Source organism: Cuculus canorus, chromosome 25 (assembly GCF_017976375.1).
Source record: "Cuculus canorus isolate bCucCan1 chromosome 25, bCucCan1.pri, whole genome shotgun sequence".
NCBI classification, from domain to species: domain Eukaryota; kingdom Metazoa; phylum Chordata; class Aves; order Cuculiformes; family Cuculidae; genus Cuculus; species Cuculus canorus.
In genome coordinates, this window is record NC_071425.1 from 5,369,831 (window position 1) to 5,492,700 (window position 122,870).

The following is a 122,870-nucleotide window of genomic DNA, read 5'->3' on the forward strand; positions in this document are numbered from 1 at the left end:
ATCTTGTGTCTGAATTGCTCTCTATGAAAAGTAATATACAGCTGAATTCTGGTTCCATGTGTTTGTGTTCCTGCTTGCATGAGTATTTCTAACAGGATGGGAGCTTTTTCTCTGTGATAGATAAGCTTATCACAACACAATCTGCCATAGCATGAAGATAATATGTTTGAATTCAACTTTACAGCTGCTTGAAGTGATTCAAAATCATAGAATCATAGAATGGTTTGGGATGGAAGGCACCTTAAAGATCATCCAGTTCCAATCCCCGTGCCATGGGCAGGGACACCTTCTACTGGATCCAGTTGCTCAGAGACCCATCCAACCTGGCCTTGAACACCTTCAGGAATGGGGCATCCATGACTCCTCTGGGCAGCTGGGCCAGGGCCTCACCACCCTCATGGTGAAGAATTTCCTCCTTATGTCTAGTCTAAATCTGCCCCTCTCCAATTTATAGCTATTTCCCCTAGTCCTATCACTACATGCCTTTTAAAAAGCCCCTCCCCAGCCTTGTTGTACACCCCCTTCAGGTACTGGAAGGTGTCTATAAGATCTCCTCGGAGCCTCCTCTTCTCCAGGCTGAACAAGCCCAACTCTCTCAGCCTGTCCTTGTATGGAAGGTGCTCCAGCCCTCGGATCATCTTTGTAGCCTCCTCTGGACCTGTTTCAACAGCTCCATCTCCTTCTCATGTTGAGGATTCCAGAACTGGACACAATTCTCCAGATGAGGTCTCACGAGAGCTGAGTAGAGGGGCAGAAACCCCTCCCTTGCTGTGTTGGCCACGCTTGTTTTGATGCAGCCCAGGACACTGCTGAACTTCCAAACTGTGATTGTGCATTGCCAGCTCATGTTGAGCTTCCCACCAATGAGCACCACCAAGTCCTCCTCTGTAGGGTTACTCTAATTCTGGTAAAAAACTTTGGAATTTCAAAAAAATACCAACTTGAAATATTTGTAAGTCAACACCTGGCGGTGCAGCTGCCATTAACAGTGATTCAGCTTTGATGGTGTGGGAGCAACTTTGACAATCAAGGACTCTGTGAAAGGGGTGGGATCAACCTGATCAAATGGGTCAGAAGCATTTTTACCGACCGGCTGGTCACTTTGGTGGATGATGTTGAAAGGCACAGGGTTGGCAGTGCAGAAAGAAGAGACTCAGCCATAACAAAATAGGTGTAGAGGGGGCTGATGCTGTTCATTTCCATACCATCCCTCAAAAGTGCCTTCAATTAAAACATCACATGCTCCTCAGCTCTCCTACCCACACTGTTAGCAGACCCAAAGTCCAACATCACATTCAGATACCCACGTTCTGTTGCTTTGCTTCCACTTTCCTGAGACCAGGGCTTCACCCTCCTCTTCATACTCTCTTTTTGTAGATGCATATGTGTATTTTCTCTTTCCTATCTTTCAAGTTAGTGCCCTGTCCCCCCGCCCCTCCATCTACGGTTCTTTGGGGGCAGTTCTTTAGGGCAGTTTTTTGGGGGCGATTCTTTGGGGTCGGTTCCTTGGGTGGTTCTTTTCACGATAACACTCCCATGCTCAACCCCTTCATTTACTGTCTGAGGAACCAGGAGATTAAAGGGGCTTTGAAAAAAGCCTTGTGTTAGACGGACTGCCCCAAGGTGTCTCAGTCCATTGCTGTCCACCTTTAAGGCAGTTCTCTACAGACAGAGTAAAGATGAGAGCTAGAAGGAAAGGGTGTAAGACTTATGTTGTACTTTGAGCTGCAATCATTGAAATGCTGGTAATTCAAGAAGAAATCACCTTTCTACCTATTACCTTCAAATATTACCTATTACCTTGCCCAGAGCAGTGGTGGCTGCCCCATCCCTGGAGGTGTTCAAGGCCAGGTTGGATGGGACTTTGAGCAACCTGATCCAGTGGGAGGTGTCCCTGCCCATGGCAGGGCAGGTGGAACTGGATGATCTTTAAAATCCCTTCTAACTCAAAGCATTCCATGATTTTGTGATTCTATGAAATGATCTCTATTATCTGATAAATGCTTATGCACAATGACGTTACTGATTTGACTGAAGGGACTGAAAGACCGGGATATCATAGAATCATAGAAGGGTTTGAGGGGGAAGGTACCTTAAAGATGGCCTAATTCCACCCCGTGCCATGGGCAGAGACACCTCCCACTGGATCAGGCTGCCCAACGCTCTATCCAACCCGGCCTTGAACCCCTCCAGGGATGGGGCAGACACAACTTCCATGGGCAATCTGTGCCAGTGCCTCACGACCCCTATGGTGAAGAAATTCCTCCCTATGTCTAGTCTAAATCTGCCCCTCTCCAGTTTATACCCATTTCCCCTTGTCCCATCACTACAAGACTTTGTGAACAGTCCCTCTCCAGCTTTCCTGTAGCCCCTTCAGGTACTGGAAGGTGGAGATAAGTTCTCCTCGGAGCCTTCTCTTCTCCAGGCTGAAAAAGCCCAACTCTCTTAGCCTGTCCTCATTTAGGAGGTGCTCCAGCCCTTGGATCATCTTTGTAGCCTTCTCTGGACCTGTTCCAACAGCTCCATCTCCTTCTCATGTTGAGGATTCTAGAGCTGGACACAATCCTCCAGATGAGGTCTCACAAGAGAGGAATAGATGGACAGAATCCCCTCCCTCACCTTGTTGGTCACATTTCTTTGATGCAGCCCAGGACACGGTTGGCCTTCTGGGCTGTGGGCGGACATTGGTGGCTCATGTCGAGCTTCATACATTAGTGGCTTTGGAAAGACAACTGAAATGTTTTGTTAAAAGGATGGAATCCAGTTCCAGGCAATATCTGACAGCTGAGGGGAGACCCATGTGCGTAACAATAGGTACACGCCTAATGTTTTAAATATCTTGGTTAATTCTGCTCCATCTCCAAACATGATGCTAAAATGAAGATACTTTTCTGTAGTTCCTGTACCATACCTGCACATCCGAAAGGGGAGGGCTCAGGAACCCCACAGTATTTCATCTTCTATGAGAAGCTTGTACTTAGGAACCTATATCGATCCTCCTGGAAGGGAGTAACAGCAGAAGGAAAGAAAGTGCTCAGAGTGGAGTGGAAGAAGCCCAACTTCTTAAGAAATGTTGAAATAAATATTCTAAATAAATTGAAGACTTTAAATCACGGTCCCTGATAAGAAAGTAACCTTTTTTAAAAAAAAAAAATTTGTAGAACATTTTCATTAATTTCTGTTCTTACAAATTCTGCTGCATTCACTGTGTATCATTTGCATTCACTGTGTATCATTTGAGTATGAATGAACTCACAGTCACTCGGGATTTCTGTGTATTGTTAAAGTCAGTGGCTGCACCTCTGCTGCCTTTCTCAACATGGGCACTACTGAATTAATTTACTCAAGAGAGTGATCTGTGGCCATTTTGCTAATAATATCAGTGTCAGATGCTGATAGCATTCACGGCCAGGCCCCTTTCGATGAGGTTGCTCAGAGCAATGAGCAATCCTTTGCTTGTGGCCAACTCCAAAGGCTTTTGCATCTGTTCACCCAGGGTTTCTGCAAGTTTGTTTTCTCTGCAACACGCCACATCTCTGTTCCACAGCATCAATGTGATCTTAATCTATGCTGCTTTTAAGGGCTTCTTTTTTATTTACTTGTTTATTTACTTGTTTCTTTATTTATTTAGAATGACACTGTTGTTTAAAGACTTCAGACTCAACTACGCTGATGCCTCATTCAGTTACAAGCAAGATTCCTGCATCTCCAAACACAAGGTCCTGGGATGCTGTTGCCTTCCTGTGGCCCTGCACTGAGCTGGAAATACTGTAATAGCTTTAAAAGCTAATCTGAAGGTTCACATTGTTTATAACACAGCCAAGAATTACCTTACAGCTTGTAATGTTTATGCTTTTAGATGGTACTGAGTTTCTATGCTGCACGTGAGGGATGGACAACAGATGAAATGTGGCAAGTAAAAATGTCAAGGCTGGTGCAATAGTTTCAAAGTATTTGGCCATGTGGACAGAGCAAGAGGGAGGAGATGTTTCATCTTTGCCACCAGCTCAAACTGGCTCTAGATTGATCGGAACCACAGGACCACCGATCTGTTTTGTTTGAGGAAAGAACCAGTTTTCCATTGCAGAAGAATCCTAACCTGCATTTGCTAAATAGCAAATGTAGACTTTAAACAGGGACAGTCAGGCGAACAGCACTTCATAGTGCAACACAGAGAGATCCAGAATAGCAATACAAACTAGGAATAAATGTTTTCCTGTGAGGGTGGGGAGGCCCTGGCCCAGGTTGCCCAGAGAATGGTGGCTGCCCCATCCCTGGAGGGGTTCAAGGCCAGGTTGGATGGGGCTTTGAGCAACCTGATCCAGTGGGAGATGTCCCTGCCCATAGAAGGAGTTTGGAACTGGATGGGTTATAAGGTCCCTTCCACCCCAAACTATTCTATGATTCTGTGATTCTATGATTCTGTGATTCTATGGTTCTGTGATTCTATGAAGATACACTCAACCCAGTGTGAGTTCAGTTCAGTAGAACCATTCTCTAATTTCTGATTGACAATCTGTGTTTAACAACTATGAAAACGCCACTTGAAGGACAAGTTCAACTTCTTGATTACCTTTAGATAAGCAGACAAATAATAGGGTTGCAACCCAGCCCAGATGTTTCGTATTCATCTCACCCAACTATGAATGGAATTTGACTCCAAGTTTAAACACCCAAGTGGGAGCAGAAGATGTCAAAGCTTTCAGCAGTGTCAAGGAATTTCTAGGACCTGGATTAGTTGCAGAGTCATGGGTGCTTAGTGCCTCTTGAAATGACTGTGTAAACAATAAGATGAACCCAAATCCTTTATAATCCAGGTCATTCCCCTTTGAGTTGCTGCAGGCTGCTCTTAGCCTTCTCTTCATCAGATTAAACAAGAGCAGCCCTATTCTTAGTGTCTGTACACCAGACTACTGTTGGCCATACTGGTAGATCTCTGCTGGACTCTCTCCAGTTTCTCTCAGCCCATCCTGAGCCAGGGTGCTCAATACTGAACACAGTACGTGAGCTCTGCATGATGGAGGATCTTTACATCCTTGAATACAATTTGCCTTATTTACAGTATGAGTGACTACTGCTCGCTATTTGGTTTGGAATCCATCATAACTCTCTGGTTTTTTTTCATCAAGGCTGTCATGATGGACTCGATGTGTTGGGCAGGGAGGTGATTAATGGCAGCCAGCATGGCTTCACCAAGGGCAAGTCCTGTCTGACCAACTTGGTGGCTTTCTATGATGGGGTAACCGCAGCAGTGGACATGGGTAAACCAACGGATGTGATCTATCTAGGCTTCCGTAAAGCCTTTGACACAGTCCCCCACAACATCCTTCTCTCTAAATTGGAGAGAGATGGATTTGATGAGTGGACGGTAATGTGGATAAGAAACTGGTTGGATGGTCTTATTCAGAGAATAATGGTCAATGGCTCAAAGTCTAGATGGAGATCCGCGACAAGTCGTGTCCCTCAGAGGTCCGTAGTGGAATTGGTGCTGTCTAATATCTATATCAATGATATTGACAGCGAGATTGAGTGCACCCTCAGCAAGTTTGCAGATAACACCAAGCTGAGTGGTGTAGTTGCCACACCGAAAGGACAGGATGTCATCCAGAGGGACCTGGACAGGCTGGAGAAGTGGGGCTGTGAGAACCATATGCGGTTCAACAAGGCCGAGTGTAAGGTTCTGCACCTGGGTTGGGGTAATCCCCAATTCCAGTACACAATGGGGGATGATGTGATTGAGAGCAGCCCTGCAGAGAAGGACTTGGGGATACTGAGGGATGAGAAGCTCAATGCGAGCCGCAACGTGCTCTCACAGCCCAGAAGGCCAATCATGTCCTGGGCTGCATCAAAAGAAGCATGGCCAACAGGGTGAGGGAGGAGATTCTGCCCTTCTATTCCTCTCTTGTGAGACCTCATCTGCAGTCCTGTGTCCAGTTCTGGAATCTTCAAGATAAGAAGGAGATGGAGCTGTTGGGTCCAGAGGAGACTACAAAGATGATCAGAGGGCTGGAGCACCTTTCCACCGAGGACAGGCTGAGAGAGTTGGGCCTGTTCAGTGTGGAGAAGGCTCCAAGGAGATCTTATTGTGACCTTCCAGTACCTGAAGGGGCTACAGGAAAGCTGGAGAGGGACTGTTCATGAAGGCTTGTGGGGATAGGATGAGAGGGAATGGGTATAAACTGGAGAGGGGCAGATTTAGACTGGACACTAGGAAGAATTTCTTCACTATGAGAGTGGTGAGGCCCTGGAACAGGCTGCCCAGGGAGGGTGTGGCTGCCCCACCCCTGAAGGTGTTCAAGGCCAGGTTGGATGGGCCTTGGGCAGCCTGAGCCAGTGGGATGTCCCTGCTCATGGCATGTCCCTGCTCATGGAACTGGATGATCTTTAAGGTCTTATCCAACCCTAACTATACTGCGATACTATTCCCAGCCTGAGTTGTGTAATTATTTTGGCTTAGGTACAGAACTTTGTATTTTGCATTCTGAAAATTCTCTATTTCCATGCAAGGTTTCCTTTGCCCTAGTCCTGCACATATGCTACATGCTTTACAGCATCCTTTTTGGTTTCCAGCTGCTGCTTCTTAAAGGCATCATCTTCTGTAGGTCTTGCAGAGTATTTTCCAGCCCATTAGAGGTTATTGGGCTACAATAGGGCATCTAGAATGCCACTAGACACCTGCGTATAAGTACCTGGTCCAGGGCTTTCATCGCATCTTAGATGACAGGAGCAGGATTAGTCCAACCTAATTTGAGGGGTCCACAGTGTAGATGCAAATACCTGTAATGTGCATGTTTATGTGTGTGCTGAGGGGTTTTTTTGAGGTTGTATGGGCACAATCCAACTCAGTACAATGAAGAGAATCCAAATAGCTACCAAATAGCTGAGCAAATAAATGAACTGCCTACTGAAACTAGCTTCTGGACTCCTCTGTCTCTACTGTTTCAGACTCCTTTAAGTTGAAGCCAGTGAGAATTGAGAACACCCCAAATAGCACTAGACTGCTGTGTTTAGGTTGCTGAACTCAGTCTTAAATACTTACATATTGGGAGTTTAAACTGGGACAAATGAATCCCGTAATCTAGCATAAACCTAAATGTAAATATATACATAAACCCCATTTTGAAGCTGAAGTTCTAGTTGATAATTATTGCAGTTGATTGAGTTCTTAAACCAGGCACACATGTATTGAATACAGTTTCTGTGTATCAGTGTCACCCACGGAGGCAGATCAAGCAACTCGAGAAACGGATGTTGTCTCTCTAACAGAGGTATTTCATGCTGTTGGAGGAATCAACGTGATATTTGTAATGTACTGTTCTAGTCAGCAAATACAGAACTTGGCCATTCATAGACCTGAAGGTTGTAGAAGTAACTGCACCATAGGAGAAATTACTTACTCCATAACTGACGACCAGCTAAGGCTCTGGATTCAGATTTAGAGGACTAAAATCTTTTTCGAATTCAGCCTCTGGTGAATAACTACAATAGTCTTTGCTTCAGGGCTTATTGGATTGGTTTTTTGGTGTTTTTTCCCTCTGCCCTATCAGTAGACATTAGCTGGGGTTATTTCTTTGTTCACTGCCACAGAAAAAAGTCTTAGTCATATTCATAGTTTCCTACTTCTACTCTGCATGGAATCGCAGAGGAAACAATAGGATACCTCCTCTTTCTGTGATTGCTTCCACTGGGAGGCAATCTGTAATTTCTAGGTTAGATCTCATGAGACACTGAATGTAAATAAAGTGATTGATCTATCTGTGCCAGTATAAATCATGCAACTGACACAACAGCCTACGCTTCCTCTGTTGCCTATTGATCATGTTCTCCAGGATCAACTAAGTTGATGGATTCTACTCTGAATTCCTACTACAGAAGGCTGAGAACAGTTTTGGGTTTAATCCCACTGGCTGAAGCGTTCTTATTTTATAAAGAAAAATCTGAGTCAGCTATAAACAAACCAGACAGAGAAGAGAAGAGAAGAGAAGAGAAGAGAAGAGAAGAGAAGAGAAGAGAAGAGAAGAGAAGAGAAGAGAAGAGAAGAAGGCTTCAGGGAGAACTTAGAGCAGCTTCCAGTACTGAAAGGGGTGACAGGAAAGCTGGGGAGGGGCTCTTGTTGGGGGAGCGCAGGGATAGGACGAGGGGGGGATGGTTTTCAGCTGAAAGAGGGGAGATTGAGATGAGATCTTGGAAAGAAATGTTTTCCAGTGAGGGTCGGGAGGCCCTGGCCCAGGTTGCCCAGAGAAGTGGTGGCTGCCCCATCCCTGGAGGTGTTCAAAGCCAGGTTGGATGGGGCTTGGAGCAACTGGATCCAGTGGAAGGTGATCCATGGCGGGGGGGTTGGAACTAGATGATCTTTAAGGTCCCTTCCAACCCAAAGCATTCTATGATTCTACAATTAGCTTGCAATTATGCTCTATCTGGGATGTTATGTGTACCTTTGTATCTCAATAAGCTTTATGTAGATATAAGTCTCCTCAAAGCTAGCCATAGAAACCTCTAATGGGCCCCTTCAGAGACGTTTGGGGGTCTTTAAGATCAGATTGAATAAATTCTTATGGTGCTTCACATTTCCCTCACAGTTCATGGGATATACATGGTATAACTTTAGAATGTTACGGATGTAGAAACTAAAATATTGGCAAAGTAAATGCTCATCTATAAGCTCATAACCTAACATTGCTTTAAATTAGATGGACAATATGATAACAAGTTTAATCTTGCTTAGTTTAGACCTGTGTTTTAAATGTGATAATACTGTTAGTGCTTATCTATTGATATGAAATCTAAAGTAAAAAGCATGCTTACACATTTACAATGAAATATTCTGAATTGAGTAGATGAATTTCACAGGATTTCTAGAAATGCAGCAATGATGCATCTGAACTTTTACAATGTCTTAAGTGGAGGTGTAATATAGTGCTATGAATTTAAGCCTGTTTGGTTAGGTTTCATTTATTACAGGTGGAAAAGGTTCTTCTTTCCCCATACAGAATGGGTGGGAGGAATGAAACCAGTGTCATGTATTTCATTCTCCTGGGTTTTTCCTCCACTGCTGAACTGCAGCTGCTCCTCTTCTCTGTTTTACTTCTGGCTTATTCATTCACTGTATTGGAAAACTTCATTATCATTCTAATCATCAGAACTAACGACAGTCTGCAAAAACCCATGTATTTCTTCTTAGGAAATCTGTCTTTCTTAGAGATCTGGTACGTTTCTGTCATTGAGCCAAAGATGCTCATAGATTTCTTCTCTCAAGACAAACACATCTCGTTCCAGGGTTGTATGGCACAGTTGTATTTCTTTGTGACTTTTATTGGTACTGAGTCCATTCTATTAGCTGTGATGGCCTACGACCGCTTCTTGGCCGTATGCAAACCTCTCCGATACCCACTCATCATGAATCATCGGTTCTGTGCTCAGCTGACAGCTGCCTGTTGGCTGTGTGGCTTGATCACTTCTTCCATCAAGCTGAGCTTTATCGCCCATCTCTCATTCTGTGATGTAGACAAAATCAATCACTATTTCTGCGATATTTCACCCCTATTGAACATCTCCTGCAGTGATTCTTCTTCAGCTGAGCTAGTGGACTTCATCTTGGCTCTGATCGTCATCGTGGTGCCTGTGTGTACTGTGGTCGCCTCCTATATTTACATCATATTCACCGTGTTGAAGGTCCCTTCTCAGGGGAGGCAAAAGGCCTTTTCCACCTGCACTTCTCATTTGACTGTAGTGATATTGTTCTACTCCACCACTCTTTTCACTTATGCCCGTCCTAAGGTCATGTACACCTACAGTGCGAACAAGTCTATAGCAGTCTTGTACACGGTAGTTGTGCCACTACTGAATCCTCTCATATATTGCCTTAGAAACAAAGAAGTCAGGCTTGCCCTCAGGAAGACCTTTGCCTCCACGAGACACCCCTGAGAAGGGGCTTTGCTCAAGCTGATGAAGTAAAGCCAGGAGGTCCAGACCTTAATCCACGCTCAAGTGAAGCTCTCCTCTTCATGCACCCAGTGACAGAATATGATGAATCTAAGTTTAGTCTGTGTGTACGCTATGGGTTTGAGTTGGGAGGGGTTTTTTCTTCTTTCCCCCCCCTCCCCACTATGATTCTATGCCTTTCTCAGAAGTCTTCGGCTGAATGACTGCTCTGAGTTTCAAAGAGAACATTTAACAACGCTAGTACCAAACTCCAGATTTTGTTTGCTCTAGATAGATTACCAGGTCCGCAAAACATTGGGTGGGAATGTAAAAGGCATGTAAAATGCAAATATCTACATCTGATTTATTTAAACCGAGATCCTGCTATTGTCCCTGGAAAGAAACAGGCAGTGGAAAAGGAAACAATTCGGACAACTGACAGGATAAAATGAAACACGCTCTGAAGGAGACAACTTTTCGAATACAGCAACAGAGAGAGTACAATGGGAATAACCCCTGTGGTATAACTACAGTGAGACTTGGACTCAGTTGCTGGTTGACACAAGGGCCCTGGTACCTGAATAACCTTATTGTACCCAGGACACACCAAATAAATCACTCCAAGAAGAAATTCAGATGCAACTGCCAGGGTAGATCACTTCCCTGTTTCCTTCAGGCTGCAGGAGCCTTGGATCTAACAGTATTCCAGCAGGAGTTGTGACCTTAAGCTCTGACTCACAGACTGCAGTCCGAGTCTTCCCACCAAATATGAAGGAGTTGAGAGACACAGCTGATGCACCTGAGTCAAATGCTGATTATCTGTGACAAAAAAACGATTATCAGTTCTAGGTCCCTCTGGGTAAGAAGATGCCTCTGAGATCTACGCCTTGCTCAGGACATCACAGTGATTCAAAAAGTTTAACTCACTGTCACAAGCAAATAAAACAAGATAAAAGCCTGTTGGCTGACTGCATCTCTCTATGACCATGTTAAATGTAGGTTTGAATCAGAACTGAGATACTCCTGTCATCGTATGCTCTGTACGAGCAGGCAGATTTTCCTGATTTTGCACACCCATCTTTACAGGGAGGAGACCGTAAGACACTCGCTGGAAAAACGGGCTCTGTGTATATCGTTGCCATGGTTACAACTGATGCAAACAAGACTTTTTGAACATGCAAAACACAATTTTAAGAAGAAGTGTTAAGAAGATCTCCAAGTTAACCATACCAGGAAGCTATCAGAAGAAATGTAAAGTGCTGCTGTATTCCAAATGTTAGCAGAAAAACTGTGATGGGAAAATAGGTGAACGATAGAATACGAGTGTGCGTGTTTGAATCACAGCATGGGAAAGGAGACAAATGAAAAACAAAATCTGGTATTTCTTTAGTTTTACATTTCAGATCAAAAGCCACGAAGCCCTCCATAAGCATGGATTCCTCCAATACTTCCTACAAATTAGACATCTAAATCTAATGTCTAATTAGACATATAAGCAAACTACCCTGGGCTCCTTTACTATTCATAGACATGGTTTATCACCCCCAGAGGATACTTATTCTATTTATCTTTAACATTTATCTTTAACCACCTCCCTGGGCAGCCTGTTCCACTGCCCAATGACCCTTTCTGTGATTTTTTTTTCCCTGATATCCAGTCTGACCCTCCCCCGGAGCAGCTTGAGACCGTTCCCCCTTGTCCTGTCCTCTGTCACTGGGGAGAAGAGCCCAGCTCCCTCCTCTCCACAACCTCCTTTCAAGCAGTTGTAGAGAGCAATAAGGTCTCCCCTCAGCCTCCTCTTCTCCAGGCTAAACAACCCCATCTGCTCCTCGTAACCCTTGTTCTCCAGCCCCTTCTCCAGCTTCGTTGCTCTTCTCTGGACACACTCCAGAGCCTCAACATCCTTGTTTTCGAGAGGGGCCCAGAACTGAACACAGGATTCGAGGGTGTGGTCTCACCAGTGCTGAGCCCAGGGGCAGAATCCCCTCTCTGGCCCTGCTGTCACAGCGTTTCTGATCCAAGCCAAGATGCCATTGGCCTTCTTGGCCACCTGGGCCACTGCTGCCTCGTGTTCAGTCAGCTGTCAACAAACACCCCCAGGCCCTTCTCCTCCAGGCAGCTTTCCAGCCACTCTTTCCCCTTGGTCTGTAGCTGCACAGGGTTGTTGTGCCCCAAGCACAGGACCCGGCATTTGGCCTTGTTAAACCTCATGCCATTGGTCTCAGCCCAGCAGTCCAGGCTGTTCGGATCCCTTTGGAGCCTCCCTACCCTCAAGCCGACGGACACTTCCTCCCAGCTTAGTGTCATCTGCAAACTTGCTAAGGGTGCACTCAATGCCTTCATCCAGGTCATTGATAAATATACTGAACAGGACTGGACTCGGCACTGAGCTCTGGGGGACATCACTGGTGACGGGACTCCAGCTGCAGTTAACTCCGTTTACCACAACTCTTTGGACCTGGCCATCCAGCCAGTTTTCCACCCAGGAGAGGGTGCGCCTGTCCAGGCCAGAGGCAGCCAAGTTTCCTAAGCAGAATGCTGTGAGACACTGTATCAAAGGCTTTACTGAAGTCCAAGAAGACTATGTCCAGTAAGGGGCTCATCTTGTCATAGAAGGGTATTGTTTGGCATTTCTTCTTGGTTTTTCTTATTTTGTAGGCAAAGAAATGTCACAAGGGAAAAATGCCTCATCTGAGATTCAGATGCCTTCTATGAAGATCTACGACTCTGGAAGATGAGTCCCCAGTGTACCTATGCAGATGTATTAAAGTCGAAGCAAGCAACACCTGAGGAGAATGCCCGCACAGCCAGCAAGATGAGAGGCCACTGACACATGGATTGCTCAGGACTATCAAAAAATCAGTCGAGTACAAAAAACGCTCAATGTTTTTGGCAATTTGTTCAAGAAATCTGAGTACCAAAACCTGCCGTTGGCTTTGATCACACTATTACAAGGTAAGCGTATTGCCTTGTGTGAAGACTGAGCTTCACTTTGCTGAGTTAAGCAACAGAATTGGCTAAAAAATAGTTTATATCTTTATTCTGATTCCATAGCACTGAGAATAATCAGGGTTTGTGAATGCAGTTAGATCTTCTGGACAGCAAGTCCATTAACAATAACCCAATTTTTAAGGGGTCTACATTAGTCATTGTAAATTTTCTGTTTGATCAACAGGGAGACAGACAATTCCAGAGACCTCAGACCTCAAGCGAATCAAAAATCTCGTGCCCCTCTCATTGCCATAAAAACAATGCCAGCAGCCTTGCTCTTAGCTTAGGTTTCAGTTGGTCTGTTTAAAAAAGCCGTTTCCTTAAAGCAGTAGCAATTGTTATTTCCACAATACTCTCATTCCATACAGGACATTTTTCCACTGAAAAGATGTTTGTTTATTATGAAACTTTTTCATAAGTTTGTATCTGTTACATTTAAATCATTGATGGTTAAACATAAAACCAGGATAAAAATAAAGATTCAAAAAGAAGTACAATTAGGTCAGACCAGACTACTCATCCATTAAACAATTGACCGCACTGATGTACAATAGTGACATTTTCCTTTTTATTTTTATGGATAAAGGTTTTTCTTTTTTCTTCTCATTTTCTTGCTAGGTTGATGCACTTTCTGATGAAGATAGATACCTCCAAGGGACCGTTTTCCCTCCATGTTTCAAACAGGTACACTCGAAGTTTCACACTGTGGGTGCAGCTTGTTCTTTCTTTTGACGATAAAGGAAGACATAATGATAGAAGAAACTGTAGACAATTGGCTTTGACCAGATGTGTGACCTTGAGTGTCTCAAGTTAGGTTCTCTGTACACAAAAGCACCTTATTCCTCTGATTGCTTCTCCAGGAAAAGTGCTGATATCCACTGCAACCTAATTTCTTACGTGAACGTGATATGAAAGGAAACATGGAAAACCACACCAAGATAACTGAGTTCATGCTAGTTGGGTTCAAATCTCATCCAGGATCGCAACTGCTTCTTTCGTTTCTCTTCTCAATAATGTATGTTGTCACTGTGGTAGGAAATGGCTGCATGATTCTCATCATTAGAACAGACTCCAACCTGCACACTCCCATGTACTTTTTCCTACAGAACTTGTCCATCTTGGACATCTGCTATTCCTCTGTCATCACTCCCAAAGCAGCACTGACCTTCTCACTCGGTAGAGGACTCATTTCCTACAATGGCTGTGCATCTCAAATGTTCTTCTTCTCTCTCTTTGGCACAACGGAAGCCTTCTTCCTCGCTGTGATGGCTTATGATCGCTTCTGTGCCATTTGCTCTCCACTGCTGTACACAATCATTATGAATAAAAGGCTTTGCATTTTCATGGTGATGGGCTCTTATCTGTCAGGCTGCATCAACTGCACCATTCAGACAGGCTTTACATTCAGTTTGTCCTTTTGTGGGCACCAAGAAATAAACCACTTCTTCTGTGATGTTCCTGCAGTGATGCATGCCTCCTGCTCAGACGTGTTTGTCAATGAAATAGTCATGCTGGCTCTGTGTGGATCAATTATTGTGGGCACTGCCTTGGTGGTTTTTATCTCCTATGGTTATATTATCCTCATTATTATCCAAATGCCTTCAGCTGAGAGCAGGCGCAAGGCCTTCTCCACTTGCTCTTCTCACATGCTGGCCGTCAGCTTGTTTTTTGGGTCTGTTTTCTTCATGTATGCTCAGCCTGGGGTCACATCTTCACCTGACAAAAACAACACCATCTCTGTCCTCTATACTATTGTCATCCCCATGCTAAACCCTTTCATCTACGCCCTCCGAAACCAGGAGGTGAAAGGATCTCTGAAAAAACAGTTCAAAGGGAAAGGCTTCTTTTAGCCCCTTCACTAAAGATGGGAATGACCACAGTGTCCAATTCACTACAGAGATATTTAGAATGGAGAACAAGGGTCATCGAGGGACTTCAGGTCTTGTTTTCAAGAGTCTTTTGTGGTTATAGATGGTCAATGGCACGGATGAAAGCAGGAGGTTTAAAGAAACCAAGGAGAATTAGATCAGGTGAAGATGTGGATTCAATTAACCAGATTTAGGCACTTACAATCTGTCTGAGCTGTATATAGAATTTTTTCAAAAGGCACAAGAATTTTAAAGCCATAATTAATCCAACTGTATATTAAATGTCTAAAATAGGACACAAACTCTGACTCTGGCAGTGTCTTTCTTCTATGTGTTGGAATATGGCCACTTCAGGTAGAGACATTCTCTCTGTAAACATCCCAAGAGAAATTGGGTCAAATGAGAGTGAACTGAATGATTTATTCGTTCTGTGCTTTTCATTTTTTTAAACTATACTTTTTCAATTTTGCCTTTAATATTTCTTTCTTAGGAATGAGTGAAACCACTGAAATTCAGGTTCCAACCATCAAGCATTGATGGGTGATTGCAATCTTGTGTCTGAATTGCTCTCTATAAAAAGAAAAAGTAATATACAGCTGAATTCTGGTTACATGTGTTTGTGTCCCTGCTTGCATGAGTGTTTCTAATAGGATGGGAGCTTTTTCTCTGTGATAGATAAGCTTATAACAACACAATCTGCCATAGCATGAAGATAATATGTTTGAATTCAACTTTACAACTGCTTGCAGTGGTTCAAAATCATAGAATCATAGAATGGTTTGGGATGGAAGCCACCTTAAAGATCATGCAGTTCCAACCCCTACTACACCTTCTACTGGATCCAGTTGCTCAGAGACCCATCCAACCTGGCCTTGAACACCTTCAGGGATGGGGCATCCATGACTCCTCTGGGCATCTGGGCCAGGGCCTCACCACCCTCATGGTGAAGAATTTCCTCCTTATGTCTAGTCTAAATCTGCCCCTCTCCAATTTATAGCTATTTCCCCTAGTCCTATCACTACGTGCCTTTTAAAAAGCCCCTCCCCAGCCTTGTTGTACACCCCCTTCAGGTACTGGAAGGTGTCTATAAGATCTCCTCGGAGCCTCCTCTTCTCCAGGCTGAACAAGCCCAACTCTCTCAGCCTGTCCTTGTATGGAAGGTGCTCCAGCCCTCGGATCATCTTTGTAGCCTCCTCTGGACCCGTTTCAACAGCTCCATCTCCTTCTCATGTTGAGGATTCCAGAACTGGACACAATCCCCCAGATGAGGTCTCACGAGAGCTGAGTAGAGGGGCAGAAACCCCTCCCTTGCTGTGTTGGCCACGCTTGTTTTGATGCAGCCCAGGACACTGCTGAACTTCCGAACTGTGATTGTGCATTGCCAGCTCATGTTGAGCTTCCCACCAATGAGCACCACCAAGTCCTCCTCTGTAGGGTTACTCTAATTCTGGTAAAAAACTTTGGAATTTCAAAAAAATACCAACTTGAAATATTTGTGAGTCAATACCTGGCGGTGCAGCTGCCATTAACAGTGATTCAGCTTTGATGGTTGTGGGAGCAACTTTGACAATCAAGGACTCTGTGAAAGGGGTGGGATCAACCTGATCAAATGGGTCAGAAGCATTTTTACCGACCGGCTGGTCACTTTGGTGGATGATGTTGAAAGGCACAGGGTTGGCAGTGCAGAAAGAAGAGACTCAGCCATAACAAAATAGGTGTAGAGGGAGCTGATGCTGTTCATTTCCATACCATCCCTCAAAAGTGCCTTCAATTAAAACATGACATGCTCCTCAGCTCTCCTACCCACACTTAGGTATTTCTATTCCCTTCATTTAGTGTTTGTAAATGAATTTGTAGCAGATCCGAAGTCCAACATCACATTCAGATACCCACGTTCTGTTGCTTTGCTTCCACTTTTCTGAGACCAGGGCTTCACCCTCCTCTTCATACTCTCTTTTTGTAGATGCATATGTGTATTTTCTCTTTCCTAACTTTCAAGTTAGTGCCCTGTCCCCCCCCCCCCCCATCTACGGGGCTTTGGGGCAGTTCTTTAGGGCAGTTTTTTGGGGGCGATTCTTTGGGGTCGGTTCTTTGGGTGGTTCTTTTCGCGATAACACTCCCATGCTCAACCCCTTCATTTACTGTCTGAGGAACCAGGAGATTAAAGGGGCTTTGAAAAAAGCCTTGTGTTAGACGGACTGCCCCAAGGTGTCTCAGTCCAGTGCTGTCCACCTTTAAGGCAGTTCTCTACAGACAGAGTAAGCATGAGAGCTAGAAGGAAGGGGTGTAAGACTTAGGTTGTACTTTGAGCTGCAATCATTGAAATGCTGGTAATTCAAGAAAAAAAATCACCTTTCTACCTATTACCTTCAAATATTACCTATTACCTTGCCCAGAGCAGTGGTGGCTGCTCCATCCCTGGAGGTGTTCAAGGCCAGGTTGGATGGGACCTTGAGCAACCTGATCCAGTGGGAGGTGTCCCTGCCCATGGCAGAGGGTGGAACTGGATGATCTTTAAAATCCCTTCTAACTCAAAGCATTCCATGATTTTGTGATTCTATGAAATGATCTCTATTATCTGACAAAGGCTTATGCACAATGACGTTACTGATTTGACTGAAGGGACTGAAAGACCGGGATATCATAGAATCATAGAATGGTTTGAGGGGGAAGGTACCTTAAAGATGACCTAATTCCACCCCGTGCCATGGGCAGAGACACCTCCCACTGGCTCAGGCTGCCCAACGCTCTATCCAACCTGGCCTTGAACCCCTCTAGGGATGGGGCAGACACAACTTCCCTGGGCAACCTGGGCAGGTGCCTCACCACCCTTGCGGTGAAGAAATTCCTCGTTATGTCCAGTCTATATCTGCCCCTCTCCAGTTTATACCCATTCCCCCTCATCCTATCACTCCAAGCCTTTACGAACAGTCCCTCTCCAGCTTTCCTGTAGCCCCTTCAGGCACTGGAAGGTCACTATAAGGTGTCCTCAGAGCCTTCTCTTCTCCAGGCTGAACAACCCCAACTCTCTCAGCCTGTCCTCGGATGAGACGTGCTCCAGCCCGAGACCAGGGCTTCACCCTTCTCTTCATACTCTATTTTTGTAGATGCACACGTGTATTTCCTCTTTCCTAACTTTCAAATCAGTGCTGTGTTCCGCCCCCCCCCCCGCGCCCATCTACGGGGCTTCGGCGGCGGTTCTTCGGGGCGGTTTTTTGGGGCGGTTCTTCGGGGGCGGTTCTTTGGGGCGGTTTTTTGGGGCGGTTCTTTAGGGCCGTTCTTCGGGGGCGGTTCTTCGGGGGCCGTTCTTCGGGGGCGGTTCTTGGGGGCCGTTCTTCGGGGGCGGTTCTTCGGGGGCGGTTCTTCGGGGGCGGTTCTTGGGGGCGGTTCTTCGGGGGCGGTTCTTCGGGGGCCGTTCTTTGTGGGCGGTTCTTCGGGGGCGGTTCTTTAGGGCGGTTCTTCGGGGGCGGTTCTTTAGGGCCGTTCTTCGGGGGCGGTTCTTCGGGGGCGGTTCTTCGGGGCGGTTCATCGGGGGCGGTTCTTTAGGGCCGTTCTTCGGGGGCCGTTCTTTGTGGGCGGTTCTTTAGGGCGGTTCTTCGGGGGCGGCTCTTCGGGGCGGTTCTTCGGGGGCGGCTCTTCGGGGGCGGTTCTTCGGGGGCGGTTCTTCGGGGCGGTTCTTCGGGGGCGGTTCTTCGGGGGCGGTTCTTCGCGGCGGCTCTTCGGGGGCGGTTCTTCGCGGCGGCTCTTCGGGGGCGGTTCTTCGGGGGCGGCTCTTTAGGGGCGGCTCTTCGGGGGCGGCTCTTTGCTGCGGCTCTTCGCGGCAGTTCTTTACGGCGATGCGGGTGCTGTTGGGTGAGCGCGCGGTCGGGGCTGCGCCGTTCGGTCTCTCTTCGCCGGGTGGAAGAGGTCCCGGGGTTCCTTCTCCCAAGCGACAGGCGATAGGACGAGAGGAAACGGCCTTAAGCTGCTCCAGGGCAGGTTCAGATTGCACCTAAGGAAGAATTCCTTCCCCGCAGGGCTCTCAGGCCCTGGCAGAGGCTGCCCAGGGAGGTGGTGGAGTCCCCATCCCTGGAGGGGTTTAAGAGACGGGTGGGTGAAGTTCTTGGGGAATCTGGTTCAGTAGTGAACAGGGACGGTTAGACTCGATCTTCAAGGTCTTTTCCAACCTAAGGATTCTATGATTCCCTTTGCCAGGTGGAAAAGGTGTGAGGTGAGCCAGCAGTGGCCCAGGGGGGCTGAGATCAGCCATGGCGTGGCCAGCAGGAGCAGGGCGGGGACACCTCCCTGCACTCAGCGCTGGTCGCACCTCAAATCCTGAGTTCGGTTCTGAGGCGCTCACTACAAGATGGATATTGAGGGGCTGGAGTGCATCCAGGGACAGGAAGGGAACTGGGGAAGGAGCTGGAGCCCAGGGGTTCAGGGAGCAGCTGAGCGACCTGGGGCTGTTTAGTCTGGAGAGGAGGAGGCTGAGGGGAGACCTCGTTGCTCTGTGCAGGTCCCAGAGAGGAGGTTGTGGGGAGGTGGGTGCTGGTCCCTTCTCACAAGGAACAAGGGATAGGATGGTAGGAGATGGCCTTGAGTTGCATCAGGGGAGGTTTAGACTGGATAATAGGGAAAAAATTTCCTCACCAACAGAGTAGTGAAGCCCTGGCTGAGACTGCCCAGGGCAGCGGTGGAGCCTTCATCCCTGGAGGGGTTTAAAAGACAGGGAGATGAGGTGTTCAGAGATCTGGTTTAGTGATGGACAAGTACAGTTGGACTCTATGATCTCACACGTCTTTTCCAACCAAATGATTCTATGATTCTTTCTCCTAGGAGGGGGAAGTGGCTTTGTGGGCTCAGCCTTGACCCAACTGCTGCGGAGCCGTGGGCATGGAGTCACACTTGTCTCCCGGCAAGGGGGCCAGGACCGGATCACCTGGGTATGAGAGGAGAGTGGGGGCATCAAGGAGGACCTACCGGGGTCGGGGGACCGGCCTTCTTGCCCTGGCTGCCATGGCATACAGGGAGTCAGCAGTTGGGAATCTGGCTGCTGTGGATGGACTTGGGCTCCTGGGTGCTCCATGGGTTGTAGTCTTTGGGATGAATGCTGCTGCAGCTCCAAGGAGCAAAACTTTTCTCATTTACTCTTGTGCTCCTGGCAGTGTCAGGAAGGAACTGGCTGGAGTTCTAAGGACCTACCCTGCTTGGCTGTTGGGAAGGCTGGAGTGGAGGGGAGGCTGGGAGTGTGATGTCTCTGTTACTCCTGCCTAGGAAGAGTTGTCTCACTCTGGACTGCCTCTGTGCGATGCCGTGGTGAACCTGGCTGGTGAAAATGTCCTCAACCCATTCCGCAGGTAACTTGATCTCCTGCAGTGCTGTTGGGACATGGTGAAGGCAAGACAGCCCAGGGTTTCCAGAGAATGTGGAAGAGTGGAAGCAATTGGGTTACCAGACTGTTGACATCTGGGTCCTCAATTTCTGTGGGCTTGATAAGTTCTGGGAGACCTTTGGAATACAGGTTCCTTTCTGGATGGACAGACAAAGTAGTTCCAGGTTTCCAAGATCATGCGGGATGCCTGCATTTAGATAATTCAAAATCAGAACCAAAGTCTGTCCTATGAGGCTGGTTTTGGAAATGCCTCCGGTGGGTGGTTGGGAAGAATTCACTCCATGCAGCTTTGGTGTCCAGCTCTTCCTTTGTCCTAAGACAATCCAAACCCCACAGTGTTTTGTGGGAAGTAGAGAGTCGCCATCTTCCAAAGTCCACATGTTAATAAGATCCCATGTCCTCCCTCTGCTCTGAGGTGGGGAGGAATTCATGTCACCTATCCTGTGCTTGTGAGCTGTTGTCTGCTTGGATGCTGTCTCCTTGCTGCTGTTGTTTCCTTGGATGCCCTCGTGAGGGGAATAATCAGTGGCTTTCGCTTTTCCAGGTGGGATGATACCTTCTGCAGGGAAGTCTTCAGCAGCCGGATTGAGACCACCAAGACCTTTGCCAAAGCCATTGCTGAGGCTCAACAGCCCCCCCGTGCTTGGGTCCTCGTCACCGGCGTAGGTATTGGATGGGCCCAGCCAAGATGTGGCTGATGCTGACCTGGAGGGGTGTACCTCCAGGATAAACACTTCTAAGGGGACATGTGTTGCCTTGAAATGCCACTTTTTTGCCATCAGTGTTGCTGCATTTAGACAAGCCTTGATCTGCTTTTTGATACTTTTGGAGGGGAATTTGGGTCCCTGTGCTTTGTCTTGGACAAGACCTTTTCTCTGTTTTCATATGCATGCCTTTAGGCATCCTGTACCGCCTGTCTAGCTGAGCAGAGCCTCAGCTGAATCCTCCTGCAGATCTCCAGCTTTGCGTTTCTGATTGCAATCTGCCACAGTTTAGCATCTGTGATGCCACATTTCAGAGCAAATGCCTTTCTGCGTTGCTTGCTGGTATATTTGGTTCTTGGGGCTGCCTGCCCAACCTGACTATTGGTGCATCCTGCTGAACTTGCCAAAAACCTGTCAGCATTGCCATCAGAGAGACCCTGTGCTGTTCATGTGAGGATGTCCCTGATGCAGTGATGGAGCTCTGGGCTCCTGGAGGCAGGGGAGAGGGTCAGTTTTGGGGAGGGGGTAGCTGGTGTCATGAGTCAACCCTGGTTCTCTTTCTGCTGTTGCACCTGCAGGCTATTACCGCCCTAGCCCCACAGCTGAGTACACCGAGGACAGTTCTGGGGGTGATTTTGACTTCTTCTCACGCTTGGTGAGCTCCTGGGAGGCTGCAGCTCTCATCCCTGGGAGCCCAACTCGTGGTGTTATAGTGAGATCTGGTGAGATGGAGTGTTCACGGTGGCTCTGCTTTGGTGCTGGGGCAAGAAGGGGAAGGAGGAGGGAGGAGGACATTAGGTCTCGTGCCTCTCCTTTTTGGGGTGCTGTTCCAGTCCAGCCCTCTAAGGATTGACTCCTGGGGGTGACAAGGGTTTTGTCCTTTGGAGGGATATGGTTCTTGTTCTCACTCTGTTCTCCTCACAGGGGTGGTGCTGGGCCGAGGTGGTGGTGCAATCTCTCAGATGCTCTGGCCATTCCGTCTGGGACTAGGAGGCCCCTTGGGCTCTGGACTCCAGCCCTTCCCATGGATCCACATTCAGGACCTGGCTGGTATAGTGTGTCATGCCCTGGAAAGCGAGTCCCTGCAGGGTATCCTCAATGGTGTCTCTCCATCCTCTAATGCCACCTCCAATGGCACCTTCGCTCGGGAGCTCGCTGCCGCCCTGGGGCGCCCAGCCCTGCTGCCGGTGCCTGCCTGGGCTGTACGTGCAGTCTTCGGTGCAGAGCGGGCCTCCATGCTCTTGGAGGGCCAGAAGGTGGTGCCAAAACGCACCCTGGAGAGCGGCTACAAATTCCTCTTCCCTGAGCTGTCTGGAGCTCTGAAGGACATTGTGGCTTGAGGACTCCTCGGCTGGGCTTTGTTGGGTCCTGTTTTTGTGATCCCCCTGCCTTCACCTGGGTGAAAGAGGGCAGCCCTGCCCCTTCTTGACACTTGCCCATCCCCATGCAGAGAGGGCGAACAATGTTTTCTCCTTCTGTCTCACTTTGTGCATCCCCAGTTTAGGAGTCACCCCTCTTACTGCCATCTGCAATTTCCACATCCCCTACCTTTGAGGAAGGGCTCAAATCCCATCTAAGGATTGTGACTGCTGAAATCTACCATCTTCCCTGTGCCACAGCATGCCTGAGCTGCCTGCAAAGCAGCGGTGGGGAGGGGCTGTAATGTCTCATCACCTGGGAGACCAGGGTGGCAGCAGGAAAGAGGTGTTCAGGTGTTCTCCATGTTACTGGAGGTCTCTCTTCCTGTTTTTCCCCATGTCTTTCTCCTGTGGTTACACAGAGACCTCATTATGCTCTTCTGCTTTGTCTGTCTCAGTCTTATAGGTATGGAGTTGTGGTTGTGGGAGAAGATCCATCTTGAGGGGGCACAAAGGGTGCTGGATATGGATGACTTGGAGACTTTGCCTTCTCGTTTGTTGTGGCTTTGTCCTGGTACCAAGTTGCTGTGTCAGAACCTCCAGCTGAGATTAGGTCCAAGAGTTGCACCCCTCTAGGGCTGCGTAACTGTGATGCTGTGGTGGGGATGAAGGAGAATGCTGCTTTGCCATCCTGGAGGGATAAGAGTGGCACGACTGTTGCCCCTGGATGGCTCTTGAGGCCTTGGGTAGTGTCGATTGCGTTTGAGCTTGTGTTGAGGAGAAACTGCGCTTCATCTTGGTGTGAGTTACTACAAGGCACTGCTTTAATCTAAAGGGAGGCTTTCAGCTCTTGCCTTCATTGTAGTTCTCTAATCCCAGACAGGGTGCTTTTCCCTCATTCCTCCTGTGAGGTGGTACTTGTGTTCAGGGAGTTCCCACTGATCAGTCTGAGCACAGCTGGGTGAGCTGGGACTTTGGGAATAGCCATGAAAGCATTGTCACCTGTGCTGAGTGTGGTTTGCCTAAGTTGTGCTTTACTGCCTGTAAGGAAGGTGCAGATTCCTTCCTCCCGTGTGCCTCAGTGTCCCATCCTCGAGAGCAAGCTCACCTACTCTGGGTTACAGGCACAGTTCACTGTGGGGCAACACAATGGGGATGGCCAGCAGCACTTCAGCTTTTCAGCTGCATTTTTAGAGCCTTGGACATGCACCTGCTCCCCAGGGTGTGGTGGGCTACTGCATCCTTCTGTCAGGCTAGCGGAAGCTGTTCTGTACCTGTGTGTACCTTGATTATTGCAACAGCTTTGGATTGTTATTGGAAATAAAGATAAGTACAGCTGGAACAGCACTTGGAACCTGCAGCTCTTCTGAAAGAGTATGTCCCATGAAAGACAGCGCCAAGCAGAGTTCCAAGGCCTCACTCCCTGCCTGGATGTGTAACTCCTTGAGAATTTTGAAAGATTGCCTTTGCCTCCGTTTGGCTTAAACACATCACAGGGCTTATATGAGCTTCTGACACTGCAGGATCTGAAGACATTGGCTGCTGAATGCAATTAGGACTTTCCATCACAATAAATTCACACACCCACCATACCCCTTTGTTGGCTGTGGAGCCTGAAAACAAGGATTAACCACAGCAAGCTGAGATCCAGATTGGATTTTTGATCAGTGTCTATTTTTGTTGGCTATAAGGGAATGCTGGCCACAAGCTGCAGGACTTCATGGTGCAAAGCACAGGTCTTGGGCTGGCCCAGCAATGGCCCAGCTGGCTCCACAGTGCTCAGTGCTAGCGGTTTCTGTAAGCCTGGTTGTGCTCTGAATATTTGCTCTGGCCTGGGAAGTCCCTCTGGTTTTCGAGGTCAATGCCTATGATTGTGAGGAGATATCAAGAATGGCTGCTGGCTCTGGCAGCCCCAGCCTGGGACCCTCCCACCTGGCTGCTACTCACCCGGTGTGGTGTCCAGGTTCCCCAGGGTCTCTGCCCAAGGTGAGGGACATGCCTGTGGCTTTTCTGTTGGCAGGTTCAGTCAGCCCTGAAGCTGAGCGCCTGTTGGAGGCACACGCATGCACAGACTGAGGACACAGCCAGGTGACACTGATGTGGCTGCTCACAGGCTGCTACAGCACAGGAAGGGCATGGATCTGGCTCTGGGGAGACCTTATAATGACCTTCCACTTGTTAAAGGGGCTCCAGGAAAGCTGGGGAGGGGCTCTTGATCAGGAATGTAGGATTAGGATGAGGGGAAAAGGTTTTAAACTGAAGAAGGGAGATCAGCGCGAGATCTTAGGAAGAAATGTTTTCCTGTGAGGGGTGGGAAGGCCCTGGCCCAGGTTGCCCAGGGAAGCGGTGTCTGTCCCATCCCTGGAGGTGTTCAAGGCCAGGTTGGTTGCGGCTTTGAGCAACCAGATCCAGTGGGAGGTGTCCCTGCCCATGGCAGAAGGGTTGGAACTGGATGAACTTTAAGGCCCCTTCTCACTCAAACCATTCTATAATTCTAAGTCCCTTGTGCACCAGCCTGACCGTCCTGTCCACCAGCACTCCTCAGCCCTCTGACCCATTGGTTTGATGCATCAAACATGTATCTCTCACACAGTCATCCCATACTTGCAGGTACCCTGGGTATCAGCATAGACCCCTGCCCACCTGATGTCCCTGCCTGGACCTGAGGCTTCCTTGTCTGCTGTTCCAGCCTGAAGTCTGCTGCTGAATTCCCAGGGATACCTCATGCACTCCTGGTTTGTGAGAGATGCAGACACGCCTCCCTCATCATCCAGCACCAGGCAAACAAGCTTTGACCTGTTGTCCCACTCCAACTGCTGTAACTGAGCTCCTCACTCGTGCTGGCCACGGGGTTACAGTCGCACTGGCTGTGAGGTGAGGTCCCATTGGCTCCAGTAGCTGACACCAGAGGCCAGGAGTGCCTGCTCCCCCAGTCTGACTTCGCTAGCTGGCATCAAATCCACTCGCACTGATCCCCCCAGTAGCTGGTGCCCAGTCCCTGCAGCACATCCACACAGGAAATACTGAGATTACTCTGAGAGTTAGGAAAAGATTTAATAAGAACAGGCAGTCGTGGTCAAGCACAGACCTCGGCCAGACCGGCAATGACCGGCCCACATCTACACCCGACCAGCCTCTTCTGTACCTGTTTTCTGTCTGTCCTCCCTCTTTGTTGCTTCCCAGCTTCCCCTCATCTTCTGGCATGGTCCGACTGACCCCATCCAACATCCTGGACACATCCTTGCATCCTTAACCAGTTTCAAAGTCCTAGTTACCTGTAGCTTCTCGAGTGCTCATCAGTGAGTGAGTCTGGCAACATTTGTTTCTGGTCTTGGTCTTTGCTAGCACTTTGTGGTCAGGGATTCTGACTGTGTGTGTTTGTGTTTCTCCCTTTCCTTATCTTGCCAACTGTAAAGATAAATGTTCTGAGACCAGCTCCACACATTCTTACCAATAAGGGGAACTGATCAACTTTGTTCTCATCACAGCCTCCCTGTCATTTGTCACGTTTATCATGTTCTTGTTTATGACTCCTGTGACCAGATAGCCATGAAGGAGCAGAAACTCCTTCCATGTACTGTCACACCAGCCCAGTGAACATTAATATCAGAAGAAACTGCATTGCTCCCTGCTCGAGAGGGCTGAAGATGGTTCCTCCTGTGGGCTGCACACACCAGGAGTCCGACTCTTCTGGGCATTGACTGGATGCGGGGGGGGGTGCAAAGGCTGTGTTGCTGCCCCCCCTCTCAGAGACAATAGACATGAATGTATTGAGGCACTTAAAATCAATAACACCGTTGTAACAGTCATAGAGGCGAGTCCAGCTTTGATGGATGTATCTCTCCAGGCACTGAGTCTGTGGCCGGGGAAACCAGCATTCTGATCTCATGCCAGGAGAGCTGGGTGACCCGCAGTGGTGACCTGCTTCAGGCTGAGCTCTGTGGTGGTTACTGAGGCCCTGTCAAACACAGCTGGGCTTAATTCAGAGATTTTGAGACCAGTGGTAGTTCTGCCCCATTTGTAATTGCCCATCTGGAGCATGGTAGAGACCAAGCAGATGCCTCCTCAACTTATCTCTAAGTTCCACTTTAAAAAAACAATCAGAGTTCATTTTTTTTCTGCTGTTTAATATCCAATAGAAGTTACAGCTGAGGCTGGGCACCTCCAAAAAAGGACCCTGTCTGTTGATTGTTACTGGATTTCACGGTCTCCATAAGTCCCTCATTTCTTGGTGGCACTTCTGCTCCTCCAATCCTGTTTGCAGAGTCTGAGGTCTTCTCTTCTGATTTGCTCTTGCAGCATCCAGGCATCCTTTTTGTCTGTGCCTTCAGACATTCCCTTGTCTTTTGGTACAGAATAGCCTGTAATTACATTTTGACTTCCTCACCTCTTGTGTACAGTTCCACAGATAAAAGCCGCAGTTCAGTTCCTGCAGCCTGAGGCTTTGGTCACTGCAGGCACTGATGCTCAGCTTTGGCACAAGGCCACAGTAATATCAGTCCCTGTTACACATTCTTTCACAAATTATAAGACATTGCTCTTGTCCTAATTAAGGTTGACATTTCCCTTCCCCTACCGTTTCATTTCCAGTGAATTGTTGCTTTGTAGCCAAAACCATTACAGATTTGTATCAAATATAACAAGAGCAAGTGCTGGATTCTCCACCAGGGATGGGATAATCCTGCTTATACAAAAGTTAGGGAATGAGAGGCTGGAGAGCAGCCTCATAGAAGAGATCAGGGGTGTGGCTAATTGAACAGGAGTCAACAGTGTGATACCCTGGCAACCAAAAGATCTACCCTTGCCCTGTTGTGCATCAAGCAGGGCAGATTGAGCCGGTTGAGGGAAGGAATTGTCCCTCTCTATGCTGGTGTGGCCTCAGCTCTTGTGCTTTGTGCAGTTTTAGGCACCGCAACATAAGGAGGACATCAAAATATGAGAGTGTGTCCAGAGGAGGGTGACCAAGGTGGTGAAAGGCCTCAGGTCAAGAGTTGTGAGGAGTGGCTGAAGTCACTTGGTTTGTCCAGCTTGGGCTGAGGGATGACCTGCTCCCAGTCTGCATCTTCCTCAAGGTGGGCAGCAGGGGGAGGTGCTGATCTCCTCTCGCTGGTGAGCAGAGATGGGACCTGGGGAAATGGAATGGACCTGTGTCAGGGGAAGTCCAGCTGGGACATTAGGAAAGGTCCACCAAGTGCATTAGGAAACCACCCTGCACTTTGAGGGTGGTTTCTTACTGCACAGGGAAGTGGTCATGGCACCGGGTCAAGGAGTGTCTGGATGATATTTTTAGTTCTATGGTTCAGTTCTAGGCAGTGCTGTGAGGAGCATGGAGTTGGCCTTGATGATCCTTATGGGTCCCTTCCAACTTGAGATATTCTGTGATTCCACCTCGGAATCAAACTCAGAATTAGATTACAGAGTAATTTAAGCAGGTACTAAGGGCAAGATAAAAATGCTTAAGACGTGGTTTATTTTTTCCCAAAGTAGGCATTAAAAATGGATTGGCCTAATTGCTTGCTGGAAACACACAGGAATCGTTAGGTGGCTAATTTTTATACTGTAGATATCTGTACCTGGATAGACAGATCTTGCTACTAGTGGCTACCATAAGGCTACGTCCGCATTCCCTTTGAGCCTGACAGCTGATTTCTGGTGTCCATGGCCTTCCTCTGCTATAAGAAAAATGCAAAGCCTGACATGAGCTGGATCACCCAGCGACTTCCACATTCTCCCTTTGTGGAGAAGCAGTTGACCCATTCAGGAGCCGAGTTGCATGAGAGTCAAGCGATAGGCAGTGTCAACACCAGAGATTCACACATGGGCTAAAATCTTGAACTAACATTTGTGGCACCTGATTTTATCCATCTGGACCAGAACTTGGGTGATGTTTCAGTAAGTGCTTCCCACCTGCCAGTTCATTTCTCTAGAGGTACAGAATTTTAACAGTAGAACTGCATACCACAACTGTGCTCGTTCCTTTAAACAGTATTGTCTTCTAAATTATTCCATACGGGTTCTAATGTAACTGTAAGGCTTTTTGATAATTAGAAGAGAATTATTTGAAGCTTACCTAATAAATATTATGTTGCCACATAGCGTCTGCTCTGGAGCTGTTCCTAAGAGAATTATATTAACAAAAAAACCAAAAATAAACAAGCTCTCACTTATTTACTTCAAAATATTTTTGTTTAATTTTCCACACAAAAAAATATGTGTTTGCTGACCAGCTTCCGCATCGAGGCTTTGATCTCCTTGTTACGCAAGGTATAGATCATGGGGTTAGTCAGGGGGAAGATGACTGTATGGAAAACAGCAATAACTTTTTCCATTGGAGCAGCTTGGAAGGGTAAAGCGTAGATATACATGGCTGGGCCACACATGACAAACACCACAATGATGTGAGAAATACAAGTGGAGGCTACTTTATTCTTTGCCTTGGAGGGCTGTGTCCAGAACTTTAGCAACAGGACAGTGTAGGAGATTAGGAGAAGTGTAAAGCATGTAATGATAAGAACTTCATTGTTGAGGAACATCAAAAGCTCCACTGTGTAAGTGTTGGCACAGGCCAACTTGACCAGCTGATGGACATCACAGAAGAAATTGTCCAGGGTGTTGGGACCACATAAGGGCAGGTGGATGCTGAAAGCGAGTAGAATGATGCCATGGATTAAGCCCCCGCCCCATGTAGCTCCAACCAGGCTACAACATACCCTCCTGTTGACAAGACTGGTGTAGCAAAGAGGCTTGCAAATGGCTACATAACGGTCATAGGCCATGACCAGGAGCAGGAGAACTTCAGCTGCTCCCAGGAAGTGAAGAAAGAACAGCTGAGCCATGCAGGCACTATAGGAGATGGTCTTATGGTGCGTGAAAAAGTCAGCCAACATTTTGGGTGGGGTTACAGAAGAGTAGCAGATGTCCAAGAATGCCAGATTGGCCAGGAAAAGATACATGGGTGATCCAAGTTGGGAGTCCCCCCATACTGTGAGGATTATAAGGATATTGCCTGGCAGAACAGTCATATAGAAGAGCAGGAAGAAGAAGAAGAGAATCATCTGGATTTTGTGATTTTGGGACAATCCCACCAGAACAAACTCTGTCACTACTGTAGAGTTCTTTTGCTCCATACCCGCTCTGCAGAACCTGGGAAAACAGACAGGAATCATGATGAAATACAAACACTGGTGAAAAGCTACATTAAAATTTGAACAACCTGGTACATATTTAGATTGCCAAAAATGCAGGTGCTTTTCTCATTTCCTGTTTTAGGGAACTCCCAATTATGAAATATTTGAAAGCCAGTAACCTGGATTCCCTCTATCTTGGTCTTTTTACTGGAACTATAAATTGGAAATGTTTGTGTTTTATTAGATGTTCTTTGTTTTCTGTGTGCCCTGCCATCTGTCGCCTGGGTGGGACACATTTCAGAAGGTATCAGCTCATTCTTCCATGGGCAGGCTGGTTTCTGTGGTTGACGGTCTGAGCCAGGGGTGTCACTCCCTCTCCAGCTGACAAGAGCAGGTCATTCCAGAGAAGACAGCTTTAATTCTAGCACAGAGAGCTGAGCAAAGCTGGATGAAGTGCACTCTAAAATTACACAATTAACCCAATCCAATGAATCATAGAATCATAGAATAGTTTGGGTTGGAGGGGACCTTAAAGATCACCCAGTTCCAGCCTCCTGTGATGGGCAGGGACACCTCCCACTGGATGAGGCTGCCCAAGGCCCATCAACCTGGCCTTGAACACCTCCAGGGATGGGGCAGCCACAACCTCCCTGGGCAACCTGTTCCAGGGCCTCACCACTCTCATGGTGAAAAAATTCTTCCTTATGTCAGGCCTAAATCTGCTCCTCTCCAGTTTATACCCATTCCCCCAGTCCTATCACTGCAAGCCTTTGTGAATAGTTCCTCCCCAGCTTTCCTGTAGCCCCTTTCCAACCTGGTGATTCTGTGATTCTGTGGAAGGTTGCTATTAGTTCTCCTTGGAGCCTTGTGTTCTCCAGGCTGAAAATCCCCAACTCACTCAGCCTGTCCTCGTTTGGGAGGTGCTCCAGCCCTCTGATCGTCTTTGTAGCACTGATTATAAAAGAAAACTAAGTATGGATCACTCACAGCTGAAGAAAGGTTTATGAATCACTTGGGTGAATTAATCTGACAGTTACAAATATGTTTGCATTTGCACAATTTTAAATCCCTTTGTACTCGATGATGCCAGTACAGCCAGCCCGGAGAAGAATGAATCCCATCCTAAATATTCTCCAGCATGTGTCAGTTCAACTGCTTTCCAAAAATATTTAATTTCTTCCCAATTGTCTTTCAAGGGTGATGAGGATGTTGAGATCACTGTCAGACCTGCACCTTTCTCCAGAGAAACTCCACAGTGGAGTCTGGTTTTCTGGTGATGTCAATAGAACATTTGAAACATAAAGAAAACTGAATATTCTATAGAGCTCTATGAAATTCATCCACCATGACTGGGTGTGATGGTGGTCTAGAAAACAAACTGACAATTGTTCATATAATGCATCAAATAATTTGATTTTTATGTACTTGGAATGGAACTGTGGAATGGAACTGTGGATTTTGACACCTCCCTCATGAAGAAAACCATAACAATTAGTCAGATTTCTTTTAAATGTATTTCCATTTGTATAAGTTCATTCATTCTACCTATGTCTTTGTCTTCCTTTGCATCAAGGAGAAAGTTACATGAGGTTTTGTCTCCATTTTTTTGAACGCTTTTCTTCTGTTTTGCTACACAATGGATATATTTGTCTGCATGACGGCACCTGCACGTTACTGCATTGTAATTTTACCAGCAGTGTTTAGGCAAAGAATAAGATGAGAGAAATGGGAGAAAATGTTCAGACCTGTAAGTATTGTTTAGTTTTAGAACAGTTTTAGTTCAGTTCTCTTATTGAGCCCGGTGAGAAATGATACCAGTCTTGACAGTGAGAACGAAAAAAAAAACACTTCCACTGAGAGAACAGGCAAAAAGTAGTAAACATATAAAACATATAAAAATAACATATAAACATATAAAATAAAATGAAGCATATTCCTTATGTCACTTTTTAATGTTTCTGTCTAAAGTTAGAATTTCATGTCATGCCTTGAAATGAAAAAAAATTTGTGACGTTCTTTGCTGTTTCCATCTCTTTCTTTCAAGGAGAGCTGAGCCTAAATGAATATGTAACTACTACCAAACCAAATTTCATTGACTGCTGATGATTGAACCTGTGCTGGATCTGCTAATATCTTCATCAGAGAGTGGCATACCATTCTTCAGGGAAATACTGATGTCCATCTACTGATCTAAGTAAAGTGATAGTCTGGGCTTTTAAACACTATTACCTACACAGTTTGGTCTCGGGCATCAAAGAATACGTGCTGATTCAAGAAATGTCATTGTTAGTCTTGTCAATGTTTTGGCAATCTAAGCAAAATATAGCCCAATCACAGTAATACCAACAGTCACCCTAAGATTGTTACTAATAAATACAGTAGAAACGAGTATCTGTCCCTTTTCCCTGAAGTTAAGTAAGTTCTTACCTTTTGTGTTGTCCATAGTTCAAGATCAAGTGTCCTTCATCCTCAGGCAAGGCGAGCAGTCAGCTTCTAAAGATCTTGTACTGAGTGCAGTATTGCCTGTGTTTATTCTCAGTTCCCCGTTGATTCTGAGTTCACCCGAGGCTTTTCTTGCTGACACTGGTTTTATCAGCCCTTCTTGAACCATGTGTGAATGCAAGAGAGCTGAAGACCTAAACTTCCCTAATCTCTATGTCTCTTATTCCCTGTCTTCCCAAGTCCTTCCCAAGCACCAAGAGCTCTTCAGCTACCCAGCTCCCAGTTTTGCTCCACACCAGGACCCTGGATTTCTGAAGTTTATTGCAAGCCCAGCTTTAAAATGCTACAAACACCAGGTAACAGCATCAACATGGATCTCACTTTCAGGAGTGCTGTTGGTAGGCTATCATCCTGACCTAGCGCCTTGTTCTGGTTGTGAATCCCCTCCCACACACCCGTGTATTTTGTACCACTGTGCAGGCACCAGAGGTTCAGCTCATTTGAATGCCCGACCCACTCACAGCAATTTGTCTCCCTGCCCAGTTGTCAACACCTGAACCAGAGACTGGAGCTGGGGACTGCTGGGGGACCTTAACCTGCTTCACTCACCACCTGGTGACAGGAGGCGATCATTGCGTGCCAAAGGATTGAAAAGATTTGTCTCTTGGCATGCTCTAGATAATGTTTTCTTTGTCTTTCTTTGTGTGTGTTGTTTCTGATTCCAAGGTTACAGCAGCGATGGTTCTGGAGTGCTAACTCAGATGCCCAGGCTTGTCAATAAGAGCTCTAAGGCGTATTACTTTATTGATAATTATTCAGTTATTTATTAATTATTTATTTTAAGAGATATTTTTCCTGGGCCAGGTGACCTATGGGGTACCTTACAACCTAATTCTTAATGATCTCATGACTAAGTCTGCATTTAAATGACTGGTAAGCTTTGCTTCTGGGAAACAAATGAACCCACATCCTCTGACTTCCCGTGTTCTGTAGGCATTCTGATCTAGGAATGCACGGGTTACAAAGCCATCATGTAAAACTCTCTGATCACCTAATTTTCTGTATTTTATGAGTATTCAGGGTGAGTTCTCCATAGTCCACCGACAAAGATAGATACTTTCAGGAGGTCCAAACCAAATAAACTCAAAAACCACCCCCACCCCTGCCTCTCTCTTCCAGTTTCCCTCCCTTCCTCCCTTCCTTGCCATACTCCTAAGGAATTTCAATTTGCTAATAAAATATAACAATATTGCTTCAAACTGCAAAATTCTTCCCAAGCATTAAGACTGTGGGTGGGTACTGGATGTGGTTTGGATGGAGTTAAATTTCATGACAGGGTTGATTTCAGCTCTGTTACAGTTACCAGTGTGTGATAGCTGTCTGGTACAACTCATCCCTGTGCTCTGCCAGCATTTCAGGGAGTTATAGCCTTCTCAGTCTTCTCTGTGAGCCGAAAAAACTCATGTTCCTGTAGACCAAAGCATGGCTCCTCAGAGCTTTAAGAACACTGATGTTTTCTTCTTCCATAGTGGTACATCTGATACAGACAATCCCAGTTTAAAGAAGTTAATTCGTTAACTCGCACTTTGTTAATTCAAAGTGTGAACAAACAAATAAGGCTGATACTGCCTGTCAAACTGAATTAATTGCTCTTCTAGAATATAATAACTGTGCAATGTAAACAGGAAGCATAAACAAAACCTCAGTAGATGATCAGTCACAGTAAAGTCAGGAGAATCAAAAAATTCCTGGGGATCTTAATAAAGCCATCCACGTATGGGAGTATTATTCCAAAGATGAAGGAAAGATTTCAGATATGTGTCAATGATACACGTCATGGGCGTAGACATTCTTTAGGAAACACCGTCATCACGCACTACTAAAATCTCACTGGGAAAAGAATGGAAAGGCATATATATGGAAAAATAGATATGACCTGTTAAAACAAATAAGGCAGAAAGAGTAAACGTCTCATAGACAAGCACTGGAAGATTTGTTAAATCAAGGAAGAATCTCTTATGACCCTAGAAAAAAGCCTCCTGATGGCCCTTTTCATTTCAGTATTTCTCAGGGTGTAAACCAGAGGATTCAGCACTGGAACAAACACAGTGAAGAAGAGGGAGGCTACTTTGTCCAGTTTAAATGTCTTGAAGGGCCGAGCATAGATGAATATCCCTGGAATGAACGTGATGCTTATTGCCATTACCTGGACTATGCAGGTAGACAAAGCTTTGTGCTTTCCTTCGGTGACTTGTCCCCGTATCTTGACTAAAATGACAGTGTATGAAATGAGGAGCAAGACAAAAATTACTCCAAGGAGCAGTCCACCATTTGAGACCATCAGCAGCTCAGTCAGGTAGGTGTTAGCGCAGGCCACTTTCACTACTTGTAGAACATCGCAGTGGAAATGGTCCAGGGTGTTAGGACCACAGTAAGGTAAAGGGAGAAGCAGAGCAATCTGTGTTGCGGAGTGAATGAATCCACCTGCCCACGACCCTGCCACTAGACCTACACACACTTCATGGTTCATGATTGTCGAGTACTGCAAGGGCTTATGGATAGCGACATATCGATCAGCTGCCATCACTGCAAGAAGGAAGATGTGAGCACCACCGATGAAGTGGAACAAAAACATGTGAAGAATGCAGTCCTTGAATGGAACAGTTTTATGCTGGGAGAGGAGACCTGACAATAGAACAGGAATATTTACTGAGGATTCGGTTATATCTGTGAAGGCTAAGTTGGCCAGAAAGAAGTACATGGGTGTGTGCAAATGGTAGTCTGTGATAACAGTGGTGAGGATGGTGATGTTTTCCAAGCAGGTCATCAAGTAGACAATGAAGAAGACCATGAAGAGTAATTGTTGAATCTTAAGACTGTGGTTGAAGCCCAGGAGGACAAATTCCGTCACAGGATTGGTTGCATTCTGTGGCTCCATTTGTTACCATCTGAGCATACTTGTGAGAGGAATGGTGGAGAAGGGAGGCTGAGGAAAGCAAGGTTTTCAACAGGAAGAGAGATAGTCTTTCTCCTTCTCTGGCTCAGAAAACTCCATCCTAGAAACCTCCTTACATCCTTGCAGCATACAGTGGCAATTCTGTTCAGTGGAGGTACTCTCAGTGTTAGGAACCATTCTTTGGTCTTCAGTTTGGCTCCTCTGCATCTATACCCTTAAAGTCCTGTGTAACTTTACAACTCGTTGCTGTCTTCATAAACAGACTCCCAGTAACGCAGGCTTTAGTCTCTCCTCAGTGCAACTGTGCTTATCTCTAACAGCACCTTTTTCCATTCACAATCAGGAGCCCTTATTCTACATGGGACTGCTTTGTCTGCAGCCTCAGAGCTGCCCGATTCCTCTCCTCCACAAAGGACTCCAAAGAGAAAGCAAAATAAATAAAAAAGCACTCCTAGATCATTCTGTCTAAGCATAAAAATAGATGCTTGGAACAAAGTTACTGTGAAAACTACACAAACTTTCTGGGGTCTGAACAAAAATGATTTTGCTATGGACACTAAGGGGTTACTGCTCTGGCAATCGGGAATAAAACAAATAGTTTAGAGTATTTTATGATGTACCATTTACTGTGCTATTCCTGTGTCAGCCAAAGGGAAACAGACTGCTTTGCACATTCTTTGCTTTGCAGACATCTCTGCTTCAAGGCAAACAGAGGCAATCTGAAAAAACAAAACCTGAACATTTCCACAAGAAAAAGAATGATTAATTTCTTGAATTTGTTTCCAGTACAGTGAGAGAAGCAATCTGAAGAATGAGAAAAGATGAGGCATTACAAGGCGCAGCAGCTCTTCAACACAGCCTGCCGGCAAGTGTGCACTGGGCTTGATAGTCAGAGAAGAGTTGGGAGATGCAGAGTGCAGGTCATTTCACACACACATGCATAGGCACTTCATTCCACTTATCTCAGGTACCTGAATTAAGATGATCTCAATCATTTTCTGAGTGTGCCTGCTTCCTGTTGTTGGTTCCAAGACAATCTCAATGATCAGCTCAATTGCAAAAGCAGGACTGTCTTTTAAAAGAAAGAGGCAGATTTAGGCTTGATATAAGGAAGAATTTCTTCACCATGAGGGTGGGGAGGCCCTGGCCCAGGTTGCCCAGGGAAGTTGTGGCTGCCCCATCCCTGGAGGTGTTCAAGGCCAGGTTGATGGGCCTTGGGCAGCCTGAGCCATTGGGAGGTGTCCCCACCCATGGCAGAGGGGTTGGAACTGGATGATCTTTAAGGTACCTTCCGACCCAAATGATTCTATGATTCTATTTACACTGGGTTGGCAGCTGCCATACATGATTTAGGGGTAAGGATCCTGGATCCCACTTGCAATGCCTCTCAGACAGGAACTCCTCTCTCGACCTCAGCCCTGAGCATCCTAAATCTCTGTACATGAACTGGTTGTGCAGTCATGTTGGAGGCAAGGCTGGGGAAACAGCAACTGTAGCATGTGATCGATTTGTCCTAGATACCAACCCTAGGATGAGAGAAACTATGCTCTGGCTGTGCCTGTTTCTTACCACTGTCTCTAACAAAGCCCAGAAGGCTAGCTCCTATCTGGATCCCTGTCCTATAGGTATCTGAACAGATGTGACCAGTATTCTACGCCCTGACACTAAAAGAGGCACTAAAAGAGGCCTTTAGGTGCCTGATGATCATTCCAGGACAAGACAGACTTCTATCCTGCCCCATCACCTGCCCAAAATATCTGAAATCATCATTTCTCTCATCTGAAAATGTGAGGTGTTGTGCATTTCTCTGAGCAGACTTTATGCTCCTCCCACACTTTCTTAGAATCCATGTGAACTGTTCTTGTCCTCATAAAATGTTTCTCTCAATTTTGCCTCAGACTCTGTCTGTACTGATCCTATGACAGATTCTTTTATGCTGTGGACAATAAGCTTTGCTTGCTGCTTTCTTTCTTTTGTAAGGGTTGACATTTGCAGAGTCATTTGAGAGATGACTCAGTTTGTCTGAATAGTTGGCATGGACAATGCCTGACTTTGGGACATTTCCTCTTGTTCCTGTGTCCCCTGGCCTCCAGAATCAGATGTTCAATTCAAAGAGAAAGCGCAGGATAAGCCAAACCAGGGACTGCTGGAGAATTTGGGCTTGTGCCACGGTTGTGTTGAGGGTAATCTATTCCTCCTTTATCCTATTTGGATTTTCTTTTGAAACAATAAACCTCTGCTCACAGATGCTATGATTAGCAATAACTGTTTAATTTGCTGGTCGCATTTTGTGTGCAAAGTTCCCTGAAAACAGGGAGCAGGAATAATTGCCTGCTCTGCAAATGAAGGTAAGCCAGGGCCTGAGAGCGACAGCGTGGAGCAGGAACAGCCCACCCCACCTCACCGGCAAAGGTAGCACACACGGAAAAGGAATCATAGAATAATAGTTTGGGGTGGAAGGGACCTCAAAGATCATCTAGTTCCAACCTCCCAACCTCCTGCTAGAAAAAAGAGCAGATGAAAATCACGGACCAGTCAGCCAACAGTCCAAGGGCTGCCAGAGAGAAAGGGATGCCAGGGAACAGGACACCACCAAGCTCCATGTCATACATGCAGTGCGGGAAGCATAAGCTGTGGGAAGGTTTTACACTCACAGGTACGTGCAAACACACAATTAGAGATTTGTCGAAATTACCATTCCAGTGAGCCAGCATAGTCGGGTCCAGGGGAAGAGGATGCTCTCCAACCAGGCTCAGGACTGTGGTTTTGGGTGCCAGGGTGGCACCAGCACATGAAAGCTTCTCCTCTGGTGCCCTTTACCTGCATGCTGCACAACGCTGCTCTCTGGTATTTACTACAGCAGATGTCAGTGCAGGCCACCAATCAGAAAGTCCACAATGATGTCATTGCAGTGGTTTGAGACATCGTTCTCTTGACACTTGTTGATCGGAGGTTGTTCATGTCATCCAGCTCCTGTTCACACTGCAACTGAGCTCCTGGCCGAAGCCAGAGTGAATCTACTCCCCCCTTCCAAATGACAGAAGATAAATGACTTCAAGGTCCTGGAGTCATTTTTATCTGTGAGTGGTTCTATGAGGCTCTCTCCAGAAGATTTTATTCATGGCATAAAGAACTGCTAAGTGAGAGATGGAAAACATAAATGATGCCATGGCTCAGGTGATGAGATACTTGTCCAAAACACACTGCAGTCTCTGCTACAGTGACTGCACTTTATGAAATATTAACTTTTTTTTCTTAGAAACAAAGATTGAAACTTTATTTTTCATCAGATGGTGGCAGTTGTTACCTCATGAACACAGAAGTAATGGGATTCATATATGCTCACACTGAACAGAAGAAACATTATTTCTAAGTAGAGTTTATCCATTTTCCAAGTGTTTCAAGTTATCTGGGTGTTTAGAAAAAGTCAAGCATGGAAGAAACAAAAAATCTCAGAGTACAGAGGAGGAGAAAGATTCCTTTCAAGCAGAAGTGGATTTCTTCCTCAGCTCACCCATCATTCTGATCAGTACTTCTTTCACTTCTTTATTTCTCAGGCTATAAATCAAGGGGTTTAACGTGGGAACTACAGTTGTGTATATGAGAGCCAGGACTTTCTTAGCGTCTTGATAGTAACTTGCTTTGGGCTGTAAGTAAATCAAGGTCCCACTGCCACAGTACAGTGTCACAACAATGAGGTGGGAGGAGCAGGTGGAGAAGGTCTTATGTCTGCCCTCTGCAGAAGAAATCCTCAGGATGCTGGAGAGGATGCAGGCATAGGACACCAGGATGAGACAAAATGGTGTAAAGATGACCAGCACTGTGGTCATAATGATCTGCTTTTCATAGAGAGAGGTGTCAGTGCAGGAGAGCATGATGAGGGGGGGAATATCACAGAAGAAGTAATTAATCTGCTTGGGCTCACAGAACGGCAACGTGAACACCCAGGCTGTCTGCACCACAGAGACGATGCTACCGCTGCAGCATGACAGCAGGACCAAGGAACGACAAACCCTACTGTTCATTATCGTTGCGTATCTCAGGGGGTTGCATATGGCCACGTACCGGTCATAGGCCATGGCTGCCAAAAGGTACCACTCGGTGGCTGCTAAGACAACCACAGAGAAAAGCTGCGTGATACAGCCCGTGTAGGAAATGCTCCTGTCCCCTGCCAGGAAGTTCACCAACATCTTGGGAACAACGACGGATGCTGTGGAAATATCCAGGAAGGACAGGACCCGAAGGAAGAAGTACATGGGTGTGTGGAGGGTAGAGTGCCCTGTGATCATGAAGATGAGAAGGTTCCCAATGGTGGTGATGGTGTAAACGAAGGAGAATGTGAAGAACAACAAGTGCTGCAATTCTGGGTGGCTGGACAATCCAGAGAGGATGAATCCAGTCAGCAGAGTGTGGTTTCCTGATTCTGGTCCCTCTGTCATCTCCATCTGGGAGGAATCAAATGGACACACTGTCAGATGAGTAGTTTCTGCACCAAGATCGTGGTGCTTCAGCCAGTTATGGAAGTGAGGGAATCCCTGGAGAGCCGCTCCATTGAAGGGTGCAGCTCCAGAGCTGGCTTAGCTGAACACAGCAGGACAGCAACGGCTCTGTGTGCTGAAAGCGTGATATTAGTGCTCTCTGCATTTCCTAGTTTGCACCAGTGCCCAAGCATACATCACAGACAGGAACACATGAGCCTTGGAGTCTCAGACACCTTTAGAAGTATTAAAGGATGCCAAGAGCAGCTGCAGGCTGCAGCAGCCTTGGCCCAGGATCCTCCTATCCAGTCACTGGAGCCCAGTCCAGTGCCTAGGGACTTGGGATCTTATGGATCTTTATCCCATTTGCAGGTTCACCCAGTAGTAAAGATAAACACATATCCCTGAGACACAGGACACAAACACACACAGACAAGCAAAGGCCATGGACGTGGCCGGCCGTACAGATTGCCTGGACAACACATAAAAGACTCACATCACATAAGAGAGCAGACAGCCATGGTCCCCCCTCCTCTGGGCTTGGCACAGGCAGGAGGTCACCAGTGCAAGTATGCAGGTAACATCTTTAGCATTCATAAGCACAAACCATGCCCATGGGGACCCTGAGCACCGGCAAGGTCCCTCTGACTGTCTGGCATCCTTGCCCAAACCCTGCCCCTCTGACTGGTCCTACAGGTCCATTACTCACTGTCTGCTCCAGACCGATGCACCGAACACTCTGCATTCCCATCTGGTCCCACAGGTACCCCACACTCACAGGTTCTCCCTGGGCACCAGCACAGACTCTCTGCTCACCTGATGTCCTTGCTTAGACCTCCTACTCACCGTCTGGTCCAGCTGGAAGTTTGCTGGTGGATATACATGCACATCCCCCCACACCTTGTTAGGGGGAGATATACACCCTTCCCTGTGCCCCCAGCAGCCAGCACAAGGCACAAGAGCTGTGACCCATGGTCCTGCTCCACCTGCCAGTGTTGAGCCCCTTACTCGCCTCACTCATGACCGTCTCCTCAGTAACCAGTTTTGGGGACACATGCCATTCTCACTGCAGGGGCAGTAGGCTGAGACCCTACTGGTTCCTGTGGCTGCACTGGGACCTCACTGGCTCCAGCAGCTGACAGCACAGGTCAAGGGAGCCCACACTCTCAGTCTGATTTCAGTAGCTTGCACCAAACCCACCCACACTGATCCTCTGAGCAGCTGACACTGGAGGTGTCCCGGCCCATGGCAGGGGGTGGAACTGGATGATCTTTAAGGTCCCTTCCAACCCAAACTATTCTATGATTCTATGGTACTTTGTTCTTACAGCGCACCGCAAAGCGTTATGAAAAGATTTCATAAGACAGAACAGAGTGCACTGTTCATGTGCAGGGCTCAGCCAGACCAGTGCTGACCAGTGCCAGTTTATGCTCAACCAGTCCCTTTAAGACCCCTCTTCTGTCTATTCCCCTGTTTGTTCCTCCTGGCTCCCGTTCACCTGAGCATCCCCTCACCAGTGGGACCCTGCCATGGTCCCACTGACCCCATCCAACATCCCCCACCCTCAGGTTTCTGTCAAACGCAGGCAGAGCGCAGGAACACCACGAAGCCACAGATAAAGTGGAAAGAATAAATTTATTTTCATTACCTCATGATCTGGGGCAACTCCAAAACCAGCACGTCGGCAGATAAAACACAAACAGGAATGCAGGTGCCGCAGAGCTCAGTCCTTGGTAGGAAAGGTGTGTGTGTAGCCTGTCCCGCTGCCTGTATTCATTAGGGAAAGCAGAGTAGATTTTTGCTGCGCTTCAATCTTTCTCACAGCAGGGCTGGGATCTCAAGCACATTTTCTAGGATGACGAGTTTATCACAGTCCTACACTACCCAAATACAAAGATTGTTCTTGTCAAACACACAGGACTACGCAATGATCAGCATGACTGATGTGGTTTTCTACATCCCAGCTGCACTTGAGTGCATTTATAGTTCCTTCTCCCCAAATCTTCCCTTATGTTTGCACAGCATCCTTACCAGTTGCAAAGTCCCAGTTGCCTGTAGTTTCTTGAGAGCTCATCAGCTGGCAATGTTTGTTCCTAATAACTGTCTCTGTAAGCGCTAATTGGTTTGATGTCTCTGTGGTTTTGACTCCCTCTCTCTTATTATCTTTCCAGTTTTGCAAGGTTCTTACTTAGAAAAAGCCTTGTGAGAACTTCATGAGGTTCAACAAGGTCAAGTGCAAGGTCCTGCACCTGGGTCAGGGTGATCGCCGGTTTCAGTACAGGATGGGGGATGACATGATTGAGAGCAGGCCTGAGGAGAAAGATTTTGGGATGCTGAAGGATGAGAAGCTCAACATAAGCCGGCAATATTCACTCGCAGCCCAGAAGGCCAACCATGTCCTGGGCTGCATCCAAAGCAGCGTGGCCAGCAGGGCAAGGGAGGGGATTCTGCCCCTCTGTTCCTCTCTTGGGAGACCTCATCTGGAGTATTGTGTCCAGTTCTGGAATCCTCAACATAAGAAGGAGATGGAGCTGTTAGAATGGGTCCAGAGGAGGCTACAAAGATGATCTGAGGGCTGGAGCACCTTCCCTACGAGGACGGGCTGAGAGAGTTGGGGTTGTTCAGCCTGAAGAAGAGAAGGCTCAGAGGAGACCTTATAGCGACCTTCCAGTACCTGAAGGGGCTACAGGAAAGCTGGAGAGGGACTGTTCACGAAGGCTTGTGGGGATAGGACGAGGGGGAACAGGGATAAACTGGAGAGGGGCAGATATGGGCTAGACATAAGGAAGAATTTCTTCACCATGAGGGTGGTGAGACACTGGCCCAGGCTGCCCAGGGAATCTGTGGCTGTCCCATCCCTGGAGGTGTTCAAGGCCAGGTTGGATGGGGCTTGGGAGGCCTCATCCAGTGGGATATCCCTGCCCATGGCAGAGGGGTTGGAACTGGATGATCTTTAAGTTCCCTTCCAACCCAAACAATTCTATGATTCTATGATTTAGAGACAGGAGAGGAATTCCACTGAAGAATGCATGCAGTGAAACAGTGCACTATATGGTTGTACTTATTCCACCTGCTTTTCTCTGCAGTCAGTTTAGGGCATTGTTATGTCTGCCTAAGGCTTTTCTCAAGATTTTCTTCACCTCTGTGTTCCTTAGAGTGCGAATGAAAGGATGCAGTATGAGACCCACATTAACATCCAGGGTATTCCCAATCCAGACAATTCCTTATCCACTCAGAGGTCCATCTGTCAGACCCATGTGTTTCCAATATAGAGACTAGAATGTTGTGTGGGACAGCATCAAATGCTTTGCACAAGTCCATGTAGGTGGTGTCAGTTACTCTTCCCTTATCCACCAATGCTGTAGCCCCATTGTAGGCGGCCACCAAATTCATCAGGGCCAAAACTGAGCCCAGGATTTGAGTCCAGGAGGATGACCCCTTCTTCTGGCCACACCATTTCTGATGCAGGCCAGGATGCCATTGGCTGCCATCAGGGCCACTGCTGGCTCATGTTCAGCCACCGTCGACCAACAGCCCCATGTCCTTTTCTGCTGGACAGCTTTCCAGCCACTCTTTCCCAAAACTGGTGCATTGTGTGGGGTTGTTGTGACCAAAGTTCAAAACCCAACACTTGGCCTTGTTGGACCTCATACAGTTGGCCTCTGTCCATGGATTGAGCCTATCCAGATCCTCTGCAGAACCTTCCTACCTTTCTACCCAGTTTGGTGTCATCTGCAAACTGAGGGAGCACTCGATCCCTTCATCCAGATCACTCATAAAGATATTGAACAGAATGGGTTTCAACACTGAGCCCTGGGGACACCACTTGTCCTCATGAGATCTACCAGTTCCTGGTGGGTCTCTGCTGGTCTCTGCACTCCCCTGGAGTTTCCCTGGTTCAGGAACCCCCCTGTACACTATGACCCCCTACTCCACTGTGGCACACGCCACACCAGTGCTGACCACCTCTGACTGTTGCTGGTGGGTTTGCTACGTTTCAATCTGCTGCTACTATTGATCTACTAAGGAACGTTATTCTAAAGTGGTCAAATCAAACATTTTCTTGGAGTTCCTTCTTTTGCCTATAATTCTAGAGAATTGTACATAACTGGCTGATATGGGCAAGCAATTTTTAGATGGCTAAAAATATGTGAGAATAATTAAACCCCTCACATTTAGGGATATAATCCAGTTCAGCTGTGGAAATTTATAACAGATCACATGATGGTGGCTTCTTTAGTCATATTTACTGCAAATCAGAACTTAGAGTAGAATTGATGTTAAATCTTGAAAAGAAATATTAAATTTAACTTGGTCAGCACTGGTTTTTTAGCATATGTTCGACTCATGTACAACTCTAGACATTTTGTCTTTTTTTTTTCTCCCGTTACGCCAAAAATATATTTTTAATTTCTATTGAAAATATCCTAAAATGATACTTTAGTTCTTCATAAAAGTTGATAAAGGTTCTCCTGGATATTCCAAGTCTCAAATTACAGGAAATGAGCAAAAAACCTGTAGAAAACAAAATTTAATTCAGCGATTCAAAGTTGGGTGGAAATAATTCCTTCCTTAGTGGTGAGGTAATTGCAGGTTCTCACCACAAGTGACTATATCAACCCTAGGGGACCAAATTCCTTGGAGATGGGCCAAAAATACTTGTATCTGGGAGCAATGCTAGAGTTGTGCTTTTTCCACCCCCTCAAGGTAAGTGGCAGAAAAACGGACTTCGGGACTTCTGCGCTTTAGCACAGAACTATTTGTGATTGCAGGAGGAAAGGCATGGGTTTGCACTTGTTGGTGCAGAGCTTTCTAATGCTGTGGGTGTGACAGCTTAACTCTTTCTAACTCTGTTTGTCTCTGGTTTCTCTCCGCCACTGTATACACAATCATTTTTCCTCTTTTTTAACCCGTCTCTGTGCATAAGTCCTGCAATTGTGGCTGATCCTGGAGTGTGTCCTCCTGAGGGCTCTTCCAATCTGATCTATTCTGATTCCACCTGTACAGGTTACCTTATTTACTGCCTCTTTACCTTTATATCTGTCTTGATACTAACGCAAGGGGGGTCTTGTGTGTGTGTGCATTTCACACATCTTTATTCTTTCCTCTCTGTTCTCCATTTATTTCTCAGCTCATGCATCCGTTCTGTCTCTGTATCAATCCTCTCTGTAGAACTGTTCCTCCATCCTGTGTATCCTGCTGTGCCTCCTTCTCTTTCCCTCTTCTCTATACATCGCATTCTCATCTGATTCGCGACTCAGCTCATTGACCGAATTTCTCTATGTCAGTCCTTCCGCCACTATTCCTTGTCTATCCAAAACCACAGGGTGGGATCCATCCAGCCTGGCTGCCATCTGTCAGAAATGCTGGTATTTTCTTGGTTTCTGTGTGTTGGGGCCCCATCTGGGACATGAGAGTTGGGCCCTGGGTCCCCCCTGTAAATTTAGGGACTCTTCTGGCTAAGTAAGGTGAAAATGATGCCAGTGATTGATCTGAACAGGCTGGACCAATGCCATGAGGTCTTTTTTGTGCTGGGTCCTTGGGGCACAACAGCCCTGTGCAGCTACAGACCAGGGGAAGAGTGGCTGGAGAGCTGCACGGAGGAGAAGGACCTGGGGGTGTTGATCGACTGACCAGGAGCCAGCAGTGGCCCAGGTGGCCAAGAAGGCCAATGGCATCTTGGCTTGGATCAGAAACGGTGTGGCCAGCAGGGCCAGGGAGGGGATTCTGCCCCTGGACTCGGCCCTGGGGAGACCACACCTCAAATCCTGTGTTCAGTTCTGGGACCCTCGTGACAAGAAGGATGTTGAGGCTCTGGAGTGTGTCCAGAGAAGAGCAACGAAGCTGGTGAGGGGGCTGGAGAACAAGGGTTACGAGGAGCGGCTGAGAGAGCTGGGGGTGTTCAGCCTGGAGAAGAGGAGGCTGAGGGGAGACCTTATTACTCTCTACAACTACCGGAAAGGAGGTGGTGGAGAGGAGGGAGCTGGGCTCTTCTCCCAAGGGACAGAGGACAGGACAAGGGGGAATGGCCTGAAGCTCCGCCAGGGGAGGTTCAGGTTGGATATCAGAAAAAAATTCTTCACAGAAAGAGTCATTGGGCACTGGAACAGCTGCCCAGGGAGGGGGTCGAGTCGCCTTCCCTGGAGGTGTTTAAGGAACGGGTGGATGAAGTGCTGAGGGACATGGTTTAAAGGAGTGTTAGGAATGGTTGGACTCGATGATCCAATGGGTCCTTTCCAACCTGGTGATTCTGTGATTCTGTGATTCTGTGATTAGAGCACTCAGGACTCTGACAGTTTATTAACATAGACATGAATATTATCTTTGTATTGGAACGAACTTCCAGCTGTGATCATTCAATTTAATTTTAATTTCCAATAGAAGTCTAGAGAGTTCATAACAAGTCTGTGTTATCTGGCTTGGATTTCGATTCTTACTCCATATGGCTGCTTCCAACTGATGAAGTCAAAGAGATATTCTACGAAGTCAAGGCAAAGAACAGGCTACATCACAGAGTATTCATACCCTTCGTTGAGGTGAATTTCACCTAATCCGTCCCCATGCATCACCCATCAGGGTAGAGTGAACTCTGCTGCGACGCCGTTCATATGCTCTTACTGCTTTGTGGTTTCACAGTATCACCAGAGCCTACAAAACGTCTCGCCACCCACTCCTTCAAGGCCCGCTTGACTTGTTCATTTTTAAGGGTGTAGATGTAAGGGTTGCACAGCTGAGTAATCACACAGTACAGGAAAGACACAACTTTGTCAAGATCTCTCCCACCCTGCTGACTTGGTCGGATGTACCTGTAGATGGAGCTGCTGTACAAAACAGTGACCAGAAAGAGGTGAGAAGAGCAAGTAGAAAAGGCTTTTCGCCTGTTTGTTGAAGACTGGATGCGTATGACAGTGTAGATGATGCAGGTGTAGGAAAAAGCAGATACTGATAAGGTGCCGAGTAATATTACAACACTTAGCGCTAGCGCGAGTTTCTCAATGAGGTCTGTGTCCGTGCAGGACAGCTGGAGCAGCGGTGCTATATCACAGTAGAAGTGGTTGATGACATTGGGCCCACAGAATGGCAAATGGAGTATGATTTTCAGTGGGGAAAGCATCAAGAAGATACTCATCACCCAGCAGCTCAGCACCAGCTGGAGACAAAACCTATTGCTCATGAAGGTGACATAATGCAAAGGGTGGCAGATGGCCACGTAGCGGTCAAAGGACATGAGAGCTACGTGGAGGAAAGTGCAGATACCCAGGATGAAGAAGAGGGCTAACTGAAGGAAACACCCAGAGAAAGAAATTGCCTTTGTTCCCGTGAGGAGGCTGTAGAGTGTCCATGGCATGAAGGTAGATGTGAAGCAGATTTCCACAAACGAAAAATTCCTAAGAAAGAAATACATGGGAATGTTAAAGGATTGGTCCACCATTGTGATGGTGATGACAGTGATGTTTCCAAGGAGGATTAGGAGGAAGACAACGAGGAGAATGGCAAATAAAATGATCTCCAAAAAGTGATTGTTAGTGAGTCCCAAGAGAATGAACTCCACCACTGTTGTTTGATTCATCTCTGAAAGAGAAAATGAAAATTTTAAAGACGTTCCAACAAGCAGAAATGAAAACCTAGTCACGTTGTACGTATGTTGGTCCTAACTGGAAAAGTATTGTAAGCCAAAGTAGCTTACACAGCAGCTGACCTGAGAAGGCACCTGCCAGTGGTGCACATGTCACTTGGCCACAGGATAAACAGAGTGCAAATCAGAATGAAGGAGCCTTTGGCAGCTCCCACCTGGCACCAGTGATGACACCATGAGCAAGTTCTTGTCTTCATCTAAAAGTGGAGCAGTATGTTCTCTTGTAGACATCCTTTTACTGGACAGTAGAAATCATGAACAGCATTTTTTACTTCTTAATAAAATCTGGTAAGAGCTCTAAATATCATAATGTAGGGGAATTACTCCTTTGACAGGATCTGTGCAATCGGCTGTACCTTGGCTAGCAGCCCATCTGCTGTTTCACAACTGCACATTTCCAGCATCTGAAGGGGCATCTACTATTCCCTTTTTAATAACGGCTCCAAAAAATGGTATTTTCATTAATATCTTACAGAATCTGAATACCATTCTTACTGGTATCCATTACAAACCCACACACTGCAGTACCTTTGGGGTGGATTCCAAATGAGACAACATACCCTATTCCACAGACATCCTGGCTGTGGTTCATCCCACCTGACTGCAGGCTGCTGCTTGTCTGAGCATGTATTTCTCAGTACTCCCTGCGCTGTCAAGGGCAGAGATTTAGTAACTTCAGAGTTACTGTTGTATACTGGTGTGTGTTCATTGTTGAGATTTTAACCCTAGATGATGAGATGAGATTTGGATCCTTCCCTACTTTGTTTGTGGCACCACATGCCTGTTAAGCATACCTTAACATTTCTGTCTAATTCCTGTTTTCCAGGCTGGCTTCCTGACCTAGCAGACAAGTACAAGCTTTAGTGCCCTACTTTTTAATTACATTTTCTTATATTGATAGTACATAACAACAACGACTTCCCAGACTCCTCTAGGTTACCAGCCTGCATCAGTTTCCAGGTGGCAGCAAGACGTACAAGGTCTCTTCATCATGTTTTAGAAACATAGTGAAAGACAGTAGAACAACTCTTGTCCATAAAGTCAGTATTCCCTGAGAAAATATTAATACATTATTTTATTTACAATTTTTTTTGTTTAGTAATTCCCCTTAATAAATATTCATGGAAAGAGGGGGAAGAAATAGTAGTCTGTTGAGGAAATAGCATGGATTCTATCAGCAGTCTGCAAATCATCCCAGTTGATTATTATCTCAAGCCTCTCACTCCCAGAGCCAAAGCTAGGAATTCCCAATCACTCTGTGTGTCTTCTGAACCATTTTAGGGCTTTATTTTAGCATGAGATGAACATTGTACTGGAAGTTCAGTCCATTAACTGGAAAGTTCACCTCCTTTTTGATGATGTCTCTCTTCTCTTCAGTCATCCCAAACAGAGAACATCAATATCTGAAGCCATCTATCCTCTAAATTCCATTGGCTCCCACATTACCTGTTTCTGTCAGGGAGTAACTCAGTTAAGCCTTCTTTCTCTAGATCCACATTTTATACTTCCAGTTAGTCCTACATTTCACGCCTGTCTTGCAGCTTAGGGAATAATTACGCCCTGAACTTTCCTGATAACACTGCTGGGACACATCGCTTTCATGAGCAGGTGTTGGGGTGAGCTGATTCATAGAACCATGGAATCAGAGTAGCAGAACCCTTGAGGTAGGAAGGGACCTCTGGAGGTCATCTGGTCCCCCTGATCAGTCTGGTCACCTAGAACAAGTTGCCCAGAACCACGTCCAGTTGAGTTTTGAATAACTCCAAGGAGAAAAACGCTACAAGCAGTCTTGGAAACTATTCCAGTGCTCAAGTCACCCAAAAACCAAAAAGAGTTCTTATGTTCCAACAGAATCTCTCGTGTTTCTATTTGTTATAATTGCCTCTGATCCTACTGTTGTCTCAAAATTGTGTTCTTCATCCAGTGTGCAATTAACACATAGTCGAGATATTTATATTTATTCAGTTCCGAGCAGAAAAGGGTGCTGGGCATTTAACATAGTCAGCTGCCGGAGTGGGAGGCGGACCCGGAGTAACAATGGAGTCTCAATATGAGTATGATCGTTCTCCTTTATTCATACACCTTACACTTCTTATATACTTATCCTAATAATGCACGCGCTAACAAAACAAATCATAATTGGCCATGTCCCACTGTTCATGCGCCTTGTGCTGCTACATAATTGGTTAGATGCCCTCGAGCACATGAAAGGGGCAGATACAAAGTTCTCATCATGACTCTTTGGGACTTTCCAGCGCTGGATTCCACATTCTTGTATTCTGCTCCCTTTTATCTTATCTCAAGGTCAGGCCTAGCTACAGACAGCAAACCCTGGATTGTTCACTGCTATTAAATCATGCCCTCATTCACCGACCCATTCTTCCACAGTCAGCACACCTGGTCGTTTTGATAACAGGGTATTTAGACACATTTAAACAAAGAACTAAGCTATGAACACTCTTCTTACTGGTTCATTATGGCTTCATAGTAAAATATCCACAAGTGCACGTCTACCTTCTACTTAAATATTCAATAAGTGGGATCTGCCTTATTTGCATCTAAGATCTCCTCCCGCAGGCATGATTGTTAGTATTTAAATACCCGAAGGTAAGCTAAGGATGCAAATTTTCTTGACTTCATTCCAGTCTTTTGGGGTTGACATAAGATTAACCAATTTCTCTATTAAAAAGTTACAGATTGTACCTGCTAGGTACAGCTTCTCACGCACCTGCATATTGTTCCAAATCCCCTTTTTGTTTGCCAGGTTCCAGCTATCCTATTACCACTTGGACTTTTGATTTCTGTCTTGTTAGTGTTCGTACCTGGGTCTGCATCCCTTTGTTACTGTCACTGGGCACCACTGAGAAGAGCCTGGCTCTGTCCCTCCTTTCAGGTATAACTTGACGAGCTCCACCCTGAGCCTCGATGTCACAATAACACAGTGGAGCTGAACCCTGAGAAGCAGGGAATGCAATCCTATCCCCTAAATTACCTTCACAAGCCTTTATTTGATTCAGCTAACAAACCCCTCTAATTTCTTACAAGGAGAAGCATAAGGAGAACAAATTGGGGCAATTTGTTACTTCCCCCCCTCCCTAAACTGGTGATGCACTCTCAAACTAGAATTGCAGAGAACTGTAGAGACCAGAACTTGCTGCATTTTTCCATTGCCTTTGGGCAATGCTCTGCCCAGATTCTGCAATTTCCCCCCTTGCAGTTAGTTCCTCAGCTTCAGTGAAGAACTGCATTCTAAATCCTCACAACCATTTTCTTGTTTTCTGCTTGCAAATCGCTGTTGTTTCCACAAGACTGACAAGGAGGCCACTTTTGGTAGGAAATCTGATTTGTAAAATCCAGAGCTCAGAGTGTAGAGACCTCTCCGCTCTCATTTTCTGTAACAACCCAGTAGTATTGCACAGGTATGGGGGGAGAGAAGAGAAGGCGATGGGCTCTCAATCCAAACTCTGAAGCTCCCATTAAGGAAGGCACATTACAAGTGGCAAGGAAACATCTCCAAGTCCTTTTCTCTTTCCTGACAATATTGTTTCCCGACAATACTCTTTCCCCTCTCTATTTACACTCTCATTGTCAGCACATGCAATTTGCTGTCTTTTCAGTATTTTGGGCAGAAAGAGTAAATACCTCCAGCAAGCAGCTGCTCCTGTGATCCAGCTTCACAAATCTCCGAGATGTCACTGCTGAGTTACAGACAATGGGGCACAGCTCTGCTCAGAGCAGGGGATGCAAACCCACCTCCGACAGAAGACTCCAGCGACCTTCCCTTGTAGGATTCCTGGTGCCTCTGTTATGGCAAGTGGGCTGAGAGTCAAGAAGAAAACAAACTCTCAAATCACATCAAGCTTCTGGTCACTCAAAAGAGAATAATTATAATTAGCAGTTTTGAGATTATGTCACCATGGGGCTGATTAAAAAGTTCTTGGACTTCTTAAAGTGCTTCACTTCATTTGTGTAGATCAGGACTATGTGCAGATGCAGGAACCTTCTGATAACTGGAGCAGAACTAAGGTGGGGGTTATCTGTGAAGGAAAAAGAAGTAGCTGAGAAGATTTATGTTGTAAGTGGAGCACAGACCTGTGATTTGAGGAAGGTGATATTTAGTCGAGTCTCAACCCATTATCTCAGCTCGCGCTGTGGTCAATGGGGAGAAGCAAACACCACCGGTGGGTGGTTCACCTGAAATGAAGCTACTTCAGGAGCACCTCAAGGGCTGCTGTTCTTTAGGGTGTCCCAGGTGACTGCATTGGGCTGGCAGGTGTGGCATAAGGCATCCAGAGACACACAGTCAGTTGGGGCCACGGTTGGGTATCCCACACGCAAGGAGGGCAGTAGATGCCTGGGCTGAGGACAATAACTTGTATTTTTAAGTTGGTACGGCACCACAGCCAGAGGAGATCTCACCAAGCGAGTAGCAGGCAGGAGTCCTGTCTTCCTGAAGAAATGGCCTAAGGGAAAGTCAGAAGTGGAAGATCTCCAAAAGCCTTATTTCTTCAGTCTCATTTAGAGGCATTATGGTGACAAGCTCAGATGTAGACAAATGTTCTACAGATGTGTGAAAACAGGGAAAGGACTTCATCCCTGGCAAAATGTGTTCCTGCAGATGAACAAGTGAGTGAAATTCAGTGCTGGGATTCAGAATCAGCAACGTTCTTCCAGGTCAAGGTGCAAGTGCCAAAGCTCACCTGGGATGTCTGGAGAAGGAATGTGTTCCTTTAAAACAAAGGAGTTGCATAGATGGTTCCCATGTGTTTGTGTCCATGACGTGGGCCCCACGAGTGTTCAGCTGTGCTTTTGGGGCTGTGTACTCAGCATCGCCAGTGAGGTGCTGAGAGCAGAGGGTGATGTGGAGAGGGAGCATCATCCAGTGCGGGCTTGTGGCAACACCCATGACAAACCTGAGACTCGAGGAATGTCCGTGTCTGAGGAACAGAACCCTCTACAAAGACTGTATCCTAGGGCTTTCCCAACACTGTGGATAAGCACAACGATGTCCCTGCTCGTTTCCTCCCCTTGGGTTTAAGACTATGCTTCCACGTTACACCAGGGTCACCCAGCATGAAGCTCCAGCCTTTTAACTCTCCACTCTGCCCCCATGTCCCCACTCCATGTCCTCTTTCATTTTAACTGCCTCTTTAGGCTCTGGAGATTGGACACAGAAGGAGAAGAAGGATCACTGCTTCATACTTGAAAACTTGTGATACAATGTGGATTCATTTGCCATCAGATGTTTAACATCAACTTGGAGCGTTGCTTCATCTTAGCATCCTGTGAGGAGGGACAGCAGGCAATTCAGAGTGGAGATCTTCCTGAGCCTTGGTGAATCTTCTTCGGAAAAAGACCCAGTAACAAGGGAAGACTGGCTGCTTTCAGGAACAAGGTTTTGGAGACACTCACTAACTTTTGTGCTTGTGTGCTGCCCTCAGAACATCCTTAGCCGATTAAAGATAGGGTACAGATGGAGAATCAGACGACAGTGAAGGAGTCCACCCTCTTGGGTTTCACTGACAGTGATCAACTCCAGTACGTGTTCTTTACCACCCTGTTACTAACCTATGTCTTGACTTCAATAGGTAACATTCTTATTGTCACCATCACCTGATAAACCGTCGACTTCAGACTCCCATGTACTTTTTCCTGCAGAACTTCTCCATCTCAGAGATTGGCTTTACCACCATGGTCATTCCCAAAGCACTGGCCAACCTGGCTTAAGGCAAAACCCACCCATTTCTTTAAGAGGTTGTCTCACTCAAAGTTTTCTCTACTGCATGCTGTGTACCACTGAGTTTCTTCTGTTAGCTGTGATGTCCCTTGACAAGCTTTCTGGTTTTCTTTCCTCTGCATTGGATGAGATAGGACAGTGATGGCTCATCCACAAATCACTCTCCTGCTGGGTAGTCCAAGTCCACATGAAGAAAGAAGGGAAGTGCAAAGGGCTTTATGCAAACAATATCACTGTGTCATATAAGGAGCCACTGTACACACAGAACTGTTTCTTCCTTCAATGGAACAAAATCAGAAAGCATGGAAAGCTTTGGGACAGAGGGAAAAACGATGTCCCTAGCCACCTGTGAATAAATGCCTGAGCTTCCCATCCCTGTGAGTCATAGTGATAAGTGATGTGGAACAGATCTCCCTCTGATGTACTGCAGTTTGGGCCACTGCAGGCAGAGAATGTTAGTGCCTCTAATCCAGGGAATGAAGGTGGGACCAAACTTTTATGACAGAACTGCAAGGAAATGATCTTATTGTCCAGAAAGGCAGCAAATCTTTCTACTATGAAAAGAAGGAGCTGCCTTACAGAAAGCACAGATTCACAGTGTGACCTGTTTGCATGCGCTGATGCCACAGATTATTCAAGCTGTGTCAGGACAGCATCTGCAGTTCAAACACAATTTCAGATTTGCAATGTAAGTTGCCCGTTCCCTTTCCTGGATTCTGCCCAGACACTGCGACAGTAACAGCAGCTCCCATCCATCTCTGTCGCTTCCTGAACAGACCAACCCTCTTTCTCCTCCTCCTTCTTCCCCTCCTATCAGCATCCCTTCGTGCTGCAGCTGAGAGAGTTCAGTCTGGGGCTGCTCCTGTGTCTGCTCGTTGCTCCCGCTCCAGTCTGCCATTACATGGTGAGTTTGCCCGTGCATCCATCCTTCCTTCCTCAGCATAGAAAGACTGCAGAGCTGCTCTGTGCGCATGTCTGCATTTGTCTGCCTGTGTTTACCCTACCCTGGAAAAAGCTTGGAGGTGTCTGTGTGTCTGCGTTTGCTGCCTCGTTCTGGCACCAAAACATTTGGGATCTCTAAGGTTGAGGACAGTATGGTCCAAATTCACCATGAGGCACACGCATGGAATGTGATGTTTGTAAATTCAGTCTCTTACCTGGCAGAAAATAGAATGCAGGAGCATGGATGAGCAGGCATATGGATGCTGTTATTAGGTTCCTTAAAAGCAGTTGCTGGTAAACCAGGGTTTCTACGATGAACAACGAATCATGTCTTTAGTCTTTTATCAGTTTAGCAACTCTTGGTTTCATCAAGGCTCTGGAGCTGAGGCTCTGGAGCGTGTCCAGAGAAGAGCAACGAAGCTGGTGAGGGGCTGGAGAACAAGGGTTACGAGGAGCGGCTGAGAGAGCTGGGGGTGTTCAGCCTGGAGAAGAGGAGGCTGAGGGGAGACCTTATTGCTCTCTACAACTGCCTGAAAGGAGGTTGCGGAGAGGAGGGAGCTGGGATCTTCTCCCCAGTGACAGGGGACAGGACAAGAGGGAATAGCCTCAAGCTGTGCCAGGGGAGGGTCAGGCTGGATATCAGAAAAAAATTCTTCACAGTAAGAGTCATTGGGTACTGGAACAGCTGCCCAGGGAGGGGGTCGAGACACCTTCCCTGGAGGTGTTTAAGGAACGGGTGGATGAAGTGCTGAGGGACATGGTTTAGGGAGTGTTAGGAACGGTTGGACTCGATGATCCAGTGGGTCCTTTCCAACCTGGTGATTCTATGATTCTGTGATTCTGTGATCAAGTAGGCACTGCCTCCCCAGGAATTCCTGTGAGGAAAAGGTGCTCCAGAATCCAGAGGGCTATCAAAGTACAATTTGAGAGCAGGGATGGCTGAGCAGAGGTGGGAGTCTCTGGGAGCACCAGAGACATATGAGTAAAACAAGGAGAACGATAGCTGTCCTTCCATGTGATGGTGAGCAAAGTCCAAGCCCTGGTGTCAGGTTTGGACCAGCTGACTCTATTTCCTCTCTTTTTTTCTTTGACTTTTTCCTCTGCTTTCGCTCCACACAGATCCCAGGCTTACATGAAAAACTTATGTTGGTTCTTGTGGAGCTGTTTGTGATTTACATGCGTGAGGAAAAAGAGGCCGTGAGTTCAGGTCTTTCGGGCTGTGTTGGCACAGAACTGAGACTGAGCTCCGTGCTGCTGTCCTGCCTGGGAGACACCAGTAGGACCAGGCACCGCTTCCTCTGGGTGTGAGGTTAGAGAGACTTTTAGAGATAGTTTTTCCACCCTCTGCTCTGCTTTTCATAGAATTATTAAGACCTCCAAGGAATTCAAGTCCAACCTTTAAGGTTATCAAATCCAGCTCCAGGGCAGCCTGGACTGATGAGTTCTGCTGCTGCCATGCAAGAAGTTGAACAGATAAACCGAAAGACTATGCATGCATCGTTACAGTCATGTCACCGTGTCTCAAATCTTGTTCAGAGCCCTCAGTTTAATCCTGTGGTAATGGGGTGGGTCTCCAGGAATCAGGGTTGGCTCTGCCCAGTCCCCAGTGCAGTCTGACCTGCAGCTCCTGGGCAGATCCACTGTGAAAGCAGAGTATGGGGGCTGATCCCCCCCATCTCCCTGGGGCCTCTGCTGCCCCAGCCTTGTTTGCAGGGTGAGGGATGAAGATGAGAAGGGTCTGTTTCACTGGCCCCCCCCTTCCTGCCGCACAACGATGCTGCTGCTGTGCTTGTGCCCCATCCCCGTTGAGGTCCTCAAGCTCCCTGACTCCTCTCACCAGCCACTCTGTGCCCCGACCCTGCCAGCTGCTGCCGGGACTCCCCTGTGCTGCTCACACAGGGCCAACACTTGGGCTCCAAATGCCCCTGTCTCGACTCCGAGCCTGTCAGTAAGGGCCAAACACAGAATCTGTTTCCCTTCCCTTTTCCTTGCCCTGCCCCGTGTTTCTTGGACACGTTAACACTTTGGCTGGGCTGGGACATTCAGAGTCCCCCTTTCCCTCCCACCTCAGGAAAACCACCTGAGCCAAGTGCCTCCTGATTCCCCTGCCCCACTGTGCGTGGGGGCCAGTTGGGTTCTCCATTTGTTCTTCCTCATTATTCTTCTCCCAGAAAAGTGTTTCACCCCACGACCCCTGAACTGCACCCCAGGGGGTGAGTGCTGGTTTGTTATGGACCCCAACAAGACAGACACTCAGATCCTGTGAAGCATCATTTGAAACGTCATTCTTTAGAGCTGACGCTATGAAGAAAGAGCAAACAGCAAAGATCATCTTCTATCTCAGATGCTGAGAACCTCAGAAGCCCGGTCTGTGCAGCATGGATCAGGCCTCTGACCCCCATACAGCAAGTGACGATGCGCATGGTCCAGATCTGGCTCCGTCACAGCGAGCTGGTTGAGGTTCTCCTGCAGCTGTGGGATTTGTGCAGCCCAGTATGGACAGCATGGTATGATCCTGTGCTGTGCCTCTGCAGGTCAACTGCTACGTGGGCCACTGACTCCTCAGGGTACAACACCCCTCCATCAGAATCCCTGCAGCTGAGAATGCACATCCCTCCATCCCTTTCTCATTCTATCTCCCCTCACGTTCTCTTCACTCCTCATTTATTCTGTTCCCCCATTCTCACTCCCCTATTTCTGTGCCCTCTGCCAAACTTGCTTGCAGAGGGGTGGAAGTTAATCCTAATGTATCTATTTCAAATATTTGCATCTATACATCATAATCTTGAACCGAATCCTACTGTTGCACTAAGGAAGAAGCTCTTCCTCTTATTTAAGTTTAGGAGTGAGATTTAGTTGTTGAAACATGGGTGTCTGGTATCATTTTAGATGTCCTGTCATTTCCAAGACGGGCACATGATGCCAGTGTCTATAGCACAGGACCTATGGGAGACAGCTAGACTGGATGGCCTCACCTTTGCAAGGACCACTCGCCTGTGCCAGGGCTCCTTGCTGCAAATGGCCCTGCTGTCCAATGTTTGGACGACTGAGTCAAAGCTCTGTTCACTCTTGGAAGAGTTAATACATGGACCTGTACACAGACCTGGTGGGTTCAAGTGCCTAACCAATAGAGCAGTCACACGCCAGGCCCATTTTATCACCCTCTCCCTCATATTCCACACAACTTCATTTTTGATTTGCTCATCAATTCCTCTGACACTGTTCTGCCCCCACTTCCCTAGTTGTCCATCCATGCATCCCAACTACAAATTCATTCATCTGTTCCCCTCCCTGATTGAAGTGATAATTCCAGTTACTTTTTTCTGCCATTCATTCCTACTGCCACTAAGTACAGCCCTCTCCAACCATCCAACCACTCTCCTCACACAAATCCACACGTTCTTCCACCCATACTCCCAGACCATGCTTTGCCCACTCTCTCTGTCCACCCTTCTGCCCATTTCTTCCTCTGTCAGCATTGGTTCTGGTGTTCTCCAGGTGCAATTATCACTGTTTAGGCCCAAACTCATGCTGTGCTTTAGGCTGTGACACATCGTTGCTCTCACCTTCCTTGTTCTCTAATCTGAATTAAACACCACCACCCCACTGAACCAGGAGGCCTTTTTGACACCAGCAGTTCCCACCTCAGGCCTGTGTCCTACTAATCTGCAACTAGATCAGTGAGAGTGGGGTAAAAATGACCCTCACGTGGGATATGAGGAAAGAGGGAGTCATCTTGGTCCATGTTTGTTGGGGAGGGAGCTCCATATCTTTCAGGAATGGAGGATGGAGATGCCCAGGATTTTTTTTATGAGGTCCTCATAGGTCGCTTTATGTCCACACAGAAGCTGTCTTCAACCAAAGAGTCAAGATGAGGAAACTTGGCATCCTGAGCAAACAGTATATGTATAGGGGTGAGTTGGGGCCAGAAGGGTGGCATCTGTGGGCAGTGGGGAAGATTTGAGCTGGGAGAGCAGTGTGGGAAGGAATAGATTCCTTGGGCAGCTGACAGAGGCACATCTCACCATGTTGTGGGAACTTGGGGGCATGGCCTCTAGTCATAGAATCATAGAATGGTTTGAGTTGGAAGGGACATTAAAGATCACCTAATTCCAACTCCCCTGCCGTGGACAGGGACACTTCCCTCTGGGTCAGGCTGCTCAAGGCCCATCCAACATGGCCTTGAACGCCTCCAGGGGTGGGGCAGCCACCACTTCCCTGGGCAAACCTGTCAGCCTTCCCTAGTCAGCCTTCACTTTTTCTGGTTGGCATAGCCAAAGGTGTTTTTGTAAGTGTAATTCATCTCACCTATAGTGCATAAGGCTTTCCAGAGAAACCATCACAAAATGTGAGGATGATGCAGAAGAAATGTCTGCTGCTGTGGGATGGGAGGGCAACGCTCTTTAGTGCTATGACATTGCATCACCTCTACGGTGGTCCTAAATCATCCCCTACTGTGTAGTGATACATAGGTATATCACTTTATCAGCGAGTCGCGTCATGTCCAGGTGAACTATTCCTTCTCCCATACCCCACCCCATTCCAAGCCATCACAGCAACCTCTGTGAAGTTCTTCCACCTTCCTTTGCTCAGTGTCATTGTATTCCTACTACAGTGTTCCACCATTCTTACTAAGAAACTACTGCAATGCATTTTACCATCAGGTTTGATGCTCTGTTGATGTCAAACCTGTCCCTAAAATTAGACCTCAAACCAAGGGCAAAGGTATGGAGAAGGTTGCCTTCCCCGGGGCTGCTGTCACAGCAGGCAGAGGGTCACCAAAGCCATTTTCCAACCAAATTCAGATCTACTCATTGTTAGTCTCACAGAAACCATACGCTACAAGTACGACAGGTGAGAAAGGGAGGCCAGCGAAAAACATCTTCACTGCTGGCAATGAAAAGGTGAAATGACTTTCCATGACTCTTCTTTGGATGCTGTGCTAAGTGCCCTTGATATGGACCCCTTCCAGCAGCCCAAAATACGGAGCACATCTGCTGAAGTTGAAAATCAAGCTGAGCACTTCGGAACATTAGTCTCAAAACAGATGATGGGACCTGCATCTGCCTCTGAGATATGGTATGAAGAGCTGAGGAGCTACAGGGCACCTCCTGCCATTTGATGAAGCTCCACGCTATGTGCTTGGGGGCAGACAGACTCCTCCTATTGCTGTGGTAGGCATGAACTAAAACAAAGCAATGGCATAGTAGGCGATCTGAGGGTGCCAATTGCCATCTGCATTAGACAGAAAGAGGCGTAGAGAGATGAGGAACTGTGATCTGAGGGAATCACATTGGCAGCCTCAGGGACCTTTCATCACTATTTGTCAGCTTCTACAACTGGCATTTCTGTGGCAGATTTGGACACAACTCTTTCCCACTACATGCAGACACCTCACATTTAAATCTTCCTAGTGGCAACCAGGGAGTCTGACAGCTCTTGTGTCTCCCTCAGGCTTGTTCCAGAAGGGAATATATTTTTTTTCTTCCCATCCTCAAGTGAAGCTGGAAAATGTGACTGTAAATGTAACCATCCAGGACTTTGTGGCTGATGTGGTGTCAGAGCTGTTTTTCCGCAATACACAGCAATTTTCAAGAGACATTATGTTCATCTTCCCTTTGGACTCAGACACTGTCGTCCACTCCTTCTATGCTACCACAGGAGACACTCGTATAGAAGCAATGCTCTGGGAGAAGGAGGAGGTACTGGGATTGTGGTGGGAGGGGGCAATCCAGGGTTTGGGATAGAGGGAGAATGAAACCCTGTGGGAACCTCCTTGATGCGTTTTCCTCCCTTTGTGGCAGGCCCAGCAGCTGTGCAAAACCATTTCAGGCATGGAGAATTTCAGATACCTGCAGGAGCAGAGAGATCTTTGGGGTCCTGTGTTTGCTTGTTTCTTGGGGACCCTGCCTCCTAACGGGGAGGTAGTCATCAACCTGTGCTATGTACAGGAGCTGCCACTGCATCCTGATGGAGCTGCCCAGTTCTGCTGGCCAAAAGAGCTCATCCCCGAGACGGAAGACCTCAGTGAGTGATTCCCCACATGTATCCATGGGCAAAGGCCCTCTTGGGGATGAGACCCCTTGTCCACACATGTGCTTCAGCGAGAGAATCTGAACATTCCCCATTGTGCTTCACAGCCAGGGACCCCATAAGTCTCCCCATGTATCCCACAGCAAGAGATCCCCACAGTCCCCTGCACAAAGCACCATCCTACCACCACTCCCCTAAGCACCACAGTGAGGGACCCCTCAGATGCCACATTTCCGCCCCTACAACTGAGAGGCAGTGTCCCACCATAGCTGTCCTAGGGTCACTTCTTTCACTTTCTCACACCTCTTTCTCCCTGCAGAATGGCTCTTTTCTCAGGAGGAGGCGGTTTCCGAAAATCTGCACTTCAGCATCTGTCTGAAATCAGCCCGTGGTGTGTCCCATGTCACCGTTAACGGCTGCGACACCTCTCTGCAATACACCGCTCCAGATCAGGCATCTGCCCAGGTCTGGCCCTGCCAGAGGCCAGAGTCCCACAGGGGCAGAGGAGGGAGGGGTCTGCAGCCTGCCGATGCTCCCTAGGACTCCTCAGTCCTTTGATTTGGCTCTCTGTCCTCCCCATACCCTACTTTTCTTCAGGTCTCCTTGAAGACATCACCTTGGCTGAAGGATCTGAAGTTGCTGGTGTATTACAGAGGGTCCCACGCTCTCAGTGCTGTGGTGGAAAGAAGAGATCCCAAAGGCCCACCTGGTGAGTCAGAAAGGTGGAAGTGGGCATCAGGGAGAGGGTTTTGGAGAGACTGGGAGATTCTGAGGGGCTTTTCAGGCAACAGATCAGAGCGGAGGACAAAAGTAGAGAAAAGCAAGGGGGCTTCAATCTAAAACTCCTCTTTGTTTCACCCCTCCACACTCTAGGATCTCTTCTGGGAGATCCTGTGGTGATGGTGACGCTGACACCCAACTTTCCTGAGGTGGTGCTCAATCCAGGACAGCATGGGGAATTCCTCTTTCTCATGGACCGCAGCCTCTTCCAGGATGCACAGGTATCAACAGAGGAGGTCTTTGCTGGGTCAGGGCAATCTGCCACTTCAATGAAGGATGGGGGACAATGTGTTTGAGAGCAGCCCCGTGGAGAAGGACTTGAGGTTCTCATTGATGAGAAGTTCAACATGAGCGAGCAAAGTGCGCTTGTGGCATAGAAGGAAAACTATGTCCTGGGCTGCATCAAAAGAAGCATGGCCAGCAGGGTGAGGGAAAGGTTTCTGTCCCTCTGCTCCGCTCTGGTGAGACCCCACCTGGAGCCCAGCATCCAGTTCTGGAGTCCACAACATAAGAAGGATATGGAACTATTGGAACAGGTCCAGAGGAGGCCACAGAGATGATCTGAGGGCTGGAGCACCTCTGGTATGAGGACAGGCTGAGAGAGTTGAGGTTTTTCAGCCTGGAAAAGAGAAGGCTCCAGGGAGACCTTAGAGCAGCCTTGCAATGCTTGAAAGGGTTACAGGAAAACTGGGGAGGGACTTTTTACAAGGATGTGTGGTGACAGGATGAGGGGGAATGGCTTTAAATTGGGAGGGGGAAGATTTAGATTAGACATTAAGAAGAAATTCTTCATGATGAGGGTGGTGAGTCACTGGAACAGGTTGCCCAGAGAAGTTGTGGTTACCCCGTCCCTGGAGGTGTTCAAGGCCCGGTTGGATGCGGCTTTGAACAACCTGATCTAGTGGGAGACGTCCCTGCCCATGGCAGGAGCATTGGAACTGGATGGACTTTGAGGTCTCTTACAACCCAAACTAATCTATCATTCTATGATTTTCCACACTGGTCCTGACCAGGTGGTGGGGATAGAGGCAAATGTCTTCCCATGGTCTTCACACTCAGTCTAGCTTTCCCATCTGAGCTCTGCCTACCTCTCCATCTCTCACCAGAACACACTGCTCTTCCTCCTCAAGAGTTTGCCTCTGGGCTGTTACTTCAACATTTACAGTTTTGGGGCCACTTTCAAAGCTTTCTTTCCGTGAGTTGGGGCTGATGATCGGGCATGTCCAAAGGGTAAGTAGAATATGACTTCTCAAAGGGGAGCTACAAGACAAGCTCTTGCTGGAGGGCAGTTCTGGGGCAGGATTTGTTTGGTGTAGTGAGAGGGTAAGTCCTCTTTTCAGGGTGCTTCTGTAGCACTGGTAGTGAGATAGGGCTTTTCTAGGGAGGGGCCATGTCAGGGGTCCATGGGCCAGGTTCTCCTCACCTCTGACTCTCTGGGTGCCCTCCCACAGGCAGAGTGTGGAATACACGCAGGAAAGCATGGACAATGCAGTGGGGCACATCTCCTCCATCTGCCCTGATCTGGGTGGCTGTGACCTCTTGGGCCTCCTCAAGTCTATCTATAGCACTCCTCTCCTTCCTGGGCGTCCCCGCCAGGTATCATGGCCAAGAGGTTCTGGGGAGGGGAATGCGTGTGAACAATGGGGTAAAGGGAGATGTCAGGGCTCAGGGTGAGAAGTTCTGCTGCTGTTTGCACTGGGAGTTGGCATGCTGCGGGGGTGGCTGTGGGCAGAAAGTGACTCCACCTTTGGAGGTGACAGTGTGGGAGGGCATGTGTGGAATTTGTTGTACTTGGGGAAGGTGGAGCTTCTTTGTAAGGTGCCTCTTTGGGGTAAGGGGTGTCCTGGTGTTCATGGAAGGAGACACATGATCTCTTTTCCTGTTCCAAGTCCAGTGGGTGTGAGAGGGTGAGGGAGCAAACTGGGAATGCTTCCCGCATTTTGGGAAAGAGTCTTTCCTCTATTGGGGTGCCCAGTCCTCACAATTTTTTTTCCCCTCCTCTGTCTCTCAGCTTTTCATCTTCATCCAAAGAAAGATCTCCAATGAAGAAGAAGCTGTCATGGATGAGGTCTGCCGTTACCGGGACAAACACCGGTAATGGGGGGCCCTCTTCCTGTCCCCTAACATGCCAGTTCTCAACCTTCCTCTCCCTCTAACTGTCAGAGTTCTTCAGACATTCCCCCAGATCCTAGTTTGCCCCAGATCTTCTCTTTACCTTGATGGAATGTCAATGACACCACTACTCACACTTTTCCTTATACACTAAGACTGTCTGTACTCTTCACCCAGCGGACCTCCTCTCCCAATCTTTCCCTGCTCTTCTCAGCGTTTGTCTTCTTCCCCTTCACTTTCCAACACCTCAATGGGCTCTGCACACCCAAATGCCCATCTCACGCTCTCCCTGTGCAGCAGGCGATGTCTTTTATCCCAGAGAGAACAGGAAAGCTCTGGGTCAGTTTCATTTCTACAATGAGAAGCATTCTTACCTCTCCAGACTTTGTCTTCTGTACCACTCTTGTCCTTTGTGTCTCTCATCTTTATCTCACCTCCGACTCCCCTCTCTTCTCCTCTACAGGTGTTTTTGTTTTCCCACTAACAGCTGTGGCAGCTTCAACCTTTCCCAGGCCATGGCCCTGGTGACCAAAGGTCAATGCGTGTGCATCCACTCTAGGATGGACATGGCATCTGAGGTAATCACCCAGCTAGCCCTCTACTCTGTTCAATACCTCCTACATCTCTCGTAGACATGCAAGGCATTCCAATTCCCACCATGTTTCCAACTTGGAGACCTCATCTAACTTCCCCCCTGCACAGAACTGGGAGGGAATCCAAGCAATTTGTGTTCTCTGCTTTTCCTCAACAGGCAGTGAAATGCCTGCAGCATGCTCTGCAGCCTCTGGCAAGTGGGATCTCACTTCATTGGGAACTTCCACCTGGCCTGGAGGTTTTGATGATCAGAGAAGCTCCTGAGATGTTCATCCAGGGATATCAGAGCTCTGTCTATGCCCAGATCCATGGACAACCACAGGTGAGAGTGATCCAGGAACTATATGCTTCAGGGCAGGGCTTTCTGAGAAGTAAAGGACCCAATCCCTGCTTCACCTTCCCAGCACTGAGAGTCCTTCACCTCCACTAGACCTGAGAGAGACCACGATCAGGGCTCTGTGAACTCCCTTCTTTCCCCCAGAGATACCACTACTTCTGCTCCAGCCATGGACATACACCACCTTAGAGCAGGGCGGGAACCCAGGTATCCAGGCTTGCCTGTGTCTTGCAGATGAACATTTCTGTCTGACTCTTTCCCTTGTGTCACCAGGATCCAGAGGTGGGTGAGGGAGCCGTGACTCTTCAGTACCACGTGGGCAGCCAGACCTTTGGTCATACTCTCAGGTTCTCACTGTCCCCATCAACAGATGACAGGTGAGACAGTAACATGCTTGCCCACGAGGCAGAGTGGCATTGGCAAGGTCTGGAGGAAGGATAAGAGAGATTCTTCGCTTGCATCCTTCCCACTACAGCCTGAGGTGGGAAGAGAATCCAAGCATTCAGTGTTCCCCTCTTGTCCCCTCTTCCCTGACTTTGGGAGAGGATCTGGGTGACCACTGCCCCGCTGCCCTCTTCTCTTTATTCCATATGACACGTGCCCTTTCACAACGTGGAACCAAAGACTGACCATCTGCCCCTGCAGGCTGCCCGTCCATCGCATGGCTGTGATGCACCTGCTGAGGAAACTGGCCTGGGAGGAGACAAGCGGGGCAGAGAAGGACATCTGGCACAGCGCAGTAAAGTCCAGCCTCAGCCTGGGTGTCCTGTCTCCCATCACATGCAGTGTGGCAGCACGCATGGAACAGAGCGATGCCTGGCAGCGTGGTAAGGCCAGAAACAGTGGAGGTGGGAGTGGGAAGCAAGACTTGTTGGTCTGATGCCTTCTCACCATCTGCAGCTCCCTGCCCTGTAGGCCTGACCACCCTCTTGCCTATCTGCAATACCCATGAGTCTAACCTACGTTCCTGTCTCTCTCCCCAGATTCTTTCCCGCCAGACTCCTCCCTGTTGGTCTCTCCCTCTTGCAATCTGGTTCCCTGCCAGCTGCTCTGGCTGCGTGGCTTCAGGCCGATGTGGTTCAAGTCTACCAAGTTTTGGATGGTCCAGACATGCCAGTTCTGCCTTGAGACACTCAGTCGCAAAGGCCCTGACCCTGGGGCACTCACTCAGCTTTCAGCATCCTGTAAAGGTAAGGAAAAACTTCTCAGCTGAGCACTCTTCAAATGTGCCGGACTAGGGCTGAACTCCCTTTTCAGCATTTATCTTCCCACCAGGCTTTCTGATCATCATTGTGTTGGGGGTGGATGGAGTGATAGACAAAGCAAACTCCTACATCTCACCTCTCGGCTAGAAACTAAGACTCGAATGCTTTACTACTTCCCTGAAGAAACCTAATCCTTTCTTCCAGCTATCCCGAACTCTATACACAAGCACTACGTTTGTCATAAAATACCTGCGTGAGTCTTTATCTTCATCCTCACACAGTTCAGCAAAAAAAACGAGCCAGCTAGCGGAGATACTGCACTATCCAGGCTTCCTTTCTTTCCAGCTGCCCAAGCGCAGGGCACACACACACAAGAAAGCAGCTCTACAGGAAACGATCTTGGGGTCCTTGTTGAACAGAAGTCAGCAAGGTGCCCTTGCAACAAGAAAGCCAACCACAGCCTGAGCTGTAGCGTAGCCAGTAGGCGTAAGAAGGTGATCTTTCCTCTCTGTTCAGCACCACTTGCACCCTGGGGTATTGTGTCCAGCTTCTGCTTCCGTCACAACAAAGGCATTGATGTGTTGGACCAAATCACATGGAGGGCCACCAACCAATGGGGCTGAAGCATATGGCATGCAAGGAGAGGCTGAGAGCTGGGTTTGTTTTCTTTAAGAAGAAAATACCTTATTTCTGCCTACTACTGGCTGGCCGGAGGAAAATATAAATGAGAGGGGCAAACTCTTCTTGGAAGTGTACAGCACTAGAGGCAGCAGACATGAGCTGGAACACAGGAAATTGGAAAACACTGAATGGGTGGCAGGAATCTTTTTCTTTATTATTTTTTTTTAAAGCAAAATGATAATAAAAAGCTGGAGGAATCGCCAACCTTAGTGCTATTCAAGACTTGGCTGGACAGGTACCGAAACAGGCTGCTTTGAGTAAGAATTTGGATGAGGTGACTTCCAGAGGTCCCTTTCAAGCTCTGTGTATCTTTAGGTCAGCCTTAAACAACCCCCTGTTGTGCTCCAACTACGCTGTGCCCGAGCTCTTCCTTTTCTGCCCTAAAAATCCTCTTATATCTGCTCCAGAACTGAGCCGCGCTGGGGGCTATAGTGCCCCATGGGCTGTGCTTGACCCTTCTCACCTTTGCTCTCTTGTGATCCAGTTCTGCTGTAGCTCCAAAGAAGTCTTACTTCACGGAATGTGAAAAGGAAGAGCTGAGGTTGAGGTTGGTGGGTTCAAGAGTGGATGATGGAAAGGACGCCCTGTGGGGTCCTTCCCTCCGTGGTGAACATGAGCCCTCATGGGGGAAATGGCAGGAAGGAGTAACGTCAGTGATGCTCATGGGAGGGATTAAAGGTGTTAGGGAGGATTACTCTGAGGAAACTGAAGCATATAGGTCAGAATTGAGGGCACTTACGAGGCACTAGGAAGACCTGGGGATGTTCTGGGAATTCTGGAAAAAGTTCAGGATGCTTATGGAGGACTGGGAAAAACTGGGAAAGCCCAGAGAGGAAGGAGGACCATGAACAATACATGGAGAAGGCAGAATTAATGGTTACAAGCCATTGCCTATCTCATAGAACACTGTGAATATTTCTGTCTTCCAGAGCAGGAGCTTCCTCCTGAAGAGCAAGTGTTGGAAGAACCACCAGCATTCAACGTGAATTGGGACTGGACAGTTTCACCACTGTCAACAAGACTATGTGACTTCTCCGGGCTCAGGGTAGTGGTGGCACTCCAGAAAGCAAATGGCTCCTGGGCCCTCAGTGCAGCCCTGTCCTCTGCCTTAGGGCTCAGCGAGGCTGATGTTGAGGGACAAAGGCCCAGGGAGGTAAGCAGATCAGGGGCAGAAGTGGGGCGTTGTCATGAGCTGAACCTTACTCTGCTCCAAGTCTGAGCTGAAATGAGAGGAAGAGCTCAAAGCAGTCAGGATATAAACCCCGTCTGCTTGTGGAAGGAGGGTGTGGGGGTTGTGGAATGGAATCAGCAGAGATACCTGGGAACTTTCTGATTTTGATGATTTCAGAAGCTTAGAGAGTTTCTGTGTGTGTGTGGAGGCCTTACTTTTTCCACATGATGGTTTAGATCTGATCTTTCTTTTTTGTTCTTTCCCTGATTGTTGCGTTTTCCCGCACAGGTGGTGCAGCCAACTGCCTGGGCCACGGTTTTGGCGTTGGTCTGGTTGCACCAGTATAAATGGAAGGTGTCTTGGTCAGAGCTTCTGAAGGCCAAAGCTTGTAGGTGGCTCCAGGACCAGGCTGGTAAGATTTTGCTGGGAGGAGTCATGCTGTGGGCCTTTCCCACCAAATCCACTGCTGACACCATTGACCCACATCCCCCTTTCCCAGTGCTCCTGTACAACTGTCAGTCACACTGTCTTCCCTTACTAAGTTGTGTTCCTCCTCTACTTGTCTACTTGCAGAGGTCCAGCTGGATGAATGTCTGGTGGCAGCAAATTCCCTATTGGGGTGCATTGTGGATCCCACCATCTTCAGGACTTCAACTTACTCCACTTCTGGGGGTGGACAAGACGTGGGGGATGGTGGGAACACAGCCAGGACAGCCCACCCCGACTCGCCAACAGGATGTTCCACACCACCAACATTGTGCTCTTGTGGGAGTGAGGAGTAGCTGGATTTGAGCTCCAGCTCCTATTTGAGGCCAAAGCACCACAGCAGAACTGTTCACCCATTTGCTCTCTACCATTATATGAGTTGTTATGAAAAATAACCCTGAATCCATGTACTAAGATCTGCTTCAATTCCCCACATTCTGCCTTTCTCTGAGGTTTACCTAAGTAGCCATCAGCTCAAAATCCCAGACCTCAAGGAGAAAAATCCTGTTCAGATACTGCAGAAAAAAGTCTTCTTCATTAATCTGTCTGTCTGTGTATCTATTTACCTATCAGTCTGCCTATGTATCCGTCCACCTCGCTATGAACCATTCTTTCTGTTTTTTATAGAAACGTAAGACCAGTGTTATTTTGTCTTTCAGGCATTGATTCACTCATCCTTACAAGTTCCCTTCCCTTCCCTTCCCTTCCCTTCCCTTCCCTTCCCTTCCCTTCCCTTCCCTTCCCTTCCCTTCCCTTCCCTTCCCTTCCCTTCCCTTCCCTTCCCTTCCCTTCCCTTCCCTTCCCTTCCCTTCCCTCCCCTCCCCTCCCCTCCCCTCCCCCTGCCCCATCCCTGGAGGGGTTCAAGGCCAGGTTGGATGGGCCTTGGGCAGCCTGAGCCAGTGGGAGGTGTCCCTGCCCATGGCAGGGGGAGTGGAACTAGATGGTCTTTAAGGTCCCTTCCAACACAAACCACTCTGTATTTCTATGATTCCACAACTTCACTCCTACCTTGGCAAGAGTTTGACATTCAGCAGACCAGATTTTTCTTCTTCATTAAGAGAGCATCACTGCAGATGATTCATCCTCCTTCATGGACAGATTTTTATCATTCAAGTCAGACCTGACCTTTCACTAGCAGTGTCTGGACTTTCTGTACACAAACTGCACTGGAGTAGAGTTCCCCGTCACTTATGTTTAGCCGTTTAAGTAATTTTCCAAAAACATCACAGAATCTCATAATAATTAGGTTGGAAGGGAACTCTTGAGGTCACCAAACCAATCTCCCCTTGCTCAAGCAGGGTCAGGTAGAACAGATTCTAAGACTGCATCCAGCTGGGTTTTGCACATATCCACGTATGGAAGCTTCTTTGGGCAGCCTGTTTCACTGTCCAACCACTCTCGCAGTACAAATGTTTTCCTTGCATTCAGCAAGTTACTGCCAGGGAGACAGTACTTTACTTTCATTTTGTTTTTGTAAGAGTACCACTAAACTCAAAAGTCAGGTTCCTGAACCTCCCCTATTGATGTTTGCCTGTAGTTCATTTGTCGTTTCTCCCTCCCTTTCCTATCACCTCCTTTTCCAAGGACATTGTCTGTTACTAAAAGGTTCAACACCAACTGCCTATAAAGAGAAAAAAGAAAAGCTTGACCCAGTGTCGTTAACATTGCTTCCTTTTGCAGTTGCTGTCAGGGAGAGGAGCTGGGCAGCTGAGCTTCTTCTCAGCACTTTCCCCGTGTAATCATTATGTCAGCACTACTTAATTGGTTTGTTCTAGTTTCCTCCCTTTCCCAGATGACGTGTGATGATCTCCCAAGAAAGATCCTATCTGGTCTTCTGGGAGAGTCATTGTTTGTCCCAGATGTGCCCTCTGCCTTGGCTTGGTCAGTTGAACCAAGTTCATGGTTCATTCCAAGAGGTAAAAAGTTTAGAGAACAGTGGATATGACTGATTTTATAGATCTTTAATATCAACAGTGTGCAGCTGTAATTTGGGTCCCTACCCATCAATACATAACGGCAATTTATGCCGTAGGGTGTCCAGGCTTCCACTGTGGTTTTAGAAGTGCTTGAAAATCCCAGCCAAAGCCCCAACGCATCTCCCACGTTGCCAAACCAAACAGCTGCACCAGCTGCAAAGTAGGGACAGGTGTAAGGACAGGACTCACCTCAGGTGATCCTGATCTCAGTCCAAGACAGGGCTCAAGGGACTGTCTGCAGTCAAGAGAAGAATACTGATCCCTCCAAAGGGTGAGTCATGCTATAATTATAGCCATCCAGCTTAAGAAAAATAAATCCCATTCCATCGATCCTTTTTAGCCATGCACGAAGCAGACACTGGCAGCTTAGAAGTGAAAGCCAGCAGCCACAAACACTTAGGAAGATTGATGCCACTCTTTTGCTTGGCTCTGTCTCAAGAATCTTCTTTCTTACGGAGGACGCTGGTGTGGAACGTTCAGCCAGTGGCGGGGACAGGGACATGAGGCACCAGTGTGAGTCATCCTGAGTCGCAGAGGGGGGATCAGCTGCAGGTGCAGAGTTCTGGATTTAGGCACGAACAGTGAACCTTTGTAGCTGGGGGTGGGGGGTGGTTCTCCACACCTGAGACAGCCAGTGAAGATCCACTGAGTGAAGCCAGCAGAGGAATTATTCTGATTGAATGCAGGGCTCCTCCATAGTGCCCTGAAACACAATCTTGGCCTCAATGGCTGTATTGACCACCTCTCCCCTAAGAGCTGAGGCATCAGATCAGAAATTGAGCACCTCACAAACACGGGGACACCAGCATGGAAGACACCAGAAGCAGGAGAAGTCCATTGCCTGAAGATTGATGTCTGAATAGTGACATCTGGTGATATTTTTTGTACACTCAGGTCCCTTCCCCCTCCCCTTCCCCTTCCCTCTCCCATTTGAAATTGCATCAACAAGTTTGAAAAGCTGACTGAAGGGGAAGTGTAAAGGCAGAGACAACATGAGGTGCAGAGCTCTAACACTTCCAGGACCAAGGGATGGGTTCCACACTATCTCCCTGTTGAGGTCAATTGTCACTGATCAAGTGTTATGTGTCTCAGCTGGGGCGAGAGTTGCTGCAATAAACAGCTGGATACTATTTTTAATTTGATGTCTCAGAGTGCTGATATTCACTATGTCAATGCCAAAGTGTGACTCAGTGACCCTTAGGCTGTCCCCATTGTCAGCGCTGAGCTGACAGGGTTGGACTGTCCTTCCCACTTGATTTTTGATGGCTTAGACCTTCCTTCCTGAAATGTTGGGCCCTTCTGCAGAGATTCAGAGACCCACCCAGAGCTGCTGAAACTAAAAACGATCAGGAAAAAAATACTAAAACCTGCACCTTTCATTGTGAAGCTGAGCTAAAACGCTGCTTATATGAGAACAGCTCAAAGTTTGCTCTTCTGTGGTGGTGACAGACACATCAGCATCCTCTGCCCTGCCCACCTCAAAGAACTTTCTCACCTCTTGTTGCAAACATCAGCGACCGATACAAACCCCAGCAGTCTGCAGTAGAAGCTCCTTGGCTTTTTTGCCCCTCACTGAGTGCTTTCCCATGTTGTCAGCTCCTTCATTCACAGAGCACCACAAATCATAGAATCACCAGGTTGGGAAAGACCTCCTACATCATTGAGTCCAACCATTCCTGTCTGCCACTAAACCATGTCTCTGAGCACCCCGTCTACCCGCCTTTTAAATACCTCCAGGGATGGGCACTCCACCCCCTCCCTGGGCAGCGTCTGCCAGTACCCCATGACCCTTTCTGTGAAAATCTCTCTGTACCTTTTTTTTTTTTAAATTAATTAATGACTCCTCCAATGACCTCCAGTTTTCTGTGATCTCTGCTTGTGAATTTGCTGAGTTCCCTTTGGTTTCATCTTTCCATTCCAGCATATCAGTAAATTTTATGTTTCAGAAGAAATAAAAAGAAGTTGAAGAAGCTCATGGGTCCAGACAGAGTCCAGATCAGTCACCGGTTACAGTGACTTGACCTGGGGACTTTAATTTATGACTTTTTAAATTAAGATTTTTAATTCTTCTCATTAAAAAAGGCCTTGAAATCTGAATATTCCCCCTGTTTCTGTACAGAGCAAGTAAAACAGATAAAGACAGTGCTAATTAGAGCAGACAAAAGTTGTGCAAATAAAGCTGCGGCTGCAGTGACAAAAGAACAGGCTGGAAGAAGAACTGTCTCACCCTCAGTGAGTGGATCACAGTCTGACTCTGGTCACTTCCCGCCTGAGTCTCACCAGGACATAAGCCCAACTCATTCCCTTTCAAAATGGCTTTATTTCCACTCTTCTTGTTGCGCGTAATTAAAATGGGTGACACGTGAAAATGGTGCTTTATGTGTTCATCAAAACCCATCTGAGCGCTCGCTAATGAGCTCCCAGTGCTCGCAGCTCTGCAGGGAGGAGCAGCAAACCAGACACAGAGCTCGTTACGGCTGCCAGCACTTAATAAGCCCTGTGAGGAACGTGGTGCTGTCTCCCTGGGACTTTGTAGCTGTAGCAAAATCTCACAAGCTCTCTTGAGGAAATGGTGAGCAAAAACAGAAAGGAAAGTTGTGTGGAGTTTTGATGGAGCCCAGTGTGAGATGTGAGACAGAAATGTTGGACAACATGTTCCCACCAGGCTCATTAGAGCAGGAACTCACAGACTGTGGTTGTAGGTGCCACAGAAACATCTCTTGCAAATCTGAACTTGAGGTGAGCACTGGCTTCCCTAACGCCATCCCTACCTGCCCTGGCAATGTTTCTTAACTTTATTTTGTAGCCCGTGAAGAGTGGCTGGAGAGCTGCATGGAGGAGAAGGACCTGGGGTAATGGTTGACAACTGACTGAGCATGAGCCAGCAGTGTGCCCAAGTGGCCAAGAAGGCCAATGGCATCTTGGCTTGGATCAGAAACGGTGTGACCTGCAGGGCCAGGGAGGGGATTCTCCCTCTGTACTCGGCACTGGTGAGACTGCACCTCGAGTACTGTGTTCAGTTCTGGGCCCCTCACCACAAGAAGGATGTTGAGGCTCTGGAGTGTGTCCAGAGAAGAGCAACGAAGCCGGTGAGGGGCTGGAGAACAAGGGTTACGAGGAGCGGCTGAGAGAGCTGGGGGTGTTCAGCCTGGAGAAGAGGAGGCTGAGGGGAGACCTTATTGCTCTCTACAACTCCCTGAAAGGAGGTTGTGGAGAGGAGGGAGCTGGGCTCTTCTCCCAAGTGACAGGGGACAGGACAAGGGGGAATGGCCTGAAGCTCCGCCAGGGGAGGGTCAGGCTGGATATCAGAAAAAAATTCTTCATGGAAAGAGTCATTGGGCACTGGAACAGCTGCCCAGGGAGGGGGTGGAGTCGCCTTCCCTGGAGGTGTTTAAGGAACGGGTGGATGAAGTGCTTAGGGACATGGTTTAGGGGACTGTTAGGAATGGTTGGACTCAATGATCCAATGGGTCCTTTCCAACCTGGTGATTCTATGATTCTATGATTCTTTTTGCACTGGAGCCCTACCAAGAGCTCCCTACACAGGTGAGCCTGTGCCTGTTGGTCTGTGTGTTTTCTAGACCAACAGGATGAACAGTTCTTGTGCCAGGGCAGATGCTGTTCTCAAAGACCTGCCAGGTTCCTTCAGCTCCACCAGCCTGTTCTATACCAGAATGTGCAGAGCCCTGGTTGGACAAGCTCTCTGGAAAGACACTGGAGGTTCATATTTCTCCACAGTTTAGACAGTGAGTTTGGGGGAGACATTCAGGGAACGATTCAGGCATCTAAACAGAAGTGTCCAGTATAGATTTGGACAGCCTAAGGTGTCCAAAGCGTGTGTATGGGCTTTCAGTTCTGGTGCAAGGCCTCCAGAAGTCAATTTCTAGACAAGTGACTTTCTCCTGAGTTGTTTGTGTTAATTCTGAGGCCACTCTGCTGCTCAGCATCCCTCCTCATGTGACAGCCTCAGACGGTTATCAGCAGGGTCCCAAAGTGTTATTCCAGTCAACAGAAACAACCTGTGATTTAGAAAGCACCAGTCAAAAGATGAAAGGAAAAGGAAGGAATTTTTGGCTGAGGAACTGTTTCACTACCCAAGGAGACAAATACCAAAACTACGAAATACAACAGATACCAAAGGAAATCATGAGAAGAAATGCAATTTTTATTTTAATACACTGAGACTCATTAAAATGATCAATTTATTTTCTTTCTTTCCCTCTCTTCTCTCCTCTCCTCTCTCCTTCCCACTTCCTTTTTTTTTAAGGGGTTCGTGCTGTTCTGTTTATATTTTGTTCTCATTTTCTTAATATGTTTGTGGGAGTGTACGCATGCTTTCTTTTTTTCCTGTTCAAGATTCCTTCAGCAGCTCAGAGAACACAGGACTGAGGAACAAGAATATGATTTGCCAAAATTAATCCGATTTACCTCTCAGAAATTTGATTTCAGCCCAGTCCTCTGACGCACTCCCTCTCAAACTGCTTTCATTCTGGAGCTGGATCACGGCTTCCTGTGCTTAACCCTTCCCAGAGGCTGTGGTTCTGCTCTGCCTGGGTACAAAGAACGATGCTCCTCCATCTGGAACTGAGATTGGACAGGTCAGTTTTCCCACTGCTTGTTTTTCCTGCTGCAATAACAAGTGTCCCTTGGCATTACAGCATTTGGGAATTCACCATTAGCAAGCACCATACCTCTTCTGCTTTGCACATTTTCCAAACTATGAAACAACCAGAACGGGGTGAAACAAGAATTTTCAGCCTGAAATAAGCTCTTTACAGAGCAGTTTTCCTGGTTTTCATTATCATCTATTTTCTCTGTCTCCCATTTTCAGTCAAAATGTCAAGTAATGGTTTATTTTTGTGTGACTGTTCTTTCCATTAAAATGATCTCTTTCTCCCAAACCGTGCTTTGCAGATGTTGCGTTGAGCCTCGCTGGGATGGAACCGACCTTACTCACATCAGCCCTCACAGCACTGGGCTTTGTATTTGGTGCTGGAAGGGCTGAAAACTCACCAGCTTTTCAGCTACCGGGGAGCAGTGCTTGCACAGCACCAGGGCTGAATTCTTCAGGATTCTAAGCCCAACCCCACTCCCAGAGGACCAGGAAGCTGGGAGTGGACAAGAGGCTGGGAGAGGATGTGGCCAGGACAGCTGACCACATCTGCCCAGAGAGCTGTTCCATACTTTACGATGTGGTGCTCAACAATAAAAGCCAAGAGAAAGAAGGAGGGAAGGGACACATTCATTATTAAGGTGTCTGTTCTTCCAAACCAACTGCTACGTGTTCTGAGGTCCTGCTTCCCACGAAGTGCTCGGACATTCCTGCTGATGGGAAGTAGCCAATAGATCTTTTTTCTCTTGTTTGTTTTCTTCTGGGCACAACCATTCTTTTTTTCTTTATTAAACTGTCTTTATCTCAACCCATGAGTTTTCCATCTTATTTTCTCCCTCTGGCCCATAGAGGAGGGGATGGATAGGGTGGCTTGGTGGGCACCTGGAATCACTCAAGGCCACCCCACTGCTGTCTGTGTTTTGACTGCACTGTCCACCAGAGACATTCACAAATGAAAGCAAAGGCGGAACACTGGAGGACTCCAGGGCACGTGTGGGTGTGAAGAGGTGGGGGAGATACACGAACCCCCTCAGCATCAAGGACACAGCTGGCCCAAGACCGGTGGCAATTCCTTCTACCACTGTCACCAGCCAGCGTGTTCAACCATCCGCTTCCTCTTCCAGATGCAACAGACTCTGTTGTCCTGTCTGGACAGAAAATACAGCAGCATCTGAGCAGATTGCCTTTGTGCCCCACCAAAAGCAGGATGAATTCTTGGAGCTTCAAAAGAGGCCCAAACTTGAGGGGGCTGCCATCCTCCAGAGATGCTCAAAAGAGAGTTACTGGAGATCCAGCACCCCAAAACCTTTCACAGCCACCAAGCGGCCTCCATCAAGAATCAATGAGAACTTCCAAGTATACATCCTGTCTGGACAGTTTTGGGAAGGGGAAGCTGGGCTAAGGGGGCAGCAGTTCAGTCTTTGTGGCACTTTTGGACCAAGTATGCTGCTCATTCATCACCAGCAGTGAAGAAAGGAAGACCTGAGAGACAGGAAAGTGTTCCCTAGCTGCTCAAATGCAGAATGCAGCACCTACACCTGGGACTCCTTTGCTCCTCATAAGCATTGGGACCACTGGAGAGAGCATAGGATGTTCCACCAGTTCTTGGAGGTAATCATGAGCCACATTTACCAGCAGCACACGAGTGTTGGTTCACTCACTTCCTCAAAGAATTTGATCTCTGTGGGTGCAACGAGACTGGATGCACTCTGGCAAAATTTGAACAAAGGCAGCTGGAACTGTTTGTGCTGATGGAGACCATCACACGGCCCTTAGAGAGGTCTTCCCGGAGAGTCACACCAGTCCTGGGAGGCAGAGCCAAGGAACCTGCCCAGGTTTGCTGGAGAAGCAGAAGTTCAGGGCTGTGCATGGTCAGAGTGAGAGGTGGCCAGGGTACGCTCTGGGAACAACACTTCTGAAGTCAAACAAAATTTGGCCCCTTGAGCATCCACAGACCTTCAGTGAGGTGGATTGTCCTTCAGTGTCCAAAGATCCTTGAGCGTCCAGAGATCCTCAATGAGGTGGGTTGTCCTTGAGTGTCCACAGACCCCCAGTGAGCTGAGTTGTCTCAACCTGGCCTAGTTGCCAAAGGCGCATCAGCTTGGGGCTGGTTCATGGGAGGGAATCCAATCCAGCAGATGAGAGGCAACAGCCGTGCCAAAAGTAGATCTCATCCACCAACTCTTCCCACTCCTCTCCTGGCCTGAATGTTGGGTTTGCTTCTTTGTGGCCCATCACTCAATTAACAGCCTGGCACTAATCAGCAAATGGCCCTGAGCCCAGGCTCCAGATCCGCAGTCGGTGCTGCAGCCCTGGCAGGAGGATGGGGTGGTGGAGGGACGGGGGCCACCTCCTCATGCGCCCAGGAGCCACTGCCCTGGCTGCAGGGACCCTTGGCAGCTGCTGCCCTGGGAACCGATGAGAGCAGAGCGGAGGGAGAGAGAGAGAGAGAGAGAGAGAGAAAGAGAGAGAGAGAGAGTGAGTGCACGCGACTTGTCTTGTATGTGCAGCCCCACTGAGGTTGTTCAGCCCCACTGAGGGATGTGCACCCCCACTGATGGATGTTCAGCCCCACTGAGATAGTTCAGCCCCACTGATGGATGCTCAGCCCCACTGAGGTTGTTCAGCCCCACTGAGATTGTGCACATCTCCACTGAGGGATGTTCAGCCCCGCTGATGGAGGTTCACCCCCACTGAGGTCGTTCAGCCCCTCCCCTGCCCTGCTCCTCCTTGCAGGGCTTTGCTCTCGGCGCAGGCTCCGCCTCCCCGTCTCTCTGCTGTCCGTCTGTCTGTCCGCCCGTCTCTGTCGGTCTGTCCGCCCCTCCCCTCTCTCCACGCTGCCGCCTCTGCTCCCCCAGCCCCGCATCCCCGCCGGCCCGAGCATCGCCGGCTCTGCCGCTCCATCCCCCGGCTTCGCCCCCAGCTCTGCCCCTGCGCCCCCTCCCCTCTCTCGTCCCCCTGTTCGTCCATCCACCCCTCTGTCCACCCGTCTGTCTGTCCGTCCCTGCCGACTCTGCGCTGCCTCCTGGTGAGTGTCCGCTCGTTGGCGCTTCGCTGTCCCCTCTGTTCGCGGTCGCCGCTCTTGTCCCCGTGCCCAGAGCCCCCCTGTCCCCAGGCTCTGCCCACCTTCCCCCTGACTCCCCGACACCTCCTCGCTCTCTGCCCGCCCCGGGACGTGTGGGGGGGATTGTTCGGGTGCTCCCACCCTGTCGCCCCAGAGCCCGAACTGGGGAAACTGAGGCCGATGTGTCAGAGCCAGAGAGATCGGGGTGCATGCGTTGGAGGGAGGGGGGTCCCTATCACCTGGTGCTTGGACCGAAGGCACCAGTTATCCCGCAGACTACATCCTCCCCACAGTGCCTTTCTGGGATTTGCTCTGCAATCACGGAATTCGGATGTCTCTCTGTCCTCCCACACATTCACTCGTCCCAAAAGAGACCTCCTCTGCCAATCTGTCCATGCAGCCGTGGACTGATACTTGTTCATCCCAGTACAGTCCCATCCATCCATCCATCCATCCATCCATCCATCCATCCACACTTGCCTTCACACCTTCTTCCCTCCATCTCCCTTTGCTATCTCTCAGCTCTCTACAAGATTCTCCCATGGTGGGGGTGGGGCGCAGATCTCCTCAACACAGAGATAACTCCAGTGACACCTCCGTGCTCACAAACAGGGATTTTTGAATCCCTGGCTTTGTCCTGGCTGTCCATGGTAGGCTGGGCCTTCCAGCCATGTGTGTGCTGGGCTGGGGAAATGACGAGGAACATTTACCTGCCTGGTGGTTTGTGCAGATCTCTCTTCTCACAGGAGACCCTTCTTCTCTGCAGATCTCCAGAAATGTTGCATCAGAGCTTTGGACTCCTAAAAAAATCCTACAGCAATGAGAGTGAGCTGGGGATCAGACAAGGGAGGGGTATTTGGGGAAGGGGGAGTTGTTTCCAAAGGGGGACAAGGGAAGGAGGAGGATGAGCAACCGCAGAGGAAACACCTGGACTGGATCTTCCCAGAGCGAAACAAGGATGGAATGGCCAAGAGCTCTGCAGGAACCAAGTGGGGAAGAGTGGGGAAGAAGGGAATCTGGGGGCATGGGAGCAGACGCTGTTCTATGTCAGCCTCACACTAGACCCTCAATAATGCTGGGCATCTGGTCTTGGTGTCCAGGGTGGGGACAGTCACATCCTTGAAGCAGCCCCAGCCACCTCCTTGTGTTGCTCCAGTGTGCTGACAGACAGGTTGCCTCTCTCTCAACAGCAACGGGATCCTTTCTGCTGGGGAAGTGGCTCCATGTGCCCCTGTCCCCAGTGCCTCTGTGCAGCGCTGTGGTGGATGTTGCCATCCAGGATTACGTGGCTGACGTGGCCTCCGAACTCATCTACCAGAACAAGAGTCACATCTCCAAAGAAGTCATCTTCGTCTTCCCCCTGGGCTCCCACATGGCCATCTACTCCTTCCAGGCCCGCAGCGAGGATGCCGAGGTCCAGGTCCTGCTGCAGGATGAGGTACCAGTGTCCAGGGAGGAGTGCACGAGCCACCACAGGGCACAGGCTGAGCAGCCCAGGGCCTGCCTGGCCATCAGCTTTGTGTCCTCCTCTCCCCACCCAGGCCCAGCAGCTGCACGAGGCTACAGCGGGCTGGGAGGATCTGGAATGCCTTGAGAATCAGTCTGAGCACCCGGGGGAGTTGTTTGCCTGCTCCCTGGGCAGCCTGGCCCCTGGCAGGGAGGTGGTCGTGACCTTGCGCTATGTCCAAGAGCTCTCCCGGGAGCCGGATGGAGCAGCCCGTTTTGTGCTACCACCCACGCTGCATCCCCATTCGATTCACTATCGTGAGTGAACCCACAAGGAACGTGCCCTCCCGGCCACACACCCTACAGGACAACATGGGGTCCCCATGTGCTTCACGGGCAGACACAGTGCAGCTTCCCTTTGGACCGTGGGGAGGACTCACATCTCCCCCCTTGCAGCCCTGGACAGAGCCACGTGTCCTTGTGCCCCACAAGGGCATCTCCACCTCCTACCCTCATTCCCCCAAAACAGACTCCGGGCCCCTCCATGGCCTCATTAACCCCCCAACTCTCTCCACACGTCCTGTGCGTGCAGGGAGTGCCTTTGCCCTCCCCAGAGCCCTGTTCCTCCTTGCAGTCTTTGATTGCTTCGTGGACAAGCCATCCTACAGCCTGCTGCTCACTGCCAGCCTGCGGTCACCCCGGGGAGTGACCGATGTCCAGGCCAACTTTGCCCTCACACCTTTGATCTACACTGCCCAGGACCACAGCGCTGCACAGGTTTGCCCTCCTGAGTGCCAAGGTCATGGAGGGACGTGGGTAGGGGCTATCAGCGCCAAGAGAGAGGGATCAGTGCCTGTGCTCCTGGCTGGGTGCTGGTCCCCTCCTGCGTGTGACCAGGTGTCCCTGCTTCAGGTCGCCCTGGCTGGAAAGCCTCCAAGAAGCAAGGATTTGGAGCTGCTGGTGTATTTTGGAGAACCCAGTGTGGTCAGTGCTGTGGTGGAGAAGGGAGACCCTGGAGCCCCCGCAGGTGAGGGGAGGGGAGATGGGGGCCCCTCTGGGGCACTGGAGCATGGGGAGACACTGGGGACACTGGAGGTGAAGTCTCACTGGGATGGGAATGGGAGGCATTCGGATGGGATAGTTTGGGTCCTGGGGCTCCATGGTGCAGAGCTGGGGACGCTGTGGTGAGGTGTCTCACAGTAGAATGCGTACAGGCAGGTCTGTGTTGGGGTTCACTGGACAGCTGTACTGGGGGCACTGGTGTGGAATCCAGGAGGCACTGGGCTGTGCAGTTGGTGGGCAGTGCAGGAGGTACTGAGGTAGCAGTGTGGGGTATCATAGGCTCTGGGAGAGTGGAAACAGAAAGCACAATGAGAATGAGAACCAGGAGGAGGAGGAGGGTCCCTCCCTGGCCTTCATCCCACTCCACAACTCCTCCAGGGTCCCTGCTCGGTGACCCCATGGTGTTGGTGACGCTGGCACCCAGCATCCCTGAGGCTGTGCCTGGGCAGCACCAGTCTGGAGAGTTCATCTTCCTCCTTGACACCACAGTCCTTGAGCAGGCACAGGTACACCCATCATGCAGGGCCGGCCGAGGGGGCACGACCCAGGGTGGCTTTGACAGAGGGACAGAGATGTGAGCACCAACCTGGGTCCAGAGGCTTTAGGAGGACTGGACTGTGGGCAAAGATATCTGACCCCCCTTACCCAGTGCTTCCCAATCACCGCCTGCTGTGTCTTTGCACAGGGCTCCCTGCTCTTCCTTCTCAAAAGCCTCCCCCTGGGCTGCTACTTCAACATCTACTGCTATGAAGCAACCACCGAGGGCATCTACCCGTGAGCAAACATGGGGCAGGCTGGGTGCTCTGGGTCTGGATTGGGTGCTGAGGAGTAGGGATGGGTGCTGTGGGGCTGGGCTGGGTGCTGTGGGGCAGGAGTGGGTGCAGAGGGGCAGGTGTGCATGCTCTGAAATCCAGTGGTTGGTACGGGACAAGATTGGGCACTGGAGGGCATGACTGGGTGCTTTAGGGCAGGGTTGGATTCTGGGCCTGGCTGTGCTCTGGGGCTCGGTCTCAGGGAGCTCCAGGGCCAGCATAGAGCACTGAGCTTTCCCAATGCTCGGCCCCACAGACAAAGCGTTGAATACACTCAGGACAACCTGAGCGATGCCATGCAGCGCCTCCCTCCCAGCAGCTCCGGTGTGGGTGACGCCACTCTACTGGGAACCCTCCGCTCCATCTACAGCACACGCCGCCCCCGCGGGCACGCACGCCAGGTCTGGGTGCCAGGGCATGGAGGGCTGGGAGGACAGGTGTCCGGAGAGGAGAAAGAGGATATGGGGGCATGGGTGGAAAAAGCCACCCAAAGTACGTGGTGGTCACAAGGGAATGAGGAGGATGCGGTGGGGTGTGGAGAAGTGGCTCTGTGGCTTCTGTGCCGGAGTGTCTCTCTCTCCCCAGCACTCTCTCGATGAGGGCTCCTGCTCCTGGGCCCCCTCTCCATTTCAGGGCCACTCTCCCCAGTCTGGGGTCCTTGGGCAGGGCCCCTCCACTCACGTCCCCGGTCTCCCAGCTTTTCATCTTCATGGCCAAGCTGTCCCCTGACAAGGAAGCCGTCGTGGCTGAGGTCTGCCGGCACCGCAACAGCCACCGGTAATGGGGACTCTACCCTCAGCCCTCCAGGCACCCTCTGGTTGTCCACTTATCACTGATAAGGGCCCCTGGTCACTGGTGCCTGTCCCAATCCTTATGCCCCTCCAGCATCCCAAAGACTCTTCCCACCCTGCACGGCTGTCCCGTGCCAAGCCCCACAGTGGGAATCTTTGCTTACTGCTCCCACACCAAGTCGCTTTCACAGAGGGCACAGGGAGGCTGAGGCACAGAGGTTGTAGACCCTCATGTGGCCCAGGCTCAGCCCCAGCTCCACTAAGCTGATCCCATCTCTGCCTCAATTCTCAGCTCTCCTCTGCCAGCTCCCTGTCCAACCCTAGCTCCAACTCCAGTTCCTCACTCCCTGTTCTTCCTCCTGCCCCCTTGTTCTGCACCTCAGCTTTCTTTTCCCACCTTCAACTCCAGCCCATGTTCTCCAGCTCTGTCCTGGCATCCTTGCACCCACCTCCTGCTCTGATTTCTGACACATTCCCCTGCTCTCCTCCTAGGTGTTTCTCCTTCTTCTTCTCCAAGGACAGCGCTGCCCTGGCTATGGCCCTGGCCAGGGAGACAGGAGGTGAAGCTGCCTACATCTCCTCTGACAGTATCATGGCAGTTCAGGTAGGAACTCGGGAGCCCTGGCAGGTTCATCCTGACTTCCAAATACCACAGCACCTGGAGTCCCCTCATACAGCAGTCAAGACCCAGCTGCTCCAGAAACCCAGGCACTCCAGCTCCCCCTTTACCCACCACCCACCCACTGAGAACCCAGGTGTCCCAGCTTCTACCCCACTGTAGACCACAGACCTGGCTGTGCCCAGAGAACGCGGCTGGTGCAGGTGTTCAAGGCCATGTTGGATGGGGCTTTGAGCAACCTGATCCAGAGGGAGGTGTCCCTGCCTATGGCAGGGGGGTTGGAACTGGGTGATCTTTAAGGTCCCCTCCAATCTAAACCATTCCGTGATTCTATGGTCTGTGCCCCACACATTGCACTGTTCCCCAGGGAACCCTGACACTGGGACCATGGGCTGAACTCTGGTGGAGCTCCAGACTGTGGTGACCTACCCTGTGTCCTCCAGACTGTGGTGCCCTGCCCTCTGTCCCCAGGTGCTGCAGTTTCTGAAGCGAGCCCTCACGCCAGCAGCTGAGGGAGTCTCTCTGAGCTGGACCCTGCCCCATGGCCTGGAGGCTGAGGTGCTGGGGGGCTCCCCAGAGGCCATCTTTCAGGGTCAACACAGCTTCCTCTATGCACAGATCCATGGTCAGGCTCAGGTGAGTGTTGGGACTACAGGCACCCCCAGTTGCCTCCCAGTAACCACCAGTAACTTCCCAATATCTCCCAGTAACCGTCTTGTGTCCCAGTAACCTCCAGTAGCTTCCCATGTGTTTCCAGGATATGGTGGTGGCCAAGGGAGTCATGACCTTGCAGTACAGCCTGGAAGGCCAGGATGTCACTCACAGGATTGAATTCCCACTGTGCCCCCAGGGCGATGGCCGGTGAGAGTCTGTCCTAAGGGAAGATCCATGCATGTCACCCATTTCTATCTTGGACACCAGCTGGGAGGGGGCCCAGACAGCTTCCAACCTTCCCCACGCAATCCCAGACTGGCAGAGAACCCAGGTAACCAAACATGTCCTCCTTCCCTGCTTTGACCCCAGAGGAACAGGGTCCAGGACCCATCACATCACTTCCCTCCAGATGAAAACCCAGGCATCCAGGTTTTCCTGGATATTCAGTCCATATTCACTCCTGAAGGGAGAAAACCCAGGTGTCCACACTCCCCCTCTGCCACCTCTCCCCAGCATGGAGAGGAGCCAGGTGATGGGGCTCACCCCACTCTGTCCCCAGGCTGGCTGGGCACCGTCTGGCCGCCAAACGCTTGCTGGAACGGCTGCTGCCAGAGGCTGCGATTGGGTCAGGAGATGAACCAAGGCATCGCGCAGTTGAGATCAGCCTCATTTCGGGGATCATCTGCCCTTTCACCAGCTACGTTGGGGTTCGCACGCCACAGAGGGTCAGCTGGTACCAAGGTGAGGAAAGATCCTTGAGGCAAAGATCTGATGGGGCAGCTCCACCAGATGTTCTTCCACTGGAGCTGGAACCCCAGGCACAGGGCACCTCCAGTCCCATGGGTTTGTCCCCATCACAACCAGGTGCTTCTTTCCCATGTGCTTAACTCAGCCCTTTTCCCTGTTTGTCCTCGCAGGGCCCCTGGCACTGCTGCCACCCCGCCCCTCTCTCATCCCCTGCCAGGTCATTGAGCTTCAGGGCGGTGGTAAGGTCTCCTCATGCTTTGTACAAAACACACTCTGGGTCCCACCTGGCTGGCTGAGAGCAGTGCGCGTGTCACGGTTTGCACTGCGCCGACTCACCCAAGACATTGCTGCTCTGCCCCAGCGTGGGGCTTGCTCAAAAGGTACGGGGCTTTCATCCATTTGGAGATGTCAGGATCACAGGAGGGTTGTGCTACCATGTCTTGCCCATGGCTGGGGCCAATGAGTCTTGCCTTGAACCCTCCCTAAGTTACCCTCAAACTTAAACGTTCTTCAGCGAATGTGAGACTCAGCTCAGGGACACCCAGGGAGGGGACGGGGATGGGGATGGGTCATAAACAGACATTCACATAAATTGTGTTGCAGGGATGGCAAAAGGGATCTTGGGCCATGGCTGGGCAAGAACGCCAGAAGAAGAGGCAATGGTCATGGCTGGGTACAAGCTAGGGCTGCCCAGAAAGGGCTATGGTTGGGCCTGCTTTGGGGACAGGTGGGAAGGGGCTTACAGTGCAGGTCATTGCCCAAATAAGAGCAGCGATGATGTTTTGGGGCATTGCACGGGGCAGTAGGGAGGGGTCAGCTTCCTGTGAGCCTTCTAACCCTCCTGTTCACATCTCCCACAGCATCCAAACCACCACCTGTTTCATCTCTCAAGTATGTGCATCCCATGGAATTTGGTCTGTGCACTCCACATTTTGTGCTGTTGTCCACCAAGGACATTGCCGAGTGCCGGGAGCTGGTGGCACTGCAGAACGTAGATGGCTCCTGGGCCCTCAGCTCAGTCTTGGCCTGTGTGCTGGAAGTCAATGAGGCTGAAATCAAGGGTCAGATGCCTGGGGAGGTAAGAGGAGAACCATGGTGACATGTCATCCTGGGGCAGTGGGAACCCCTTGGCTGGTGCCAACACTGGCATCCAAAGGGCGGCCAGAGAGGACCGAAGGATCAGAAACCACAAGTCCCCAAAGGAATCGAAGGGTGCTCAGCACTGTATGCCACTCTGAGTCATTGCTTTCCCTCAGGACATAGAGCCAAGCATCTGGGCCACAGTGTTAGCGGTGACCTGGCTGCACAGACATGACAAGAGTTACCAAGGCTTCTGCGAGCTGCTGGAGGCCAAGGCTGTGACCTGGCTGCGCAGCCGAGCTAGTGAGTCTTGAGGGTCTTTTCCTTGCTGATCCCCACAGCACAGCCTCCTCTCTTCTCTCTAGTGGGATCTCCCTCACCCTTTGACAGGACCACAGTTTCCCAGGGTGAAGGAGTCCTGTGTCCCCTTTCTCCTTTCCACCTGTGGATTCTCCCTCTTGCCTGACTCCCCTAGTGGCCCTGTCTCTCTTTGGTTGCAGTGTCTCAGCTGGAGAAGTGCCTGGAGGCAGCCAACAACCTCCTTGGGAGCAGTGTGAAGCCAAGCGTCTTCAGGCTCTGAGCTCAACACACGCCTTGTGCTACAGACCAGCAGCACCTGCAGAGCTGAAAAGGGCCAGAAAGTACAGCCCTAATTCCCCTCCTGTGCTGGGCCACCCCTGCTGCTGCCAGCTGGGGTCTTACGTCACAGATGTCTTCTCATTGCTTCTGTCTTTTACTCATTGGGCTGAACCTGTATCATACTGAACTCAAGAGAAAACCTCTAGTTCAGAGTTTGGGTTGGGCAAAGGCGGGAATGGGAAGGAAGCATCATGTTCCCCAGTTGCTGCCCTTCCCAAATTTAGCTTTGGCAAAATTGGCTCTCAACCTCCACAAAGATGGTGCTTAGGGACATGGTTTAGTGGTGGACTTGGCAGTGTTAGGTTAATGGTTGGACTTGATGGTCTTGAGGATCTTTTCCAACCTTCTATGATTCTACGATTCTACGGTTTCTGTGTTGACAAGGGAGTGCTGTGCACACTGGAAATGATAAGTGTTTAGAGGTGTCAACAGCAGGCACAACAGCAGTGGCTCCCAATGAAGCTGCTGCACCGCTCTTTGCTTTGTCCCAAAGACCAGACTGTCAGGAACACCCATGTCTGCATTGTTGTGTAAAACCATCGCTTTGGAAGTAAACTCTCATCTGCACCAGACCCAGCCCATTACAGCATCCAGAACTCATGTGGGACAAGATTGATTTGAAAACTATCAGCATGTTGGAGGCAGAGCTGCAGGAGCTTTTGATGAGCAAGCCAGTCATACAACGTGCTCCATCCTGCCCCAGGGCTCTATGGGTCCCATTCCATGTTGGCAAAGTCTCTGTTTAATTTTCCAATAAACAGTGAATGTTCTGCAACTCAAAAGGTCTGACAGAGCCTTTGCTTCAGTTGGGCCTATGATCCTTCCAGGGGCCACCTGTGAGCCCCCAGGAAGGGCATGAAGGGACATAACTTGCCAGAGAACTGTGCAACTGTAATACAATAAATAAGGGTCTGCCATTGCTCTTGCAGGAGCACAGATCTGTTCCACCTTAACAAGACAAGAGCTGAGGACTTGCCAGGCTTTTTTCTGGACTTCTTTCAGCTTGAATTTATCTCAGCTTGATCTTAGCAGTGGCAGCTGTAGCAACCCTCTGCCCAGTAGATCAGTGACTGATGTCTAACCTATCCTAGCTGTAAGAGAAAAGTTGTCAGGTGATCAATGTCCAACTTGGGTTTAGCTTTAACATTGTAATTTCATCGAAGCTGCAACTCTTAAAATAAATGTTGTCCTCCCTTTAAGCCTCACCTTTGCTGTCTGGAGCAGCCACAGAGCAAAGGTGTTTGGGCACTGAAAACCCCCTCCTGCCCTGGAGGTCAGTGGGGAGACAGAGGAGTCATGTTCCCAGAGATGCAAATGGGATGGGGCTGTGAGGAATGTGCCCTCCCACAGTACTTGGGGCGTAGAAGGAAGAAAGAAGGGAATTGAGGACCTCAAGTTTCAGAGAAGAGAATCAGGACTGTGAGGAAATACTGTAGCTCAGCTTCCTTCAGCAACCAAAACACCTTGTTGATCCAGGGAGAGATTTTGTCTTCTTCTCTCCAAGGGACTCCCAAGAAGGACTCACCTGATGGAAATTACTTGGTATCCAAGGCCTTGAGGAAATACCAGGCTCTGCTTCTTTCTCCCTACTGGCCATGGGCAGAGGCTGAAAAGGCCACCTCAGTGCACTGCAGCTGCCTGATATTGAAGGAGTCAATCCCATTACAGTCTTCTGCAGGATGCGAGCTGAATCCCCCTTCCAGAGCCTCACCCAGCTCTGCTGCATCAGTTTGGAGAAGCCTGGGCTTGTTGCCTTACGTCAGTTTCTCTTTTTATCAGAGCGGGCTGAAATACTTTGGAGGTCTTGGGAGGGACAGCCACTGCCTGAGGTGTTGAAACACTTTGCACCAGCCCAGAGCTTCTGTGCTCCACAGGGACACACTTATGCAGGTTGCCCAGGAGTGGTGAGGCACAGGTTGTCCATAGAAGTTGTGGCTGCCCCATCCCTGGAGGTGTTCAAGGCCAGGTTGGATGGGGCTTAGTGAGAGGTGTCCCTGCCCATGACAGAGGGTTGGAACTGGATGGGCTTTAAGGTCCCTTCCAACCCAAACCATCCCATGATTCTATGATTCTTCCCGTGCATTTCCACGCTGCATGCCCCACCTGTTCAGACACTGGAAATGTGTGGCATTTGAGTTTTGCCTCACTCAGGCTTCTCTCTTTTGCTCTGAAACTCATTCCTCAAATCCAAAAGCAAGACGAGAGCATCCTACGCTTTCCAGTTCAGCATGGCTGCCTCCATGGTGCTTCTGAGTGAATGAAAACCCTCCTTGGAGAAGAGAAACCAGATATGAAGCTTAGTTGTGGAAATTGAATTAACTCCAGCTCGAGGTCGGTCACAAGCGGTGTCCCCCAGGGCTCAGTGCCAGGTCCAGTCCAGTTCAATATCTTTATCAATGACCTGGATGAAAGCATTGGGTGCACCCTTAGCAAGTTTGCAGATGACACTAAGCTGGGGGGAAGTGTGGATCTGCTGGAGGGTAGGGAGGCTCCAAAGAGATCTGAACAGCCTGGACCGATGGGCTGAGACCAATGGCAGGAGGTTTAACAAGGCCAAATGCCGGGTCCTGTGCTTGGGGCACAACAACCCTGTGCAGCTACAGACCAGGGGAAGATTGGCTGGAAAGCTGCACGGAGGAGAAGGGCCTGGGGGTGTTGGTTAATAGCCAATTGAACATGAGGCAGCAGTGTGCCCAGGTGGCCAAGAAGGCCAATGGCATCTTGGCTTGGATCAGAAACAGTGTGACCAGCAGAGTCAGGGAGGGGACTCTGTCCCTGGACTCAGCACTGGTGAGGCAGCACCTCGAGTACTGTGTTCAGTTCTGGTCCCCTCACCACAAGAAGGATGTTGAGGCTCTGGAGTGAGTCCAGAGAAGAGCAATGAAGCTGGTGAGGGGCTGGAGAACAAGGGTTACGAGGAGCGGCTGAGAGAGCTGGGGGTGTTTAGCCTGGAGGAGACTGAGGAGAGACCTTATTGCTCTCTATAACTGCCTGAAAGGAGGTTGTGGAGAGGAGGGTGCTGGGCTCTTCTCCCAAGTGACTGAGGACAGGACAAGGGGGAATGGCCTCAAGCCATTCATGAAATCAGGAAAGATTTTCACAGCAAGGGTCATTGGGCACTGGCAGACGCTGCCCAGGGAGGGGGTGGATTCCCCGTACCTGGAGGGGTTTAAAGGATGGGGAGATGAGGTGCTCAGGGACATGGTTTAGTGGCAGACAGGAATGGTTGGACTCGATGATCCAAGAGGTCTTTTCCAACTGGTGATTCTATGATTCCTTAAAATGAAAGCAAACAATAGGAAAGCAGAGACCCGCAGGTTCTTCCAGTCTGTGGAACAGCGAGGACGCCAGCCTGGGGTGCGATGCTGTGACGAGGTGCTCTCTATTCTGCCTAGCAACAACCGCCGCCGGGCTGCCATTGGCTCTCGGGAGGAGCCTCTCTCTAATCTGCCTAGCAACAGCCGCTGCAGAGCACCCATTGGCTTCTGAAAAGCACCGGGGGGACCCCGGCCTCAGACACTCTTCTGCGCATGTGCTTCCCCAGACCCCGCCTTCCCGTCCTCTTCCCCCCCCCCCCTCCCCGTGGCCCGGAAGCACCTCGCGGCCACTTCCGGCCAGCTCAGCGGGACCATGTCGGGCTCGGCGGCAGCGGGCTCGGTGGGGTCAGTGGTGCGGCGGTTCCTGGCCGAGTACGGCAGCGGCACGCCCAGCCGCCTCAAGGTGCTGGACGCCTACCTGCTGTACGTGCTGCTCACGGGAGCGCTGCAGTTCGGCTACTGCCTCGGCGTCGGCACCTTCCCCTTCAACTCCTTCCTCAGCGGCTTCATCTCCGCCGTCGGCAGCTTCATTCTGGGCGGTCAGTGCCCCGCGACCGCCGCTCCGTCACCTGGGGAACCTTTGGTGGCCACGGCGAGGCGCCCATAGCGGCACTCGGGGGCAGCCGGGAAGCCCCGCGGCCCCGTTCCCCGCCAGCCCCTTCCGGCCCCGCAGCGGCTGAGCCGGTCCCGGCCGTGCGAGCAGAGCCCGGCTCTACCGCAGCCCAGGGAGTCCTTGCAGCCCAGGAGCCCTCGCGCTTCCCATCTTCATAGAATCATGGAATGGGTTGGGTTGGAAGGGACCTCAAAGCCCATCCACTTACAGCCCATCCACACCTCCCACCAGATCCGGTTGCTCCAAGCCCATCCCACCTGGCCTTGAACACCTCCAGGGATGGGGCAGACATAGCTTCTCCGGGCAGCCTGGGCCAGGGTCTCCCCACTCTCATTGTGAAGGATTTCTTGCTAATGTCTTGTGTTGCTCTCTTTGAGCAGCCACCCCGTGGTGAAATTCAGACTCCATCAGTGGCTGCTGTAAGGTCTTGCTGTCCTCCAGCAGCTCCCAAAGCCACCTTGTTCCCACACCACCCTCCCCAGGGGACCCAGTGGGCCACAAAGAAATATCCCTGTTTCAGTTGAGTCCCGTCCTGTCGTTGGCCTGCTCCCCTCAGGTACGTCCTGGTCACCTAGATAGTGTGGTGCTTGGGAGAGCTGATTGCAGAAAAGCCCCATGCGAATCCCCTGTCCACGTCCTCGTCTTATGACAAAGTTACCTTTCCTTGTGATGACCCAGACTGTGCATCCCACCATGACTTCTTTTTCTCCTCCCTAATCTGTCTGTCCTTCTCTGCTCTTCAGTTTGCCTCCGGATCCAGATCAACCCCCAAAACAAAGGCGAATTCCAAGGCATTTCACCAGAGCGGGCGTTTGCTGATTTCCTCTTTGCTAACACCATCCTGCATCTTGTAGTCATTAATTTTGTTGGCTGAGCTCTGGAAGAGACTGTGAGGTACTGATCTGGGGTTCACAGAGGGGCAACCACAGCTCACGTGGCTTCAGTGCTTTTGTAGAGTTGGGAGAGAACTAGAAGAATGGTGAATCCAGGGGTCCTAGCTCCCAGCTTTGTCTTAGTCGAGTACACTTAGCTGTTCTTTAGGTTGGTAAAAGGATAGGATTTACGGCTTTCAATTTTCCTGCATGTATTTTTTGGCTTTAATCATTTAAAAGGCAGTTTAACTTGTAATGTTACAGACACCTACTCATGTTTCTCTCTCACAAGGGAAACACACTCTTGCTCGTTGCAAGCAGGACTTTGGGAGCTGGAACTTCTAGGCCCTGTTTGGGAGGGTTATCCTGTTTGGAGGCCACGGTCTGGCTGGTGTCGAAGCATTGAGTTTCTCAGTGAATGAGAGGAGGGAGGTTGGGGCAGGGAGGTTGGTGCTGGGAAGTGGAGGATGCACCAACCTCCCTGTTGTTACTGTTTTGCAAGGGGCCAAGATATCGTCAGAGCTTGTGAGGTGGTTCCTCTCCCTCTGCAGAAACACGGCTCATGTTGCTTTTCTCTCTTTCCAGGTCTGGAATTCCTTTTGAGCTCTGATGCCAGCGCCTGGCACTAGGAGGTGCTGTTCTTCAGCAGATTCTGTCCTGCTTCCTTGGTGGAGGATGGGAAAGCAGAGCTCAAGATCTTTCCCCACAGACTGTCTCATGGAGGTGTCTGCTGCCACATTGCCGTTACTGTGATCCTTTTTGCCAATAAATCCCTTTCTAACACTGCCGTCTCTTCCCTGCTGGTGACAAAGAAATTCTGATACCCAGGCTTCCTCTCAGGCTCAAGTCCCTGGTTGTACCCAACTCCCTCCTTTTCCACACAGCGGGCTTTTTCTGTGCCCCAGTTTCAGAGGGAAACAGGAAACAAGTTGTTGTGGAAACTCATTTGTCATCCACCCTTCTCATCTCCCTGTTTCCTGCCTCTTTATCTTATGGAAAGCACTTCAAAGCTGTGGAAAATGTGGTTAGGTGATGGTTAGTGGTGAACGGAAGGAAGTGGAAGGTGTCTTCGGCACATCCCCAGGTGCACTTGTCTTCCTACAGGCCCTCCTAAAGGGCTGTGGGGCACAGCTAGGTGTCCTGGCCGGGTCCCACCACAGCACTGGCTTCTCATCCTGACGTGCTGATAAACTCAAGGATATGAGAAGGGGCTGCCAGGCTATGTTGGTACCTCAGGCGGAGCCACACTTGAGCTGCTCTGGTCCATGGGGCAGCTCCCCCTCAGGCCTGCCCCCACTGGGAATCTTTGCCATGGAAAGTGTTGTGAACTGCTTAAAATGAGGTTTCAGTGCCACTGCCTTTTCAGGCTCCTGCCTTGAGTTCAGATGCTCCTTTGTCCCGAACGACAGTAGGAGCCCTGTGGTGATCGGATGATGGGCACCAGACGAGATACTAGCCCTGCTAGCCTCTCCACACCTTTAGCTGCAGAATTCACCTGGGTTATCCTCATGTGAGGCTCCATCTCCACACGGACCTTGTTTCACCCTTGTCTGGTTGGTCCTGCAGCTGAACCCCAGCCCAGGTAAAATGTGTGTTGAGGCCAAGTGACAAATGCTGTCTGGTGGCACTTCAGGGGACAAGACATGGGGTCTGATCATTTCAGCCTTGGCATTGGAGCAGGGCTCCTGTTCTCCATGTTTTCCCTTTGTGCATTTACAGCTGTGCTGCAGGTGTTACACCCATAAAAGTGGGAAACCTGAGGCTCCTTGAGGCTCCTGGTGAGTGTGATCACTGTGAGTGAGGCCAGACAGCACGGGGTCCTTCCTGCTGGGGTCTGTGCTGGGAGCAGTATATTCCTGCCAGGTCGGCCTCCGGCTCCAGGCTGAGCTGGGTTCAGTGACGATGGCACTGGTTTTGTGCTGCTGAGGAGTGGGTGGGAGGCTTGCCAGCATGCCAGATTGTACAATAAATCATAGAATCATGGAATCATAGGTGCTGGAAAAGACCTATAAGATCAAGTCCAACCATCAGCCCAACCCTACTGTGCCACTAAGCAATGTCCGTAAGTGCCACATCTGCACATTTTTTGAACCCGTCCAGGGATGAAGACTCTACCACTGCCCTGGGTAGCCTCTGTCAGTGTTTCACCACTCTATTGGTGAGGAAGTTTTTTACTGATATCCAATCTAATCCTCCCCTGGCACAACTGGAGACCATTTCCTCCCATCTTGTCCTTTGTTACTTGGAAGAAGGGACTGGCATTGACCTCCCCACACCCTCCTTTCCAGCAGCTGCAGAGAGCAATCAGCCTCAGCCTCCTGTTCTCCAGATGAACAAGGGCCCCAAGTCCCTCAGCTGCTCCCAGAACCTCTGGGCTCCATACCCTTCTCCAGCTCCGTTTCCTTCTCTGTATGCGCTCCAGCCCCTCAATATCCTCCTTGTACTGAAGGCCCAGAACTGAACCCAGGATTCCAGGTGCGACCTCACCAGTGCTGAATGCAGGGGGATGATCCCATCCGGCTCCTGCTGGCCACCCCATGGCTGATCTAAGCCAGGTGCTGTTGGCTGTCTTGCCCCCCTGGGCCACTGCTGGATCATGTTCAGCTGCTGTCAGCTGGCATTCCCAGGTCCTTTTCCACTAGGCAGCTTTCCACCCATCTCTTTCTCCACAGGAAGGATTTCTCTGCTGCAGCTCTGCAGTAGAGGGAGCAGCTCTGGGTACCTCTTGCCTGCTGCTGCTCGGGCTGCGAGCGCCGCCCAGTGGGCTCTGGGTGAAAGCTCGGATGGCTGTTCCTACAACCACAGCTCAGACTGCACAGAGCCCGGGAGAGGAAACCACAGGGTTGCTTTTTTCCCCTGATTATTACCAGCTTGCAGTGCCCCCCGTTGCCCCAAACTCAGCTCTGGAGCCCAGGTCCTATCAGAGCTTCTCTCACACCTGAATGAGCTTCAGCACCTCTTCTCTCTGACCCGAGGGAATGGCAGGAAGATGCCAAGGGAAGGTTGGGTTGGACATTACGAACACGTTCTTCACCCAGAGGGTGGTGGAGTGCTGAAACACCTCCAGGGAAGCAGTCATGGCCCCAAGCCTGACAGTGTTCAAGAACTGTTCAGTCGGTGCCCTCAGACACACGGTGTGAATGTTGAGGTTGTCCTGTGCACGGACAGAATCTCTGTGGGTCCCTTCCAACTCAGGACATTCTGTAATTCTATGATCTCTATAGGTATCTTCAAGCTCTGCTCCTTGTATGGACCATGCTCATGTTGCTGCTCACACGTCAAAGGATGGCAAGAGAAGAGGCGGTTTCACAACAGGGCTGTGTTTAATGAGAGATGATGAATGCTGGGCAGGGGATGTTTCCAACAAAAGCTCTAGAAAAGATGCAAATTCAGTTTCCTCTCTCATTCATAGGTAGGGATTTGGGGGCAGGAGAGGGGAGAAGGTGCTAGAAATGGACCATGGCAACATCTCTTTCCCTGCCCCATCTTCTTCCTTTGTCTTTTGGGTCAGGAGAAGTAGGGCCTACAGGAAAGACAGGGACAGGCTTTTTAGCAAGGTCTGTTGTGGCAGGATAAGGAGTAATGGTTTTACACTCAGGAAGTGCAGATTTAGACTGGATATAAGTAAGACATTTTTTACTGGCTGGTGAGGCACCGGTTCAGGTTGCCCAGGTGCTGGAGGCTTCTTCCCTGGAAACATTCAAGGTCAGGTTGGATGGGCCTTTGAGCAATGTGATGTGGTTAAAGATGTCCCTGCTCCTGCAGGGGGTTTGGACTGGATGGGTTGTAAATGTCCCTTCCAACTCAAAGCATTCTTGTATTCCATGATTCTAAGTTAATGGGTTTTTCTGCATGGATTCACTGCTATATAAGAGGCTGCAGAGCCCTATCAGCACATTCAGAGATCTTACACTCTTCTAAGATCTCTCCCCACCACACCTGATGATGTATTTTCCCCCTCCTTTCCCCTGCCCACGCTATTCATAGCTCATCCTTTCCTGCTGTGCCCAAAACAACTCCTCCAAGCCCTCAAGCAGTCTGCGGTGAGGGGGCAGGAAGGGAGAGGACCTAATCTCATCTGACTTCGGCTTGTGGTCTAACGTCTGTTCTTTTCTTTTCTACAGCTCCTCCTCCTCCCCATGTCCCCCCTGTTCCCTCACCCCCTGTTTTGCGCTCCCCTTTCCAGAGGAAGCGGTTTCTGTGGTAGGCATAGAGGAGCATCAAAATGTGACCTAGATCTTGATTGTGGCGTCATGGAACTGGTGATGCATCTTCTTCCTGCCCCACCTGGGCCATGAGACCCCCCCCCTTCCACATCCTGTTATTTCCTGCATTTGCTTTGCACTGCGGTTTTTTTTCTTTCTCAAAATAAACAAGAAAGTGCAAAGTAGTGCTGGGGGACACATGGTGGGGAGGGAGATTGAAAGCCTGATATCTGAAACTAGGTGAACAAACACATCGTCCTGCAGATCATGTGCTCAGAGTCATTTCAGTCGAAACATCTAATTTTATCTGTACACTCATCCCCTCAGCAGGCAAATCTTATCTCTGGGGTTGCTTTATGTGGAAGGGAAAAGATGGAGAGGTGCAACCAGAGGCAGCACCCTGTCCTTCCTCCTTGACCACACAGCCAGGAGCAGGTCTGAAGTGTGACACAACATTTAAGATTCATATTAATTTTAAAAAGTGATGCTAAAGGTAAATGAGTATGAAAACTTTTCTTCCTGAAGGTTTCTGGAGTGAGGTTAATCAGCTGGAAATCTGTGAAATGCCATGACTTGCTTTATAATTCAAATAGAATCATAGAATGCTTTGGGTTGGAAGGGACTTTTAAAGCCCACCCACTCCAAACCCTCTGCAGGTGCAGGACACCTTTAACTTGACCAGGTTGCTCAAAGCCCCATCTGATCTGACCTTGAATGTTTCTCCACTGCCTTCCCACCCTCATTGTAAAAAATGTATTCCTTATATCCACGCTAAATTTCCGCTCCCTTGGTTTAAAACCATTGCTCCTTGCCCTGTCACAACAGGCCCTGCTAAAATATCTGTCCTCAGCTTTCCTGGAGCCTCTTCCAGTACTGGAAGCTGCTCTAAGCTCTCCCTGGAGCCTTCTCTTCTCCAGGCTGAACAACCCCATCCCTCTCAGCCTGTCCTCCTACGGGAGGTGCTCCAGCCCTTGGGTAATTTTCATGGCCTCCTCTGGATAGTTGAGTCTCATGAGAGCAGAGGAGAGGGGCAGAACCCCCTCCTTTGCCCTGCTGGTCACATTTGCACTCGGCCTTGTTGAACCTCATGAAGTATATGTGGCCCCACTTCTCCAAGTCCCTCTGGATGACATCCAGTCCTTCAGGAGTGTCAACTGTGCCACTCAGCTTGATGTCATCTGCCAGCTTGCTGAGGGTGCACTTGATCTCACTGTCTATATTGTTGATGAAAAGATTAGAATCATAGAATCACCAGGTTGGAAAAGACCTCTTGGATCATCGAGTCCAACCATTCCTACCAGGCACTAAACCATGGCCCTGAGCACCTCATCCACCCATCTTTTAAACCCCTCCAGGGATGGTAACTCCACCCCCTCCCTGGGCAGCCTCTGCCAGGGCTGATGACCCTTTCTGCGAAAAAAGTTTTCCTGACATCAGTCTGACCCTCCCCTGGGGCAGCTTGAGGCCATTAAAACAACACTGGTCCCAGAACAGACCCCTGAGACAGCTTCATCAAGCTTTTCCCCCGTAAGTTGATGGACCTCATCAGGAGTGAAATGTTCACTTCAGGAGGTGCCTGAAACCCAGTCTTTAAAGAGCCGTCGGTCTTCTGCATCTGCAGAGAAATGAGGGTGACTCTTGTGTCAAGGGAGGGACAGGAAAGTAAGACCCTGAATGTCTGTACTATAAAATAATCAGGATAAGAGAGCTGGAAGTTGGAAGTTGTTGATTGGCAGGAGGACTGCATAATTCTGTCACCTCGTGAAAGGCCACCTGCTAATGATCAAGCGGCAGCACCACGGCAGGTGACCAGGGAGACCTTGTCTTGGTGCCCAGATCCGTGGGTCAGACCCTGTGGCAGGCACACTGGCGTGGGCCTCACATGGGGACCTTCTTCCTACATGAAGCACCAGGGCTTTTGGCCTAAAGGTGTTTGAAGTCAGAACCTTTACACACACACACACACAGAGTTCCTTGCAAAGACCGTGAATCCAGTAAGGTGAGAAATATCCCAATGGGAATCACCCCCACCAGCCTGGTGAAGCTTCCCCTGCCCCTTGGTCTGGGCACTGGTGTGAGGTGCCAGCAAGGGCCAAGGCTTACTGGGAGGGGATGTTCCCTTCCCAATTCTCCTTCCAGAGGAATCTCTGGTGCTTCAGAAGATGGAAAGAACAATGTCATACAAAGAGAAAGTTTCCTCTCCAGTCTGGCCAGTGAGAGACTGAACCTGGAGATGTGGGCTAGGCACATGGGTCCGGAATGCCAAGCAGGAGCCTTGTCCTCCTCGGTTGTGGGATTGAGGGACCCTTAGAGGCAGGACACCTCCGTCTCCTGTGTTTCCCCACAGCATGTCTGCTTTAAGAACCTGGACCACTTGTCCTCTCACTTTGGGCATGCCATGTTTTACTATTGCCTTTACAGAGTCTACTCTTGAGGAGAGGTGCTCTCCTCTGTTCCATTCTCTCCGAGCTGGCCATGCTGTTCTCACCCAGACAGAGCAGAGATGTCCTGGAAAGGGACTCTGTAGCCTCTCCCCACCATGGCAGCTCCAGCCAGACATTGGGAACAGCACCCGGTGGCCAAGGCAGGCACAAGAGGGGAGGCCAGGTGCCTTTTCCCTCCTTCACCCCGAAGGCCAGGCTCATTCCTGGAGAGGGGCAGGTTTAGGCTTGATATAAGGAAGAATTTCTTCACCATGAGAGTGGTGAGACACTGGCCCAGGTTGTCCAGGGGAGTTGTGGCTGCCCCATCCCTGGAGGTGTTCAAGGCCAGGTTGGATGGGTCTTGGGCAGCCTGAGCCAGTGGGATGTCCCTGCCCATGGCAGGAGTTGGAAGTGGATGATCTCTAAGGTCCTTTCCATCCCAAACTATTATATGATTGTATGATTCCTAAAGCTTGTCAGGAGATTAAGCCGATTTCCTTAAACCACAGGCACAAAAGACAAACAAGTTCCTTGTTCTTGATATGAATTGTTTAATAGCAGCCAGAGGTCTCAAGAAGAACAAAGCCATCAGGGCGGTTGCGGGTACAGTTCATGAATCAGCAGCTTACGAATCTCACATCCCTGCCCTGTTTCCAGGGTGCGCACTCATATTTCAACTTAGTTTTATACAAAGGTTCTAAAAAGAAATTGGAAAATCTAAAGTTGGTGTTAGAACTGAACAAAAAGAGCAAAAGTCGTTTCTCTAAAACATAGCAAGAGACATTATTTTCTTCTGTGATAATGAAGTGATAATTTCAGTGAATTCAGGACTTCCAGGAGATGGAGCAGCAAATCCTCAGAGGGAAAAAAGGTACCTTGCTCTGACCTAGCAGGAGACAGAAGGGTGTGTGCCACCGAGTGAGGCTGCCTCTGCTGGTCAGTGCGTTCTGTTTGCGGCTGGAACAGTGTTGGGGAAGGTGGGGGGACATTCCTAGAGTGCCCATCTGACAGATATCAAATATGGAAAACTCACATCCAAGCTCGCAGTTTGTGACAACTCTGCCCCAGGCAAGGATTGTGTCATTTTAACGCATGGAATAGTCATGTTCAGCAATTTATAGTTCAGAAAACTGTACTTTAAGAAGAGCTATAGCCATGTTAAGCAGAGCAGGCATGTGGGGAGCAGAATGCTGGGGATTTAAAGCTCATTTTTACTCACTTTATAACAATAGAAATAAAGCAATTTAGACTACAATAGCTGGTGTGATCTACGGAAGCAGCAAATGCCAGCCCTGGCACCAGGAATGCCTCTGTTCCCTCTTGCACAGGATGCTCTGGTAAAGATTCATCAGTTCTGGTACTTCAGGGTGGCACCATCTGGTTGTTTTCCTCCCTGTAACAAAGATAAAGCTGCATTACAGAGCTGTTTGGGATCCAGGCGATTGTAGATCTGCAGTTGAGACCTACACAACTGGGATCTACACAACTGTAGAGCTGAAGTGTCTAGGCAAGAGAAAGAGGAGACACTGGGCCAAAACTGTTAGGTCTGAGATCTTAAAGTACTTAAAGAGGCAACAGGAAAGCTAGGGAGGGGCTCTTCATCAGGGAGTGCAGGAACAGGATGAGAAGAAACAATTTTGAGCTGAAAGAGGGGAGGCTGAGGTGAGATCTTAGGAAGAAATGTTTTCCTGTGAGGCTAATGAGGCCCTGGCCCAGGTTGCCCAGAGCAGTGGTGGCTGCCCCATCCCTGGAGGGGTTCAAGGCCAGGTTGAATGGGGTTTGGAGCCCCTGATCCAGTGGAAGGTGTCTCTGCCCACAGCAGGGGGTTGGAACTGGATGGGCTTTGAGGTCCCTTCCAACCCAAACCATTCTGGGATTCTATGAAAACATCCAACTTCTCCAGCTGGAGCCTGGTCAGGGATGAGTCTGACGCCTGAGTGCAGACACGGGAAGGGATAGATACAGAAATAGAAGGAAAGAAAGAAGAAAAAAGTTAAATTTGCATGAGCATAAGGAAAACTAAATGAACTTGGTGTGGGTGAAAAAAGTGGTGTGGCCAAAGGAGTGGAGAGATTTTACTGTTGGTAGGTACGTGGATAGACTGCATAAAGAGTTATTCCAGAGAGGGGGAACACTGCTAGCTAGTGGACTGATCCAGATAGTTTTTGACTATCCTTACCAACCCCCGTGCATACTCACTTTTTTTTCCACGCTAGCATCGTCATCATCACATTAAAAAATATTCCTTTTGCTAGAATTATTTTCAGGCCCAGCTGTGATAAGGACAGTGTGTTCAGGTTTTCATCTGTAAAACCAACAGATAAGGAAAGTCACAAGAGTGCTGAGACGTCCTGCCGTTCAGACCGACTTCAACACACTCAGTGCTGAGGCAGTTCCTCTGGATGTGATTGAGCCAGCCAGAAACACTGCTCCCAAACCAAGGAGCAGGGCTGTCTCACCAGACACCCTCATTACTTCCCAGTAGAATCATAGAATCCCTAGACTGGAAAAGACCTTTGAGATCATCAGGCCCAGACATACCTGACCACTACTAAATCATATCCCTAAGCACTTCATCTACTCCCCTTTTAAACACCTCCAGGGATAGGGACTCAACCACCTCCCTGAGCAGTCTCTGCCAGTGCCTGAGAACACTTTCTTCAAAGAAATCTTTCCTGATATCCGATCTGAAGCTGCCCTGGCACTGCTTGAGGCCATTCCCTCTTGTCCTATCACCTGTCACTTGGGCGAAGAGACCAAGACTCATCTCTCTATGACCTCTTCAGGAAATTGTAGACAGTGATGGGGTCTCCCCTCAGTCTCCTTTTCTCCAGGCTAAACAACCCCAGTTCCCTCAGCTGCTGCTCATAAGACTTGTTCTCCATGCCCTTTCCCAGCTCTGTTCTCTTCTCTGGACACGCTCCAGCCCCTCAATGTCTTTCTTGTACTGAGGGGCCCAAAACCGAACACAGTGTTCGAGGTGTGGCCTCTCCAGTGCTGAGTCCAGGGGCAGAATCACCTCCCTGGACCTGCTGGCCCTGCTGTTTCTGATGCATGCCAAGGGTAGTGCTCCAAGGGCCAGGTTTTCATTCAGTAACCACTTGATTATCCTCTATGCAAATGTGCCACCCTCTAGCTATTTCTAAAGGCAGTGTACTATGACCCCAGGGTGCTGGAAGGTCCCTCCTTCCTCTCCTTGATTTTTTTTAAGATGAGCAGGGTGAGAATCAGATATATTTTATTGAAAGAATACAAAGTCTGCTTAAATTTTCTATTAGTTTTAACTTCCAAAGCCATTTTCATTTGAAAACTCATTCATCTGTATTGGGGAATTAGGGAGCTGTCATCAAAAAGTCATTTTCTGTTTATCTTTGAAAATATCTTTCTGAGCTGACTGATCGAATCAGCCGTGTTTACCGGTGAGTGTTTTTCTGAAGTGATGTTTTGGAAACATTTGGCTCACTGGTTTCTTTGCAGCTAGGCTGCACATTTGCAAAAACAGAGCTGTTCTGAAACAGGGCAAGTGCAGGGGTGAGCTCAGCGCCTTTGAACTACAGGAGCAGCAGTTTCTTGGGCTCCGAGCACTGCCTGGTGTTCTCCCCCCAGCCCTGAGCTGGAGCAAAGCTTGCTCAGCTACACCACATCTTCAGCACAACACTGCTTTTGAGCACCCACTGCCAACACTGCCTGCTCAGCTTTTGGTTCATGAGGTGTTTGTGGACCCAAGAGTAGCCCTAACTCTTTTGAAGTCTGAAATGCAGGCGGCTTCCAGTAAGGCTGACTCATCTCAGTACCTTAAACCATGGTAGGGTGGCAAGGCGCTGGTTGGCCAGTCCTAGTGAAAGCAAGCTGGCACTGGTTACACTGGTCACAGAATTCAGATTCAGAAGACTAGAGCAAGCCAGGACTGAGAGCTTTGGTGTTTAAACCCTGTGGGTCTCTTTTGGAAATTTCCCATCTAAACTTTTTGCTCCAACAGGAATTCAGCAAACAAGGAGCATCAGAAAAAACTTGGGAGAACTTTTCCTTTAATCAGACCGAGCTTTACTCCTAAAATGCCGAGTACATACCTGTCCTGAAGTGCAGAGACATCCCTGTGACACAGACAGCGCTGGCACCTGCAGTTATTAACAATAAATTCAATTAATAATGGTAATGGACTCCGCAGAAGTTCACAAAGTTGTGTCTCTACCTAGAAAGGCTGAAGCAGAGGTTTTGGCCATTAAACCTTCCTATAAACACTCTTTTCTGCTGTTTTCAGGGCAATCATAACATAAAGTCTAATTAAACCCAACAAAGGAGTTTCAAGCCTTATATCCCCCATGGTGTGATTTCAAGATCTCTCTGCTGTGACTGTAGCAGTCTGCTGACCATGAATCTTGTTTGCACCCAAGGGGGAGGCAAAATAAAACAAAGTCAACAAGACAACTTTCCTTTGCAGTGTGGGAGCACAATTCTGCATTGCTTGCCAGGCTGGGAGATGTGAACAAGCCCTGCTCATCACAACAGCACAGAAACCAGAGTATCTCTAGCACTGTACACAGTAACAATGCCATTACCGCTTTCAGGATCCTCGCCCTGCAGTTCTCCAAAGCCCTCATGATTTGCGCTGCATTGCATTTCATCCTTCTTGGCCCAGTAGGTTGACACATAGCTCGCTTCTGGTTTGCTCTCAGACGTTGCCACTTCCACAACAGCATCTGTGTGCTTATCAGCCGAGTTAAAAGTAAGACTTTCAGGGGAGTAATCTGTGATAAGGCACATTTCCATATCCTCATTGTCTTTAGAGACCAGTCTGTAGACTGAAGGAGATGGAGTAACATCTGGAAAAGGAGAAGAGATTTTAGATGACATCACACAGTCATAGTTCCTTAACATACACTTAGGTGTGGAGGTTTCATATCCGTGATTCCAGTGGGAACTTCCCTGATCGTAGGGATCTTGTGCTAGGACACCTTTGAAAACCAAGGCACCCACAGCAGATGATGCAGGAGCTGTATGAGACTTATGTTGACTTACGTTGCGTGGAAGACAGAGAGAGGGATTGGCCAGAATCCTTGGAGGATCTCAGAGGGTACTCACGTGGGCATCTACACCCAAGATGTCCATATCTAACCTAGCCATTTCTCTCTGACAACTCATTCGACTCTGCTCTGTACCCTGGGCTTTCTTCTGGGTCTTGGCCTGGAGAGAGCTGTCTTTGCTGCCTTCCTTTGCTGCTGCTTTGCTATGAGATGCAATGTTTCTGGGCAGAACTGAGCAGCATGAAGCATTCAGCTTTTTTTTTTGTAAAAGCGTAGTCAAATTCAGTGCTGACATTCTGTATCCCATTGCCTCCTCCTGGCCTGAGGGTCAGGGGAAAAACTACAAAGCCTGAAGCGTGTCCACATTTACCATTAGTATAATGGTGTTTCTATAGGAGAAAGCTTGGAAAGCCACAGTGAGGTATGGTCATATGCTTATATTTAGGGAAAGAAAGATGAAACAAACAGGCATTTCATCATCCCACCACCTGACAGTGAAGCACAAGATTTATTTACTAAATTTTACCCTGCAGAAGAGGAGTTTTGGGGATAAAGGCTCCAGATCTAAGATACTTGGGGTTTATTTCTGTTTTCTTACTTCAAGTTCTGCTTGCAAGTCAGTTAGACCAGGATTTTGCACACGTATCAAAATATTACCTGTGGTTAACACCCTTTTTGCACATTCAGCTTTGTAAACTTATACTCTAAGCAGCAGTTGAAGCCTGATTCTTTGAGAAAATGCTTTCTTAAATCTTTGATCATAGCATCAGGGAATGGTTTGGGTTGAAAGGGACCCAAAAGCCTATCCAGTTCTAACCCCTGGCCATGGAAAGGGACACCTCCCACTGGATCCGGTTGCTCCAAGCCCCATCCAACTGGGCCTTGGGCCCCTCCAGGGATGGGGCAGCCACCACTGCTCTGGGCAACCTGTGCCAGGGCCTCATTAGTCTCACAGGAAAACATTTCTTCCTAAGATCTCACCTCAGCCTCCCCTCTTTCAGCTCAAAATTGTTTCCGCTTATCCTGTCTCTTCACTCTCTGATCAAGATCCCCTCCCCAGCTTTCCTGGAGCCCCTTTCCATGCTGGAAGCTGCTCTAAGGTCTGCCTGGAACCTTCTCTTCTCCAGGCTGAACAACCCCAACTTTCTCAGCCTGATTGTTCATGTGCAATAGTAAAATGCTCTGGGCATTGCAGTCCACTGATGATGAACAGATGGAACACCATTGAAGACAGACTACAGTCAGGATGCAGATTTGGGGGTCTCAGCAGCCCTCTGTCTGCATTTCACATTGAATTCCACAATCACAGATTTGGATCAGACCTTCAGTCCACATTCACAAACTGACAAAGTGGTATCAGGTAGGACTGGGGGTTCAGATGACTATTTGCTTCCCTCTGCTCGTATGTCACACTGATAAATATTGAAGCAATGCTAAAGACAGCTTAGCTCCTGGATAAATAACTTTGAGATTCTTCCCATGGGGTAAGCTTGGACTAAAGCTTGAGTTTTAGAAATTGTCTCAGTACCTTATCCAAGTGCAGGCCCTGTTGTATTCCTGAAAGAAATGCTTTTCATCTGTTCAGTCGCGAGTTGTCAGCACCTTAGAGACTAAGAGCGGTACTTCTTCATTAGTATGACCTCAGAGAAAGCACAAACCACAAAGCCTAACAATTTCTTCTCCAGCCCTTCTCCTGAGCTGTAGTTCATCCATGCCAGCTTTGCCCTGGCTTTGAAAAAACTGATCATAGAATCATAGAACAATTAAGGATGGAAAAGCCCTCTCTGCTCATCCAATCCAACTACCAGCCCAACGCCACTCTGCCCCCTAAACCATGTCCCAAAGTGCAACAGCCACATGTTTTTTGAACCCTTCCTGGGATGGAGACTCCACCATTGCCTCAGGCAGCCTCTACCAGGGCTTCACCACTCTGTCAATAAAGGATTTTTTTTCCAGTATCCAATCTAAACCTTCCCTGGCAAAACTTGAGGCCATTTCCCCTTGTCCCATAACTTGTTGCTTGGAAGAAGATACCGGCGTCCACCTCACTAACTTTCAAAGAGCTACAGAGAGCAATGAGGTGATGAGACTGTCTCTCTCCCAGCTATGCAGAACATGGTCTGAGATAGGTTCTGGCTCCCTCCCAGTTATTGGTATGGACACAGAATTCTGTGATTTTTTGTTAGGGAGAGGAAGACAGGAACAGATAAAAAGCTTGATGGCAAATTCCTGTACAAAACACGGATGAACCAAGGTTCATCATTGTTGTGGAGTACATGGATAGAGAAGAGCAGGAACTGATCAAGCTGTTCTGCTTCTCTCTCATAACGAGTGCTGGACTTTCTGCAGAGCTACATATCCCCTGCTCTCCAAATTAGGGTGTTTTTCTCCCTGTAAATCTCTGTCATGTTCTTATCTTGAGTAGATAAAATAATAAGGTCTGATTTTCAGGCAGCTTCAGCAGCACCTGTTTTGCAAAATACTCATTTCTCGTTCTTGCTCAGGGTGGCTTCTGGCTTTGTTCTGGCACTCGAGCCTTTTTCCGATAAGCTCCTTTGTGGGTTTTCACACTGCTATTAAAGTCTGCACGCAGCGGGCTCGGTAAACATCAGCTCTTACAGCCCCAGTGCTAGGGCTTGGGCTTCCTGTTATTCTGTTCTAATGAGCTGGTGGGTGTGTTGGAGATGCTGTACTGATTGATCTTTGCGACCTGTATTTGCAGTAAAGGTTGAGAAGTAGACCCTGATGCTCTGAGCTGTGCACCCTGCCTTATTTAATCTGTACTGAAGGTTATCTTCCAGGTGGGAGAACAGGAGATGTTTGGATGGTGTTTCTGGTCAGTCTACAGAGAAAGCCAACTCTGGAGACTGGTTTAAGGGAGAGAGCAGTCAAAACATGTTCCAACATCAGACTGAGAGCTATACCATTTTTTTTTCCAAGCAAGTTGCAGTAGGAATCCTGAGCTGGTTTAACACCCATCTTGTATACAGGGATTTACCTCATTCTCCATTCCCACCAAAGCAAATGATCTGAATTTCTGGTCAGACTGGAATTGATGTGATAGGGGTCTTTGATCCTCTTATCCTTCCTCAGCCTGAGCCATGATATTCTGCAGCTAGAGCAAACCTGGAGCTCTCCTCCAACTCAGAGGAAATACATCTCCTCTCACACAATCATGCAGGCTGATCCTGACCCCCAGAGCAGCAGCTCCAGTGACTTAACAAACATTTTAGCGGTGTTTGCTACCCATCCTCCAATGGAGGTTCCAAAATGTCTACTAGAGGTTCTTTGTGAAACCTGCCAGTTGGCATGGATGCTCTGGTGTCTACAGCAAGGCCGGATGTCCTCATGTTATACCCGAGCTTCCAATGCTTGCGTCTAGAAGAACCCAGATAAAAGAAGCCAGATCCTAGCCCAGCATCAGCCAAGTCATCCAAAGAACAAGAACTCTGTACAGAAATTCAGGATTTGTAAATGCGAATAAGCTGCTTCACTTACAGGGTTCAGGCAGAATTCTGGTCCCAGAAATGTGAATGTAATTACGCTTAACCTCTGTAATTACACTTGGAGAAGTCAAACTACCCAAATCATCCAAATCTCTCAAAAACCCTTAAAGCAGGAGGTTTCCAGCTGAGCCAAAACTAAAGGTGAATTAATAGAAGGAGATACCCAGTATGTGAGGAGAAATCAAGCATTCAGCAGACTAAAACAGACATTAGGAGGAAATTCTTCAGGGTGAGAGTAGGGAGGCCCTGGCCCAGGTTTCCCAGGGAAATTGTGGTTGCTTCATCCCTGGAGGTGATCAAGGCCGGGTTTGATGAGGCTTTGAGCCCCTGATCCAGTCCCTGTTCCACAGAAGGGTGGAACTGTATGGGCTTTAAAGTCCCATTGAACCCAAATCATTCCCATAATTGTATGAGTTTGTTGTTTTAAAAACCAAGTCTGTAAACTCAGCCGGAAACTCTTTAAAACTCCTAAACATTTGCTGTGCCATCAGACTGTGTGCGAACTGCTCCCAGCACTGTGAGCGACTGCACTGTGCTGTGACTGCTAAACCTGGGTGAACAGTACCATCTCCTCAAGCTGCTCTTCCCCACACTGGGTCACTGCCACACCATAGCCAAGCACCCCCTGGATACCAAGCCAGAATCTCTGTTCCAACTGGTGTTTGTCAAGGGAAGCTGAAATGAAGTAGGAGCATGCTTCCACGAAAGTCCTAGTCCATCTACCCAGTGGAAAAATGGTCTCCCAGTCCTGGTGTTAATACAGAACAGAAAGCTCAACCTTACTTGGGATAACAAGCAGTCGGGTCCCAGTTCCAAATGTGAGTTTCTCGTATCCCTGGTGATACGAGATTCACACACTGGTGTGACACCAGTATTCACACACTGGTGTCAACCTCTACAAAAACGTAGGGAGTTTTTCCCAGGTCATACTGACAATCAAGTCAACAGGCGTTCCAGAGAAGAGAATAACTTTAGGGGCCTATGACCAAACACACTGATTTAAGTCACCATCCAAGTACCAAAGAATTCCACTAGAAAATTATCAAGACCAGGAATGGGGAGATCAAAAGAAAGACATTCATTTATTCACTGGTGACATCGTGTATTCCTCTTTTTTTGGGGCAATACTAGGAACATTCTCTGGGCTCGTCTCTGTAGCATCACCTCAAATCCCTGCTCAGTGTGCAGAGCAGCTGGGGTCACAGCCTTGCAGTCCTAGATTTCTCCTGAATGTTTCACCATCTATTGCCCACCTGGCTTGACTACCAGCATGGTTCCTTTTCCTAACATTCGCTTTGGCCTTCTCCACCACCATAATTCACATGAACTAGAAAACCTTTGCAAGAACCCCTTTGACGTTGGTTACAGTTGGTGCCTTCCAGGGCTCAGTGGCACATGATAACCCTGTCCAGAGCTTGGAGCTTCACTGGGAAAGGCAAAGGTGATCTGAGACTTCAGACTCAATCCCTCCTCACTTTGACAGACAACAGCAGGAGTCAACATTGAGTGTGGTCTGGCAGCTGGGACAGCTTGGCCAATCTGGATTCAAGTCAGTCACAAACAAAATCCTCTTGCAATATTTATGGATGACTCACTATCCATACATCAGACAAACCAGGGAAAACACAGCCCAGGTCCATTCCAATACTGATTAAAAATCATATTAAGAATACACTGTTGCTTGGTGGGATTCTGTTTCAAGCAAGGACCAGATAAAACAGTGATAATCGTAGAATCATAGAATCATAGAATCATAGAATCATAGAGTAGTTTGGGTTGGAAGGAACCATAAAGATTACCTAGTTCCACTCCCCCTGCCATGGGCAGGGACACATCCCACTGGATCAGGCTGCCCAAGGCCCATCCAACCTGGCCTTGAACACCTCCAGGAATGAGGCAGCCACCACTGCTCTGGGCAACCTGGGCCAGTGTCTCACCACTCTCATGGTGAAGAAATTCTTCCTTATGTCCAGTCTAAATCTGCTCCTCTCCAGTTTATACCCATTGCCCCTCATCCTATCCCCACAAGCCTTTGTGAACAGCCCCTCCCCAGCTTTCTTGTAGCCCCTTCAGGTACTGGAAGGTCGCTATAAGGTCTCCTTGGAGTCTTCTCTTCTCCAGGCTGAATAACCCCAACTCTCTCAGCCTGTCCTCATATGGAAGGTTCTCCAGCCCTCAGATCATCTTTGTAGCCTCCTCTGGACCTGTACCAACAGTTCCATATCCTTCTTCTGTTGAGGATTCCAGAACTGGACACAATCCTCCAGATGAGGTCTCACAAGAGAGGAACAGAGGGGCAGAATCCCCTCTCTCGCCCTGCTGGCCACGCTGCTTTGGATGCAGCCCAGGACATGGTTGTCCGCCTGGGCTGTGAGTGCAGATAATCACCATAAATGGATATTTCTAAACCTTATGGCCATTCTTGTATTTCAATACACTTTCATCTGACCTAGATCATCCATGACTTTGCTTGAGGCCAATGGAATTGGCTTGGATTTACCCTTAGGAGAGAAAAAATTCACAACTGACTCAACAGAAAAGCAACCCCAGGCTTTGTCTAAGCTTATCACAGGGTAGAAGAGCACCGAAAGCCCACGCCTGCCTGCAGCTGCCTGGAGGAAGAGCACTTGGACAGTTGCCCTGGCATAAATTCTAAAGGCTGAGATGAGACCTCAGGCTACTATACTTTTAATGCTGCCTTTTCCCAAATCTTGGTGGGTACTATCTTGTGTAACTATCTTGCAAATTAGATGAGAAATGAGGGTAAATGTACCTGGTGAAACCAGCAGCCTTGTCCCAGATCCAAACGTGATTTCATAACTACTTCCATAGCTACACAATAGCACAGACCTCTACAATATCCTGAGCAGGTTTGAATGGAATCTTCACCAATTACTCACCAAAACCAATCCTGGTTACGTCTAGGATTAAAAATATCCGTCTATCCAGGACTTTTCTTCCATCTAACTTTATTTTCATGATTCCCAAACACCTGTTCCTCAATATTACCCTCCATCATACTTATATTGTTGCTTCCAAGAGGTACCTGCATTGCAAGCTCTATTTTTCCTTTCATTCTTCATTTATTTAGTGTGCCAGGCAGATTCCTCTTTCAAAAATCAGGTTGTTTACTGTTACTGCACGGCACACCTCAGGATGGCACAAACACCATCGTCCCATTCTCTTGAATTTGCCATCTGAATTAGTTGAGCGTTTCTGGAGCAAATTTGCCATTTAACTTTTAAGTAGAAAGTATCCCTTTGGGGAGGGAATTTCTTTGTGTCAGGGAGACCATGGCTTGTGCTGCCACTAAACACTGAGGTTTCAGTGTGGATCTGAGAAGCTCTTCAATTCTACAGCAAGAGTTGGAGCAATCACATCTAGACGTGACCATGATTGCAACACAAAGCATTCTATGATTCTACAAATTTTTATTCAGGAGACCACTTCCTGACGAATTTCAAAGAAAAGTCCTTCTGCATAGGTAAAACTTCTGCTTTGGGAGTTCATCATCAGGAACAGGGAGGGGAAAATACATATATATATATATATATATATATACACGCACAGTCATGGAAATCACTTGCTTTTATAGCAGCTGAAAATTTATATTCCTGTTTCTAATATGTCATCAAGTGACAAAATAGGTAGAATAGCTTGCAAAGCAGAAGAAGTACTTCCAAGAGAAATCACATCTGGGAATTGAGATGTACCTGGAGAAACCGTGAGTTTCGTTCCAGCTCCAAATGTAAATTTGCCATAGCTCAGTATCACACTGTGATGCAGCACTTTGCAAAATGGAGCGCTGGTACCCACGGATGCTGGGTTAGAACCCAGCAATGCAGGAGTTGATTGGAATGGTCCAACCAACATCACTGGCCACTTTCTCAGAATGTACAGGGGAAAAACCACTTCCTTCAGCCACATTCCTCTGCCTGCTCCATCATTCCTGACCCTCACTGCTCAAACTGTTTTCCATCACCTGCAGTCGTCTGTTTATTCTTTCCTCTGTCTCCAGTAAGGGTGAGGGTGTACAATTTTCCATGTGTGTAGAAGCTTTCTGACCACTGCTGTTAAGTCTCACCAGTTTGTGTTACTGGTCTACTCTGCCTCTTGCAACATCCACCCTCCTTTTCCAGCTGCGCTTCACATTATATTAACAACCACTGGATCCCACTCTGAGCGGCGGACACTATAAAATATCAGCTTGTGTCATGGCCCGAAGCCTGCCCAGAGGTTCAGCCCACAATGGAAATTGCTCTTCCATCCCCTGCAGAACAAGGTCTTCCACAGGAGCTCAGATCGAGCAGTGATGTTTCTACAGCAGCACACACAGGAGCAAGCATCCTGGAAGTGCCATATGCAGTTAGTTTTCCATTATCCAGAGCCACACAGAACCTAAGTTGCCCCAGGCAGCAGAGGAACCTGAATAGTACAGTTATACAGAGGAAGGCTGAAAAGAATAATATAGAAGACTCTGGGGAGACCTTAGAGCAGCTTCCAGTACTGAAAGGGGTTCCAGGAAATCTGGGGAGGGGCTCTTGATCAGGGAGTGCAGAGACAGGATGAAGGAGGAATGGTTTTCAGCTGAAAGAGGGGAGATTGAGATGAGATTTTAGGAAGAAATGTTTTGCTGTAAGGGTGGGGAGGCCCTGGCCCAGGTTGCCCTGGGAATTTCTGGCTGCCCCATCCCTAGAAGTGTCCAAGGCCAGGTTGGATGGGGCTTGGAACACCCTGATCCGGAGGGAAGTGTCCCTGCCCATGGTGATGGGGTTGGAACTTGATGGGTCCCTGCCAACACAAACCTTTCTATGATTCTACTATTGATAAAATTTTGCATCTGAGCTCATAAATGAAAAAAAAAAAAACGAAAACCCACCAAAAAACCCCTCACACCCAAACAACAAAGAAAAACCAGTTGGAGACAAACTTGAGTAACTCAGCCAATGTTGTCTGAATGCATCCTCCTAGCTTGCACAACTGGATAGTTTTGCGTGACAAAACCTGGCTTAGCCGGCTGGCAGCCCTGTCATCCGTGTCACATCTAACTGGAAAGATACATCCACACAAAACCAGAGTGTGAGACACAGCGCATCAAAACCTCCTCCCTAGTCACTGTCAAGCCGTGCATCCTCCTTACAGTCATCCTATGAAAAATTCCTGTCTTTGAAAAGCTTATGAATTAAATGGAGAATGAGATCAGAGTTCATTCATTTGTTAATGAGCAAATAAAATACAGGCAGCAGTTTCACCTCCCTGTCACTTTTCCTGCAAAACCTACACCATGGTTCCGTTTGCCTCCATCCCAGAGAGAAAATGGGATTTAATTGCTGAGAAAGCAGAGATAACACCTCCGCCAGAGGTGCAGTTCCTTTCACTCTCTTCCAGTGAGGGTAAATGACCGGTTTGGCAGTTTCCAAAGATTGCTTTACCTTTGTTAACTAATTTTTTTCTTTTTTTTTCCCTTTTTCCTTTTTTTAATAAAATCTTCTGAAGAAACTACAATTCTGGCTTGAGATTTAATTGCTGGGGTAGGGAAAAATTGTACTTGAGATTCCCAGTTCAGACGCTCATGGAAGTTTCTCCTCTGTGTGTATCTACTGACAATTTTCAAAGGAGAAAAAAATTAATTTTTTAATTTAATTGATTTAAGCAGTTTTCTTAACACTGTTGTGTTGTGTATCTACAAATCAGCAATCAGGAATTTCCCCCTTGTTTATAGTTAGGGACCAATTTTCTAATCCATAATTTTATTCCAGATGAAGGGAAAAAACAGACTACCAAGTATTCAGTGAATGTTTTTCAACCTGAGCTTGCCTACCCTGTGGAGAGTTGTTACCTGAATTGCAAAGTTCATATACCTGGAGAAGGAAGGCCAGCTCCTTCTCCAAACATGAGTTTATTAAAACTTCTGGAAGGAAAACTGTGACACAAAGCTCTCTTAGGGATGTCACAAGCATGAAACAATGGGAAAATACATACCATGCACCTACAACTGTTGCCGGTATTTACATCTCGTGCAATTTACAGCACTGCTCTACGGACCATCTCTCCTGTCCTACCATACCCAGCAGATACTCCCGTAACCAAGACATCACTATGTGGCAGCAACCCGCTTCTGAACAGTGTTTTGCTTACTCTCTTGGCAAACATTTCCTTTATTTTTAGTGGACTGAGTTTTTCTGCTGAACAACTCAATGAAAATAGAGAAATCTTACTTGGGGTCACCATAAGTCTGGTTCCATGTCCAAATGTAAGCTGGTAGGTATTCATAGACACTGTGGTGTTTGCCAAAGCAAAAACCTTTGTACACCCTCCTTCACCACAATCCACCTGAATAACTTTCCTCAAGGAGCTCCTTTGCTTCTCCACATGCATTACATCCTATCTTCATGTCCGTTGTTCATTCTTCTCCCTCTCCACGCTACGGTCTCATTAACACCACAAGGAAGAGTCACGAGGCAATTCCCTTTCCACCTCCATCCTTGACAAAACCAAAGCTGCACCACTCCCTAAAGACCATTTGAGTTGTTTTCATTTCTATTCCTGTTTTCACTTACATCTTTTCATGTTTTACTTGTTACCTTTCCCCAGGACGGATGCTTTCCTGGTGCACGTTGGTTAAATAGAAAGTCTACAGCTTCTTTCCAAGGAATATTAAAACAACCCCAAGTTGCTCCACAGATCCACTAGACTGTTACTCTGGAAGTTAGCCTATTGTCATCTGTATTGAGTCCATCTTGACTCCAAAAAGAAACAGCTCACCTGGGACAACGAGGAGTTTGGTTCCACTCCCCCATGTGAGTTTTCCCCATCCTCCAGAACCCACAGTGTGACAGGTGTTTGCAAAATGGGTCTCCTCAGCGAGCACCTCATAGGCTCTTGGAGGCCTTGAATAAATTAAATCACTGCCTCTGAACAAGCTATAAATACCCAGACAGATTTCCACAGACCTCCTTGAACTCCCTCTGCCAAAACCCTTTTTCCATGTTCAAATAAAGAGGGATAACTGGACCACAATACAGTCACCTCAGGCAACAGAGATGGGAAGAACCAACTCATTAGCTACAAGGGAACAGTTTGTGTTCCCTACCCCAACGTCTTATTGTACTGGAATGGCAAAAAGGATGGGAACAAAACCATGAACCCAGTTTGGAGACAGAGTAACTGATGGAGTCCAACAGCCAATTGGTTCAGATTTCCATCTGGAGGTAGATTTGTTTACAAGAAGCGTTAGAGTATTTAAACTAGTACAGGAGGTCAATTCCCCAATGAATTTTCTTGCCATGTCACAGCAGAGCCTTAGGAAATAATTATCGGGTGAGACTGCAATGCACAGGCATTGACCCACTGACATAGCCCGACAGTGGCTTTAGTCCTGGAGGGAAATTGGAGGCTGTTGTCACAACAGCAAGGGCACAGCCAAGAAATCCAGAGGATTCGCTCCACCTACAGACACCTCCATCAGTGGATCAATGCTGGCAGCCTCTGGACTTACACCCTGGGCAAGCGGGATGCTCGCTCGGAAGGAAAAACCTGCTGCATGAAGGCAAGCTCAGTTACTTGGTTTATTTAAGGTACTTCCACTTCTGACAGCATTTACCCACAATAGGTTCCTTCTTCCACTCTGCATCCCTTCTCTACACTGAAAGGAGTTGGGAGCCCCACTCCCAGAGCACGATTTCCTGAAGAACAGAAATCCTCCACCTGAAAACATTTCTAAGCATGAGAGCACCTTGAAATAGCGCCTATGTTCTGTTTCCCCTATGAAAAGAGTACAATGGATATAACCAGGACACTCTAGTGGACCCTCAGTGACTGTGAAGGACAAAGGACACACAGACAAGCTGGACACTCACCGGGCTGGACGGACAGGATGGTCCCTGCTCCAAAGCTCAACCTGTAGCTGGGATCACACAGCATTTCCTCCCATAACAAAAAACCCAGGGAGCCCCTTCAGCTGCAACACCTCTGACCTTAGTCCAGCTGTGTCCAGACAAGGGGGGGAAAGAGAAAGGGGACAGTGCCCTCCACTGCAGGACATTCCTTCTTTGGAATGAGTGAGCATATTTTCTTACAGCAATGGGGCAGCAGGCACAAAGGGGAGCAGGAGTGTGGCTGCTTTGTCCATCCCAGACCAAGAGAGAGCAATCAGGGTCATTGTGGACCCAGTGGGCACATTCTCTTATACCAAACTCCATTCCTAGGTGTGGTCACCCACAAATTATAAAAAACGCAGCCCCTCTGCTGGTCTCAACCACCCCTGGAAAGGGCTCACAGAAACAGCAGGCAGAGCAGCAGAGCTGGACTTACGTGGCTTAACAGTGAGTCTCGTTCCAGGGCCAAAGAGAAGTTTAGTCCTAGCAGTTCCCATGGTCGCACAGTGCTTCCACTCTCAACAAAAACCTTCCCCACCACTTGCCAAAGCTGGGCATCCACAGCCTGTGCAGACAAGGCTGAATGTTGCTCCAAACCAGCCATGGCTTGAGGTGAAGCTCTGCCTCTTCTATGTGGGCGATCCAGAGCACCGCTGGACCTACATGGACAAACTGCACTGGGGAGGACTGGAGTTTCTGCCCTGAGCCACAGCCTGGACTGTAAGGACACAGCTGGCAGGGAACCTCCAGCTGAGGAGCCCCAAGCGCAGGGACAGAGATGCTGGCAAGATCACTGCCTGCTGGACACTGGGGAGGAGACCATCAGAAAGTAGTGTCACTTATTGGGCAAATCCTGAAGTCATGTCCCGTTGCCAAGGTTGAGCTTCTCGTAGGTCACACAGTGGTTTTCAGGGCAAAAGAACGCAAGTTCACCCCTGTCCTTGAAGGGAAAGGCCACCAACCCAGAAACACCGTGCACTGGAGGAAATCCCGATCCTCAGTGCCCACTTCTGACAGAGGTAGTCCTGAGCCTCTTGGCAAGGAAAAGAAGGGAAGGCCGGCAAAGAAGGGCCCTGCTGAGAAAGGGAAGAGCACCCCGGGCTCTGTCAGAGCCAGGAATGAGCCTGCTCCGGTCGGAGAAAGGGAAATGTTGCAAGAGGTGGAAGGGGAGGACTGGGATAACAAAGCACAAGGAATGCACTGAGCCGGGCAGCTCTTGTACTCACTGGGCTTCACAGCCAGGCGTGTCCCTGTCCCCAGTGTCACTTTGTAGTTCCCTGAGTTCACACAGTCCTTCACAGCCCAGCAAAAACCATCAGCTCTCATGCCAGTTCCTCAACAACCAGTCACTGGGAGAGCAGCCCCTTCCCAGCAAACCCAGGCATTTTATGCCGGGAACAAGTGTAGCCTTGACACGAAATCTCTTGAGAATCTCCCCTGCAAGAGGGGTGACCAATGGGATATTGGTGCAAACGAGAGCATTATGAATTCAGTCTCTCTTCAGCAGAGCAGAGGACAACCTCCGGGGCTGTGCTAGACTATGGCATCAGCAACACTCCTCGATGGTCACTGTGGGTTTGGCCACAGCAGGACTGATCTACCCATGAGCAAGAAGGTTCAGGCCCCTGGTCTGCTGTGTGGAAGGCAGAGGGCAGGAGCTGGCAGGAGGAAGCAGGAGGAATAATTCACGGCCTTGTTGAATCAAGGTCCATGTGGCTACCAGAGAAAGCAGATCTAGCAGCTCCATAGATGGAATTAATCTCCCTCTACTTTAGTGACACTGTTGGCTCAGATCCACAAAACTGTTCCACCAAGTGGGACAGGAAAAGGCTTTAAAACTTACTGAAGTTAATCCTTAGCTGAGTTCCAGCACCAAAGATGAGTTGTTCACCATAACCAGTCACACAGTCTTTGCCTTCACAACACAAACCCTGTACGTCACATCTACTCTGCACCAGATCATTCTTCCCTGAGCTGTGGGTTACCGAATGTTGTTCCTTTCACCTCAGTCCCATCTGGCATCGCTTTCAGCTGGGACAGAGAGGGGCCCTGAGGGAAGGGAAACCACCCAACAGTGGCTTTAAGTCCCTGAGCCAAAGGGAATTGGAGGCTGTTGCCACAACAGCAAGGGCACAGCCCAGAAACCCAGAGGCTTCACTCCAGCTACAAACACCTCTGCCAGTGGGGCTGTGCTGGCAGCCTCTGCACTTACCCCCTCAGCAAGCGGGATGCTGTCTGGGAAGGGAAAACCTGCTGCGTTTCTGCACAGCAGATCCGCGGAGGGTAAGGTCAGTGGTTTGGCTTTTCTCAGGTCCTTACACTTTGGACTTTGTTCACCCTCATTACTTTCGTTTTTCCACTCCCAGTGCCTTCTCCAGGCTGAAAGCAGCCAGGAGCCTCATGCCCAGAGCATGATTCTCTGAAGAGCAGAAATCCTCCACCTGGAAACATTTCTAAGCATGAGAACACCTTGAAATAGCGCCTATGTTCTCTTTCCCCTATGAAAAGAGTACATGGATATAAGAAGGATGCTCCAGCGGACACTCAATGACTGTGGAGGACAAAGGACACACAGGCAAGCTGCAGACTCACGGGGTTGGACGCACAGGCTGGTCCCTGCTCCAAAGGTCATCTTGCTAGTGCCGTAGCCAGCTTCACACAGCATTTCCTCCCATAACAAAAAGCCCAGGGAGCCCCTCCAGCAGCAGCACCTCTGCCCAAACCTTGCTCCATCCACACTCAGGACAAGAGGGTCACCAGAGCAAGGAGAGTGCCTACTACTGCAGCACAAACCCCACTGAGATACAGTGCAATGCAACAGCCTCCCCATGGGCAGCTGGGACAATGGGGAGCAGACGTGTGGCCACTTTGTCCATCCCAGCCCAAGAGAGAGCAATCAGGGTCATTGTGGACCCAGTGGGCACATTCTCCAAAAGTCCATTCCTAAATGTGGTCACCCACTTATTATAAAAGATGCAGCCCCTCAACCACCCCTGGAAAGGGCTCACAGAAACAGCATGCAGAGCAGCAGAGCTGGACTTACGTGGCTTAACAGTGAGTCTCGTTCCAGAACCGAAAACAAGTTGATAAGCAGCACCTCCTGTGTTCCCACAGTGCTTCCTCTCTCAACAAAAACCTTCCCCACCACTTGCCAAAGCTGGGCATCCACAGCCCAAACGGATCGGACTGAATGTCACTCCAAACCAGCCATGGCATGAGGTGAAGCTCTGCCTCTTCTGCCTGGGCGATCCAGAGCACCCCTGGACATACATGGACAAACTGCACTGGGGAGGACTGGAGTTTCTGCCCTGAGCCACAGCCTGGACCGTATGGATGCCGGTGGAAGGAAATCCCCAGGTGAGGAGCCCCAAGCGCAGTGACAGAGATGCTGGCAAGCTCACTGCCCGCTGGACACTGGGGAGCTTTGCCACGCGTGGCAGGAGACTACAAGAAAGTGGTGGCACTTACTGGGCAAAACCTGAAGTCGTGTCCCTTTGCCAAGGGCGATCTTGTCATAGGTCACACAGTGGTGTTCAGGAGCAAAAGAAGACAAGTTCTCCCCTGTCCTTGAGAGAAAGGCCACCAACCCCTGGTCGTGGGGAGCCCAGGCCCTTGGCTTCGTTCCCCATGGGCAGAGAAACCTTTTAGCAGACACTCAGAAACGCTGTGCGCTGGAGGAAACCCTGAAAGGAAAATCTGTTCCTGACACCGTCCTTCAGGGAAAGCTGCTCATCCGAGTGGAGTTCCTTTGCGCGTCCGCTATCTGAGAGAGTGCCCCGATGGCCAACACTCTACATTGAGTGAAAGAGCATCTCTGCCCTCATTCCCATCTGTAGTGTGACCCAGATGCAACAAGAATGTCTGACAGGGCCCTGGGATGGACACCCAAGGACTTTGGACAGACGAGACACAGGGAAGCGGCGCACTCACTAGGATGAACAGACAGGCTGGTCCCTGAGCCAAAGGTCAACTTGTTGTAGCCAGAGTCACACAGCGTTTCCTTCCAGAAGACAAAGCCCACGCGGCCCCTCCAGCAGCAGCACCTCTGCCCGAGCCTTTGTGCAGCTGTGCCAAGGCTGGGAGAAAACAATTCCTCCCTGGCTTCCAGCTGCCACTCGGACTTCTCGTTTGGTCTGGAACTGCCTGAAAGTGGGAAAGCCACAAGAGGAGAGAGCAGGAAGTGGAGAAGCAGGAGGAACACCCATACCTGGCAGAACACACAGCTTCGTCCCTGACCCAAACTGGATGTTTCCTGCGTAGCTGTTCACACAGTGCTCCAGACCGCTTCAAGAACTCAAGGCTCAGGGTGCTCTCTCACCCTCTCTTGGTCTCCTATTGTGTGGAAAGAGGTGAGCCCCGTGGATAGGAGACGGCATTTCCCCTGGGAATTGGAACACTGAGGAGAGGGGAGGACAAGAACTCAGGGCTGTCTTTCTCAGGTGCTTGGAGGACACCAGTCAGTAAGTGGCCCGAGGACTGTTTGAGGGTTTTTCTGATTTAGCAACAACCAAAGCTTTCCCTGAGAGCTCTGGACCCTTTTGCCCACCTGCGTTCTTGTCCTGTGCCGGTACCGGGACACAGCCTTGGGGCACAAATGGGTGAGATTACAAACCACAGTCATTGATCCACCGACATGGCCCGACATTGGCATTAGTCCCTGAGCCAAAAGGGAATCGGAGGGAATTTCTCAGGTCCTTACACTCCTGCCTGGCTGCTCAGCCACACTGGGTTCCTCCCTTCACTGTCCGCATCTCCCCTAGGCTGAAAGCAAGGATCAGAGTGAGCCTCAGCTTTTCTCTTTCTGGTTTATGCTCAGAACAGCAATCGACCAACCTGGAGCTGTTTGACATAACTGTCGGGAAACCTTTTCCCCAAGCACAATCTGAGCCTTGCCTGGGTTACGTGACATTCCTAAGGTGAGGAATAGACCTGCACCCCCTTTACGCATCGCTGACAGCCTCCCAGTGCTAAACACAACTGCTGTCCTGGTCAGTCTGTCCCTTTGTCCTAGACCACGCTCCTGTTCCTGGTCACTGATGGAATATCGGCTCAATGGAACACCACAACCGTAGCACATTTCTCCAAAGAGGAAACGAAACGTCTCTAAGCACGACAGGATCTTGAAAGAGCGCTTGTATTCTCCAACCCCTATGAAAGCTGAGGTGGAGCATAGAGGTTCATCCACAGGGCTCTCGAGTGGGCTGTGAGACAGGGACTGTTGACAGAGGAGACAAAGGGAAGCTACACACTCACGGGGCTGGATGGACAGGCTGGTCCCTGCGCCAAAGGTCACCTTGCCGTAGCCAGAATCACACATCATTTCCTCCCATAACAAAAAGCCCAGTGAGGCCCTTCAGAAGAAGCACCTCTGCCCAAGGCTTTGTTCAGATGTGTTCAGGCATGAAGGGATGGCTGAGGGGGGATATGGGGCAGGAGGACCCGGGGCAAGAGCAGAAGTTGACCATCTGCCTGTGTGGGGTGAGGCAGGACTGCGACCAGAACTAATAGAGATCTCCAAGCCTCCCTGTCCTCCTGTCCCCCAAGAGCCTCCACGATCAAAGCCTGAAAAAAATGAATACACCTTGAAACAGCCCCTTCCCAGATGAAAGACGAGATGGATAAAAATATGTGCTGGTGAGCACTCAAGGACTTTGAACAAAAGACACACAGGCAAGCTGCAGACTCACGGGGTTGGACAGACAGGATGGTCCCTGCTCCAAAGGTCATCTTGTAGCCAGCATCACACAGCATTTCCTCCCATAACAAAAAGCCCAGAGAGCCCCTCCAGCAGCAGCACCTCTGCCCAAACCTTAGTCCATCCACACTCAGGGCAGGAGGGTCACCAAAGCATGGACAGTGCCTACCACTGCAGCACAAACCCCACTGAGATACAGTGCAATGCAACAGCCTCCCCATAGGCAGCTGGGACAACGGGGAGCAGACGTGTGGCCACTTTGTCCATCCCAGCCCAAATGAGAGCAATCAGGGTCATTGTAGACCCAGTGGGCACATTCTCCAAAAGTCCATTCCTAGATATGGTCACCCACAAATTATAAAAGACGCAGCCTCGCTGCTGGTCTCAACCACCCCTGGAAAGGGCTCACAGGAACAGCAGGCAGAGCAGCAGAGCTGGACTTACGTGGCTTAACAGTGAGTCTCGTTCCAGGGCCAAAGAGAAGTTTAGTCCTAGCAGTTCCCATGGTCGCACAGTGCTTCCTCTCTCAACAAAAACCTTCCCCACCACTTGCCAAAGCTGGGCATCCACAGCCTGTGCAGAGCAGGCTGAATGTCGCTCCAAACCAGCCATGGCTTGAGGTGAAGCTCTGCCTCTTCTGCCCGAGGGATCCAGAGCACCCCTGGACCTACAGGGACAAACTGCACTGGGGAGGACTGGAGTTTCTGCCCTGAGCCACAGCCTGGACTGTAAGGACACAGCTGGCAGGGAACCTCCAGCTGAGGAGCCCCAAGCGCAGGGACAGAGATGCTGGCAAGCTCACTGCCCACTGGACACTGGGGAGGAGACCACCAGAAAGTAGTGTCACTTATTGGGCAAATCCTGAAGTCATGTCCCGTTGCCAAGGGTGAGCTTGTCGTAGGTCACACAGTGGTTTTCAGGGCAAAAGAACACAAGTTCACCCCTGTCCTTGAAGGGAAAGGCCACCAACCCAGAAACACCGTGCACTGGAGGAAACCCCGATCCTCAGTGCCCACTTCTGCCAGAGGCAGTCCTGAGCCTCTTGGCAAGGAAAAGAAGGGAAGGCCGGCAAAAAAGGGCCCTGCTGAGGAAAGGGCAGAGCACCCCGGGCTCTGTCAGAGCCAGGAATGAGCCTGCTCCGGTCGGAGAAAGGGAAATGTTGCAAGAGGTGGAAGGGGAGGACTGGGATAACAAAGCACAAGGAATGCACTGAGCTGGGCAGCTCTTGTACTCACTGGGCTTCACAGCCAGGCGTGTCCCTGTCCCCAGTGTCACTTTGTAGTTCCCTGAGTTCACACAGTCCTTCACAGCCCAGCAAAAACCATCAGCTCTCATGCCAGTTCCTCAACAACCAGTCACTGGGAGAGCAGCTCCTTCCCAGCAAACCCAGGCATTTTATGCCGGGAACAAGTGTAGCCTTGACACGAAATCTCCTGAGAATCTCCCCTGCAAGAGGGATGACCAATGGGATATTGGTGCAAACGAGAGCATTATGAATTTAATCTCTCTTCAGCAGAGCAGAGGACAACCGCTGGGGCTGTGCTAGACTATGGCATCAGCAACACGCCTCGATGGTCACTGTAGGTTTGGCCACGACAGGACTGATCTACCCATGAGCAAGAAGGTTCAGGCCCCTGGTCTGCTGTGTGGAAGGCAGAGGGCAGGAGCTGGCAGGAGGAAGCAGGAGGAATAATTCACGGCCTTGTTGAATCAAGGTCCATGTGGCTACCAGAGAAACAGCTCCAAAGATGGAATTAGTCTCCCTTTACTTTAGTGACACTGTTGGCTCAGATCCACAAAACTGTTCCACCAAGTGGGACAGGAAAAGGCTTTAAAACTTACTGAAGTTAATCCTTAGCTGAGTTCCACCACCAAAGATGAGTTGTTCACCATAACCAGTCACACAGTCTTTGCCTTCACAACACAAACCCTGTACGTCACATCTACTCTGCACCAGATCATTCTTCCCTGAGCTGTGGGTTACCGAATGTTGTTCCTTTCACCTCAGTCCCATCTGGCATCGCTTTCAGCTGGGACAGAGAGGGGCCCTGAGGGAAGGGAAACCACCCAACAGTGGCTTTAAGTCCCTGAGCCAAAGGGAATTGGAGGCTGTTGTCACAAGAGCAAGGGCAAAGGCCAGAAACCCAGAGGCTTCACTCCAGCTACAAACACCTCTGCCAGTGGGGCTGTGCTGGCAGCCTCTGCACTTACCCCCTCAGCAAGCGGGATGCTGTCTGGGAAGGGAAAACCTGCTGCGTTTCTGCACAGCAGATCCGCGGAGGATAAGGTCAATGCTTTGGCTTTTCTCAGGTCCTTACACTTTGGACTTTGTTCACCCTCATTACTTTCCTTTTTCCACTCCCAGTGCCTTCTCCAGGCTGAAAGCAGCCAGGAGCCTCATGGCCAGAGCATGATTCTCTGAAGAGCGGAATCCTCCACCTGGAAAAATTTCTAAGCATGAGAACACCTTGAAATAGCGCCTATGTTCTCTTTCCCCTATGAAAAGAGTACATGGATATAAGAAGGATGCTCTAGCGGACACTCAGTGACTGCGGAGGACAAAGGACACACAGGCAAGCTGCAGACTCACGGGGTTGGACGCACAGGCTGGTCCCTGCTCCAAAGGTCATCTTGCTAGTGCCGTAGCCAGCTTCACACAGCATTTCCTCCCATAACAAAAAGCTCAGGGAGCCCCTCCAGCAGCAGCACCTCTGCCCAAACCTTAGTCCATCCACACTCAGGGCAGGAGGGTCACCAGAGCAAGGAGAGTGCCTACTACTGCAGCACAAACCCCACTGAGATACAGTGCAATGCAAACGCCTCCCCATGGGCAGCTGGGACAACGGGGAGCAGACGTGTGGCCACTTTGTCCATCCCAGCCCAAGAGAGAGCAATCAGGTTCATTGTGGACCCAGTGGGCACATTCTCTAAAAGTCCATTCCTAGATGTGGTCACCCACAAATTATAAAAGACGCAGCCTCGCTGCTGCTCTCAACCACCCCTGGAAAGGGCTCACAGAAACAGCAGGCAGAGCAGCAGAGCTGGACTTACGTGGCTTAACAGTGAGTCTCGTTCCAGAACCGAAAACAAGTTGATTAACTCCTGTGTTCCCACAGTGCTTCCTCTCTCAACAAAAACCTTCCCCACCACTTGCCAAAGCTGGGCATGAACAGCCCAAACGGATCGGACTGAATGTCGCTCCAAACCAGCCATGGCATGAGGTGAAGCTCTGCCTCTTCTGCCTGGGCGATCCAGAGCACCCCTGGACATAAAGGGACAAACTGCACTGGGGAGGACTGGAGTTTCTGCCCTGAGCCACAGCCTGGACCGTATGGATGCCGGCGGAAGGAAATCCCCAGGTGAGGAGCCCCAAGCGCAGTGACAGAGATGCTGGCAAGCTCACTGCCCGCTGGACACTGGGGAGCTTTGCCACACGTGGCAGGAGACTACGAGAAAGTGGTGGCACTTACTGGGCAAAACCTGAAGTCGTGTACCTTTGCCAAGGGCGATCTTGTCATAGGTCACACAGTGGTGTTCAGGAGCAAAAGAAGACAAGTTCTCCCCTGTCCTTGGAGAGAAAGGCCACCAACCCCTGGTCGTGGGGAGCCCAGGCCCTTGGCTTCGTTCCCCATGGGCAGAGAAACCTTTTAGCAGACACTCAGAAACGCTGTGCGCTGGAGGAAACCCTGAAAGGAAAATCTGTTCCTGACACCATCATTCAGGGAAAGCTGCTCATCCGAGTGGAGTTCCTTTGCGCGTCCGCTATCTGAGAGCGTGCCCCGATGGCCAACACTCTACATTGAATGAAAGAGCATCTCTGCCCTCATTCCCATCTGTAGTGTGACCCAGATGCAACAAGAATGTCTGATAGGGCCCTGGGATGGACACCCAAGGACTTTGGACAGACGAGACACAGGGAAGCGGCGCACTCACTAGGATGAACAGACAGGCTGGTCCCTGAGCCAAAGGTCAACTTGTTGTAGCCAGAGTCACACAGCGTTTCCTTCCAGAAGACAAAGCCCACGCGGCCCCTCCAGCAGCAGCACCTCTGCCCGAGCCTTTGTGCAGCTGTGCCAAGGCTGGGAGAAAACAATTCCTCCCTGGCTTCCAGCTGCCACTCGGACTTCTCGTTTGGTCTGGAACTGCCTGAAAGTGGGAAAGCCACAAGAGGAGAGAGCAGGAAGTGGAGAAGCAGGAGGAAAACCCATACCTGGCAGAACACACAGCTTCGTCCCTGACCCAAACTGGATGTTTCCTGCGTAGCTGTTCACACAGTGCTCTACACCCCTACAAGAACTCAAGGCTCAGGGTGCTCTCTCACCCTCTCTTGGTCTCCTGTTGTGTGGAAAGAGCTGAGCCCCGTGGATAGGAGACGGCATTTCCCCTGGGAATTGGAACACTGAGGAGAGGGGAGGATAAGAACTCAGGGCTGTCTTTCTCAGGTGCTTGGAGGACACCAGTCAGTCAGTGGCCCGAGGACTGTTGAGCTTTTTTCTGATTTAGCAACAACCAAAGCTTTCCCTGAGAGCTCTGGACCCTTTTGCCCACCTGCGTTCTTGTCCTGTGCCGGTACCGGGACACAGCCTTGGGGCACAAATGGGTGAGATTGCAAACCACAGTCATTGATCCACCGACATGGCCTGACATTGGCGTGAGTCCCTGAGCCAAAAGGGAATCGGAGGGAATTTCTCAGGTCCTTACACTCCTGCCTGGCTGCTCAGCCACACTGGGTTCCTCCCTTCACTGTCCGCATCTCCCCTAGGCTGAAAGCAAGGATCAGAGTGAGCCTCAGCTTTTCTCTTTCTGGTTTATGCTCAGAACAGCAATCGACCAACCTGGAGCTGTTTGACATAACTGTCGGGAAACCTTTTCCCCAAGCACAATCTGAGCCTTGCCTGGGTTACGT

At 49.1% G+C, this 122,870-nt stretch overlaps 9 protein-coding genes and 1 gene segment (V, D, J or C); 5 read left to right on the plus strand and 5 right to left on the minus strand.

Moving 5' to 3' along the window:
- Positions 1-8,991: 8,991 nt before the first annotated feature.
- Positions 8,992-9,924, plus strand: LOC128854466 (olfactory receptor 6Y1-like). Its single transcript, XM_054088026.1, has one exon. The coding sequence runs from the start codon at positions 8,992-8,994 to the stop codon at positions 9,922-9,924; it is 933 nt and encodes a 310-aa protein (XP_053944001.1).
- Positions 9,925-13,820: 3,896 nt separating this feature from the next.
- Positions 13,821-14,762, plus strand: LOC104054231 (olfactory receptor 1019). The gene has a single exon (XM_009569117.1). It carries the CDS (start codon positions 13,821-13,823, stop codon positions 14,760-14,762), a length of 942 nt encoding a protein of 313 aa, XP_009567412.1.
- A 3,784-nt stretch (positions 14,763-18,546) lies between these two features.
- On the plus strand, positions 18,547-28,366 carry SDR39U1 (short chain dehydrogenase/reductase family 39U member 1). 2 transcript variants are annotated; one of them, XM_009570243.2, is made up of 6 exons: positions 18,547-18,632; positions 19,596-19,702; positions 20,034-20,116; positions 20,696-20,817; positions 21,434-21,577; positions 21,780-28,350. In XM_009570243.2, the coding sequence occupies exons 1-6, from the start codon at positions 18,617-18,619 to the stop codon at positions 22,193-22,195; spliced, it is 888 nt and encodes a 295-aa protein (XP_009568538.2). In that variant the 5' UTR covers positions 18,547-18,616; the 3' UTR covers positions 22,196-28,350. The 2 variants fall into 2 exon arrangements, with proteins under 2 accessions (XP_009568538.2, XP_053944450.1); XM_054088475.1 differs by lacking the exon at positions 21,434-21,577 and having other exon boundaries at positions 21,780-28,366.
- A 35-nt stretch (positions 28,367-28,401) lies between these two features.
- On the minus strand, positions 28,402-31,378 carry LOC104067504 (olfactory receptor 4N5). Its single transcript, XM_054088474.1, has one exon. The coding sequence runs from the start codon at positions 29,377-29,379 to the stop codon at positions 28,402-28,404; it is 978 nt and encodes a 325-aa protein (XP_053944449.1). The 5' UTR covers positions 29,380-31,378.
- A 2,400-nt stretch (positions 31,379-33,778) lies between these two features.
- On the minus strand, positions 33,779-35,174 carry LOC104067503 (olfactory receptor 4D1). The gene has a single exon (XM_009570250.2). It carries the CDS (start codon positions 34,718-34,720, stop codon positions 33,779-33,781), a length of 942 nt encoding a protein of 313 aa, XP_009568545.2. The 5' UTR covers positions 34,721-35,174.
- A 3,046-nt stretch (positions 35,175-38,220) lies between these two features.
- Positions 38,221-39,183, minus strand: LOC104067502 (olfactory receptor 10A7). Its single transcript, XM_009570249.2, has one exon. The coding sequence runs from the start codon at positions 39,181-39,183 to the stop codon at positions 38,221-38,223; it is 963 nt and encodes a 320-aa protein (XP_009568544.1).
- A 6,637-nt stretch (positions 39,184-45,820) lies between these two features.
- LOC104067501 (olfactory receptor 6C4-like) lies at positions 45,821-46,786 on the minus strand. Its single transcript, XM_054088027.1, has one exon. It carries the CDS (start codon positions 46,784-46,786, stop codon positions 45,821-45,823), a length of 966 nt encoding a protein of 321 aa, XP_053944002.1.
- Positions 46,787-53,355: 6,569 nt separating this feature from the next.
- On the plus strand, positions 53,356-85,450 carry LOC104067500 (uncharacterized). Its single transcript, XM_054088028.1, has 36 exons — positions 53,356-53,493; positions 57,377-57,445; positions 58,986-59,233; positions 59,336-59,558; positions 59,884-60,029; positions 60,162-60,273; positions 60,438-60,565; positions 61,451-61,539; positions 61,796-61,940; positions 62,356-62,438; positions 62,920-63,034; positions 63,208-63,372; positions 63,661-63,764; positions 64,033-64,214; positions 64,371-64,577; positions 66,203-66,426; positions 66,733-66,856; positions 67,018-67,215; positions 67,558-67,561; positions 77,349-77,407; positions 77,773-78,020; positions 78,124-78,346; positions 78,663-78,805; positions 78,941-79,055; positions 79,469-79,596; positions 79,776-79,864; positions 80,159-80,303; positions 80,600-80,679; positions 81,186-81,297; positions 81,784-81,948; positions 82,070-82,173; positions 82,526-82,707; positions 82,884-83,093; positions 83,574-83,791; positions 83,970-84,096; positions 84,294-85,450. Exons 2-36 carry the CDS (start codon positions 57,403-57,405, stop codon positions 84,371-84,373), a joined length of 4,968 nt encoding a protein of 1,655 aa, XP_053944003.1. The 5' UTR covers positions 53,356-53,493; positions 57,377-57,402; the 3' UTR covers positions 84,374-85,450.
- A 661-nt stretch (positions 85,451-86,111) lies between these two features.
- DAD1 (defender against cell death 1) lies at positions 86,112-90,017 on the plus strand. The gene is made up of 4 exons (XM_054088029.1): positions 86,112-86,190; positions 87,977-88,288; positions 89,106-89,256; positions 89,820-90,017. Exons 1-3 carry the CDS (start codon positions 86,112-86,114, stop codon positions 89,234-89,236), a joined length of 522 nt encoding a protein of 173 aa, XP_053944004.1. The 3' UTR covers positions 89,237-89,256; positions 89,820-90,017.
- A 6,386-nt stretch (positions 90,018-96,403) lies between these two features.
- LOC104067497 (M1-specific T cell receptor alpha chain-like) lies at positions 96,404-112,838 on the minus strand. The segment is given in 5 exon segments: positions 96,404-97,255; positions 98,062-98,167; positions 99,933-99,980; positions 100,422-100,685; positions 112,706-112,838. Coding segments are annotated over 5 exon segments (510 nt in total).
- Positions 112,839-122,870: the final 10,032 nt, after the last annotated feature.

Bases quoted from the DNA above. Each gene is read 5' to 3' on its own strand.
- LOC104067503 (XM_009570250.2), bottom strand. From the start codon at position 34,720: ATGGAGCCACAGAATGCAACCAATCCTGTGACGGAATTTGTCCTCCTG.
- LOC128854466 (XM_054088026.1), top strand. From the start codon at position 8,992: ATGGGTGGGAGGAATGAAACCAGTGTCATGTATTTCATTCTCCTGGGT.
- LOC104067500 (XM_054088028.1), top strand. From the start codon at position 57,403: ATGAGGAAACTTGGCATCCTGAGCAAACAGTATATGTATAGGG. The intron at 61,941-62,355 runs GTATCATGGCCA...TCTGTCTCTCAG, and splicing joins TTCCTGGGCGTCCCCGCCAG to CTTTTCATCTTCATCCAAAG. The intron at 64,578-66,202 runs GTAAGGAAAAAC...TCTGTCTTCCAG, and splicing joins GCTTTCAGCATCCTGTAAAG to AGCAGGAGCTTCCTCCTGAA.
- LOC104067502 (XM_009570249.2), bottom strand. From the start codon at position 39,183: ATGGAGATGACAGAGGGACCAGAATCAGGAAACCACACTCTGCTGACT.
- DAD1 (XM_054088029.1), top strand. From the start codon at position 86,112: ATGCGAGCTGAATCCCCCTTCCAGAGCCTCACCCAGCTCTGCTGCATC. The intron at 86,191-87,976 runs GTCAGTTTCTCT...GTGCTTCCCCAG, and splicing joins GCCTGGGCTTGTTGCCTTAC to ACCCCGCCTTCCCGTCCTCT. The intron at 88,289-89,105 runs GTCAGTGCCCCG...TCTGCTCTTCAG, and splicing joins CGGCAGCTTCATTCTGGGCG to TTTGCCTCCGGATCCAGATC.
- LOC104054231 (XM_009569117.1), top strand. From the start codon at position 13,821: ATGAAAGGAAACATGGAAAACCACACCAAGATAACTGAGTTCATGCTA.
- SDR39U1 (XM_009570243.2), top strand. The intron at 20,117-20,695 runs GTAACTTGATCT...TCGCTTTTCCAG, and splicing joins GTCCTCAACCCATTCCGCAG to GTGGGATGATACCTTCTGCA. The intron at 20,818-21,433 runs GTATTGGATGGG...TTGCACCTGCAG, and splicing joins GGTCCTCGTCACCGGCGTAG to GCTATTACCGCCCTAGCCCC.
- LOC104067504 (XM_054088474.1), bottom strand. From the start codon at position 29,379: ATGATTCCTGTCTGTTTTCCCAGGTTCTGCAGAGCGGGTATGGAGCAA.
- LOC104067501 (XM_054088027.1), bottom strand. From the start codon at position 46,786: ATGAATCAAACAACAGTGGTGGAGTTCATTCTCTTGGGACTCACTAAC.